Raw genomic sequence first — 144,179 nt, 5'->3', positions numbered from 1 at the left:
TGCAATATCGTATTGTTTTAATGTGCCAGAAAAGTGTAATTTCTTTAAATGAGCATCGTTTGCGGGCTATTCTAGGCACATGCCGATAAATGCAATTATCTGAGATTAATAATATGAATTTCCTTTCATTTTATTTTCAATAGACAGCCTTAGATCCAGCTTATAAAATGTTATCTTGTATTCCATGCAATTTCCAACAATTTCTAAAAAAACAGCACTGTGTCAGTTTCGAGCTGTATTATTACCCATGATGCAACTCCATTCACAGATCCGGCATCATCCGTACCTCATTATCCAGAGCGCGGTCTCTCCATCAACCCATCACAATGAGAGGTGTCGGATACAAGTGACCCAAACCCAGAATGTGACCCTAAACCCACTCAATCATAATCACAGCTGTTTTGAGCCTGTGTGCAAAACCTAAAATTAGACTTTGAAAATGACTGATGGATGAAGAAATACACTCCATCCACGCGTCGCTTCATCACGATAAAATGGTGCACCCAAGCATCATCTAGAGATAAATGTCCTGAATCCCAGTATCTGACCAGTACGTGAGCTTTGCTCTTCCAGTGCCCTACTTCTAGGAACCAGACAGACTGTGCCACATTTCTGCCCGTTGCATCTTCACACAGCTTTTATCTCAGAGGACCGAAATACCTTCAGCTTTTACTGTCATGGATCCAAAATTATGACCTGTTTCATTTCCCTCACGTTAGTCTATTTCCATTCAAGCCCTTGTTCTGTAACAGGAATAAGACCACAGTGGGGATTTAGAAAGCACTGAAATAGCGCATATTAAAGTGCGACTATTGACCCCGGCGTTAGATGAGAGAGTGAATACGAGACAGACCTCTGATGGCTTTGATAAATGTCCTCCCGTGGATGAGTCACATTATTTAAAATCAATGTAGCCTTTTTCTCTCTGGCCCTGAAGTGGCCTGGCGCCTCTGAAAGCTCGGCGGCCTGCTGTAACTGGACTGTGATGTTCTTTTGAATTTGCCTGTTTACACGGGGGGTTAATGCAGCTCAATTACATGCACATTTTTTTGTTATCACTATAGCCCTCTGCCCTCTACTTTAATAATCAATTGGATTACTGTAATGCATCAAAGGAAAGTTAATCCATAAGTCACGTATACAATTACCATTTATAGACAGAGTACAGAGGACTCAGTTCATTGAATACTCATCATAACAGGGTCTTTATTATATGAGCCGATTGAACAGTTGGGTGCACATTATTATTTAATAAAACTGTGTAGTTTTTGTTAGGGGTAAATTGATGATTGATCTGTTCAAATGTTGTAATCCTAATTGAAATCCTTCTTGTTTTTTGTCAGCACACAATACTGGTCTAGCCCTGTTTATAACATACATGAATCAGTATCACAGATAAAACACCATTATAATCTGTCCCATACATTCAGATTTATTAACGTGAAAAAAGAATAAGTGATTTGTTGGTAACAAATGACACCAAAATTAGTTTTTTCCAAATGGACACACTGTTGTTTTCACAGTAATCCTGTGGGATAAAATGTCATTGGCCCTTTGCTAATGTAATAAGAGCACAGATTTAATTTAGCTTTTTCATTTTAATATATATTTCAATGTGATTCTGAAGCCGTATTGCGTTTTGACCCATATCATTTGTTTGAAAAGCAATTACACGAAGTGACACAAAGGTTGACGTTTGACATCAGATATGCACAAAGTGCTTTATGTCCAGTTTGTGTGAGGAATCTGGATACAGCAGCAAGCTGTTGGGCAGCTTCATCACAATGGCTTTCTGGCCCATTCCTTCTTCCCCTTTGGCCCTGATAAGTGGTTCGTCCCTCATGGGACTTACTGTCCCAACTCTCTCCAATCGCCTATGGCACTTAGTCTCCGCGCTCACACCAAATGGCTATCAGATTTTAGATGATCCATTTAAAAAAGTCAACAGCTGGCTACACAACCTGGATAACACAGGCGCACACTCTTTGTATCTCTCACTCCATCCTGCTTTTCCCCTCTCAACACGTTCAGTAACACAATTAGATGATGGCAAATGGCAGAGATCACCCTGATGTTCCATTATATATAGCATCTGTAATCTTCCATTTCAAGGCTGTGTATTTTTATACCGCAAATGGAGAAATAAAAGATTATATGGCTTATAGGTAGCGATTCAACATCTGACCTTGAAACAGCCCGTGTGCTGAATAAAATTACCTAAGACCCCACAAGAGGTCTGAGAATGATTATTCAACAGTGTTTGTTATACATTGTTGAATTATAGGAACAGCTAGGGGTTAATGATATCTACAAACAGTCTACATGGGTCTAACTCAGTTTTGCATATATTTAGAATAAGTGGGCGGGTGGTTATAGAGTGCCTATGGTGGTAGTGACAGAAATTTACATTTACAAAAACATAACAGTTTTATTGTATTTCTGTAGTAGAGCATTTCACTAGGAATGCAAAGGTCTGGTGTTTGATTCCAGGGAACACACATACTGATAAAAAATGTATAGATTGAATGCAATGAAATGCGTATGTGTAAATAACTAGACAGGTTGCATGTTTATCGTATGGAATCTCTTTTAAGTTTACTTGTGGCATAAAAAAATGAAAGTGTCTTTTGAAACTAAAAATCGGACATCAAGAAGAATTCTCTATGCCTGGAAAACAACTTAAAAAAATTGAATTATTTGCATTCACCCTGCTTAAAGGTGGAGACAGATTTGGAAAATGCAACTTAAGCCTGATAGTTTAAAGGCATATGATTCCACCCTCCCTTCAAATTGCCATCCAAAGCCACTCCTCCTCTCACGCGCATGAACGCACAGCAGACCAGAAGTGAGACGGCCAGAGACAATGTTATTGGATTACATCTACAGGCTTGTGTAGCCAGATTGAAGGTCTGGAAATGATAGCCTCTTTGAATGGCCAAGGACCACCCAAGAGGCCAAATGACTGACATGCAAAGCAACCAATCATGTTTTTGTTTTGTGCCATATCATTATTAGGGTCATGGAAATGTCTCCACAACAACAGACTTTAAAGTTAAAGTTTTGATCCTGACTGGCCAAGTCACGACATTTGGAGGTTTGTTATTTTCAGATAACAACCGTGCAAAACGAATAACACACGGTAACTGGTATGCTGCAAATCATTTTGACCAATATAGTTTAATATGACACAAAAATTGAATATAAATATGTCTTTTTACATATATGACATTATATTTACAAATGAAAACCAAATGGTGTGTTCGTGACATTTGAACGTCTTGTCTCTTAAACTGAAAGTAAATGGGTTTTTCTCACAGAAGGTCTGCACTGTAACAAATTTCTGTAGTTTTCACAGCATTATTACTGTAAAATGAGCAAATGCTTACTGTAGAACTTGTATACAGCAAGTTGCTGTAGATCTGCAAAGCATCATGGTCTTTTTTCAACGGCGGGTAAATTCTACAGTAAAAATATTTTTTCTGTGAATCACAATACAGCAATTTCTAGAGGATTTTTTTCTTCAGCCAAGGAAAGCTACGAGATTCCACACTTTCATCTGAATTTTTACTTCAGAAAGGTAAATTTGCTAATTTAATTCCAAAGTTTACTCTTGTAAAGTCACCTGTTTGTTCAACTTTAAGAGTGCACTGAGAGAGAGGAGTAATGAGCGGCACACTTCCTAGTAAACCCGTCTCGTGTGTGCATTTTGCAATTTATTACCACACATATATATTTCTGCATGATTTCGATATATTTTCTAGTCTGGCAACATTTTATAACGTCATAGTTAAGAGAAGGATAATAATTTAATAATAAAAGTAATTGGCCGTGTCTCAATGCGAAGGCTGCAGCCTCCGGAGGTCGCATTTCTCGGCTGCATACGTCATCAAAACTGTCTTGTTTCAGAATATTAACAATTATAAAGTTGACTGTTATTCTAAGTTAATAGTAAATTGTTTAATATGCTTATGACTTGCGAATCTAATGGTCAGTTAACTTAAATAACCCAGGGTTGATGACGTATGGATGGACCCTGCATATGCGAGTGCGACGACCTCCGCAGGCTGAAACCAGTCTCTCGAGCTGAAAGAAAACGCAGCTGAGGAGATATGAGGACTTATCCGGCAACATTACATTTATAACGTCTTTAATTTAATTATAGCGTTAGCATTGTGAACCAAAATTAATTTTAAAGTGTGTATTTTTTTATTTATTGGCGCGATATTCGTTTAAATCTCTCGTTTTTTTCTCTTGCTCGCTTACGTTGCTGCCTGAGGAAACGGACATAAAGTTAAGCGGGCCGATTCGAAAGAAAACATAGTAACACACATTTTTCATAATTTCAAGATTTTTCTGAACTTCATTGGAGGTCAAACTGCAGAAACTATAACGTTAGATTGTTAATAGCCTAATTTGAAGTGTTATACCCGACTTTTGGGAGCATATTGTATAAATATTTGTCTTATCTGGCGACATTTATAACGTCTTTTATTTGATTAAAGAGTACCTAACGTTAGCATTGCTGAATTCAAAATAGTTTGAAATTGTGTATATATATTATAGTATTATAATATTCTCGCACTGTATTAAGATATTTCGAGATCTTACTCGTTCTTTTATTCACCCCCCTTTTTTTCCCTTTCAGACTGCAGACAAGAGCCATCGACCATCGTTCCAGGTACATAAGTTACATGAACTGGCATGCATGATGATTTTCAAATGCAAGCAATGTTGTTTATTCTATGATTTATATATATATATATATTAATATATCAAACATGTTAAAGTGCACAGAAACCATGCAACAGGAAGAAGCTGTTTTTCTCTTGGTTGATGCAAGTTATTTTTGTACAGTATTGACACACTTTTTCTCTTATGAATATTGTACTTGTGATTTCTAATAGTTTTTATTTGTTTGTTTATTTTGTGTTACAGGAAACTTCCACCTAAACAGATGCTGAGGCCCAGATTTCCCTGCCAAGCACTCCAAGGCTCATCATGCTCGGTAAGATCCCAGCACTCGACATACACAATAGATGCCAATTTTAAGGGTTACTTCATCTATAAAGCATATTTGTATCGAGTCACTGTGTGGTGTGAACAAAGTTTTATGTCATCTTGCACATACATTCCAAAAATCTCTAGTGGTTATTGATCTAATAGGAAAAAAAGAGGTAGTTATGTAGGGCTAGTGTTTTCAATAAATTTTGCTTATGTAAAATAGTAAACCATATCAGATTGAATACTGTGCAATGTCAACTTTTATTTAATATTTTTTAGGAGAGTCCATTCTGGGGGCACAAAATGGATGCTTTCCATCGAGGGCAGAATTGAGTGACCGCTGTGATTTCACTTCTGCTCTAGCCATGTATGATGCAGCCACTACAGTGGAATTTATCCAGAGGTAAGCACTTATTTGTTTTTTATATAGTTTTGACTAGGAATGGGAACAAATATTTGAGTACTCATTCTTTAACCAACTACCCGATTAGTAAAATACTTCTTAAAGTGTTTATTTTTGTTTATATCAACTGTTGTGCTATTGTTAAACATCAAACGTTTAATTTAACTCACCATGCAAACGGTAGAAAAGCAGCACAGCTAGTCTAATGCAGTGGCGGCGGGTGACTTCTTTTTTCGAGGGCGCATGATGCGAAGTTTGTCACAACATGTATGTAGCCCGTCATGTGTGTGGTTCGTCATTTCAAAATATGTGTTTGGTGCGTCGAGTGAAACAATACTTTTCCATTCACAAATCAACAAATATTTACCATAAATTTCACTGTTGTATTACTAACTGTAAACATGGTATTGTGGCAGAAATTTGGGATATTCATGTATAATTCTATAATAGTATTAAAGGCGGAGTGCACAATGTTTGAAAGCCAATGTTTATATTTGAAATCACCTAAACAAACACGCCCCTACCCCAATAGAATCTGGACCTTCTTTTAAAAGACCCGCCTCACACATATGCAACCCAGCAAGGATGTCGGTTAGTAGACATGCTCCTTACTGCTGATTGGCTTTAAGTGTGTTTTGGTAGTCGGCCCGTCTCCTTTTCCAAAGTTTTTCAAGCATTGTGCACTCCGCCTTTAATGTAGACAGTTATTAAATAATAAATATTAGATTTTACTCCACAAACCACCAACAGAGCATATAAAAAATAAAAATTGTTTATTTAAAGGTGCAGTGTGTAAATTTTAGCGGCATCTTGTGGTGAAGTTGTGAATTGCAACCAACTGCTCAGTCCACTGCTCACCTCTTGCTTTTGAAACACATAAAGAAGCTACTGTAGCTGCCACCGGACAAACATGTCATAGTTGGAGACAACTTAGTAAAAAAGTTTGTCCTTTAAGGGCTTCTGTAGAAACATGGCTGCACAAAATGGCGGCTTCCATGTAAGGGGACCCTCTGTGTATGTAGTTAAACGTCTCATTCTAAGGCAATAAACACATAACGGTTCATTATGAAAGGTCTTTATACACCCCTGATAATTAAGTTTTGTATATTATTTTGCATTTCTGTCAAGAGATCCTTCTTGAAATTACACACCGCACCTTTAAAACACTGTGAAGTAAACTTTTATGTATATGTCATCAACCCATCAGTCTTGCTTATAAATTTTTACATTAATAGTCAATTTCTTTCACTACAGGGTAGAGTCCAGCCCAGGAAGTCAACTAGTTCGGGTCCAGTTTTAAAAGAATAATAGTTCTGAAAAAAAAACGTCTTGGAGAAAAACAATATTCAGGTTTGAAATCCTGCTGTAAATGTAAATCATTTAATTTTTATGCATTTGTAATTTACCAGAAACATTTTAATAAATATTGATTGTTTTGTGTGTTCAGAAAAGTGTTTTTGTATGAAGTGTTGAAATTAAATGAAATATTCACAGAAAAATTTTAACATATTAAAAAAAATGTATGTGTTCAGAAAAGTTTTGAGATGTTCACAGAAAAAATGTAACATGTTGAAAAAAATGTATGCTATGCTATTTTTAATTTATGAATTTTTGTAATTTAAAGTGAGAAAATAAATGGCATTTTTGTGACAAACAGTGTCTTCATTTAACAGTACACAAAATAAATGCATTAATCCCTATTACAGTAGTAGTTATGAAATACAGTACTGTGATTATTACTGTAAAAGAGTTCACAGTAATTTTAATTTTACTGCAGTTACATTTACAGTAAGAATACTGTGAAATGAAATACAGCAACTTACTAGCTAATTGCTGCCAGCAAGTTACTGTATTTTTCACAGTATTCTTTTTACAGTGTGCGTTTGTTAAAAATGAGCTATAAAATATTTAAACTTAATATTTAATGTTCCTGAAGATAAAAAATTACTTGAGAGGTAAATAGCCATGTAATAAGCAGGATAATGTTAAGGCCCATACGGCAAAAAAATACATTTCTGTGGGCAAAAATATATTTTAAATATATGCTAAATACATTTCGTAGAATGTTATGCTTAATTGAATATATTTTTTTAAATTTGGAAATATATTTATTTTTAACCTTCATAAATCAACATATATTTCAAAATCTATTTCAAAGGCAAGCAAATAGTAACAACCCATATGCCATAATTGTTTTTTTTTTTTTGTAGTGCTGGGCAAAGATTAATCGTGAATAATCGCATACAAAATAAAAGTGTGTGCTGTGTGTAATACTTGTATGTATTTAAGAAGCATTTACATGTGTATATATATTTATTTTTATTTTTATATATTCTATATTATATAGACGGTTTCAGCAGTAACAACATAAACAAGCCCCTATCGCGGTCCGCACGTAACTTCCGGTAAACTCCGCTAATAATAAATCAGAGGTACGTATTTCCCATGAGACCAGGTTGCAACCACAACAACAACAACAACAAAGTACTTTAAACGTAATTTATTTATATAACAAGCAAAAAACAACAGGCATTCGACGAGGCATTTGTTCAAGAGATCAGTTTAGCAACTTCACAGACCATTAAAAAAAACGAAACCGGAAGTAAAGTTCGGATCCAGACGTGTGTCATGTGCGTCCGATGAAACCGTCTACATAAATAAATAAAAATCTGAAATGAATATATTAACACATACAAAATCATGTTTATTTTGTATGTGATTAATCACGATTAATCTTTGCCCAGCACAAATTTTTTGCCTAAATTTATTTTAAATATATGTTAAATACAAGTTAATTTTATAAAGTATACTTTTGAAGTTAAAAATATATTTAATTTGAACCTTTTTAAAACTTATTTTTACAGGTTCGTAACATATTTTTTTATGCAACGTGAATATATTTCCTTGGATTAAATTATATGGAGGGCTCAATATATTTTTAGTGCTTTAAAATGTATTTACTTTTAAAAAATATTTCAAAATGTACTAAAAATGGCCAAAAATATATATTGGTGAAACATATTTTTTCTAAACATATTCCAAAATATATTTCAGCAAAAATATTTTTGGCCATTTTTGTATATTTTAAAATATATATTACGGTTTTGTTTTGTTTTGAGGCGGCTCTTTTGAAGATCGCAACACACGTCTCTCGGAAATCCTGTATAATTTAACCAATCAAAAGACAACTTTAAATTTGTTAAAGTGTTTCCAGTTGATGTGCCGTACGCATCAGACGTTCAGCCAACGGTCCGTGGGTGTAACGTCTGAGGCTGATACTAGATTACATCATGTCTCATTCACCGGTGAGAAAACATTATAAGTGGTTTAGAAGGGAAGTACTAACTGCTGTGCTGTGTTATGCAAACAAACCAGGATATGATGAAACTTTTAACCAGCAAAACACAAAAATGATTTGTAGAAAATAACCTATTACACCTTTAACATCACATATCTACTCATAATGTAGAGAAGTGTATAGATGTTTATTAGACTATTTGTATACTATTATATTATTAGTTTGAAATTATGATGTGTTGTCAGACATTCAGCATCTTATCTTTTTCTCCACACAAAATCCAATTCAAAAGCATTTTGAAACTTGATTTGCCAGATGTTTCTTGTGATGTCAAACAGACGAGTTCAATTCATAGGCAGTTCATTTCTCCTGTTCAATACAAATTTGCAATTAGCCCCTGGAGAATATGGTTCACGCTCATACTGATGATGCTGTTGTGTGTGCAAGATTGAAAAAGTGCACATACAGTATATACTGTGAACTTCAACAAATAAACTTTGAGAAATAATTAATATTACATTGCAAAGATGTGTTATTCCCAGGGGTTTAAGGTCAGCGTTAGTAGTTTATTTGCCTGCATTTGAAGTTAAAACAACATTAAAAGGCTATTTATTATAGTAAAAGATGTCCTTGTTTTCATCTAAACTTTCTTTACTTATCTCAGTCATGCAATACAGTACACATGGTTTAACCTTGTGCAAATCCAATTTCCAGCACCGATTTGATGATTATTGAATACAACCCAGTCATTTACAAGTTGGTCATTAGCAATGTGTTGCATTCATGCCGTAATATTGACTACTTTGACCAAATGTCTATCCCCACAAAAACCAGGGCGCTTGAATAAATATATATACGTTTTCATTTTACTTAATGCAACCGAAAACATTTCATTTTCTTCTTCCCACAGGGAACAAAGCATGAAGGTCAAGTTCTAGTTAAGAAAATTAAGCAAGAACTTAATTTGTAAGCTGGAAATATTGATTTTTATTACATCCGTGTGTAACAGCAATGATTTTAATGGATTCCGAGCATATGGTCTCCGGCCCATAGGGAGGGCAAGATTCACTGACTCCTCGCACCATTCAGAGCTGTTGGAGGTTGGAAACAAAACACACGAGAACATGCCAGAGGACGTGATCGATTTGCCCTAAAGCAATTTTTGATGTAAATGTTGCCACAGCTCGCCTTAACAACGAATGTTTATATATCGGTATGGAAAAGAAAATCCAAATTGTGGCATTACATGTTAAGCGTTACTTTGATTTTATACCATTTCTTTTGCATCTTAATGCAAGTAGGTTGACTGGAAACACATACACACACGCACACACTGCATGGTCCAATTTAATCCATTTAAAGTGTTGGACTTAATGGATAGTACCTCTCCATATAGGTCACCTCTACATCGATTGCCTGAGGAAAACACGATTTCATACTGATCCTGTCATAACAGTTTTGAAACCATTTATTTGCCTCTTTCACGGAGGGCACTTGGGATCCACATCACGTGCTAATATGAAAACATTTGTTTCTTTCCTATTCGCTCATGTCTATATGCAAAATGTAAGCGCTCTGCATTTGTTACACCTCTATGCACAGATAGATCTGTTAATGCAACAGCTAAACCCTTACTGTTTGATGCCACATTTCCCTGTGTCTCTTTGGGGATATTAAAGCATTGTGCCAGTGTTAATGTTTCTCTAGCACTAAAGCACTGATGTAACAATGAGAAATAGCATGAATTGCTGGCAACTTTGTCCTTTTCATTATAGTCGTACAAATGAAATTAATTCTTTAAGGAGCTAACAGTCACAGCGTTTGCCGTGTTAATGCTAAAGTGACTTAACGGCTAAAGCTTTATATTTATTTGTACGAGTGACAGAGAGGAGAATCGATTGTCATTGTGGAGGTAGAGAGCGCAGCCCTATTTAAAGTGTGCCTGGGATATGCTTGACAGGAACTAGGCTGGATTTGGGTGACTGCTTGAGGTTGCGGAGCGCCGCTTCAGTCACACTCGCTGACTTTGGGTCATCGTAAATCCCACAGCTTGTCAGATTGATTCTGTGCTGCCTTTGTTTAGGTGTAAATCCTATTCTCACACCGTGTGGATGAAGACAGCGTTCAGCAGCATTACATATAATGAGAAATGCATTCTGGGTATTAGTGTGCCATGAAGGGTCGTCCTCCGGTGAGATTTTCGCGGTTTTCTTTGCAGATCCAGCTAGAATTGTACTCACCCATTTTTGGAAAATTTGTTTGTGGACTGAAATGGGACCGGAATGGTACAATAAGTAATAGGCCTTACTTTAGAAAAAGACCCTAATGAGCTAATGTTGTTATGTCTGGGGTAACCGGTCACAGTTGTTGGTATTTGATTCGTATTCTGTACTCATTACAGCAGGGACATTTCTAGATGGGTGAGAAAGAGAGGGGATTAAGTTTTCTCATCTCTCTATGTTTTGTGCACTTAGCTCTCTCTCTCTCTCTCTCTCTCTCTCTCTCTCTCTCTCTCTCTCTCTCTCTCTCTCTCTCTCTCTCTCTCTCTCTCTCTCTCTCTCTCTCTCTCTCTCTCTCTCTCTCTCTCTCTCTCTCTCTCTCTCTCTCTCTCTCTCTCTCTCTCTCTCTCTCTCTCCTAGTTGTGCTTACATGAGCGTGGAGCGAGTCTAATTCTCCACAGCAATGTGATAATTAACCCTGACGGGAAATGTCACATCAAACAGGAATCACGTGAATGCACCTTGCATGTTTTGCTGTGCGCTATTAGCAAGTGTTCTTTGTTGAGCAAGAGGAATTTAGACACCATTTGACATGTTATACATGAGTACCACTCAAGCAAGCACAGATCTGGTGTTTAGGAAACACTTGCCGTGTCAGTTATTTAGTACTGTACATGCACAAGGCTGTATTCTTGGCATTAGTTCTGCTAATCAAAATTTTGGAGCACATCTTTCAGAAATAAATATCTAAAATCTCATTGAAAAAAAAAAACAGTTTTTGTTATTGTTAATAGCAGTGCCATCTAAAGGCGGGGTGCACAAACTCTTAAAGCCAATGTTGACATTTGAAATCACCTAAACAAACACGCCCCTACCCCAATAGAATCTGGACCTACTTTTATAGACCCGCCCCACATATACGTGACCCATGCAACGATTTTGGTTAGCAGACACGCCCCTTACTGCTGATCGGCTACAAGTTTGTTTTGGTACTCGGCCCAACTCATGCAAAAATCATGCACCCCACCTTTAAGCTAAATGTATTCATCTTTATACATCTTGGTATAAAATTCAAGCCTGCAGAAATGTTACAGGATTGACAGTATAACAGTTTTAATTTTACAAAGATTGACAACTATGCAAAATGTATACAAATTTAATACAAATGTATTTAATGCTTCAAATAGAAAATCATGGTAATAGAGTTGTAATTGCAAAATCATCTTTTAATAAACAAACTATTCATTTTGAGAACAATATACATATTTTCATAATTCATGGACACTGTTTTATGCCTGTGTCCAATATCGCTTACTTCAATAACACATAGGCTAAAATTAGTATGCACAGTAATTAATAAGTCTGAAAGCCTATATGCAAATAACCAATACAGTCTCCTGAAGATGCGTATAAATAGCACGAAGTGTAAATTTCGTGCAATACATACGCCAAATTCCACTTTGGCGTGCATATGACACGCCAGTCCTTCCCATTCACTTAAACGGTGCATCTTTTTTTGTCGTTTTATTTATTGGTTTCTCAATTTTTTCTGTTTTTTAACCCATTTTCGCTTGGTTTTAGGGTTAGATTTTAGATTTGCTTAATGAGGTTATTTAATATACAGGTTTCTCCATGTTTTTGTCCATATTTAAGCCATGGTCGCTTGGAGTTGGGGTTAGAGTTGGGGTTTGGGTTAGGATGTCATTTTTATATAACAAAAAGTTGTTCTAACCCTAAACCTAAGCGAAAATGGTAAAAAAAAAAAATTGAGAAACCAATAAATAAAACGACAAAAAAAGATGCACCGTTTAAGTGAATGGGAAGGACTGGCGTATCATATGCACGCCAAAGTGGAATTTGGCGTATATATTGCACGAGTTTGACACTTCGTGCTATTTATACGCATCTTCAGGAGACTGGGAAATAACAGAAGATGTATGTCAGAAATACAGTTTTTAATGACATTTCTCAGTATGCTTTGTATTGACATTATTCCAGCCTACAAGGCCATGGGAGCTGAGGAGCCACCAATATTAAAAAGCAAATAAATTAAAAGTGTTGGAAAACTATTGGCAGAGTGACTCATTTCTGGGGTAGATAATAAAGCTACCAAAAAATGTATTCCCTGTGGTTAAACTGTACTTACAGAACACAAAATATGTCACGGTTGTTGTTATTATGTTATAAGTCAATGAACATACAGGTATGAGTCACATGACAATAAAAACATGGTAGATGTAGTATGTCCAGAATGTGTCTCATACAAACTATATAGACCACTACATCGAGTTTATTATGTACTGTTATATTGTGCAATTTCAGACACAGGACATTGCCTATTAAGAGAAACTAAATTTTCAAAAGATTAAAAGAGATCCAAAATGTTATGTATTTTCCAGAATTTGCATTTTTGATAATATTGCATGAAAATACCATATGTGTGGAGACAAGCCAAACAAAATGTATGTCTTTGGTAAAATATCTACATATATTAATACAAGCTGACATCAGTTCATTCAATGTTCAAGGCTTTGGCAATATTCAAGGTTTTGTACATTGACCACCCTCAAATCTGTTAAAGTGCTTCTAAGTTATAATGATATTAAAGTCTTTGGCAGATGCAGAACTGATGCTAGATGAATTTTCTACTTCGTATTCTGTCCATGACCAATTATATTCAAAAGTACAGCACCTGTGCTCTAGCTGTTTTAATTGTATCCATTAAATTAGCTAAAATTGGACTAATAGCATGACGGAGAGCACCAAATTAAAATAAGACATAAATATCCCAAGCTATTTCACCATTTTTATCATTCTGTTCACTCCTTAATATCACACTGTAAAACAAATCCTGTTGCAATAAAAATTTACATTTATTTTTAACTTTCTTGAGTAGTGAGGTTCTGCTATAATTTGTAAAAATAAAGTTAAAATAACTTAAGCTAATTTAAACTAGTTTAGTTTTATAATTTACATATATAGCAACTTCTCACTAGTAAGTTTGAAAAATTCAACTTGATTAAACTTAAAAATGTAAGTACAAAAAGGATTTTTACAGTACATGAAAATCTGACTTTTTCCATGTTTAAGTGCTATAACTGGGTCGCCAGTGCTTGTATCAACCTAGAAAATGTGAAAAGAACAACACGTTTACTTATATTTGGTAAACCATTCTCTTCAAGCATGAAAAAAACAAGTAAGTGGATTTTGGCTCCCCCTGTGATGTCAAAAGGGGATAAAACTGCCCCTTAATATACACTATCCAACCACAGCACTGCACATTTTGCTCACACCTACAAAGTGGCACTTTTGACATGCTATAAAAATGATCTATATGATATTTTGAGCTAGAACTTTACTCTGGGGACACCAAAGATTTATTTGAAATCTTAAAAAAGTCTTGTGAAATGTCCCCTTAAAAAACAGTAAGCTTGTAGCTTGTTTCACCAGCTCTTATTACAAGCATGTCTAGTTACAGTAATAATGAGTAACTTAAAAATTCCTCACTAATGTGTTGTAATGCTTTCCAGCAATCTGGACTATGAAAGGAAATGAGGTATTCATACATTTTAAAGTAGTTACCGGATCCAAGTCAATGCAATTCACGCTCAATCAGGTAGAGGTGCGGGCAATAGCGGTCCATTAATCATTTTCACCAATGCCATTTTTACACCGTAATCCATAGCTTGTGAACCTGTAGTAATTCATAATTAAACAGATACTATTATCTCCAATGTTAAAAAGCAGGCAGAGGCTGCCAAGGTCTCAGGTAATGCATTACAGAGTGGTATGGAGGGTGCTTAGTGAAACTTCAGAAGTCATCGAGGCAGTTTAATGGCCTTTTCTAAATGACTCAGCATGTTACTTGTACTGCCGTGGTGCTCTCTGACAGTCCACGGTAACGCGTCTTTCTCTTTTATGGTCTCAAAGACTTCCAGAGTTCTCTTTGAGTGCTTTGAGCCTACTGTGCTGTGTTGACCGGCAGTATAGCTATACAGTATATTGCTATATGTAAACCAGGGCATATTAACATACTATTGATACATCTGTGTCATTGATTTGTTGACTGGAGCTCAAGGTCAGTGTTTTCAAGTAGTGGGTGCCTGACATGTTCCAGGCATGACATGTTGAAAAGTAATAGTGTGCACTAAAGGTGATGAGCTCTATTGAGTTCAGCTACTCACTTACTATCAGAAAAAAAGGTACAAATCTGTACCTTTTCTGTCACTGGGGTGGTACCCTCAAAGGTTCATTTTTGAAACCTTTATGGGTATCCAACACATTCTCACTCCCCAAGGCATCAAAATCTGAAGCATGTTCAAACGCCTTCAGTGTCAGTATGAAGATGCAAATGGTGCTCCTATCCGTCACAAGATGGATGAAATGGGAACTCTTTTGCTTTCATGGTAATCCCTCAGCGTCTGATATAGACGAAAGGGCATCCCCGAGGGTGATGCCGTCACATTATGCAAGGTCAACGTATGGGACAATCGGCATTGTCGCTTGGGGTAGGGGTTACAATTCGGGTTTGGATGTCAGTTTAAGTATTGGTTTATAGTTTTTGTGTTCTGACTTTTAAACCATTGTTGCTTGGGGTTAGGGTTAGATGAAGGCAACAGGTTAGTTTTATGAAAGAAAGATTAAATAATAATTTTTTGACACTGGCACATGCTCTAGTTTTTTTCAAAATATATCACCAAGGCTATAGAGAGAGACACAAAGGCACCAACACACATCAGTCACAAGCAGGCCTACCCACCTCACGTGACGCCCAAGGTGGTACTTCAGTCTTAATCGGCCTTCACCACTGATGATATAGCCCCACCTGTGACCAGTTCAGCACCCAATGTCCCTCCCAGCCTCCTCGATACTTCTACCCAAAAATGTTTTTGTCCCTATGGGTTTGGGTTAGGATGTCTGTATTGGTTTATACTTTTTGTCTTCTGATTTTTAAACCATTGTCGCTTGGGGTTGGGGTTAGAGTTGGGTTTGGGTTAGGATGTAATTTTATGTAACAGAAAGTCCTTCTAACCCCAACCCAAGTGACAATGGTAAAAAATTTGGAACAAAAATTGAGTAGTTAACGTCCAAAAGCGGCATGATCCTGTTGATCGTCTCATACATTGAGGTCGCATAACGTGCCGGCATCACCTTCCAGGATGCCCTTTCGTATATATCCGCTGAGGGATTAGCATGAAAGCAACGGATGAAATGTTGTACCTTTTGGGGGTACAATATTATACCCTAAGGACAGATTGTGTACCTTAGGGAACAAATTTGTACCAGTTAAATTGTAGATGGTACAAAACAATTAACTATACCTTTAAAGGTAGATCCTTAACCCTTAAACAGTCAATAGTGGAAAACGATGAGCAAAAAATCATTTCATGGCATTTTTTGTATCATCTGGACTTATGTAAAAGATATTCATTTGAATTTTTAAAATATTTGATATATTCAGGATTTTATGAGTTGTATCTCCCAGGATACATTGCCGTATTACGGTATAAAATGACTAAGTCATCAATATTTATTTTTTATTTGCAGCAAAGATTATGTGATTCTGACTTCCTCTCTTGCTCTAAAACATGCCATACATATTTTTTCATCCATTTTAAACAGTGTAAATAATAGGTTTACTAGTAACAATGCATGTAAATAACACAACTAAATGTAAGTAGGCCTAACTAAGAATGAACAGTTTTTTAATGTCTTCATTGGCTTCATTTGTGCTTTTTCCCCTCCACTTGCAAAAAACATATTTTTTAGATAATAATAGTTTGGTGAATTATTTAACAATTTATTAATTTTGCATACTACCTGAACTACCCCTCAATGTAAACTATATGTGTTTCATGCAGAAGCCTCTTATTGGCTGCAATTCAGAGGAATGCATGCCTGGCATAAGGAAAAGTTACCTAAATGTCTGCACTGTTACAAAAACTTCATCTTCATTACTTCTCTTAAAATCTGAAGAATTCATTGGTATTGGCTCTATAACTCATATTCGCTCTTATTCCTTATAATTATAATATATAATATTCCTTTTAATAAAATAAGCTGTTGTGAAGCCGCAAAAGAAAATATCCAGTTAAAATGCTAAGGTGCAGTCACCTAAATATACGAATATCAGTTTATCCTGCAAATTTGATAATTTATTACATTTTTCAACTCAAAATACAAAGATAGTCAATATTGTGTCAATATAAACAACATATAACCGCATTTTCTTCTTCAGCATGCACCTTAAGACAATGTTCACAATTAATATTAGCAGTATTTTTTTTTTAAGAAGAAAAGTAAGATTAATATTCATTTACTTACCACAAAATCTGTGTGTCCTGCACCAGCAGTGGCCATGTCGGATTTAGGTCAGGCTGATCAATCGATAAAAAAACTTGAAGCAAATAATGTTACCCACATATTCAAGACAGACCAAGGTTTGATAAGTCATATAAGGATTTGATGGAAAAATCTTTTTATGCCCCAAACAAGACACTGAAGAGCGCATATCCTGTGGCGCACGTTGCCTGTTTAAGGTACAGTAATGTACCCAAAAATGTGTAACATTGTATTAAGTTTAGTGTACAAAACAGAAGATTAGGGTACCCAGCAAGAAAATTTTAAATTATTTCTGACAGTGTGAAGAGCTAAAGGTGAAGTGAATGTTTGGTTTTGTTGGATTTGTGTTATAACCCTGTTGGAATTTGTGGGTGTCTATTGTTATCAACTGAACTTCATTAGGCATTCGTCAATCTGAAATGTTTCCAGCAGTGCAAAAGGTTGTGGGTTCAATTCCAAGGATCACACATATTTATATTATGTATAGGTTGTAATGCACTGAAGACGGTTTGGATAAGTGTAGCATAATTTTCTAACAGGCTCAAAATCTTCATTATGAATTGTTGCCATGATGATGTAGTAAGCAGTCCTTTCAGTTTTAAGGAAACAAATGTGCGTGGGCACAGATTGGTTGGTGGTCCAGGAGACACACTGTAGGACTGTCAGTCATACTTAGAGTTATTTATAGCTAACAAATGTACTTAATGAATCACATGACAGCTATGTTTCTCAAAATTCAAAATACAGCTTGAGAATGTTTGAAGTGTTGCCAATTGTCGAGGCATTGTGAACAAGCATTTGCAGGGAAAGCCTGAATTTATGATACCACTTCTGTCAGATTTTAGTGCCGATTAAATGTGTATTTTATTTCTGCATCAGTATTTCAGAGTTAATGGATATATTTATGGCGATAACAGTTTTTATCTATACACAAGATTTTACATATATAAATATCCACTTTGTGGGAAGACCAATTTGGCATCTCCAGGTTTTTGGAGTGTGTAAGGAAACCAAAGTACCCGGAGTAAACCCACACTGAGACACGGTGAACACGCAAACTTGACCCAGCCTGTGATGCAGCAGTACTACCCATTGATCCACTCATTGCAATTTAAATCATATTATTTTTCAATTTTTATTTAAATAGAAAGAGCTTTATTTGTATGCCTACTGAATGCATGGAAAATATCTGCCTGGGGGAAGCATTACCAAGATGGCTGCTGACTGAACAGTCTTGCATTCAGAGTGCTTTGCCTGTCTGCTGGACAGTTGTCAAGAGGGTGAAAATAGAAACAGAGCAGTGCCGCAGATTAATCCCCATCTTCAGCCTCGTGCCACCTTCTCTCCCTTCTTTCCCCCTGAGGATTGAATGGGCAGAGGTCTAACTTTGACCTAGCAGAGAGCAAAGGTGCCCTGAGCTCTTGAGCTTCTCAGGGACACAAAGATCTCTCAAAGCAGTAATGTACTGTATATTAACCCCATCTGCCCGCATGCCACTAACAGCCTGCTAAAGTAGAAAGTGTGTTGGTCAATAGAAAATAGCTCAGTATCACACAGCTAATGGTGAATTTATACACAGCATATTCATACACATCATCACTTCTGAAACCACAGTTCTCTAATAACATTTTGCTATGAAAGGGTCTCACTGCAGCACTAACATAAAATGATGGGCTCTCCACTGAGTCTCTGCAGAAACAGGCGGCTATTATTCATCTAGATGATTTAGATGACACGGTGTGGCACAGTTTGCGAGTCTTTTCAAATCAGCCAATTTATAAATGAATGGCTTATGAAGAGTAAGAGTTTTAATCTCACGGCGGAATGACATGCTTTCTCAACTACATATCACTATAATTACCTTAATCAGAGGTGGCTTTGTGCAACTCAGCAGCAAAACTTGCTATTAGAAAACCTTGGGGTTAGATCAGTGTGAAATTTTGGTTGGAACGCCGTAACAGGATTCAAGGCAATTACTCTACGTCAGGTACATGGGTATTAGTTGACTTTTACAAAAAAGCTATTAGGGTACCTTCATATGACAACAATTGTACTACAGCTGGAAAAGTGATTTTTTTGTGTTTTTGAAAAAAAAATATGTACACGTCACATTTTCCACAGAAATAACTAAAAAAGTTGTATTATGCATGCCAGGCCAGTAGATGGCGATGTTACTTTGTAAAGAAACACTACGCATCTGCGCATATACAATTTTTTTTTCTATAGAACGATAAATGCAAACAATCAAGCAGCGAAAGCATCAAGCAATTTAGTTTGGATGGAATGTGACTATGGACTGTAAAGTTTTAACATTTTGTAAACTGTTTTGGAGAGGCTTTAATAAACTCAGGCATGAATAGGTATTTTTATAAACAGAGTTTTAAAAAATCTCTGCATCCACACGGACACACAAAAACCTGGTATGAAGCGCTGTCAAGAGCATGCCAAACCAACAGATGCCGATATATCCCTAACCGTAAAGCCACGTTGGCCAATCAGAACCCATTGCAGTCTCTCACCTCGGCACAAACAACAATGCCACAAGCCAAATACTCCTGTTTCACCGGCTACACAACAATGCTGCAACCGGAGTTTCTGAAAATCTTCACCCTGGCAGTAGTTTTGATAAAAGTTTGGTTTCAGTCACATGATACTGCATTTGCATGTGGACAAACGGCCAAACCGCATAGAAAAATGTACAATTTTGAAAATACCCGTGTATGTGAGGACAGGGCCTAAGAATCTTGAGTAGCACACACTGCAAAAAATGACTTTCTTACTTAGTATTTTTGTCTAGTTTTCAGGAAAAATATCAAAGAAATCTTAAATTAAGATGTATTTCTTGAGGAGCAAATGACCTAAGAAAATAACTCTAGTTTTTAGACAAAACATATTAAATTTAAGTAAATTTGTGCTTAAAACAAGCAAAACAATCTGCCAATGGAATAAGAATTTTTTTCTTGAATTTAAAAAAAAACTGCAAAAAAATGTCTTATTCCATTGGCAGATTTTTTGGTTGTTTCAAGCACAAATTCACTTAAATTTGATTATTTTGTCTAAAAACTATACTTGAAGAGTTTCGTTGCAAAACGAGATAACTCTGTTTTTAACATTTTTGTCAAAACATGTTTATTATCATGTTATCATGTTATTATTTTGTTTTATGGTCCTACTTAGCTGTATTTTTTAAGTTATGAAGGTTTAAATCAAAACAAACCAACTGCAGTTGAATTTATATTAATTGGAATGCACAACCAAAAAACGAGAGATTTCTGAAAAATAAAAAAACTGAGTTATCTCGTTTGCAACGAAACTCTTCACTTATTTTCTTAAGTCATTTGCTTATCAAGAAAATACAGCTTGATTTAAGAATTTTTAGATAATTCTACTGAAAAAAAGACAAAAATACCAAGTCATTTTGTGCAGCGCTATTTTAGTCCCGTATGACTGTTGGATTGGACTGTGGATTGTTGTTTATGGTTGTCAAGTATGCTAAAGTAGACTAAACGTGTCATATATGCACACACCAACCCGGTATCACGGCAAATCAAACATTCACCCTTTTATTGTTACAGTATAGTCTAAATGGATACTAAAAATGGTATTTGGTCAGTTTCCCGGACAGGGCTTATCTTAGTCCCGACTAAAATGCATGTTTGATCTGCTGTAATTTTAAAACATCTTGCACTGACATATCTTAAAGCTCACGTAACACACGCTATTTCTGCATTTCTGATATTAATCTGGAGTACCTATGGAGTAGTATGACATCCTTTATATCTCTGAAGAGTCTTTAGTTTAATCAGATTTATAAAAGAAAGATTAGCTTTACCGAATCTTTCCGATAACGTACGAAAAAATGAAGGAGGAGTTATAACACGGGAGGAGCGAGTACGAGTCATGCAACACTATACAACACTGTTTTAACTTATGATTCACTACATGTTCGTGTCATTTATATAATATACACGCGCCTATTTCCAACATAAGACAGAAGTCTTACTTACCACGTGTAACTTGTCATGACCCGGTTCTGAAAATCCACCGCATCAAACACACATGCAAAACTCCGCTGCTAATCCGGATAATAAACTATATCCATTGTTTCCATAAGGCTGGATGTCTTCTCCTTACATCCAAAAACACACTTCTTGTTGTGCCATTGTTGACTTTTGAAATTAAACAAAGCTGAGTGGCGTGATAAGCTGTTAGCAGGCTCTAGCGTCTCCCGCTGACTGACGGCTGGGCGGGGTTTTCCGGGGGAAGTTTTCCGGCGGAAGCCCATATAAAGAAGTGATACGTATCGAAAACCCCTGAAACGTCAGTTAGAACCGTAATCGAAAAAAAATAGCCGAAACTTGTACGAACCCTGGCGAAGTGCATTCGGCACAGAAATACTCTGAAACACGCCCAACTGCATTTTTGACACTTTGCCTACGTTTAGCATGAGGAAACAACTCTATAACTGTGTTAATAAGTCAGAATGCTTAAAATACCATTAAACCCCCCCTTTAACATATATTATCGTTTAGTGTCAAGATGCATACCAGAATAGTTTTTTGTAAGGTATGTTTGTAAAAACGGTAATGTCCTAATATAACTAAGGCCTAGTCCTGAATGAATCTAAACCCTGTCCGGGAAACTAATGTTTAGTCCATGTTGACCTAAAGAAGTGCAGGTACTGTACAACACATGCATGAACCTGTGTGTATGTGCTTTTTTTCTTTTTTAACAGCGGAACTGATGTGACCATCCGTTTCTGTTTTTCTCTCCTCCCTGCTCCCAGACAGGAAGGCCACAGAGAATGTTGACAACCTTTATTATTTGTCATGTTCTGTGTGTCTGAGTGTGTTATTTCATCTATAGAGAGGAAGTGAGAGTTTTGCCCTGAGCATTGCCTTTGTCTTCCTGGGGTTATGAGCACTTTGAAGGCCTTGTCTGGAACAGACCAGCTCTCCGGACCAGTGCTAACCCTGTACATGGCCAATGACAGATGGGCTTCATAAAGGCCTTTGAAGAGCCCCCCATAGTGCTGATCAGGCACTTAGCGCTGCTTCCTCTGTCGACCGCCTGTACCTTTGAGACCATGTCACTTTTCTGCAATGACACTTGAGTTTAAATAAGTTTTTCTTTTTAGTTGCATAAGATGAAAAGTTGCCCTGTTAAAATGACAGATTTATTACATATTCGTTTATGCATTTGGCAGATGCTTTTATCCGAAGTGACTTACAGTGCATTTCAGCTATAGAATTTTTATCAGTGTGTATGTTTCTTGGGATCACCCGCATGGCTTTTGTGCTGCTAATGCAATGCCCGAGCTAGGAACATAATTACATATAGCATATAATTGCTATGTTTCATTTTGAAGACTGCTTCCTCCGGAGATTGCATTTGTCAGAGGTTGCATACGTTTGCCTCACAAGGAATAAATGTTATTTGTATAATTTGTTTACTTATTTTGTTTTTTAAATGGGAAAACCTTGATGACATATGTGACCAATGAACAAGGGTTTCAAGGGGGTATGCAAGAGTTTGGGCCCTTTCCTTTAGATATATATTTTTTACTTTAGGGTTGTATTCATAGAATAATGTGTAGCTACATAAAAATTACTCAGTTGAGTGTGTTTATTTAATTTTACAGGGCTCGACAGAGCATTCACTCACATTTGGGACTTAAAAAAGGCATGCGAATTGAAAAGCAAAAAACGAATACGATTTTAATCTGGAAAGGCAGAAAATATTCCTGTGACTCATTTTGAGGAGATCACCAAAAGAAAAATAATGCAGGGAGACAGATTTCAGAACATAGTGGACAGTAGGGGAGAGTGGGGCACAACCTACACTTTTTGGTTTTGGCTCAATCGTTAAAAAATATTTGAGTTTGATTAATTATATTTTTACACAAGCAAATTAACTTTTGAAATTTATTTCTATAGACCATTTCAAAAGATGTAAACAACACTGGTCCAGAAGCACTTCCTTTTTCAGTTTTTTAACACTAGATAAACGTTGGGATAAAATACAACCAACCGAACACATAGAACTGAGTCAAAAAGTTAAACAAACATCTTAAAGATAATGATATATGTGTGAAATAAAAAAACTGAAACAGGAAGTGCTTCTGGACCAGTGTTGTTTACATCTTTTGAAATGGTCTATTACTTACCATTCTTGGACAATTACACCAAATGTGACAGAAGTGCAAACGTTACAACTTACCCAATAGGTAAATTAAGTTTGCAGGCAAATATTTCAATACTATTTTGTCTATATACTTGAAGTGGATATATAGCTTACCAAAAAAGTTGCTAAGAGCTGCAGACATATTTCAAAATAATGCAATGTTTTAGTCAACAAGACCTAACATTTTGATATCTTACACACCCAACTCAGAAACCGAAAAAAACCCAAAAAAACATATGATGCAAAAATGTACTTACAGGCCACCAAAACACTAGTTCATCAATAACTCTATGGAAAAACACAATACCTCTCCATAAGTTAGCGGGAGACCGTCTTTTGGCAGGGTGAAAGTTTTATGGCAAAAACAAATCGCTCAACCCTGTGCTACAGGGTAAATGGTCCTTGTTACAATTAACCCGTGTTATTTTGTGCCCCGCACAACCCTACGATTCATGGTTGCGCGGTAGACACTACCGGATTGCAAGCGCTCAGAGTGCTCAACATTAGAAGTACATGCACAATTTGGTTTTGTTTACCCACTAACTTATATAATGTAACTGTATAAAACCCACCAAAATGATCCCAAAACAAAATTTTACCTACCCACCCATATCCAGTTTTACAGTACCCGCACAATCAAATTAAAAACCACCAGAACCCGCCAAATATGTAAAACAATGCATCTAGGTCATGCTTGCACACTGTTTTTTTTACTTAACACACAAGAATTAAATTTAATTTTAACTTACTTCAAATTTTACTACAGTGTTAGTAATTGAAACGTGTACAATTAAAAGAAAACGGAAAGTGATGGCGGTGAGGCCTGCTAGCATTCTCATTGGCCCATATGCCTGGCATACTCTGCACCCCCTTTAACGACACCCCTGCTAATAAATGGAGCCTGCATGGAGGTCGTCTCCAAAATGAAACGCAGCTATTGTATTTTGAAAGATAACAGATACTTTTTGCTTTTTTGGGGTGGTGATTAGCATTTTCTCTGCCGGCTTACGAAACTACATCAACAAATCAGCACAAAAAAAAAATGAAACAATTCACACAACTCTCTAGTCTTTTTAGCAGGTTGTAATGCCATGAATGCACATTCCTTTTTTGGGGCGTGACAACCCTTTAGGACTGTCCGGAGAAGTGAACTTTAGTCACCCACACACTAAGAAATTAAAAACCAAACAGACACAGCTCTAGCATGCCATTTTGTAAAATGTCAAGAGACAAAAAGGGCAAAAGTTCACAAATCTGGCAGGCCCAAAGAAGCCCAAGAAAATAAATTGGTTGCGATCATCCATGTAAAACAACTTAAAGGTTTGTCGTTTTTTCATTAAGTTTGGTGCTAACTCCTTTATCCCTGAACTGTTTTTGTCGCTCATCAATCAAGCACTGTTTCACTCCCATCTATGCCAGACTGTGAATGTGTTACCAGGCAACCACAGGGTCCGAAGGGTTAACAGAGGCAGAATCTGTACAGGCCACATGAGTGGGCAGCCTCGCCATGTGGAACAGGGAAAGGGTTGTGACTGCCGGTTACTGAACCAAGCCGCCCCCCGAGATCAAAGCCACAGCGTCACGCGGAAAGACAGGGCTTGGTTTTGAGAGTATGGGAGTGAGGAAAGGAGATTGGGGGTTGAAGGATGGGTGGGTGGGCGGGCAGGCGGAAAAGGGGAGGGGTCAGATTTGAAGTCACAGAGACAGGGCGCTCTGGAGGGAGGTATGTCTGGCTTTTTCGGGGGGGCGGAATGGGATGTCAAAAGTTTGAGGGTAGCTAACCCCAGAGGGCAGACATCTCTACTGTCTCAGGAGGAAAGCACGCACTGTTGTCTGGATGGCACCCTGCTGTTCCTTTGTGGAAAACTCAAAGAATGCCCCCTCCTGACACTGGTACTATATTCTAATGCTAATGCGCAAGTCAGCCTTCAGGTATGACTTGAAAAATTAGGCCTTCAAAGAAGAGTTTGCCCAGCTATCAAGAACAAACTGAAATGTATTGTAAACTGTGATTGTTTGCATAGTGGACAGATGTTTATAATTCTGTACGCTTTGGTCATAGTACTGTTGTTGATTATAAAGAGGGATGTATACACAAAGTCACGCTCACGGTTTACAGTAAAGCTTTATGCTTTATAAATGGCGAACATGTTAAACAGAACATATTTCATGGGTTACAACTGTATACATTACAGACTGAATTTATTTCATTACTAATTACCCCTCTGACCTTATGATGTATTGAAATATTCTGATAACTGGTCTTTATACGGAAAGGAAAACAAATAAAACATTCAAGTTGTTTATTCTGACTTATTGCTGCAGTTTTGAATTTAGCCTGATATTTTCATTTCCACTCAAATTTGTACCATATGTGACCTGGCATTAAATGTACAGGAAGTGTACAGCTACCTTCACATGTCCTGTAACTTATGTGTGTAGGGTCAAAAATGTTATAAGTAAGAAATTTGATTTTGTTTTTACAATGGCATTTGTCATTTGTGGCCATTTTTAGAAGTCTCCTGAATTTTCTTCTTACTTACTTTCTTCTTACATAAATATGATTAAATCTTTTGCTGATAGGTTGCTAATTATTTCACTCAGTCATTCTCTCTTGGTTTTCAAATTACCAGCTTTCAATTTGTAAAGCATGAAAGAGCCCTTTATTAGATTGCTTTTATTTGTATTTTTAGTCTTTTGGATGAGTACCACGCAATAGGCTATTAGTAGTAATTATACAGCACTATTTTAGAGTATTTGAGAAATCAAAGTTTGGATTTTATCTGGATTTGTGCAAATCCTGCAAAAAACTGAACGCGAGACGAAATTAACAAACCGATTTTCTTAGAGCCCTGACTAAATTTGCATTTCAAACTATAACAGCATGTTCAGCAAACAATCCTTGACCGAGTGGCTGCCAAATATGCGTTATTTAGTTAACGTTTCTCACAGGTAGGTGCAGAAAGATTTTGTACAAGTTGGGTTTTATGTGTACTGATCAATCTACAGATTATTTAGTGCTGTTACACATTGGGCTCTATCATACACCCGGCGCAATGCAGCGCAATGCGCGAAGCAAGTGTCTTTTGCTAGTTTCAACCCGGCGCAATGATCATTTTCACTTTTAGCGCCACGTTGTTTAAATAGCAAAGCATTTGCGCCCAATGTTGTGCCCATGGGCGTTCTGGTCTGAAAACGAGGTGTGTTCAGGCGCATTGTTGGCGCGTTGCTATTTTGAGGCAACTAAAATAGACTACGCCATTGACCAACAAAAACTAAAGTCTTAAGTCTATGGCGCAATATGTTTTTTTGTTATTTAAAGAGCGTGTTAGTAATATGCGCCTATAAACGGGACGACAACGCATGTTTGCTTATCACACACAATAATTGTGCAGCAGCACAAAAACGCTTTTAAATATTAAAAATTAAAGGATTAAAATGTAAAGATTATTATTGAGTCTCTTGGACATAAATGAGGACCGATTATGAGACGTTAGAAGACGTAAAGAGCTGCTTCACCTGCAGTCTGGTATGTAAATAAGTGATTTGCTTTAAACAAATGCATCTGTTTTTAAATGTTTTTTAAATGCTACCCTACGAATTTATTGTATATGATGACTCTGTACCTGTGGATATGGTGAGATGAGAAACATTTTAAGTAATGTTTTTTAAAAAATTGGCTCCGCTTAGTTTTTCAGTTTACAAAGTCCGTCATCTAAACAAGGATTAGACATAGCGCCAGCACAACAGGCTTTTAAAGGGGATGAGAGCTGAGACCTACATTGGTTTACTGCATGTTATGCCCAAAACACACCCATTACTCATTAGGAGAATATGAACAACCCTTTTCTTCCGTGCGCTCGGCACACATACCATTTTTCCCATAATTAAATTAGCAAAAGCGGCATCAGACACGCCCATGACTGTGCGCAGTTCTCTTTAGACAATACGCTTAGATCATTAAAATAGGGCCCCTACTGGCGTTTGCCTTTTCTTTAGAGTTTTTCATTAGTAAATTAAATGCTGTTTAAATGTCAGAACACTTGTTACTTTTTTACCACTGCTTATACTGTTGCAATATTAAAAAAAAATTATATTATGCTCTGTTAATTTAATTTTCATATTATTGAACATGTTTAACAGAATGTTTTATTCTGAACAATTCAAGTTTGTACTGTCGGGTTGCTTTTCAAACATTTGATGAAACCTAAAATAAAAAAGTAATTTAATTATTTTTTGCAAAGAGAAAAGAAAAAATTGTTTGCAGTTTAATATATCTAACAAGGTCATAGTCATGTTTTTTTTAATTAAAACAAGAGTAACACAAAAAATCTATCTTGTTCTGTTTTGTTGCTTTTGTCGGATGCAAAGTAACAACGTGCAACTTATGTTCAAAGTAAAACTATAAGTCTTTCTACATTTGTAAAAAAAATCCACCTGGCATTGATATACCACACTTGTGAGTTATGGACCACAGCACAAATGTCTTTATCTAAACATTAGATTTTTTTTTAATTGCATTTATGTGCTTTCCAGCCCGATCTTACAGGAATTCGTACATTTTTGCAAGTTGGCTAATTCATATCAAGAGATCGTCACTTTTCAGGGCTTGTGCGGCATGCTTGCCGCCTCTACCATGTTATTCAATGGGACTTGAGACCAACTAAACAATTTAATTACACTTTAAATATCTTTTTTCCGAAGCTGGTTTCTGGCATTTACTGTAGTTTTTATTACGCTGATGTAAATTCAAGTGTTTGTTTATAAAATAAGTTTGGGTTTTAATTAGTAATGTAATACTATAAAAACGGTGGTGTGACGTCATGATTGACAGCTGTGATTGACAGCTATTTGAGCCGAGTGAGTAGTTGTATTTATTTACCTTATATCTTACCTTATTTTAATGTGGTACTGCAATCAACAGAAATCTAAATTTGAGCAGAATGGAGAAACGGAGCAGACAGAGTTCACATAGAGCAGAACTCCACTTAAAACCATAGAAACAGTACAGGGTGTGCTTGGGATTGATCATGCGCATTCTGCGGGGGCGCGGCCTTGATTTTGCGGCTTTACTTCCTGCTCACTACTGCGCAGGACTGGTCCCGAAATCGCAGACTCAAGACCCAAGATGTTCACGCCATATTGGGACACTGGCGGCTTCACTTTTAACCAATGGAAAAGAGCGAAGAGGCTTCGTCCATCTTTTTTTACACTATGATTCGTACAAAGTGAATCATACAAAAACGTACAATCATCATAAAAAAATAATAGTGAAACCCTACCCCTACCAACGCCAGGAAATGAACCAGTTTTAATTGTACAAATTAATATAAATTAGCCATCTCATAAAATATGTACAAATTGTCATGAGAATGCGTTGTACTTTCTAAAGTGATCAGACTTGCACGTTTAACTCTTTAGTAATGACTTAGCAACACTCTAGGATTGATAAACCTTGCTTTACATCAGCTAGCATCACTCACAATTTAGTTATGCATTTAGATTAGGAATTCAAACGCCTTCATCATTACCATGTGGGCACATCTGGCCTTCTGTTCTGTTCATCCACTAGAAGTGGAAAACTGCTCTCCTTTCCCATTGGACACAGGTACATCTATAGGGAGAATGCAGATGCGTATTTACACATCTATCTGTGCGTTCACGCAGTGCACCGCTACTTCAAAGTCAAGCAACACACCCCGAGCTCTACCCTGTTGTTGTTCACTAATGATGGGAACATGAATGTTTCTGTTCAGACACAGCCAACCTCAACAGAGAATAAGTTCCCGCTGACGAAAATTACACAGCATTGCAAGCTGTTGCACTATAAGCCCTGTTTCAAACGTGCATACTGTAGACGGGAAATAACACAGCACAGTAATAGCAGGACAGACATGGCAGCCTGTTGTCATTATTTTTCATCTCTCTCTTCAGCCCCTGCTGCTCTGCTGTGGATTGGCACATGCTCCACACAAAGAGTGATCGACTCCCAATAAAAGCAAATGTATGTAGTTTCTTTCTTTTCCATAAACATCACTCCCAGCCTAATTTTCAGCAGCCTATTTTATGTCCCCACGCGTGCTCTGTAGCCTTCACCCTTCTCGTTTTCCAGCTGCTACAATGGCCATTCTGGCTCAAAGGACTTGTCAACAACTGGGAAAGCTGAAAGCCCTTTTGTTGTGAGTTTGTCTGCATTATCTAAAGTGTCCTCAAACCACTCATTGGAGAACAGGGGTGGCCTGTGCTGTACAGACTATGACTTTTAGCATTTAGTTTGAATTGGTTGATCCAATTTGCAAAAGATGTGCTGTCAACATCATCTGTTTCAATAGATGACCGCTGCCGTGATCTCTCTGTCTCTCTCTCTCTCTCCCTCTCACACTGCAAAAACACAATTTTATAAAAATCCAATGAAGACATATGATGGTGTACATGGATTTTGCAAACAATTGAGAGGATTTGCTGTTCTCAGACGTGTGCTATGTGAGGCTGTCATGTTGTGTATGCAGTAATGTGTCATGTTATTTTTACATTACAAAAATCATTTGCTTATTTGGTATAATTTAACGGTGTTGCTTATTGGTAAAATTATCAATCCAATAAGATTTCATACTTGTAAATCAAATTGGTGAAGGTAAGTAGGAATTGTTTGAGAATATATCTTGATATAAGTTTATTATTAGGAAAACATCAAAGTTTTTCAATATTTTACTATGTTCTTACCTCAACTGAGATGAATGAATACATACCTATCTTTTTTCAATGAGTGCACTTTTAATCTTTGAACAGCGCCTTATTTATTTGTAAGCATTAAGCCTAGCCCCATCCATTCCTAAGGTTTTATTTTGTGCCACCATACTTACTTGTGTAACTACTCATGTAACATTCTTTAAATAGGGAAAATATGGAAGTGTTTGGTGGCTTCTAAATCAGGAGTGGGGAACCCTGGGTCCTGGAGGGCCACTGTCCTGCAGAGTTTAGTTCCAACCCTAATCGAACACACATGAATTTCATTTCCAAGTAATCTTGAAGACTTTAATTTGATTTTTCAGGTGTGTTTAATTAGGGTTGGAACTAAACTCTGCAGGACAGTGGCCCTCCAGGACCAGGGTTCCCCACCCCTGTTCTAAATTAATCCCTGTTTGGATCCTAAGGAATGAATGGGACTAGGCTAAATGCTAACACATTCACAAGGCGCTGTACAAAGATTAAAAGTGCACGCTTTGATAAAAGATAGGTAGGTATTCATTAATCCTAGTTGAGGTAAGAACATAGTAAAATATTGAAAAACTGTGTTGTTTTCCTTTAAAGTTCTTACTGTATAAACAAATATTTTTTTCTTGTTTTAAGCATTCACCTTACAAATGTTTAAGCTCACATAACACACACTGTTTGTGCTTCTCTCATTTTAATCTTGAGTATTTATAAAGTAAGGGGCTAATCACGCCAATTGCGCTTTAAACGCTTGGAAACGCAAGGCGCGACGCACTGCCCTTTTTAAAAAAGTTACACATGCCTCGTGCTCTCCTGTCTTTAGTCTTGACCCCACCCTCTTGTTTCCTTATTAATTATTCATGATTAGTTTATTCCCCACACCTGTTTGTCCTTGTTCCCTAGTTTAGTTCTTCCCTTTTTAATGCCATTTTGTCTGATGTCTTGTGCAGGTTCATTGTGTATCGTGTGTGTTCTGTTTGTCCTGTCGTGTTCATCATTTAAGTTATTGTCATTGTTTGCCCCCTCGAGGGTGTAACAATAAACATCTTTTAGTTATGAGCTGTCTGCGGTTCTATCCACCACCACACCCTGACACTTTGCCAATGTTTAGCATGAGGAATCCAACTCTTTAACCGGGTTAATAAGTCTGAATGCATGAAATACCATTAGACCTGCCCTTTAATGCTTATGTAATAATAACTCTCTAAGTGCATTTGAAATGTTTACTTGTAATTGCATATTTTTTTTATCAGACTCTTGATGGATTCTGCCAAACAAATCTGCATTTCTGAATAGCCTGACGCATGGGTTAAGTTGAAACACAACTATTTGATGAAAATATAAGGAGAGCATTTAGTCTAATTATCTCATTTTTGACGGGGGTGGCGTTTAGCTGCTTTTGCATCTGAGCTCCTCCTCTTATAAAAAAAATTGAAAATACATGTTCATCTTTTTACAGATGTTTGAATATTTCTACTTGAAAACAAGACTTTGTATTACCGCGTAATTAAACCAAATTTACAGCGTACCTATTTGTAACAACAGGGTACCTCTACAGTATGTACTTGTAGGTATAAGGGAATAATATTTTAAGTTTGGCGTAATAAGGGGGTAAGAATATGAAGAATTATAAATTATTTATACTCTAAGTATTTTATAACAACAGGGTACCTATTGTAATATTACGTGGTATGTATGACTTAGTCAAGTCTATGGGGAAATTATGTTTTTTTTTTATTGTGAATTTTTCATATTGACTACTGAATGTTGTATACAGTCAATGTCTATACGAGCCACATCGGCAAATAAATATAACAGCACATCACTTTTATTTTAGTAGCCTATATTACTTGCTTTTAATAACAAAAGTCCAGCTGATTTAATGTGGTTATCTTTTTTTTAAGGTAAGTACAATAAAAATAGCAACTTATTCCCTATTTACCAGGAAACTCCTACATTTGCGGACATATTTGAAGTGGTGCTTTGCAATTTATTTACTGTAAACACAAGTATTTTAGCCAAATATAATTTATGCAATGGCAAACCAGAATGAAACAACAGCAGATATCAGCTCCCGCTAAAGCAAAAGACGACTACATGCGTAGGCTACTGCGCAGGTGTAGAACGCGCGGCCGTCTGCAGGAGGTTTGCTGGAACGCAATCCTGAGGTGAAATTTCTTTAAGAGGTTTTAAAAACGTTCTACACTGTGGAGTACGGCTGCGAGTGATGTTAGCAGGATCCGCATGCTGGATAAGGTGACTGGTTTTGTTAATACATGACATTTTCAAGAAAGTTGCTAGCTAACGGTAGCCGGTTAGCTAGCACATAAGTTATTAACGTAACTGGCTCAGAAAACTCTGTTTCTGTCAAGGCACAGTGAAGAAACATTTACTGAAGGCTTTCATTTATGTTTTTTATATGTAATGCAGAACAGCATTTGTGAGACGACATCAACTCATCATCCGAGTGGACAAGAACACCAACAGAGGAAGCCAAGCCGCAAAAACAATGAAAAATTGTCATGACTTTTTATTTTAAATAAAAGTTATGTTATAATAAACATTAAGTGTTGGCTTAATTATAGTGTTTTAAAGATGTTTTGAAATAAGTTGTTTTAAAATAAAAATAACAATATTCTGTATGTTTATGGTATTTACCCTATAACATTTATAAGAAGAGGTGAACAAAGCACCACTTTAGTTTACAGCCCGCAAGTATGTGAGTTACCTTGTACATGTCAGGAAACGGACTCAGAGTCAAGTGCAAGTTAAATAGTTTATTTAGAAAAATGTAGAAAACAGGAGAGCAAGTCACTGGTAGATCCACACACGGCGTACACCCGTTGACTCACTCCGATGGAATCACTACTGTGGGAATGAATCACTCCCACAGTAGGGGAGAGTGAGTCGGCGCTACACAATAGTTCAGTACAGATCCAAAGGAAGAGAGAGCCACCCACGCGCTCCGTCGAGAACGCCAGCACTGCCACCACACGCAACAGAGGGATGAAACACGCCGCCCTGAAGGTGGATGACAGGCGGAGATGGAAGTCCAAGTTCTCAGACGGATAATCCACTGTGTAATCCAGATGATGAAGGACCACCCGGAAACCACTGGTCACCGCCTAAAAACGAAGCGAACCAGTGGTTCCGAGAAACAACAGTAAATAGAGTCAATATAATCCACAAGGTAAAATGGGTGAACTCCACTCACGGGTGATGATGCAAACCGGAGAGAGGGAGACAGCTGGTATACCGCCTAGAAACGAAGCGAACCAGCTGTGTCGAGAGACAAACAAAGTCAGTATAATCCAATGCTCCAACAAGCGAGCGGTCCGGGTGAAGACGTGTCCCCGAATGCCGAAACCAAACCTGAGGTAACAAAGGGAAAGACAGAGAGCGACTGACAAGACAAGGCAGGGCAACAGGACTGTGATAAAACAATGAGCGCGCAACAAAGGACAGGACTACGTGCAATATAAAGGGAAAGGTAAACGAGACACCACCGGTGAACAATCAACTGAAACAAGGGGGCGGAGTTAGTGAACACACGAGGAACCGGCACCACAGGTAAACAACACACACACACAGATCACACAGCCATCGATCACCCAGCAGTCATGACAGTAGCCCCCCCTCCACGACCGGCACCAGACGGACCGGGGAACTCACCCTGTCGCCGGCGGAGGTCCTCGATCAGCCCAGGATCCAGCAAATCCCGACCCGGAACCCAGCTCCTCTCATCAGGACCGTATCCTTCCCAATCCACTAAATACTGAAATCCTCTGCCCCTGCGGCGGGAGTCTAGTAACCTCTTAACAGTGTAGACAGGGGCACCATCCACTAGACGAGGGGCGGGGGGATTAGGGGCAGAGACAGGGGGGTTATAGCGAGCAAACATCACAGGTTTAACCTTGGATACATGAAAAACAGGGTGAACCCGACCAAGAGAAAGGGGTAACTTAAGCTTAATCGTCACCGGATTAATGACCTTAGAAATACTGTATGGCCCAATGAATCTCGGAGCCAGCTTACGAGAAGGCTCACGGAGAGACAGATCCTTGGTAGAAAGCCATACCTTTTGACCACAAACGTAACGGGGTGGAGGTCGCCGATGACGATCAGCTGCAGCTTTGGTTCGTCTGGAATTAGATAATAACAGTGTCTTAGCTCTCCTCCAGGTGCGTCTGCACCTGCGTACGAAAGCTAACGCAGACGGAACCGCTGCCTCGGGCTCCTGTGATGGAAACAGGGGAGGTTGATAACCGATGGACAGTTCAAACGGGGACAAATTGGTAGACGTAACGGGAAGAGAATTATGAGAATATTCAACCCACGGGAGCTGATCGCACCAGGAATTCGGATATTGTGACGACAGACAGCGGAGCGTTCTACCGAGATCCTGATTAGCCCGTTCGCATTGCCCATTGGTCTGCGGGTGATAACCAGAAGACAAGCTGGCCGTGGCGCCAATTTGTCTACAAAACTCCTGCCAAAAACGAGAGATGAACTGAGGACCCCTATCTGACACTACGTCAGTCGGAATACCATGTAACCGAAAAACGTGATTAATCAAAACCTGAGCCATCTCTTTTGCAGAAGGTAGCTTGGGCAGGGGAATGAAATGAACCGCCTTCGAAAAACGATCCACCACAGTTAGAACAACAGTGTTACCATTAGATGCCGGTAAGCCGGTGACAAAATCAAGAGCTATATGAGACCAGGGGCGGGAGGGCACGGGCAAAGATTTAAGCAGACCAGCGGGTGGTAAATTAGATACTTTATTACGAGCACAAACCGAACAGGCTAATACAAACTGTCTGACGTCAGTGGACATAGAAGGCCACCAAAAACGCTGACGGACGGCAGCCAGCGTTCTCCGAATACCTGGATGGCCGACAAATTTGGACTCGTGACCCCACCGGATGACATCGGAACGTAACCGCTCAGGAACCCATAGGCGACCCGCTGGACACCCCTCCGGAACTTCCCCCTCCCGGCCGGCCTCTCTCACCCGCTGTTCGACTCCCCATACGAGGGCGCCGACCACCCTCCCCTCCGGGAGAATGGTCTCCGTCCTCTCCGAATCGGACTTTTCGAACAGACGGGAGAGAGCATCAGGCTTGGTATTTTTCGAGCCAGGCCGGTACGAGAGGGTGAAGTTGAAACGATCAAAGAAGAGTGCCCAACGAGCCTGCCTAGATGTTAGTCTTCTGGCCGAACGGATATATTCAAGATTCTTATGATCCGTCCAGACCAGAAAGGGCTCCGAGGTTCCCTCCAACCAGTGACGCCACTCACCCAAAGCGAGTCTAACCGCCAACAGCTCCCGATTCCCTATGTCGTAATTACGTTCTTCTGGGTTTAACCGGTGAGAGAAAAAAGCACACGGATGTACTTTCCCATCAATAGACGATCGCTGTGATAAGACGGCGCCTACCCCGACATCAGATGCATCCACTTCCACTATAAATTGTTTAGCCGGATCGGGAATAGAGAGGACAGGTGCAGAGATGAACCGGGATTTTAACACATCAAAGGCCTCCTGAGCCTCTCTACTCCAACGGAAACATACATTAGGTGAAGTGAGAGCGGTGAGAGGCTTAGCGATCTGACCAAAATTTCTGATGAAACGCCGATAAAAATTGGCGAACCCCAGAAATCGCTGAAGCTCCTTCCGAGTGTCGGGTACTGGCCAATCGGCAACCGTCTTAACCTTAGCGGGATCGGGACGAATTTCTCCCTCGGCAATGACAAAACCCAGAAACGAAACCGACTCTTTGTGGAACTCGCACTTCTCCGCCTTAACAAATAGCTGATTCTCTAATAGCCGTTGTAAAACCATGCGAACGTGCTGAGTGTGTATCTGCATGGAGGGAGAAAAGATGAGAATGTCATCGAGATACACAAAGACAAATCTGTTAATCATGTCACCCAGCACTTCATTGACCATGGTCTGGAAGACAGCTGGAGCGTTACAAAGACCGAACGGCAGAACGGAATATTCCCAGTGTCCAGAAGGTGTATTAAAGGCTGTCTTCCACTCATCGCCCTCTCTAATACGTACCAAATGATAAGCGTTGCGCAGATCCAATTTGGTAAATACGCGCGCTCCCTGTAATAACTCGAATGCTGATGACATTAAAGGCAAGGGGTACTTATTCTTAACAGTAATGTCATTCAGCCCTCGATAATCAATGCACGGACGAAGAGACCCGTCTTTCTTTTTTACAAAGAAAAATCCAGCCCCGGCTGGAGACGAGGAGCGGCGAATGAGACCGGCTTTAAGAGCGTCATTAATGTACTTATCCATAGCCTCTCTTTCTGGTTTAGCTAGGGAAAATATGCGACCCTTAGGCGGAGAAGTGTTGGGAAGTAGTTTAATCTCGCAATCATACGACCGATGAGGAGGCAGAGAAGTGGCCCGGGACTTACTGAAAACCTGATACAGATCCGAGTACTCCGCCGGGACCCCTGAGAGATCGATAGCCGGGACCTGCGAGACAGAACAAGAGACAAGAGAGGGAGCAGGACCAAGACAAGAAACATAACACGAAGACTTCCATGATAACACAACATTGTTCTGCCAATCAACGTGAGGATTATGTTTGGATAGCCAGTCATGACCTAAAATGACTGGCGATTGTGAATCTTCTAAGATGTAGAATTCAATCTCCTCACGATGATTGCCAGAAACAAACAAACTCACAGGGGGTGTGCGGTGCGTGATCACAGCCATATGCTGGCCCTTCAATGTCCAGGCAGACAAAGGGGAGGAGAGAGGGATGAATGGGATACCCCAGGACTTGGCCAACCCAGCATCCAAAAGACACGCCTCCGCACCGGAATCCAGCAACGCCTGTGACGAAAAAGAGTTAATCATGACAGGTAGTGTGGTGCTGCTTACGGGAGATTTAAATGACGATGCGCCCACCGAGACTCCCAGGTTCATCGGCGGGCGTGAGCTTTTACCGGACAGGTGGCCGCCAGATGCCCTGGCTTGCCACAATACAAACAGAGGCCATTAGATAGCCGACGACTTCTCTCTCCAGCAGAAATTCGGAACTTGCCCAGCTGCATAGGCTCCTCGGAGGGCGTCTCTGAAGCGATCTCCCCTGGTTCTGACATCAGGTGGCGAAATGAGCGACGCAGATCTCTCTGCCGATGGCGAGACTCGACCCTCAGAGCCAGATCGATGACAGCTTCCAGGGACGTGGGTGGCTCCCTCAGTGCAATCTCGTCTTGAATACCTGGCGTGAGACCCTCGAGGAACTGTGCTCTTAATGCCGCGTCATTCCAGTTGCAGCAAATAGCGAGCGTTTTGAATCGTATGGCGAAATCAGTCACAGAGTCATTACGTTGCCGTAATCTCACCAACTCAGCCGCTGCCATGTCTCCCCTGAGTGAGCGGTCAAATAGTTTTAACATCTCCTCCTCGAGAGCCTCAAATGAAAAAGTAAAAGGAGCTTTAGCCCCCCAGGCGGCCATACCCCAGTCTCTCGCCCTTCCAGTGAGTAATGTCAGGACATAGGCCACCTTGGAAGTGGATGAAGAAAATCGACGGGGCTGGAGTGCGAAGACGAGAGAGCACTGCTGTAAAAAGGATCTGCAGGTGTTGGGATCGCCATTGTAGGTGGGGGGTGTAGCCGTGTGTGGCTCCCGTTCAAATGAAGCGGCTCCTCCGGATGAGGTTGGGGCTTCATGGTGAGGAGTCACTTGGTCCAAGCGATTGCTGAGCTCTTTCAGTTGCTCAGACAGGATGCTGAAATCTCTGGCAGCAGCAGACAATAACGACGAATGTTGGTCGATGGCCGCCCCCTGCTGGTGAAGGGCGGTCTGTACCTCCCGACTCTCTAAACTTGCTGACTCCATATGTGGCGCGCTCATCTGTCAGGAAACGGACTCAGAGTCAAGTGCAAGTTAAATAGTTTATTTAGAAAAATGTAGAAAACAGGAGAGCAAGTCACTGGTAGATCCACACACGGCGTACACCCGTTGACTCACTCCGATGGAATCACTACTGTGGGAATGAATCACTCCCACAGTAGGGGAGAGTGAGTCGGCGCTACACAATAGTTCAGTACAGATCCAAAGGAAGAGAGAGCCACCCACGCGCTCCGTCGAGAACGCCAGCACTGCCACCACACGCAACAGAGGGATGAAACACGCCGCCCTGAAGGTGGATGACAGGCGGAGATGGAAGTCCAAGTTCTCAGACGGATAATCCACTGTGTAATCCAGATGATGAAGGACCACCCGGAAACCACTGGTCACCGCCTAAAAACGAAGCGAACCAGTGGTTCCGAGAAACAACAGTAAATAGAGTCAATATAATCCACAAGGTAAAATGGGTGAACTCCACTCACGGGTGATGATGCAAACCGGAGAGAGGGAGACAGCTGGTATACCGCCTAGAAACGAAGCGAACCAGCTGTGTCGAGAGACAAACAAAGTCAGTATAATCCAATGCTCCAACAAGCGAGCGGTCCGGGTGAAGACGTGTCCCCGAATGCCGAAACCAAACCTGAGGTAACAAAGGGAAAGACAGAGAGCGACTGACAAGACAAGGCAGGGCAACAGGACTGTGATAAAACAATGAGCGCGCAACAAAGGACAGGACTACGTGCAATATAAAGGGAAAGGTAAACGAGACACCACCGGTGAACAATCAACTGAAACAAGGGGGCGGAGTTAGTGAACACACGAGGAACCGGCACCACAGGTAAACAACACACACACACAGATCACACAGCCATCGATCACCCAGCAGTCATGACAGTACATACACAGAACAATCGGGGAATAAGCCCCACTTTAGTTCACAGCCCGCAAATATAAGAGTTACCTGGTAACTCCTGTATACATATACAGATCAAAGAGGTACAAGTTGCTATTATTTTTATTGTGTGTTATATTTTATTTGCCGACGTGACTTGTAGACATCAACTGTAGGCTATACAAAACACTTCATCAGGTAAGTAGCAAATATGAAAAAAAAAAACATATTACACATAGACCATATTACCCATAGACGCAAGTCATACATACCACGTAATATTACAATAGGTACCCTGTAGTTATGAAATACTTAGAGAATAATTTTCCATATATTCTTACCCCCTTATTACCCCAAACTTAAAATATTGTTCCCTTATAACTACAAGTACGTACTGTAGAGGTACTCTGTTGTTACAAATAGGTACGCTGTAAATTCGGTTTAATTACGCGGTACTTTGCGGGTCGTAAAATAAAGTGTTACCATTTTTTTATATCATACAACCTATCATTGGTGCAAATAATTTGTCAAGTTTGATCTTAAAACTTTACTCCTGTATTCCCTCAGTAAAGTACATGAGCAGTAGCTAAAGTGTGCCTGCAACAAACAAAGTTTATGGTCACGTAAAATGTTCTGGTGCTAATGTTGCGCTCTATGCTTCATATCTTAATGTTTGAAGTCATAAGCTGTCTTTTTGGCAACACAACTGAGTACAGCAGTCTTTAGGGCAACTCTGAGCTGACATTAATAGCAATGTTCATCTCAGCAAAATGTGTGTCACCAAAGGCCTCTGGGAAGACCGATGTCCCGGTTGAATCTCCGGGGGTCATTATAACCCTCTGGAGTATGAATGAGGGGCAGCAGGAAAGATAAAGAAAATAAGCACTAGATTAGGACCGTATAGAGCTGCACAGAATATATCTGTAGTAGTTGTAGCGGTCTTGAATCACCTTGTTTTGCACCAGTAGGTGTTCCGACATTCCATCTATTATACATCAAACTGGCTTGGACCTAAATCAAACCTTCCTGAAGCACAGAAGCACAAAGAAATAAAACACACACAGCGGATCAAGCATTGTAAGCACCTTTAAGCTTCGAAATAACAGTAATAGTAGAGATTTCATTAAATGTAACCCCCTCCCCTTCTCAGTCACCAGTACAAATAATGCAAATTTGTAATATGCACACCTTCACGACTGTATCGTCGCTCACAAAGGTATAATTGCTCTGTTGAGATTTAATGAAATGCAAATGCTCTTGGCATTTCAGAATCAATTTAATACTGGAAGGTTTAACTCTCATCCACAAATCCCTGGATAACATTGTTTTAAACCTTGTTAATAGTCTTAGTATCTGGAGTGCACAGAGTGATAGCACAATGAATAAAAATGAGAGACTTTGAGAGCAGTGTAATTTTCGAAATTAATGGAAGCTACTACCATTTGGCAAATTACTTTTTTAACAGCTGAAGCAGTATTTACATCTTTACCGAGGCTGTATACGATTATTTGCACGTAGGGAAATGATTAGAAAGAAAAGTGATGCATTGAAGAGTGCATTGTCTGCGTGCTGTCTTTTGTGTTTTGATAAATGTGCTTCAGTGTCTGTGGGAGTCAGTTGAAGCGCTGTATTGTGTGAGCATATGGAGATATTGTGCTCGCTCTGCGCCCCTTGGGTTTGCTGGCTTAGAGCTGTAGGCAGGCCAGCGGTGTCAAATACCCATAATGAGCAACTGAAGCTGTAACCTTTATCTGCAGGTTTCATCATTGTTTCATTATCAGAATGATGACTCATCTGAGTTTTAGCCACTAGCATATCGCCATACTTTTGATGTCATCTCACGTTTTTGAGTGAGATGACATTTCAGTGCTTGTCTATCCTCCACACGGGCCACAATAATGAATGATGTTATTTTTGTTTATGATGGTGAAACCGTGATACGTGGCACAAGAACCAAATATTGCTGCCGGGAATACCTTGGGCCTGCTTGCCTATTCAGACAATAACTTTAAGGCAAGAACGCAATTGTAGTGAATATCAGCACAGTTGTGATTTTGCTGATATTCAGCATTATTGTTAGTGTGTTGCTGTTGTGCAACAATTCTATAATACGTTATGATTGAGTAATAGTGCAGACTAAATTCATTTAATTTTTTGTTCAAAAGATGCCAAAGCATCTGCAAGTCGCCAATATCCCAACAGGGTTCCCACGGGTCCTTGAAATCCTTGAAAGTTTGTGAATCTGGGGGAAAAATTCAAGGCCCTGGGAAGTTTTTGAAAATATACATCCATAGAGACAGGTCATTGAAAGTGCCTAAATCTATTTTACGCAAGAAGTTTCCTGGAAAAAAATCCATATTATTCCCTTTGTAGTGTAGGATAATATCATAAAAATTCTAGACTTTAAGCACACGTGCTAAACTGTTCGCTTTAAATGCTTATATATTCTGTATCTGAATATTGATTCATACCAAAATGTTTTTTTTGCATAGTAGTGTTTGACACATAAAAATGTCTCGGGTTACGTATGAAACTGTTGTTCCCTGAGAAGGGAACGAGGTGCTGCATCTCCCTTGCCATACTTCCTGCATCCCTGTAATGCCATCTTTGGCAATATTTCAGATAGCGATATACTTCCTGGCTCCCACGTCACCCTGTCTTTGTTGTTAAGCCTCACCATTGGTTAAATTTGATATACACATTCAGAACTTGGTGGCGTCCTCAAAGTATCACCGCAGTGACGCAGGGCGAGTTCCCTCGGAAGGGAACTGTAACAATGTATCTTTAAAGGGAACACAATGTAACATTGCTCTCACTTGAAATGTGTCCCCACATTTAGTCCTTAAATTTGAGGGTATAGAACTGGAAAGTCCTTGAAAGGTCCTTGAATTTGAAGTTAACTTAGGTGTGGGAACCCTATGCCAAACATTACGTGTGCAAACCAGAAAACAATTGAGTTTATACTTAATACAAGTGAAGTATTATTTTTTCCTTCCATGGAAGTCAATGATGCCCCAAATCTTCTTACAAGCATTTTTTTTTTATTATTATTTGTGTTGAGCAGAACAAAGAAATTTACTTGAGGGTGAGACTTTAAAGGGACGCTCCACTTTTTGAGCTAATTTTCCAGCTCCACTAGAGTTAAACATTAGATTGTTACCATTTTGGAATCCATTTAGCCGATCTCTGGGTCTGGCAGTAGTCTACCACTTTTAGCATTGCTTAGCAAAATCTATTGAATCTGATTAGACCATAAGCATTATGCTCAAAAATAACCAAAGAGTTTCAATATTTTTCCTGTTTAAAATTTGACTCTTCTGTAGTTACATTGTGTACTCAGACGGACGAAAAATAGCCCCCTTGGTAACTTTCAATAGCAGGGCACTGCGTAATATCATTGCACCTCCTGCAGCCATGTTACGGCAGCAAAGTCCTTGATTATTACACCAGAATGAGAGTGTAGTGCCTAGCCATATCTGCCTAGAAAATCACAACTTTTAATTTTTCATCAGTCACGATGTAACTACAGAAGAGTCAAGTTTTAAATAGGAAAAATATTGAAACTCTTTGGTTATTTTTGAGCGTGATGCTAATGGTCTAATCAGATTCAATGGATTGTGCTAAGCTATGCTAAAAGTGGAACCACCAGACATGCAGATCAACTGAATAGATTCCAAAATGTTAAAAATCAAATGTTTAACTCTTGGGAAGCTGGAAAATAAGTGTCCCTTAAGGTAAAGCATCTCTATTTTTAATGAAACATATAAAAGAACCGAACCCGAATCAATGCAACTTGTATAACAGAATACGAGTGTTTGTTGCACATAATTGTTGCACTATTGATGGACCAGAGCATAATATGTGAGTGGAATGGAGTGACAGCAATTTCCCATCGCTTAAAGTGTTTTGTAATCACTCTGCTCCAGATCCACTCCATTTCTTCACTGGTGAGACAAACCCTATTTTGAGTGTTTCTGGAATGAGAGAAAACACTTTGACTTTCTTAAATCCCGTTCCTGGCTCCAGGCAAAAGAGCATAACTCTGCTCCCCACTCCGCACTGGAACTAACTTTTGTATAAATTAAGAAAATGAAATGGCTTGCCAGCGTGGGTTGATTTAAATGGGTCCATCTCGTATGCTTTGTGTTGCATGTGCACAAAAGGATTTGCTTAATATTCTCAAGGTTCTTTCCTTCATACCTTAGTCTGTCTCAAAACGGCAACAACACAAATTTCATTCGTTTTAAAATGACCAAAGCGCAGACTCGCTCGTGGCCATATTAATGAAATTTTAATGGGTAATTTTTTCAGAATTAAGGTCTATATTTAAAACTAATTAGATATGCCTTTCCCTTCCCTCCCAGAGGAACAGCTTTATGCTTGTGGAAATTACAACCTCTGCAAGGCTCACTGTTGGACGTCATTGTCAAACTCTCTCAGCAGAGACTGGGATCCAATAGGGGGCCTTTCTGCTTCCAGACGCCGGCTTTCCGGTGGCTGATTGACGAGAAAGGAAGAGATGACTTGACTCAATGCAGCGTAACCGTGGTAATTTTCCAGGTGATGATCCTATTGGGGGAACTGGGGACATAGCGAAACCGTATTCTGTTTTTGCATTGATGCCTGCCGGCCTTCTTTCAAACCGAATGTATTTTTTGCCTTCTTACCACTCTTTACTGATTGTTAAGCTCAGCGCAGGCTGAAGGATGGCTCTGTAAGATCTAGAAAATCTGACGAGTAAAATCCGCTGGGGCTTATGTGATGTTATCTGAACCCCTCACCCTGTTCCTTTTGAACCGATGCTTCTGAGCGTTTGCAAGAACGGTCCAGCCGTAGCCAAAGCGAACCTGTGGTTTTGATCATGTGATGGGTGTATGGACTTGTTTAGTTGTTGTGATGTATGTTGCAGTGGCGCTTTAGTGATAGCATTGTCTGTCTGAATGTCCGATTCAAGTTTGTTAGGTTTCTTTTGCTGATGATTGACCAAAAATTGTTTTGCGCTGCATCAGGTATCACATGATTAAAGAGACTCCAAACTTTAATGCTCTTTGAAGAGTAGCTTTTAATACCGAGGGTCCTGAGGCCTCTGTGGAGTATTATTATTCACTGGTTGCTGCAATAATTGGCTTTCACAGAGCATTATTTTGCATTAAATGTATAATTCAGTTGTGGGAAAAAACCTTCGTAATACCAAATACGAGTCTTTTATCTGTTTAACCACTATAATGTAATTTTAGTTTAGACAATGAACGTCTCTGTTACCCATTTATGGTAGATCTGACATGGCATCAAATGTGTCAAAACAGCCTATGATGCTCTGCACACAAAAGGGACGTCTGTGTGCTGTCAGCGCATACTTCCTTCCTGTGTTACATGCTCGAATTCCCATATGTTTTATGGTCTTTGACACCATTTTACTCCTGCTTCATATCCTTTCTCTTTGTCTGTGTCTTCTTTCGCCTGATCAGTCTAAGGAGTACAACAATATTATAAAAGTTTAAGAGTTTACCCTGCATCAAAGTTACCACAGCAGACGCCAACACTAACATTATAATTAGTGTTCATGGTGTATCTGTTGGAGCTACAATCAGTGTGATTTCAACTTCATTTGTTAAAAAAATATATTTAATTGCTTCATTCCAAGCGAAGTATCACCATTTCAAAAAATCCTCACACTCTTAAAAATGAAAGTGCTTAAATGTTTCTTAACAACAATGCTATAGAACAAATTCTTTCATAATAAAAATAACCTTTTTTCACTATAAAGGACCTGTTTTGAAACAGAAAGGTTCTTGAGATATTAAAGGTTCTTTATGGAACCAGCAAGTGGCGGCTGGTGCTAAAATAATTTGGGGGGGCAAACAAACTTAAAATCAAACTGCTACCATAGTAATGCAGGACTGTAGCCATATATCAGGTCATGGTGCTCTGTATCATTACTGCTCAGCTAAAATGTTGAAAATGTTGCTGTTAAAGTCATCTTTTGAGTTCAGTGTTGGTCTATTAGAACTACGCACACAGGCACACATGCACACATGCACACATGCACAGTGAAGTTGCTCAATCACAGGCCAGTATGTTGATTTTTTCCATCAATGTTGTGGAGCAGTACAAGCTAAATTTGGCACTGTGTGGCAACATCGGTGGTAGTGTCAGCCTGGATTGAGAGAAACCCGCTGCTCTGTGCGTCTTGGATTATGTGTTCCCTCACAACAGACAACATATAGTCCAACAGCTCGTTCTGCACAGTTCTCGAAGTTCCATTAACACAGTGTCATTCCCTTAAACACAGTAAGCTTCCCAAAAAACTGGAGTCTTAAGAAGGTCACACACACCGGGCGAGAAGCCACGCGCCACGTAACATTGCGGCATGTATTTAAAAATCGTACACATTTTCTATAAATGTAAACACATTGGTGGCGTCTGATGGCGGATGTCCGCTGTGTCTCTGGCCGCTGCTCTTAGCATTTAATATAGGCTGCTAACGCATATTTTACATCTGAAAGTAGACTCTGTCTGACATGCAACTTTCATGACCTTTTAGAGATGTTTTACATGTCGAGAAGCCCTATTGTTGACCATAATGTTTTGGTACTAGGACTTTGAAACAGCAAACAGGGAAAACTCCATTTGCCTTAAGAAGTGCTGGAAAAGCACCGCAGTTTAGCACCAAGCACCAATGTAAGCTCGACCGTGATCACTTGAATCCAGCTGAAAATCCTTTATTTATTTTCTCTTCAACTGAAAGCCTTGTAAAAGGGTGGTTTTCTAAGAATAAAAATATTTTCTTTCATCTCGAGACATCTCACTTGATTCCACTGATCAGTACTGTAAATATCAGTTAAACGACAATCTGCTGAGCGTTTAAGACCCACTGAGAATGGTCCAATCACATGAGGTCAGAAACATAAAAAACGATTGATTTGCTAACAACAAAAGTGGGAGGGTTTGGGGCAGTGGACGATCTGAAACCAGAACTCAGCCTCAAGTCACATGCTTTAAAGTTTGCTGACCTACATACACACTCGTTTGGGCAGCACCCCAGACAAAATTTCATTTTGTATTAATTTGCACTATATATTTTAGTTTTGTGAACAAAAGCTAACTTTAAGGGGACGCCCCCACCACCCCCACCCCCATTGACTGCCACCACTGCGTTCAGCAAAAACTGGTTAATCTATGGCATGGTGTTGCACTTTTATTTTTAAAAGTGTTGATGAGATCAAGCAGTCTTAAAAGTTGAGAAGTTGCTGTTTCCATGGAAATGTGAAAAGTGGGTGAAAACTCAACAGGGACTATTCATTTACATAAAGCAATGCAAATGATGTAAATGACATTTATGAACAAATTTGAAATTAAAGTCATCATCAATTACCTTTAATAATCTTTCACTTTGTGATAGTTTTTATAATCCATCAAGAATATTCAGTGGTTTATATTGTAATGGTGTTACTTTAATTGAATTATTTGCAATTCTTCACATATTTCATTCCATTATAAAATATGTTTAGTCTTGTACCTTTTCAAATTTCATCACTTTCAGATGTTTGACTAATATTTTGTTCAAATCAAATGAAATGTTTTTTCCATCCTGGAGCTGGTTGGTTTGGTTCAAGGCTATTCAATTTTTCTATAAAAATATTTCCACACCCAAGGTCACATCAACAGCGGACAGTCACAGTTGCAGTTTAGTTTAGAAATCTAAATAGAAAATGCTCATGAATACTGTTGTTATATAGACAATAATACAGAAAAATTAGGGTTGTTATGATAACAAATGATTTTAATTTAATAATTATTTAATATAACATAAAAAGTAAAATAAAAACCACTCCACAGTCCTTTAAATTTTTCTTACCTTAAGGCTATAAGCTTACACAGATACTTTGCTAAAGGCAAATTTCCCTCATTTAAAAATCACAGTTGGTTGTTTTGTGCTAAACCCTTACTCATTTTTGTTTGACATTTTTTCCAATTATACTATTTCTTAAAAAGAAGAAAAATATAAAATGGTTAAAAAACGTAAGAAACTCATTTCTCATTTCACACTGGGTTATGACATTCTGTTAGATAACCACTCACACACTATGAAGGCAAGTGTGTATTGCTAACAAAGCATATTTTTCTCGAATATCCGTGAAACTTTCTTTTCTCAGCATGAATAGGACCAAGAACACTGCTGTGTGTTGTGGATTAGAGAAACGTATTGATGTTGTGATGCCCTTGTTGAAGAGGAGGTGAAGTTTGCAGTTATCGGTGGTTTCTGTGGAAACCTCACCCATGCTTTCATTGTTCCCCCTGTAGCCTTCACCTCTTATCTTGAAGATGTGGAAGTAACGTTACAGAGGAAAAGCATGAACTGTTGCTCTTCATTATCGCTCTTTGTGAAAAAAATGAAAGGGAATGAAGAATTTAACTCATCATTTGAAGATGACTCTTGATTCAATTAAAATGGAAAGTGGACTGTCCGTTGTCGTTGATCAGACCGTTTACTCAGTAGGTTACTTCTGAAGTATCATTGCACCACAATACCATCCAATACCATTGTTCTCTTGTTCTTTAATAAACTAATCATCATTCAAACCACAATGGGACGGCGTCAGCACATGAGCACTGCCAACGGGTATTTCAACTGGTCCACGAGCAGTTGCTAGACAGTCACACCTTAGTTTCACACAAGTGTCTGAAATAGCAAGTTTATTGGGGAGTGTGTCGACATGCCCGGTGTACATTAATACCACCTTCAAGGTCAGATCTGGAGGTTGGGCAGAGTTAAGAGGTGGTGGGGGGTTTTGATGGGTTTAACATCCCCCAATTCCCCAGTAATTGTAGAGCAGGAGTTCTCGTCTCAGCAGCTTCAAGGTCAGACTCATTTAGCTGTTGGCTTTGAATGTCCACCCAGCAGTGGCCTGTTTGGTTTCATTATTATTCGGCTGTCTTAGTGTCGGTTGTTAGTAGGGGAGATGGTAATAAACATTCCTGTGCTATTACTAAGAGAAAAAGACATATCAGTCATTATGTGGTGTTGATAATAATACAGTGGGCTGCTGATGGGAGTTTGCCATGAGCATTTGACCATTGCCCATCTGTTGAGTCTGCTTAATGAATCTCTAATGTCCGTTTAGACACAAAAAATAGAAGAAACTGTGTTTCGGTTCAAAGGAAGAATTTAAATGGGCTGGAAAACAAAAGAAGGTGACTGAAAACAACACATTATTTTCCAAGCGAATTAACTTTTAAAACTTGCATGGTTTTTGAGGTTACTTTAATGTCAGTAGACATAGACAGAGAGGTGTGCTGAAAATGTATCTTAAATGGCCCCTAACTTAGGTGTTTTTAGCATGGGCGTAGATTTAGGGTGGGACGCTAGGGACATGTCCCTACCAATATTCAGGGAAGACTGAATTGTCCCTAGCAATAATTTCGACCAAACAATTAATCTGTATTTATATATAACCACTGATGTCCATCTTATTCTTGTGTTTTCTATTTTTTACTTATTATATTTTTTTCAGGAATCATTTAAATGAGATTAGAAATCTTTTGCAATCCTGTTCTGTAAAAATAACGCTCTATGTGGTACACAAACAGTTAACAGCTTTCGTTCTCTGCAATGCCCGCCTCCGTAACTCACATCGCTAATATGATTGGCTTTGCATTTCTTGAGTCCCGCCTCTCTAACTCACATCACTTTATGATTGGCTTGTCTTTACTCGCTATGTGTGATGGGATGGTTTCACTTTGTACAACTCGCCAAAGTTCACTCAACAAGACACGCGTGATTATTCGGGCCCCAGGTAAGTGAGGAAGAAAGTATTATTATACCCACTGTAACTGTTTCATGCACAAAAAAAGTGGTGTCACATAATGATTCGAGGACAGTGTTTTCACCAATACACGACAATCCCATGTTAACCTGAGGAGTTGCAAAGTTGTGTCAACCTTTTATAAATGGGGTAGCAAGGTTATTTAGGGGGTCCCTAATCCATGAAAGAAAATAACCCCAACATGGTAAAAACATGAATTAATCTCATGATTGCTGAATACTTTACATTACTGCACTGTGGTCATTACTTGCACAGATGTAGACATAATGTAAGGTTGCATTTTAAACTTAAACTAGTTTTTCACACTGATTAACTGTCTGTTAATGAAAAGAAGAGTTAATGTGAACTACAGAAATGTTAATAAACGTTGTTCAGGAAACAGCATGATACATACCTACTTCAACACTGGGATTTGTTTGGCAAAATTAAATTAAGAATTAAATATTAATTTCATATTCTTCAATGTTATAAAGTAAATATGGATTCATATATGTAACAATGTGATTTTCTTTTTTTTTTGACAAAGACTTAAACAGTTACTGTTTATTAGGCTCTAGGACATAACGAATTGTTTATTATGGCACCGGGGGTGGCGAGTCAGATGTTACTGAGTAAAGTGCATACTGAGTTGTCTGTTGATTATGTCAAGTAAACGGTGATAAACAGTTTTTTGCAATGCGACCATTTTATTTATGTCCCCACCAATGCCAGAATCAAACCTACGCCCTTGGTTTTTAGCATTATTAAAATAGTCTCTGGTATCCCCAGAATGTGTCTGTAAAGTTTTGGCTTAAAACACACCACAGATCTTTCATTATATGATGTTGGCCATTTGGGCTGCAATTGTTTGTGTTTCTTTAAATGCAAAAAAAAGCTTCTGTTCCCCTCCCCGTATGCAAATTAGGGGCTAGAGCGCTTACACATGTGCTTTGGACTACTTTAAGAGGCTGTTTACACTTGGCATTAACATGCGTTTTCGTCGATCGGATCACAAGTGGACGACGTTAATGCCAGGTGTAAACGGTGTTCAAAACGTTTTGAACGCGTCCACTTTCGACCACTTTCAACCACATCCAGAGGTAGTCAAAACCACTTTTGATCGGATCGCTTTGGAGCTGCGGAACGCAATGTGGTTGAATGTGTTCGAACAGCCACACGCGACCGCCTTCTCTCTGCCCATTTATCTAATCTGAGGTATTAAAGACAAATTTTTCGTCTTTTTTTGACTTCTGGCGTGAACATACGGTGAACAGCGCTATTTTTAGCCTTTCATTGATAAAACTACTGCGGGTGTTCTCCGTAGTTTCGTTTTGAAAGCGTGAAAGTTGCGCGATCCTATTTCATCAATTGCACTGAAAATTCAGAGAAAGCTCTAACATACACACGTACAAAACTCTGTGCAGCATGTTTACTTGCTAAACAAGCAGTGGACTCCGACATAATATTAGTTTGCGTCCATATAAACTCATAATTACTCCCGCTCACGTTTGAATGACAGCAGAGAGACTCGCCCACCGTCTCACGGACCGTCCCCTCACAGTATTCAGGACAGAAGTGGTCGAAAGTGGACAAAAGAGACAGATTTAAATACCAGGTGTAAACGTAATGTGTCTCTCTCGTCCACTTGTGATCCGATCGATGAAAACACATCTTAATACCAAGTGTAAACAGCCCCTAAAACATGTTTCTCTGTCAGAAGGTTGAACTACGTGAGGCGGAGTCTGTGAGCGATCATGGGTGGGGTGTAATCAATGTGACATCACATTGATAGGGGATCCCCAACAGCCTGTTTTGTGTGACTGTTGCGGTTTAAAGGAGATTATACAAAGAAGAATAGATGGATTTTTACAATAACAGGATGTTTCTGCACACACACTGGCAACTCATTTTCTGATAGAAACACATTTAAAAGTGCATTTTTTTAGGTTAGGGGGGCTTTAAAAAAGATAAGGAAGAAGAAAGAATAATCAAAATGTTTTACATTTGCATTGCTTCACATTCTTTCTGGCAAACACAACAGTTCTTCAAAGAGAACCCCCATTAGAAACTTGCCATAGAGGAACAATTTTTGGTCAAAGGTTTTTATACAAACTCTTCCTTTCTTACCTTTATCTAGTGAACAGAATGAAGTGATTGCAACAGGTTGCAACTCAGCCCTTGAGCAAGGCATGTTCCCCCAATTGCTCTCTGGGCACTGAAGTGATAGCTGCTCACTTCTCCCAGATATGTGTGTGTGCTCACGACTCATTGGGATGGGTTAAAAGCAGAATATAGGTTACCAGACTTGACAATCTCGTCACATACACTTTCAGTTGTTTAATTTCCGAAATATATCACTCTTTTCACTTTAACATTTCCTTATAAAAAACACAGCAATAAACTTTCAGAATATATTATTACAACAGAACAATCCTGCCAAATGACTGTGGACGTTCTAAAAACAAAGCAACGCAGAGTTCTCAGCTTTCTCCATTGTGTGGAGAAATACTGTTTTAGTTTTCCCATGTCGGACCGAGTTCCCTGGAAGACCTGGTGTTAATGGGGGTGTGATTAATGGTAGAAGCTGTGGCTCCTTAAACGCACCACAGTGTGCTAGGAAATTCCTATCCGGTTTGTTCAGTTACCGCCTGATCCATCAATTTCATCACACATCTTTCTAAAGAAAATAGCTGATAACATTTAATTTTATAGTATCATATTGCAACCCTTGTGTACAAGGTAAGGCTAAAACACAATGTACCATGCAGTTATGTTGAGAGAGTAGAGAAAGAGTATCTCATATTACTGACATAATATAAACCTGCTTCTCACCAGCTTAAACCAGATGGTGGTGCACCGATGGCTGAACAGATCAACAGAACATCAAAGACTGTGCGATCCTTCAGCAGATGCTCTGAACAGAGGCCGAAGCCCTGACCTGCTGTGCCAGAGATAGCTCACGCGACGTGTTCAACCTCTGAGATACAAGCGCTTTGGCTCGAGGTTAATCAGCGTAACCTTAGCAACAGTTTGTACCACTCCAAATACAAATGAGTCTGATGTTCATTATGGAAACCACAGAAATGATGGTCGTCTGTATGAGGAAATGAATCAAGGAGGTAAGCGCTCCCAAAGTAGAGTTACTGCTCTGTGACAAGGCATTTATTTAACAAATCTCCTGTTTAGACTGGAAGTGATATGCATGTCAACGGAAGAAGGAAGTGAAGAGGACCATGGAGAGCTCAGTTGTTGGAGTTCATCTGAGTTTTAAAGCGGCTGCGCCCCAAGCGCTAACCGCACAAACAGCTCCCCTGGCTCTTATCAATGAGGAATAAGGAGTGATTTACGGGCTCAGGGGGAGCAAGTCTGGTGAAGTTCATCTCCCGGTACTGGAGTCCTGATGTGGGGGTGGAGAGAGAACGTTGCTTCAGTTCGTTAAACATTTGTGGAGCAAGATTTTTCTCTCTCTCTCTCTCTTTCTCTCTCTCTGCCAACCCTCCTAAATCTGTCCACCTGCACGACAAAGCCAAAGTTATTCACTCAACACACTCAGTCAAACTTAATTCCCTACAGTGGCTGAGTGCATGTGTGTGATTGTGTATTCATTTTACAAAGGAAGTGTGCGCAGTTTATGTCTCTGCCTTTTTTGCATTCCTATTTTTCCTTGATGAAAGAAAAATGTGAAGGGGTTTTTGTTGACGGAATTCTGTGTGGTCCTTGGGTAATTTCAAGGGACCTATAATGTAATAATGTCCATATTGTGTTTTCAGGGTCACTTACGTGTTTTTTTCTGTTTATGGATAAGCAAATTGTTAGGTGACAATACATATTATTCGGGGTATGCTGTGTATTTTAATGGTCATGTTTAATATATACTCTCAAAAAATTCCGGGTTGTTTCAAAATATGCACAAACCTAATTGTTATTTTATATTATCCTCATTGAAAATGTCCATATCTGAACCAAACCATGGGTTATAACAACTCAACATAAGTGATTTTAAACCCTAGGGTTTGGGTTTGTGGATATTTTACACAAACATGGGTTAAATTAAAGGACATATCATGAAAATCAGATTTTTTCCATGTTTAAGTGCTATAATTGGGTCCCCAGTGCTTGTATCAACCTAGAAAATGTGAAAACGATCAACCCAGTAACTCAGTTTTGGTAAACCAATCTCTGCAAGCATGTGAAAAAATAGCTCATTGAAATTTAGCTCCCCTTGTGATGTCAGAAGGGGATAATACAGCCCCTTAATCTGCACTATGCAACCACGCCTCAGCCATTTAGTGCAGAGATCAACTCAATTGCATTTAAAAGGACACTAAAGATTTATTTGACATCTTAAAAAAGTCTTGTGAAATGTCTCCTTTAAAACAACCCAGGCTAAGGCTGTACCTTGGTAATAAATTAGTGTAAACAAAATTTAAATATACATTTTCCCAAAACCTTTTGTGTACTAAAACAGCAAGAATACATTGGCCATACAAAGTAGATATACTGTAAGCTAGTTTTTATTTGGGTCAAATTAAATATGACCTCTTTCTTGATCTATTCCTTGTTAACATCAACTGGGATTTTATTGCTCCAGGTCAACGAAATGCTGTGTTGCTCACTAGTAGTCGTTCCTGGTGCTACGCTGCAGAAAGCTTTTACAAAAAGATCAGATACGATGTAGAAATATGATGAATTACTTGCAAAAATAAGATGTCAGTCTTCTTGCAGCTCTAAATTCTGCAGGAATGTAAATAAATTGCAGCAGTGCATAATGCATCATAGCATGAAGTAGATAAATGATCATCAATGCATAATCAGATTCACTTTTATAATTTTTTGAGCTTCATTAGGTCTATTGGGTTCCTTAAAAAATGATGAGTGTTGTAAAAATAAGTGTTGTATTGTGATTGATTGTTAATTTTTAGTTCTGCTTTTGTTTATAATTTTTGTCTTTAATTTTTATTTTTCTCTTTAAATCTTTTAGTTCTGAGAACATGACAGAAGTGTTCTTTCGACTCAGAGCAGATAACACGGGAGGGTTCCTTGCTTCCTATCTCCTGTGAGTCAGACATCTCTTAAGCTGTAAAACTGGATGGAAATTCACAGAGGTATGTGCTGGTCATTTGTTTAGCTCTTATGATATATTAACTGTCTGCACAATAACAGCAACACAACCCTATTAAGGTTAAAGATTGATTTGGAGCCTATTAGTATTTGTAACAAAGAAACTTTAAAAGTTAAGAGCTTACAGGCTATGATCAATAAACAATCTCTGTAACTCAACTTAAAAGCACTTCTGGCTTATTAGGATTGTTATCCTTTATAACATTCATCAAGCAATATTACTTATCGTAAGAGATGGAAGACCGCGCACCTGCCTATGGAGTTGGTGCACAGGGTACAGATTTAAATACTGTAGTTCTGTCATTGTTGCATTTTTTTTCTCTGCATTTTACACTGATGTTCATTATATCACATTTTATTTGCCTTGCAGACACTTAACTTTCTTCTAATGCAGTTAGTTTTCCTGCTCTTCCTTCCTAATCCCAGCATGCCGGATTGTTCTTTTTGATTTAAATAATCTGGAAACATATTCTTATGTGGATTATGTTTCAATTCACTTGAAATCCAGCACTCAAGGTTACTATCGGTCTGGCTGTGCCATCTGGGTGAACGTGTTCAAAATGCTGAGCTGGGCTCAGGCTGCCAAAACAGGCAACAGATGGAGGGCGCAAACAACCAAGAGCCGGCGTGCTTTAGAGGAGGATTAAGACAAAACCTCAGCTCCTGCACTTTGTATATTCTTACCATTTCGAGCAAAATCATGTACGCATTGCAGATATGGCTGCGCATACGTGCACTCACACGTGCGTCTGTGAGCTAATCTGCTGTGGACCCCCCCCATTCCTGACCTCCACCACCCACCAGCACTTTCCACATTCTCCGCCTCTGAATTAGACAGCCATTGACCAATAAGACAAAAGTCTCTTAATCCCTGAATCAGGTCCGGTTCCTTGTGAATGATTCAATTTCCCTCTCATTGTATCCAAACAAGGACTCGACGTCTTCCAAGCCCCTGTGTCCTTGTTTCATTGCCGTCATCATTCCCGGATTCAGCCCCTGTTTGACAGTGAAGAGATCCCCCAGGGGAGCCAGTACTATTTGAAATCCTGTCATTCCCTGCTCAACATTGTGGCCAGGGAAAATAAAAAATAGACAAAAACATATACAATATATATAGGTACCTACTTCCATGCTAAAACAAGGCAAAATTTGGAATATCAGTGAAAATTTGATAGACAACCACATCTAACCATAGAATAACCCGTTGCTTACATAATGGAATAAAATAATCTCGTTTTATTTTATTTTTTATTTTTTGCTAGAAAAGCCAGACTATATTGGGTCTATAGTTAATCTACATGGTGAAATGATGGCTATTGCTTGCTGGGGAAAGATATGATTTATTAAGAAAAGGACAGGATTTACTTATATACTGAAGCCCATAGACATAATCACATGGTATGCAGTTAATTGAATCTTGTAGCTTTCTCATACAGAGAATCCTCATATTATGACCTTTCATCTTTTTTGTGGACCAGTCTTTACCAGAAGCAATTTTGCAGAGCAGAACCACATGGATGCAGGTTCAAAAATAATTGGCCTCAGGCTGAGCGTATTGCTGAATTACCTCCTATTACAAGGACTCAGCCTTGATGTATATTAACAGCATATGTCCTGCAGATGCTCAATCACAAATCATAAAGCACTAGAGGTCAATGTAAAAATAATCCAGGTCACATTTTATACTGTACTTTCAATCAAGATGTACCAATGAAATGAAAGGGATATGGTATAAGAGATCAATTATACAAGTTTCCAAGATCTTTCTATTGTCAATGTATGTGTGAGTGTGCACACTCGTGTGTTTTCTTTCCATCTTTCCAAAATGCAAACACAACCAAGGACATATAAAATAGATATAATTACTGATAAATATTCCATATGTGAAAGTCACTGAAGTAAAGTAATCAATTGTGAGTAATTGGCCATCTGTTTTAGTTTAACTGCTGTAATTTTAGACCTAATTGTTGCCAACACCTATATAACCTGGTGACCCTTAAAACTCTAGTAATTGACCAATTGATGAGAAGAATCAATAGAAGACATGTGCTACCACTCAGGCTAATAGTGCTATCATTTGCTTTCTAAGCATAAGGCCATCTGGGACCATGCAATCCTTGACCGTGGAGGTTTTGGTTGAACATTTCAGACCTTTGACTTCTCGTAACATGATTCATTGGGTTCAAACAAGTGAACCTTCCTATTAACTCTACAAAGGTTTTTTTTTTCTTTATTTAATGAGCGGTGCTGCAGAGCTTCAAGTCAAACCACAAGCACTGACTCAAGACTGGTTAAAACCGTACTCACATCGGCATGACATGTAATTTATGACTTCCTTTTGCCTTCTATGAAAAGTAATAAGGCTTTGTATAGATCGCGGGATCACTCTAATGGATCTGTTTTTAGGAATCATACCCGAAGAAATCCCTTCTGAACTAAGAAACAGGTGTCAATGCACACTTGCATGGCCAGTAATAATACATTTCAGAGTCATGCCGTTGCATACCTTATGAATTCAAAGAAAACTCATTTGTGGATTGTCTTTTATTCTGAAGGGTTTGTTTAATAATGCAAAAGAAGATTCTCTTGATTTATCTTTATTTCGGTGAAATTGATGTTCAACATCTGAGTGATTTGGTAGGGCGAGTTTCCCCACATTCCATTTCCATCCCAATAAACTGATAACACAAAGTTGGTCCCTCTTTGCACATTTATTCTTGAGGGGGGTTCTCAGACCACAAATTCACAGATAATATTATTACAGCAATAAATCCAACTTTCTAAGCAAGGTATTATATGCGTCTCATAATTCATTACGGAGAATAATGAAACCATTCAGTTTGGTCATTTAAGGAAAATATATTTTAATCTATAACATCTGTTGAGGTCTATCAGCTTTATACGCTATCATTGTTGGTGTAAGTCAAAAAGGATGTGTTACTGCAAGGTTTGTCGCAAAATCCGTTGAGAAGTGAGGAGAAATGAACAATATGTTGATATGTAGGAAATTGTCCATATAATACAGTTTCCATTTATATGATGAGAAGCAGCTGTTGATCCAGCTGACATTTGGCATTAAGACGATTCAAAATGTTGACCTAAATTCCACTTAGACCCAATTCGCTGATTGATTTTGGTTGTATCCCTCTTAAATCCGTGTATAAGTTATGAATGTTGTTGTTGGAGATAATGCGTATTAAGTTTGCTGCACATTTAAAGAAACTGACCCTCGTTTTGTTCCAAATTCATGTATGAATCCAGTACACACCCAGCATTGAGTTAAAAGGGACAAACCCAGCCTATTTAACCTATGCTGGGTTGTTTTAACCTATTGTTGGGTCAAATATAAACATGTTTTTGGTTAATTTAATTATGGCTGGGTTCGTCCCTTTTTGACCCAGTGCCCCAGCATTTTTAAAGAGCATCCATTTCATTGATAAAAACAATGTTATTTTGTGTATTTGGTATAACACAATGTGTTTGCGCATTTTTTGTAGCTCCAGATTTCACTCTCAGATTTGAAAAGCTCTATGTTCCTGATTGGCCAGCTAATCTGTACATTGTGATTGGCCTGAATACCCTTTGACTTTAGCTGGAAACGTGATGCTCCTTACCATGTTTGAAAGATTCGATTGCTAACAGAAGTTAACTTACAGACTGTAAGTCCGAAGCATTAATTACAATAATGTCGGTCTTGTCTACATCACCAACCCAGGAAGTAAACTGTTACCTACAATCTGTATGCTTGTTGTAGTCTAAGAAAAGAGATTACTCGCGTCATTGTTTACTTTGGAGTTTGTAACTTTGGCAAATCGTTAACATGTAGCTACTAATACACACTTACACACCAAAGGAAATGTTAAAATGTGAATCGGACAATAGAAGATCTTTAAAGTCTCTGAATTGTGCCCTATGAGTACTTACAGTATTTCTGTAGTGAGAGGAACAGACTAAAAGTTCATTATTAACTATTCTTGCCCTTAATTTTACCCTCCATTGAGCTGCTGACTTGAGAATTGGTACGAGCGGCTCATTAAGTCAGTAAGTTACGAACCTGATGAGTTTTTGAATGAATTACTGTTGAAGCTTGTTCTTTTCAATGACATGGCTGATCTGCTTTACAAATCACAACAAACAAGACAATCATGAATTGGTCACTGTGAACTGTACTGGTTTGGACACGTTTTTTGAGAACTATTCCTTTAATAGTTACATCATTTTTTAAGACACCACTGAAATTTCATGCTGTGTTAAATGGCCTCCTACAGTCAGAGTACCCAATGGCCTATAGTATTTCTGCCCCAGGTGCAAAACACCACGCTGGGCTGCTGTTGTCAGGGGTGAGCTGACGGAGAGATGGTAATGATGTCCTTTACTCAAAGGGCCTTGGGTTCTGCTGCTCCCGGTTCTTTCAGAGTTCTGTTAAGTTCTTAACCCCTGGTGAGCTTTATGCAACCTTTCTACAACACAGATGCCCTCCTTTCTGGGTAATGGCAGTTTAAAGTTAGCCTTTCTTTTTCCGTGTGCTCTAAAATGGCACCCCATATCTCAACCTCATCATGGATTGTACACCAATAAATCATGAATGCATTATTCATGGAGATATCACAACTGAATTATTGCAGCATTAGCATGTTATCAGATGAGATCGGAATGTTCTTTTTAGATTTTTAGCTGTATATTCTCTCCCAGGAATGCAAAGCCTCGGTGTCTGGCTTGCAGATGAGATAGGGAAATTAGTATTTATGATGAGATAGAATGAAATCCGCAGCATGGGGTAAAAGGTTTATTTTAACTCCAATTTGAAGCTCTGACAGACTGAAAATACTGCAGTATAAAAGCATCCTTCTTCAGTGATGTCTTTGAATAAGGATCCAAATCCATATTGAAATTTAATTCTTTTATAACATAGTAAAAACGAGTAGTTAAATGTTCTTTAGTTGTGTTTGAAGGGTTAATAAATGAGAATATTAAGCAAATATTATCATTTTTGCCAAAATAGCTTACATGATGTATGATATTTCATCATGTAAGCAAAGTCAAAAAAGATTATGGATTTAATTAAGGTGGATTTGTTTATTTATTTTAGTTCATTTCATTTGGTTGTTAGACTTCTATAACATTTTCACTGACAGCCCAAATTTTGTCTTGTTTTAGCCTATACATCTGTGCTGTTTGGGCGACTGTTAAATGTCTTTTACACCCAAAATTGCTTGTTGGGCAGTCTACAGATATGCCAGTACTTGACAACCATAAAAACAATGGGCTGTGTTTTTAACGTCGTGGTTGTGGTCACTTGTTATAAAAAAAAAAACTCATCTTACTGATTGATGCTTTTGCCATCTTGACAGATTGAATTTATCTATCAAAGCAACATTGCCAACGACTGGCTTGGCATGGATAATACAGTGTTTGTAGTAGTTGTCGTCGATCCCTGTGAACTGGGAATGTTTTCACAATGTTGTGGTTTGAATGCAATTTTTTCATGCAAAATTGCAAAAGAAGTATTTTACATGATTTTAAAAACATGATCTCATGGAAAGTCGTGTTATAGTCACGAAAAAATTTGATTCATTTATTTGTGTTCATGGCAGGAACTGTTCAGGCTTTTTTCGTGCCTTGAGCACAAATGTCTTTGTCATGTCACTTGCACAAATTTCTAAATAGTTTTTGCGCCCATGGCATGACTTGATTTTTTTGTATTGTTTTACCATTTTTTTTCCCTATTTTTAAATCATTGTCGCTTCAGGTTGGGGTTAGATTTGGGGTTTGGCTTAGGATGTACTTTTATGTATTGGTAGGATATCTAAAAATGTAACAGAAAGTGATTCTTACCCCAACCTCAATCGACAATGGTAAGAAAATACAGTAAGAAAAAAACAATAAAAAACAATCATAAAATGAAACAAAAAAGAAAGTCGTGCAACGGACACAAAAAACTATGAAAAAGCCATTTGTGCTCAAGGCACCGAAAAAAGCAGCATTTCGTCCCATGGACACAATTAAATTAATCAAATTTTTCAAGACTATAACACGATTTGTCTGGTTTTTAATGATGAATAAAAATGTGATGTTCACAACACCTTTGCTCAACTGTATAGTACACAGACAGCCTTCTTCACGTTGAACATACAGAACCCATGAGAGAAACAAGGCCAGAATCAAAGTGCTGATAAGTTAGCCTGTGGGCAATGGGGTGCTGATAGCAGGGAGTGTGAGAGGAAAGAAAGAGTGCCAGTGTGTCAGCGGTCCATACCGCTGCTCTCCTGAATAAGAGCCTATTCCATAGTGAATGAGCTGTTCGATATGGAATTGAATTAGAGTAAATTGGAGTCTCAGAGACAGAGGCACTCACAGAGAAGGGTAAATGACAGTGAAAGGGGGTATAAACGGAAAGAAAGAAACATGAAAAGGTATTCAAAGTGAATTTGAGCCATAGAGGAAAGTAAGAAATGAACGAGATGGAGTGAGGATCGTGATTAGGCTTTTAGGGTTCGGGGAGGTGCCACGTTGGTCACCAGCAGTAGTTTTATCATGCAGTGACTGTAATGAGATTTGACTAGCAGTTGCTGAGAGAGTCTGTAATTACAGACACTCTTAGCCCACCAGTTTCCAGTAACATCCTAATCTCTCTCTTTATCTCGCTCGCTCGCTCTCTGTCTTTTTTTAGTAGGTTTATCGGTTCGCATGATTATTTGTTTTCATTTCATATGTTTAGCCGTGCTGTATGCTTTCTGCTTAATTACCGTAGACGCTAATTTGCAATTTCTGTCCGCTGGCTGAAGACCAAACTGTTTTGCTTGGTTTTCGGTTTCCACTATTTTCAGTAAGGAGGAAAATTAAGTAACTATCAGCATTGATTTAGTAAGATAACCAGCCTTTAGTCAAGCTAATTAGCAACAATGCTTTAAGCCCCACCACTTGCTATTTGAAAATGGGTAAAACTACAATTCAGCAAAGACAAATCTGACTGCCATTCAGAGATCATTTTAATTCCTTTATGTCCACAAACAAACCAAAAAGAACCCTTAGGTTCTCTTTGGAGTCTCTCCGGTCAGTGATTTCTAAAATTGCAAACTGTGAATGACACATGCCTCGCATTCATATGCTCGGCAATCCTCTTTGTTGCTTTAAAACTTAGTGATTTCATTTCGCCAATGGTTCTGAAAGCATCGCTGGTGCCAAAAGTATGAGCTCCTGAGGATATGATATATAACCTATAAATCAAGCTTAGAAAGTGAAGGCTACTCTCTGTGGGCATAGTTATTCACAAGGCATTTCATTTGGCCTGCATTCCATGGTCATTTGAACAGACTCTCCCGTTTTTTCTCTCTCTCTTTCTTTCTGGCAACAGCTTTTGTTGTACGCACCCCTCTATTGGAAGCAAACCTTGACATCGTTTGGAGCCAAAGTGTTACCAAGCTAATAAAAAGAATCAAGGTCTTTCAAACAATTGCTTTTGAGAGAATGTGTGTTTGTGTATGTGTGTTTGGCTGGATTTACACTGCAGATCTTGATGCCTAATTCCGATTTGATGACAATATAAGATTTAGCTTTGACGAAACGCTTGCATCAGCTTTTAAAAATGACTTGTATCCGATATCAGCATTTACACTAAACGTTTGGTGAAACAATTCAACATACTGATCGGAAATAGCTTAAACAACAGAGGAAGTAAATTGTTGCCATTGTTGACACATACAAAATAATTATATAATGTAGGGGTGACCCCAAATAGTCGAAGATTCGATGCATCGATAGGAGAAGCCTGATTCGACTACCAATCTCACAGTCGAATCGTCGCAGATGTGTTATGAAATGAGGATCATTCAATTTTGGCGCATTATCTGATTTCACATATAACAGCTTTCTCCCAATCTATTAATATACAGAATATTATGATTATTCTATGCAAATAATATGTGAAGTAGCAGCTTTCAATAAATATTTTTAAAATTCGTTAATATATCCAACAACCCAGGGCTACACGTCCATAAGAGGTTTCTAGGTTAATAAACCATTGCCTCTTTGTTTCTACATTTAAAAGAGAAATCTGGCAATTATGGCTATACTTTTGTTCTTTTAATAATTTCTTTATTTTATTTTATTTATAAATCAATCATGGGTTATCTGATTGAACTATTTGGCATTCACTTCAGGCATTTTGCACATATTTGTTCTGCACCTTGCTACTTCTGACCTTAATTCATAATTTTTATTAATTTATTATAAACATAAATTCTGATCTAATTTAAGTCTGTAAATTTTGTATTGCTTTTCGTTGTATCGATGTTGAGCTTTTGCGTGCTGGCCAAGATGCTGGCGCATGCAATTTAGCCGAACGCGCTAGGTGCTCTACGTCTCATATTTAGGAGTTCATCAAACTAAATATAAAAAACGGATGTTTTTTGACGGGTATAAGTTTTAAAATGTATTTAAAACAATGTGGTTATCTTGTCAAAAGTTAAACTACAAAACAGGTAAGCTCTTTCTTTACATTTCGTTGATGACACGGAAAATATCTGCACCGAAACTATTTACGACTTTATTGTGATTATTATGTTCGGTGTACACTTTCAAATGATAAAAAAGAGATTCCTGAAATAAATAATATAAGAATCATCAGGTGTTTCTGTACCTAAAGCGAATAGAGATGATCAAAGTTAAAATAAGCAAGCAGGTTTTCTGTGCTAAATAATAACGCACAGTGTCTATAAAATCATTAATTTAAATGTTTTTTCTTGTTATAAATTAAAGTTTAATGAATTGTATATAAAGTTTAGTTTTTATCATTTACAGTAACAATAACAAAGTATATAAATTGTATTTTTTGGTCATGACTGCTTTGATGGCTAAATCTCCAAATTAAATAAAATAGCTGAATTGTAGCCAGGGGTTTCCAAGGCAGGATCACATTTGTTATTTTTTTAGGTATAGTTATCAAAATGTTTTTGTTATATGTCTTTGTGTGATGTTCTGTAGATCGTGGCTTAAAAATGTTATGATTAAACAAATGTTTATTGCCTTACATTTTACCTTAAAAAAATATATAAACGCATCGTCAGTTTTGTCTTCGTTCATCACTTGAAGGCAGGGCCGTGCACAGACCTTTTGAGGGGCATGTGCTGAAACTGAAAAAGGGCACCCCCTCCAAATAAATATAACTTAATAATCATCTTAATAGCTTTATATTTATTCGCTATTAATGATTGAAAAAAAAACTATTAATGAATGAAAAATTACATTTTATGATAGCTTGGCATTATACAATGCAAACGATATCTGCCCTTTTAAGTTGGCTTTAACAATTTACATCCTGGGTGTTTGTCTGTATTAGGCCTATTTGTAGTCATGTGTTTGTGAAGTGCTCTTGTGAACTCGCTCTTATTTAATTGTAGAATATATACATTTTAATTTTTTCCTCTGCTTACATAAAGTTACATTAAAATATGTTTGAAGAAAAAAAAGGTATTCTGTTTGTTTTATAAGCTCATTTTTATTATTTGGTTAACATGTTTGTGTGATTGATATGTGATTGAGAAGAGGGGAAATAGGAGATTAAAGATCAAAATAGGAATTAATACTATACTATAGCCATACCATTAGCATATTCAACATGTATCTCTGCCTACCTGGCAAAAACTGTGCTGAGGACCAGGAACCTTGGTCTTTTGAAGGTGCAAATAACTGCATTACTAAAAAATATACTAAATACTAAGTAGACTTAACTCTATGCAGTTGATTTTAGAATAAAAAGTTATGAACCAAATAATCATACAACAATCATACAACTCCCTTGACTAATTCAATGCATAAGATACATGCATATACAATAAATTATATCCAGATTGCATACTATAATGAGTGACAGGGCAATATAATGTACATGTACATACTTGTATCCTTTACACGTTTTTCGTCTCTATCCAGTTTTCCCAACTGGGCATCTGATGTCTAAGACCTTTCTAATCTAATATGTTTTTGGTGTTAATGTAGGCTAGACATTTTAACGATTTTAACGATTGAGACGCGTCATGCAAAAAAGCGGTAAAAACCCGACCGTGCATTCCGTATTGTTGTCACGGGTGCCCTTCACATGGGTGAACACTTGTTTAAAAACTGCTCGCGCTTTGTCAAAAACTCAATTTGGTCACAGTTTGGACCTCTTAGTGCCCCCTGATTGCCCACTCGACCAATTCCGTCTATGGATAATTCGGCTCTGCTCAAATTTATAAAACATGCGCCGTTATATACATACTAGTGTTTCTTTCGTAATGAGACAGCATTGTACTCAAACAACAAGATACTTATTTACCGTTGCAAGACGTTCAGCTGCCTCTGACTGCTGTGGAACTTCAGCTCGCTGCACTCAGGGGGCGGAGTTAAGATGTTTGACAGACAGTTTGAGCGGATCCAAAAATATTTAGTTTTTTAATAATTTTACTTGATAAATATATTTGTAAAACACACAGACAGAGGTAAATGTTTAACAATAGCATTAATTTATATATATAAAATAATAATAATAAAACACCTCCAAAAAAGGGCACTTCGGAGTGCAAGGACAAAAAGGGCATGTGTTCTGCACAGGTTGAGCCCTATCTGTGCACGTGCCTGCTTGAAGGAAAGTTATAAGAAAGTTGTGTTAAAAGTCCCAACCCATGCTTACACACATAGATGATTCGACTATCGGTCGACTATAAAGATTTGACAATTCTGATTCGAATATGTAAATCCTTAGTCGAGGACAGCCATGTGTAAATGCAGCCTATAGCTGGCATTCACATTAGCAGCGACTAGCAGTAGCAGAGCGACACAATCTCATTGATTTCAAAGGAAGCTTAGCGACTTCCAGCAACAAAAGTTAAGAAATGTTTACAGTTATGCAAATTATGAGCGACTTTCGGGAGCGACTACCAGTGAGAACAAAGCAATGAGAGTTCACGTCATCCATCTCTCGTCAGTTACTGGAGTGGATGTTACTCATTTGTTTATGACAACCAGATATAGAAACGCCTTTTTTGAAAGAGACGAACTACACAAGTCGCTTATAATGTGAATGTACCTTTTGAGAGGGAAAAAATAGTGAAGGACAGATCAGATACACGTTTATAACCAATCTGGAACGTTTTGAAGAATGTATTTTGAACATTTATTTATTTCACTCATTTATTTTTTTTATCAGGCCTATCACTTTCTTTCACGACTCATCTCTGATTTTTCTTCAATTACAGAGTACTTGTGATGTTTTTGTTTATTTATGTTTATCCTTGTGCTTTTTGCTTTTATTCCGATTCTAACAACAGTGAAAATACAATGCTAGGTAACATACTGATTTAGTTTTTAGTGTTTCTCATATCTCACTCCACTGATGAGGTCATCTGTGATGCATTTAATTATTGTTCCCACGATAAATCTAGCATCACGCGCCAGATGTTTCCTGCAGAGGGATGGCATCAAAACCAGGGCAGAGGCAAAAAAATCCTGACGCACATTTCCCCAACATTTCCCAAACCGGCTTTAAATTTTACATTGTGCACAAACAATGTTGTGCTCATGCTCAGAAACTCTCAGCCATGCGGAGATGCACCTTAACACATGCATATAGATGCACAGAGCAGCTCACATGCCTCTCAACCTTATGGACTGATGGCTGTCATTCTCCTCAAATGTCCAGTGAACCTCTCAGACAGCTTTTATAAGCCTCGCTCATATTCCACCTGATCAAAGCTACAGCTTCTCATTAAGCAAAAACCTTTCCATTTTCTTTCCATGTGTTCAGTGCTTGCATTCAGGCTCTGGACCTCAAGAGCTTAATTATGAAGGTTTGAATGCGGCATGGGAGGTGAAAACAGTTTTGTAATTGACATGGTCTGAAAGTATGGATAGCAACCTTGAGGAAATAAATTGACAGATGTGAGAGAGGATCATGTGCTGAGCATAAGCAGTTTAGGGTAACCAGCTGTCTCAGTAAACGTGATGAGAAAGTAGGGGTGCTGTACCTTCACTTCCTGATAGCTGGAGATGGTATCATGTATCCCTAAACATACTTTGGATGAAATATAATGAATGTGTTAACAAACTCAGCTGAAGTCATTATTTGTTTTTTTACTGTTTTATACTCAGATTCATCCTACATAATGTAAGAAACCTTATAACCTTGATATCTTTCATATTGGCTAAGTAAGATCAAGAGTGAATTTAAACCTAAAAAAATAAGTATATAATAATTATTAGACCTGCCTGTCTGTCTGTCTCCCTATGAATAATAATGAGCCTGTTACACAGTCAGCGATCTAAAACGATCTAAAACCTGTTTGAATCATAGTACAGAGTGCTAAAATTATAGGTGAAGCTGACGTGAAAACAACAGCGTGTCAATAAAGCAGCCAGACCTCAGATACCCTGGAAAAGGGGTGCAAATGAGTACCATTCCATAGGGAACTCTCCACCTGGGATCTCGCACTGCTTATTAATGCAAATGTCTTGTCTCATGCAGCGTTTTAAATGTCATAGTCAATTTAGAGCTGGAGTGAGCGGCAGAATTCATTTCATCCTCATACCTTTCTGAGACCCCTGAGCCAAACACCCATGTTTGTGTGCATATCTGTCTCCACTAAACGCCAAGAGACAGCTGACATGCTCGACAGAATGTATCTTCGTACACCACTTGTGTAAAGACAGTAATGGTTTGGGTTGAGACAGGTTGTCTACAACTCTGGCTTGTTCGCTCCAATATCCCTCGCTCTCTACTTCCTTCCTCCGAAAAGCCATGATCAATTCTACTTATTTTCTCCTTCAAAATTGATACCAGGCCTAACCGGGTTGTGTGAGGAAATTGACTTTGTGAACCACAATCCCCACGCTGGACTGTGTACTTGGGTAGAAGAGGACGGACCACACCTATGTGCTGGACCACTGGTGCATATACTGTGGATAATGCCATAATGTGCATGACTGGAACAATGAGATCAGGCAGGTGAAAGCGCGGTAAAGAAAGTCTTTCACTCTCTTCCACCTTTCTTGCATGTAGGTCAGTTTCTCTTTATTGTGATTCGATATGTTCGTGATAAATATATATATATATATAACTCATAAACCTAGAATGATACGTAATTTGTAGCAGCTAAAAACAATCTGTCAGCTAAAATGGGTACCCATTTTTCTTTCACCCACAACAAAATTATTTCAAGGTTCAACTCTTTAAAGTCCCGTTCTTTCTGTGTTTTTGAAGCTTTGATTGTGTTTACAGTGTGCAATATAACATGTGTTGTTTTGTAACGCCAGGCGACGCCTTTTTTTCGACGTCTTCTGCACGTCTAAATGTTGACATCCGTAGGACCTCCATGTAAGGAAAAGAGACATGAAAAAAGCAAAAAGACATGATTGTCTCTGCACTTCACCCATCCACTGCAACACCAAAACACTTCAGTCATTTCCTGCCGGCTGTGGGATTCGAACTATCGATCTTTGGGTTACGAACAAGTCTCTCTAACCACTCGGCCACACCTACCGTGAACTCAACATTATGAGAATAAGTGAGAATATTTTCATGTTAAATTGTTAGTATGGTCATATACTTTTAATATAATGAACTACACATTTAATTACAGATTTTTAATTATACATTTAGATGAATTTGTATGTAATTCAAGAAAGCCGAAAAAACTACTGTATAAATAATATAGACTATTCGTATGTATTAATCATGTTGGTACAATAATGCTGATATTTGTAAATAAACAAATTTTTATAGGCCTAATCATGTAATATAGACATAGGCCTGTCATAGACGTCCAAATGACGTCCAAAAAATTACCCAGTTCAAACGTCAAATGTTGCCCGTAAATACGACGTCTAAGTAGGGTCATGGTTGGACATCCAAATAGTGGACCTAGTTTGGACGTCGAATAGATGTCCAGAATTGGTCATGGACCGACGGACCCAATATAGACATGATCTGCACGTCTATCTGATGTCATCTGTTGAGTGGGATGTTTCACGTGTAAAAAACACATATTTTTCACACAATTTACTTACCTCTATGCTCAAATTGATTTTGCCAAGTGAGAGATGTCCTCAGGGCAACATATTGTGTTGACCCAAGAACAACATTTTTGTAGATAAAATCTAAACCTACCCCAACCCTAACCATATCCAAACCCTAAAATCAGAGGGACATGATACGTGAAAAGCAATGGTCTGAAGCAGCTCTTTTATTTGCATGGATTATCTACTGTAGCAACATGGCTCTCAATTCCACAGCAATGCATAAGTTGTACATCTCATTTATCACACATGACTGAAATCATCAGCTTGTTAACATATAAATCAATTAGCTAAGCAAGTCCAGAACCACCAATCTACAGTAACAGATGTCCAAGCTGTTTTTGTCTATACGGTAAGAGAAGATGGTAAACATTGCATTCATCAGCCCAGGCACCTCTTACCCATGCAACATCCAGTGGCAACAACTTGTTTAAGCTATTATGCCACTGTGGTGACTGTAAGCTAAGAAGAGGGAATAAGAGAAAAAAATCAATTCAACACACCATTTAGCATGTACTGTAGCTCCTCAGTGGTTTCACATATCATTGTATCATCGCCCTTTTACTACATCTGATATGACAGCAGATCTGTGTCGGTTGTTGCAACTGTAACTCCAAAAATGACAAGAAGATAAGTAGAGGTTAGGAGGACATGTTCTCCGCGACCATGTGTCAGAACCTGCATTGTGTGGAACTTTATCAGCTCCAATGTGATCCCTCTGGCAAGAGAAGACACACAATCACAGAGTACTGACAGTTCAATTTCACACTTCATTATTGGGCTGCAGAGTGTTCGGAGTCACTCAAAGAACTAGCATTGTTTTGCTTCACTTCTGTGATGCTGTTCATTTTTCTCACTAAATTGATCTGGAACACAATATTATCCAGGAGGCTTTGAAGAATCTATTCCAAAAATAGAGCGTGGGTCATGCTTTAATTTAGGATATATGCTCTCTCAATGTACACGCTCGCCGTTTACCATATGGGGGTAAACCATAAGGGGGCTTGTTCTGTATAGAGTATCTTGATAGGAAGGTACACACTTTTATTTAATATGTATATGAAATGTTTGGCAAGGTTCATAAAATGAACTAAGATGTATTCCAACAAGATTGCTGCTAATTCAGTCAGAATGATATCTTTGCTTAAGTGACTAAATGATTTAAGGTCATACTTTATACTTTACTGTTAAAGCCCCTTTAAATGGGGTAGTTTGGCCAAAATGAAAATTATTCCATGATTTAATCACCCGAGTTACGTATGTCCATCCTTTTTCATACTAACACATATTCAGACATTTTTGAAAATGTCCTAGCTCTTCCCATCTTTATAATGGATGGATATAGGGTCCAGCTCATTCAAGCCCAAAGAATGTGCATCCATCCTTCGGAAAATTAATTCACGTGATTTTGTAAGAGAAATATACATATTTAAATTTTACAAATGAAAATAACTAGTTTTCAGTAATGCAGCCATCTTAGACTTATTTGCGTTCAGAACTGAGTATCAGTGTATGCAATTTTTATAGTGACGTATGACAAATGTGGATGGCAGAGGCACAGAGCAGAAAGTAAAACAACCCTCCGCATTTGTCATAAGTCACTACAAAAAGTGTGTACACTACGCTGATACTCTCTCCTGAATGCATGGGGTTATTTTTTTATTTTTGGGCGAACTATCACTCATATGTCTATTTGCATCCCCTCTATTTTGCTAACAAGACCCAAGTTCCATCTACATGAATAAGTGGTGTCCAATTTAAAGTTCGTCATGCTGTGGTGACATCATTGGCCTTCAAATGCAGTAAATTTTTTATTAAAACAACCCATTTCAATTCAATCCTCTTTGCGCCGTCGGCTGTTTGAGGCGACAGCAAGGGAACTCCATTCGAACATTCCATCAGTTGCTGTTGCGGGAGCAGTCTGCAGGGTGAGGCCTCTGGAATTGAGCTCTCGCTCCATGGTTCGACCCCAGGTCTCTGTGGGTCTGCCCCGTTTCCTTTTTCCCTGTGGAGTCTATCTCAGTGCCACCCTTGGTAGTGAGTCAGGGGGCATTCTGCAGATGTAGCCAAGCCATCTCCATCGACGTGTTGCTGTGGTCTCAGCAATGGTGTTTGTGCCAGATCTGTGCCGGAGTTCCTCATTTGAAATCATGCTAGTAGGGCCCTATAAAATCCGTTTTATTTTTTCCCAAATTCCGTTGTATTTTTTCCCAAATTCCGTTTTATCCGTTTTAATTTTTGGCAATTATATTTTTTACCCTTTACTGTTTTTTTGTCATAAAAAGAGTGTGCATTTAATGTTAATGATTAAAATGTAAATGATTTGGGGAAAAACTGGATAACAGGATTACTTAATGGCTATAAAAGATGCATTTACACACGCACATACACACACGCGCGCGCGCACACGCAACTCAATTCAATGCATTGCTAAGTGTTGTTGCAGGAGGCTACAACAAGGTGTCAAAGCAGTGGTGCCTTCAGAAGTGCCTTAAACACATCAATCCAGCGGAACGCGATCCATATTTTATACACAATCGCGTGAAATGCATATAACTTTACAAATATACACAGGATAGTGATCTGACTTAGGACAGCATGAGCACGCAGCTCTTTGAACGTGCGAGCGAAAGAGAGACAGAGAGCGGCGCCATGATGCAGATGATTATATTTTAAATGCGAGGGATAGTTAGTTTGTCTTAGCTCGCTTGAAATGCATAAAACTGAACAAATACATGAGGATTTGTGTTCGCACTTCGGACAGATTCTTGAGCGCGTGCACGTTAGAGAGGTAAAGTGAGACAGACGTGGATGAGAGAGTGCATGTATCTTTGCGCTCACCGTGAACTCCAGTCACATAAAAGTCATGTGAGACCTGCTCGGAACAAAGTGCTTAGCGTCCAATTTCTTAATTTTTTTCGCTGACGAAAGCAGAGTCGTGGAGAGCCATTTCGCCGTGGTTTCAGTTTTGGAGGGGGTCTGAAGCGACGGGAGGGGGCGTGTCGCCCAGATTTACTTCCCCCAGTCTGCATTTCCCCCAGACATACATTCGTCTCCCACACAAAAACATAATTTTATTCAAAATATGTAAAATTCCGCGTTAATACTAGATTCCGTGTTAATTAGCCAATTACGCGATTCCGTCCGCGATTCCGTGATCGCGGAAATTATAGGGCCCTATGCTAGGCCAGAAGATACTCATGATCCGTCGCAGGCACTGGGTTTGGCTTGCGTTTGACGGTCTTCTAGCACTCTGCCTCATACAAAAGGATGCTCAACACGTTGCTCTTAAAGATATGGATCTTGAAACAACCCAGCATAGGTTAAATTACAACCCAAGGGACTGGGCTCATGCATTTTTTTAGAGTGTATGGTCTTCATGTTGCAATTATTGGAAACAATAGAAAGGTGGTTCCTTTAGCTACTAATATATGGCACTAGCAGTATTCGATTTACAAGCACTTGCAAACTAGTTAAATGTGCAGTAAATGTACAATGGGAAAATACAGCACATACATGTAAAATTAAAATCTCCTCATTTCCTAGAATAGCGTTATATAAGCATGGTATTAATAATATCAACAACAACAACAACAATAGTCTTGTTTTAAAATGATCCGTCTTCCACGAAACAAGACATGAATCTTGTTATTTTCACCGGCTGACTGATGTAAAATATTGACCATAAAATTAACATCAATAAAGCTTCTCTGCTGACAAACAGTTTCCTAAGAGATCTGGCAGATTAAAGCTCACTCTCATTGAACCTTCTTTTTGAAGCTCCTTGAAAGTGCAGGCTTCATTTTTGATGCTGTTGGTGATTGGCCAGCAAACCCGGCTTAGATCTACTAGTGCCAGCTAAATCATACTTGCTCCATCGAATACTTTCACCGAACCAATCAGAGACATCATGTCAAAGATCTGCTGCTTGATATTTCTATTTGTTAGCTAAAGTTAGAGGTTTATTTGAGTTAAATGTTTATTTGGTACAAGGGTGAATGTGCATACCAAGTCAAAGCTACATCTAACTAAAGAACATCATAAAGGTTTAAACAACATGGAATTGATTCTGAATGTAATATTTGTTTAACTCTTTTCCAGTATTTTCAGCTAGCAGTTAATACTAATGATTCTGCCCACACCCTGATTTTGTTGTTGTTGTTGCCAAAAATGACTGCTAAAAGTTGAACATTTCATGGTCATGTTTTTGGTCGTTCAGAAAAGTTACTTTTTAACCACATTTCAAACAGCAGACAGATGTAGCTAGGATACATTTAGATAGGAAATGTAGCCCCCCGTGGCTCTAACCATGTATCATCTATCTTATCGCATTTTAGTGCCCCATTGTTCAGTCATCAACTGAAGATAAGTGAAACAATGCTAATCACCTGTCAGAGAACAAAAGTGTACAGGCATCAGTACTCCACAACTGATAATAGTGGACATCAGACACAGCCTGTCTCCCTCCATCCATATCTACACATGCAGGTGGAGGGAGACAAGAGAATCTTTCTGTCTTTCCTAAACCACATTACAGCAGATTAATCAGCCTGTCTCGTCCTGGTAAACAGAAACTTTCTATTTTAAGGTGAAAAGGAGAGCATCAACACTTGTCACCAGAGTAAAGTCCAATGATAAAATGTGTGCCCTTGTGTATGTGCAGCATGATTAGTGTAAGGGTCTAAGAAAACTTGTAATCCCATTAAATCCCAGTCCTAAATCCTAACGAACGTGCATAGGGGTTCAAATATGAACTGAGTAGAAAGAAAGCATTGTTTTGTTACATAAAAGCCTCTTAAAGATATTTGCATTTTTAAGTATAAAACTCTTATGCGACTTGACTTTATATCGCCAACCTCATATGACAACCCAAAGGAGAAACTTCTGATTGTTTAATTTTTTAACCCCATCACCTCTCAAACTTTGTTTAAAGTGGAGGGGGTTTGGCACATGAGAGGGATTGGCAACCCTGTTGATTCTCAGCAACAGGTGCTAATAGTGCTCACTCTTTCAAGTACAATTCAACCTCTGTAATAAAACACCATCCTAAAGTGAATACTCATAAGTAGGCAACAAATATAATCCAATATGATCTCTCATAGAACACGTTCCACATAAGTAACATTGACAGATATAGTACATTTCGGTGTACCCAACTGTGTTGGGTGGTTGACAGTGGCGGCAAGTAAGTGTTCGGTGTGTGTTGCTCGGGTTTTTAAAACGTGTTTGTTGCATCATGTGAACCATGTGCATCACGTGTTTTGTCAAAATAAGTGCCTGCTGCACACGCGTCAAAACCGTTTATGATAAAAGAGACGTTCACGTTCACAAAATACGCATGAGATTATGTGAGTATCTGGCACACGCGAGCGTCTCTTTTGTCATAAACCCTTTAGACGCGTCTGCAGCAGGCACTTATTTTGACAAGACACGTGATGCACATAGGATTACTGGATGCGCAGAACACATATTTTGAAATTACCAACCACACACATGACGGGCTACATACATGTTGTGACGAACTTTGCATCGAGCGCCCTCGAAAAAAGTCACCGGCCACCAGGGTTGACTAAAGATATCTGCTATGATCTTTTGATTTGGTTTTAAGTGATCTCTTGAGGATTAAATGGATAGTTTTGCCAAAAATGAAAACTCTGTTTACTCTTTTCTTTATAATGAAAGTAAATGACATCTCATATATGTTTCTTGTAGGTCATCTGGGTTGAGCAGCACATTGGTAAGTAATGGTATGGAATAAACAGCAAGAGTTGTTTTTATATGGAACTTAAAGTCCATATGTCCAGGTTTATGATAAACGTGGACCTTGAAGTACGTTGAGGGAACAAAGTGTGACTCTAAATACTAAAACACTCCGGCATCTCTCTGCCTGTCCTTCAGTGATGCAGTGTGTGCCAAATACAACTGCTTTACATTCCGGGAAAGGAAGTAAATTAATTAAAATTAGTGTGGAGCATTTTCATTATGTTAATGCTACTGTTCCTTTTAAGAGCTTTCATACAGCTAACATTCAGCTGATGCCCATCTTTGTGGGTCTGAAATGTGTTTTAAATATGAGAAATGTTCAACAAATTGCACAGGGCAGTATGGTTGGTTTCTATAGCTTCACGGCTGCAGGTCTAGTGGGAGGCAGTTTGTTGAAGTGCTGTGGCGAAAGAATTGCGGGGTCGAGTGCTCTCTCCAACCAAAGGTTGCACCAAAGTTAATTACCGTAGACTGAAGTTATTTTGTGCTCCCTGTGGGACTTTCTCAGTTGGAAAATAAAGCAGTAACTCACCAATTCATGCCATTTCCTGTAGCCTTCTACCTTTTTTTAAAGGAACAACCTGAAATGAAAGACTATTGATTTTCTTCATTTCCTATTTTTTATTGTAACCCTGTCATTTTATTTTACCTGAAAAGTATTTTTTGTCTAATCCTCTCATTATTTTCCTCTCTATCAAGACAAAGGCTCTGTTGGTTATCATCCCTTGGTTCTTTTATATTCTAGGCTTGGTCCCTGCCACTTAGACAAGGCAGATTGTGGGACACTTCAAAAAAAGAGGATTACACTCCACGGCTTTGTAAACCGTCAACACCTGAAAGGATCTTTTAACGGGCCGTACTCTTGCTAAAGATTTTCTCATTTTTGCCTTGTTAATTTGAAGATGGATTTAAGCATACCTCTTGGATTAATCGACTGAACAGCCTTTAAAGCTTTAAAAATGGCAAGTGCTTAAGGGTAGTCTTCAGACAGCCGGAACCGCACAAGTGTGAAAAGTGATTTTCCTGAGGGACGGGACAGAAATATCCTGATTTGCATTTAGAAAATGCATCAACTTTATGAAATGTTTAGCAACTGTGAAGCAGCGCTTGTGTTGATGTCACACCACAATTTGGCTTTTAATTGGACCGGGGGCTTAAGCAGGGCATTACATCTTTCCTTCCTCTTGAAACTGTCACTCTGTAATCCCTTGGCAAAGAGAAACGCAGCTAGATTAGTGGCCCAACCTCAGATTTTGGAGTGGATCATCAGAGGACCCACAAAGAGACCTTCTTTAATGCAGCAAATGTGCTGAGCGTGCATTGCTTTCTATTTGTTTATGTGAAATATTCTGAATGTATTTCATAGCGATGTGTTAGTTGTTAAGGACGGGGCTGTGAAATGTGTTGATGATGAGAACACAACACACTTAGGGATTTAATAACAGTGAACAGGCTCTGTCCATCTGGGCCAACGAGGGGGGCGGATTAATCCCTAGCTCTGTGCACTGCGAGGGATATTAAGAATGGACATTTTGGAAATGGACTGGTTTAAACACAATGAAATCTGCAACAATTTATGATTATATATATATAATTCACATAAAAAACAGCTAATTTCTACCAATTAACGGTTGATTTGAATGCCTTCTGCCCTTGAAATAGAAATTTCTTCAACCCACACAAGGTTTCTATTCAGAATATAAACATGATTAGATTAGTTCAAAAATCTAATTCAAAACGCTAAAATAATTGTTGGTTAATTTTCTTTTCAAAAGCTTTTAACACTTGTCAGCATGGTGCCAGCCTTTAAACACCTGCATCACTGCAAGACAGTAAAGAGTAATTGCTACTACTCGCAAATTTACTACATTTTAAATTATCATAAAATTAGTGCACCTGACATCACTAATAGTAACATAATTTTGCAATTGTTATTTTAACTAAAAGCTAAGCATACAGTTCTGTGATGGTTTATGTCACACAATTTTATTTTGTATGCATATTTGTGTTTGTGTGAGTTATTTTTTTTCCGATCTTAAAAACCGCACATGCACACATTTTAAAAGTCCTTCTTGGAGGCTAGTGTTTGTCTCTTTTGCTCTTGTTTCCCCGTGACAGTAGTCCTATAAATGCAACATGACAAACTCTATTGAGTAGCACGTCTAATAAATTTCTCCCCCTGCTGTAGTGATGTTGCCCTGGGTCTTGGGATCTGCTCTCTTGCTGAGGGTGGAAATCACATTCCAGCGGTGGAGACGGGTCGACCCCTGCGATTTTCCATGCTCAGCATGAGCACCCGGGACTGCTCTCTTAGGCCGCGATGACTAACATTCGGATCCTTAGGGAATAGATACTTTACTACTCATCTCTAAACGCACCAGCCTTACGAGACATGCAAATAAGATGCTCTTGAAGTTTTCACATTCATTAAAGAAATTCTGACATTTGCATTTGGAAATATGGAGCTGCGAATACTCATACGTGACAGGAAGTCATAACCCTAATTATCTGTGTTATACAAACTGCTGTTTTTTTCCATGCGCACATTTTACTTTAAAATGGCATTGCATGACATATCTGGGCTGCTTATTATTTTACATTGCGCCCATTGCTCCTTGACTCTGTCTTGGGTGGTATAAGGTATAAGCCTGAGCCAATATGCTGTTACTGATTTAAAGCGGATTATCGTTTGCTGTCCTATAAGCCCTTAGTGAAATCCTTTAAAATATTCATATTGGCAGACATGGATTAGAATAGAAAACAACAGACTTTTTTCTTATACCACTTAGGGTTTTTTTATCTTCTAAACACACCGGTTTGGATGAAACTCACCTTCTGGTTTTATACTGTAGTATTAAAGCAATTTTCATACTTTGTATATGACGGAGAGTATGTGTCTACACTAAGGCATGCTAGATTAGATAGAGCTTAATACAAGATAAACATAAACATCTGCTGAGTGATTGGCTGTTAACATAAAGCATATGTTCTGCTGTCTGCCACTCCTTCATCACCACATTTATACTCATCTTCGAATTACCGCAGAACTCTGCAATAGCCTGAGACCAAAAAGAGGAGAAATGAGAATTTTTAGTATCATTATTATATCATCTATAAAACATTGACTGTCTTGCAATTACGTTCATGCCTCACACCAAATTTCTTTCACTTGAATGCATGTTCAGATGTCTCACTATGTGATTGTGATTCTTTATGCATGGTTACATTAACATGGTTATATTTCTTATCTTCTTCCATTTCAAGGTTTTTATGCTCATTTTTGAACAGTTTTGGCACATACTGTACAGGCGTAGATTTATTCACGCTGACTTGAGCAAGTCTTTCTGCTTTGTCAGCGGTCTAGTGCAATGCGCATCAGCCATGTCAAAGAATACATTTAGGTCATGACAGGATTTCATCATTTACAATTCAGCTGGAGTGTGTAAACGCCTGCCGTTTTAAGTGTTAAGTGTTATGCCTGTGAGGGCACATGTCACTTTCTTGGTGAAAATGATCTTCTCCTGTGAAGTCATCTCAGTTTGATTTGAATCACTCTTTTGAAAAACATTTATAAAGTGAAATTTTTGTGAGTCTTCTAAGTAAAGCAATAGGCATTCACCCTTAAAACGATCTCACATCATTCACGACTGCTCGTAAATGCTGAGTTCTAAATCAACCCAAATTCTGAACCCCCACTAAACACCTCACTAATGAGGCATCATCAGGCCTATAGGTATTTTCATTGTTTTGCTGGCTTATTGGGGTGAACAGGAAGGGGGGTTTCTTTGTTAAAGTGTGACTAGGTTTCACAGGGTGCCTGAGTGATGAGTGAGCATGGTATGCAGGTTGTGATATTAGCCTTCAACCTTTATCCATCAGCTAACTATTTTATTATCACTACAAACCTATGGGTTCAAGCAAGGGTTAATACATTTGGTTAGCTGTATATAATGAAAAGGTTAAATGCAAGATATATACTTCAACCTGTTAACTTATTTATTGAATATATAACGAAAATAAACACCGGGGTTGGTGGAAGATTTAACACGGGAGTAAGCAAAGCAGTTGCTTTTATCACTGTTATGATTGACAGGGCTAGATGAATCTTTGAGAGGAGCTCTACTCAATGCAAAAAAGCAGAGCGTAGTCATAATAAAATATGAAAATGAAATCAAAAAATGCTGCTGGTGTAGGCGACCTGACACCTTCCCCTGGTCAATTTTTCTTTATGATGGAAACAGTTGCACAGGTGTTTCTTTTACCAGAAATAACGCATCAATAATTCTCCCATCCCTTGTCAGGAAAAGCTCACATTTGTGAGAGCAGAATACGAAAGACAGCAATAGTAAAACTTAATGAGTCACAGTCAGACACTATCACTGTGCCTCAATTTGCATATAATTAATAACCTTTTATGAACTCTGTACACTACATTCCCCAGGCCCACGACAATGGGATGGAGGTAAAGGTTAGGATCATGTTTTCATCTGTTTTATTAGAATTGTTTGTTGTGTGCTTTTGGCATCTGAGAGCATTTGGACCCAGACCAGGAAGAACAAGTGACTGATTTCAGATAGAGCTTCCTAATATTAAAAGGGGGAGGGGCTTAAGATTCTAGAGAATATTTTATTGGACAGAAAATCTAATGAGAGGTTGAAGTGTTGAATTACATCATAAAGAATCTAGATTTTATGATTCTGTAAGTTTTGAATGATAATATTCCCCAAAGGCATATTTTGTCAGTGTTTTAAAGCACACTACATGTAGCTAGAAAACCTTAACATGCCATACTAAACGCAAAAAAAAAAAATTTGTTTGACGTGAATATTTAGTTTTTATGGGGACTTTCACAAGCAGATTACCCACATCTCATTACAAACGGGAGGAATAAGTGATTTTTTTACCGAATATATTAATTAAATCATATAGTAAACATGGAGTTTGATTCTTATGTGTGTGATTATCACAGTCGTCTGTCTGGTCCATTGGTTCTCAAACCTTTTTGGCGTGCGTCCCCCCTCCCTATAATAACATATAACGTTACAAAACGTTTTTGAAAATGTGAATGAAATAAAACATACATTAATTGTACAATGTATTGCTTTTGGTTAGTAGCCAGAATAATGTTAAATGTTAAATTGATGTATTTTATAAAATGTAATTAACTGGGGCTCCCCTGGCACCATCTCAGGGCATCCAGTTTGAGAACTACTGGTCTAGTAAACAACGGTCACTTTCAATATCCAATAGTACAGTATTATGTACAGCTATATGTCCAAGTGCATACTTTCCCTAAACAAAACAGTTAAAAGACAAAGTATACGTGGGGCGCAACATATATGCCAAATCAGGGACTTTGCCTAAAAAGTTAAAATATTTTTCTGAGGAATTAAAGATCTACGCTTTTTCTTTATCTGCAGCTAAAGAGCGAAAGTCGAGAGTTAATAGGAGTGACCCAAATCTCCGAACAGGCACGACGATGTCATAAATATGTTTAATTTTTAAACTACTTTGGTAATGTTGATGATCCCACTTTGTCACTGAGCTCGTGCTGCGAGTGACAGCCAATCAGCGCCACTGTCCCCTTCAGTGAGCGAGAGCGCGCTCTGATGCTGCGCGCAGGGGAGGAGAGAGAGAGAGAGAGAAAGAAAGAGAGACGGAGCTGAGGAGAGTGAGAGACAGGCAGACTATAGTACAGTGTCTTCACAGCGCTCAGAGGATACGCATCCAAAGCAGGACTAACCTCTACTCACCAGCACTGAGGTAAGTTAGGTGAACTTGACTAGCTTTGCGTTTAAATGTGCAGATGAGCTTTGAATACGTGCGCGTGATTTGACCCGTGCAGTTGCAGGGTGACTTTCGAGGATGCGCGCGGATTGATGTTGATGTCAGAATTGGCCCGGGCACTTTCTCAAACTACCAGGCAACATATAAACGGTGATTATAATAGCAAAGCGATATGAACAAGGGATGTTTTGTTGTTTTAAAGGAGTGTTGGCACTGTTTTTAAAGAGCGCTTTAGTTTAATAAAGCTCGTTATGATAAACCAAACAGACAGGCCTGTAGTACTCGTATTGATGTTTTGGTACTTTTTTTATTATATATTTATTTTTTATGTGGCGAGATAGTGTAAAATATTTGTTTGTACAAAGTTTTCACTGACGTTAGTGTAGTTGTCTATAAACTGCCATGTGTTTAGGTACGTATAACGTTATACCAACAAAAAATATATATTTCATTGACGTTAGGCCCATTGTAAACTGTACGTTAGCATATTATCGTAATTAGTACATTTGTTTAATATGTATTATTCTGTAGTGTAAACTATAGTGAATTAATAAATTGCGGTAAGTAGCCTACTAGTATTTTTTAATAATAACTATGGTGAGGATTAATAACACTTTAATATGCTATCTAAGAAATTTGCCATAGTTTACTACAGAAATGCTTAAGAATGCTACTTTTTTTTCGCGTGGGTAGTTTTTCCATTTTAAGATGTGGAATCTTGAAAGTCCTTGAGAGGTATAACATTGAATAGTTGTGTTTTTCAGCATGTACAAAAGCATCTGTTTTTCTTTACCAGAAATTACTTGAACTATATTTCTTTAGAGGTTACATGCTTTGTTAAACCCTGTTGCTGTATTTACTATTGACACAATTTTTGGTAAACAAAGAAATCATAAGAGATGCATGTACACAGTTGTGAACAGGTTGTGGCTCTGTGTGGGAGATGTTGTTTCTGGCACCTGCAGAATTATGGATGCATTCATTAAAGTGCTGTGTGTCTGATTAAGAGAAAATACTACATTGCACTGTTGTTGTGGTTATAGTAAGATTTAATTATGATATTAAATAAGCATATTGGTACCATAATGTTTGATTTTCAAGTCTCTGCAGTAATGCAGTTTCAAATCCTGATAATTGCTGGATTTGGCAGACTCTAATATATCTCAATCTGGCAAATATTGGTTGTAAGGTTCAAATGGTTTTCTTCTTGTGCATTGGTTAGATTGTAGGCCAAATGTTACATAAACCTGTTGGATTTTGATGTGTTAATGATAACATTTAGGGATGAGGATTTTTTGTTGCTTTTATTATGTTAGAGTATATAATTTACACTTGGCCAGTAGTTTCTGGATCCGAAATTCTGGAAAATTCTTTGATTGTGCTTATATGTGTGTATATACTGTATACAGTCAATAGTCATTTCTTCAAGATGTTTATAGAAACATATAAAACATAGAAGTATTTTATCTACCTATGAGAATGTTGAGAATACATGTATACATGTAACCTATTAAACAAAGTGATGTGCTACCAGCCCAGTCTCACGAAATTTCGTTATATAGTCACATTTTTTTTTATTCTTTTTTTTGTGATATTATCATGAATTCCTGTTTTCGTGTGATTATCACGTATTGGTTACTCAACTGTTTTGTCCTATTTTCTTACCATTGTTGCTTCGGTTTAGGGTTAGATTTAAGCGAAATTTAATAAAATTAATCAGAAAAAATAGTTTAAACCAATGTATAAAGTGACATTCTAATGCAAGCACCAAATCGGAAATTCGTGATAATATCACGAAAAAAGAAGCAAAAAAATACGTGACTATATCACGAAACTTTGTGAGACTGGGTAGCCAGCTACACACTAAAGTCCACATAGTTAGGCAATATGACCTTTGACTTACTGAAATTCTCTCAAACAAGCCACCCCACATTTGGATTGAGAATAAAGTGCCTAATTGATTGTGAAATGCATTTTGTTGCTTTATAATAACTGAACGTTTATCTGACTTTATTATCCGTAAATGTATTCAGAAACATTATCAGTAAAACAAACAGATTTAAATGTGTTCTTTTAAGGAAAACAATACCCTCTTTCCAATCATAAGTTTCACACTTTGGCAGTGTTTAATAGTTTAAGGGTCTTGCTTGTATGCAAATGTTTTAGTTGGCTTTGTATGATAATTAGATCAGAGCTATCTGTCACCTGACAGATGACAATGGCCCACAGTTTGCTGTGTTTGCTCACAGGAGATGAAGCAGGATAACATTGATTAGCACACGCATGTGATTAATTTCACCCAAGAGTGATTTATGAACCTCAGTTGTGCTTTTACACCAATTATGGAAAACCTCATAAATAAATCACAAAAATGAAGCCCTTTTCAGATGGCGACAACTGAATTTCAAAAAAGCACACAAAAGCGAAGTCAGGGTTTAATTTTTTACTACGAGCCTCTGAAGCTAAATTGTTAGGGGCATATCTTACTACAAATTAGCCTGCAATGCAATTATTCAAAATTTTCCTCCAAATAACTCTATATACATATATCATTATGCACAATTAATCAAGCTTTCACAATAGGAAGTTATAAACCAAAGATTCAACCCCCTTGACTAAATCGAAGCATAAGATAGCCCAAAAGACTCAATTTACAACAAAAGGTACAACATATCAGCAAGATAGATAAAGATTCCCTATGCTGACCTTAAAGGTCAGAAGCTAGTAAATGCAATCATTAGATAGATTATAATTGATTTATTGCTGGTTAAATAATGACATTATTGTATTAAACAAAATAAATTGGCTCGCGATCTACTCATCTTCTTAACATAAAATAACAACTAGATTTTTTTATTTATTTCCAGGTTGCATATGCGCAAGCATTTGTAAAAAAAAATGCTCATGCTGTCTCAAAAACTGGTCGCAGTCTGGAGGCCTGAATTTGTTGTTCTAATGTTAAGAACACTTTAAGAAATCAATAGCACTGTGTTTATCTCCACCTGCTGTAGTTGAATACAATGTGATGGATTTTCTTTACCATTTCTTTGCCTGCTATCACTTTTCAATTTCCTAGTTAGTTAGTGCTTTGTCCTTGTTTACTAATTTGCAAGGTTGGGGGTTGTATATTAAGTAAATCTTTAAATGGACTCACAAAGGAAATATGTTCTCCTCAGCTTCTGCCTGTGATAATAAGTTGATACCGAACACAGGGCTGTTGTTATTTTCTTTCATCCGCATCGTCCCTATCGGAAATAGCCTTGATGTATGAAAGCTCGGGGAGTCCTCCATAGCATACTCCTCACATCAGTCAGTGCAGAAGATGACAGGGCTGATCACAGAGAGTGTGGGAGAGAATTTGGAGGAAAAAATAGCCTTGATGATGAAAAACAAACTTGAAACGGAATTGAAAATTCACAATGAATATTTCCGCCATTCAGTCTGGTGCTTTGGAATAAATAAGGATTGCTCTTTTTGTGCGGCGCACAGTGTGAAATGAGACTGTTGATGACATCATGTTAAAGATGCCGTGGCTGCATTTGTGTTCAGCAAGATCACATGACTGCTTCACATGTGACCCGTGACTTCAGCTTTCAATCACAGTAACCCCAGCAATTTAGGGAAACTTCAGTTAAAGTCTGAACTATTCAGCAGCGTACAGTTAATCAAAAGGTGGGGCAGCGTTTAAATCAATCAATCAAACAGGTTAATGTTGAGAGCTATGCTTTCACAAAGCACCATTATTATTAACCTGTTGGCCTCTGACTGAAGACCTTTAATCAAAATTCCCCTTCAAAGTTCTTTATGCACGTTTGAAGTCATGTCTAAAGTGAATTGCGAATGAGTAACTTACTGTAGCTCAGGTCTTACTGGTACATGCCGAACCTGCATTCTCCACCCATGTATGCATGGAATCAATTTTTATAGTCATATGTAAGCCATCTTAAACCGTCTCCAGATGTCCACTATGTTACGCAAAGGAGAAACAAGTATGATTTCGATTAAAATTTGCATGTGGCTAGTTTTGTGGTGGTTGGTATTTGGTGGCTGAACACCACTGTCCACTGTTGAGTTATGTATCTCCTTTATTTTGTAAAAGAGTCCAACTTTGCATAACTAAGGTAGGTTTACTTGATTGGTCCACAAATTGACCCAAAATTTTTTCGATTATCAAAATGACCCTAAAAATTGGTGCTAAATATGCTTGTAATCATAGGAGAACTATTTTTAGTGCTATAGAGCACCCGTGAATAACCATATGGGGTGATATAGCACCACTTATGGTTCTACAGAGCCCAATATGGTTCTACACAGGTGCTTTGTACTGTATGTGCTGTATGGCACTTATGGTGCTTTTCCATTGCATAGTACCCCACGGTTTGGTTTAGTTTGGGTCGGGTCAGCTTACTTTTGGGAGCTTTTCCATTGGGTGCAGTACGTGGTACCCGATACTTTTTCGTACCACCTCGGTTGGGGTTCCAAGTGACCCGAGCTGATACCAAATGTGACGCGAAAACACTGTAGATCACTGATTGGTCAATTGTCACTAAGCGTCATCGCTATAATGTAAATATTAGCTTTACCTTTAGTGCTAGCTTGCGCTGTCTCAAGGAAAAATGTTGTCATCTGTGCTGTGCTGTAAGTTCCCAAACTCCCTTTTAGCGATCCATAGGTTGAGAATCAGGGACACCATAACAGGTTTTTCCAAACTTGCAGTTTGTGGTGGAACATTCACCACGAGCACGTCAGTATTATATGCTTAAATGCAACTTCAATGAGGCTCAGCGGAGCGCCGCCGACTGACGCCACGGGTGTTTAAACCAAAACTGTCAAGAGAGATAGAGGTAACCTTAGTGATAAACGCAATGTGCAAACATCTATTTGTGGTGGCCAATTTTAATTTTGTGGCGGACTGATAAATAAATAAATGTATGGGAATGTACAAGGACGCTCTCACTTGTATGATGTCACAGCAGTATGCAGCGCAAATGTAACGATACGCCTATAATCACGCTCACTGGGAAGTGATACCAAACTCGATGGAAAAGCTAACCACGCCAAAGTGAGGTGAGCTGACCTGACCCAAACTAAACTAAACCGTGGGGTACTATGCAATGAAAAAGCGCCATTATAATGGTTCCCCTATGATTAGGAGCCAGTGAACCACTTGTAGTGCTATTTAGCACCGTTTGTTTTTGTGTGATATTTTTCTTAAGCACCTAAAATAAAAATGCACTTTTATTTTCACATTGCATTCCTGATAAATTTACCCTTGAAAACACAAACTATCATACCAGAAAAACGTCTCAAAAGCAAATAGTTATTACCTGGTATACTGCAGAGTCAGAATGTGGTCACAGTGAGGGCACAAGCCTCGAGCACAAAAGGCCAAGAAATACAAGCCAGCTGTTCCTATTTACTGTACGGTTCGTGTATTATTTGGTAATTGAGGTACAGCCTATTGCGGGAAGAATACATTTTTTGTTAAAGAAGAGCATTGACTAATAACCTGACATATCCAGGGCCATTTTCAATAGGTAGTTCCAGGCAAAGTAGAATAGAAGGAGAAGAAATGAGTTTTAATCAACAGCCTTTAACCTTTGCTTCCCGCTTGCCTTCAACGTGTACGGTGGCTTTTAATTCCATGATTTTCCAGCCACTGCTGCTCACGAGGTTTATTTATTTGTGGACACAGAGAGCGTTTTCAATTTTATTGCCACTGTTGTTAATGTCAATAAATGTCATTATTGATTATTTCAGTTGATATATGTTTTTCCTTCTTCAGGTCTAAACACTAATACCAACTTAGATGCAGAATCAAATGTCAGACTTTGTGATTGCAATCAAGATGACTAGTTATGACCTTTTGAAATGGGAGCATTGTTACCTGGGATTGTAAAACTCCTGTCCCAGAGGCTTCTACAAAGCAAGGGTTACAGGCATAAGAAACACAATGAGTTACGACTCGGTCAGGAACTATTCCATTCAGATACTTTCACGTAGTGTATATCCCGGCCATAAATCGAAAAACACAGTCTGGGGGTTAAACAACCACGCAGCTGCCTGTCTGGAACAAAAGTCTCTTGTATTTACCAAGGTAAGATGCCACACTTACAAGATCCTCTGAAAGTGGGGATGAGTTAATGGTATTGTCAAGTTGTAAAAGAGCCTTCGGGGTAGAAGAACACACGATAAATATCAACTATGATCCGAGAAGCTGTCTGTTTGACTTTGACAGCACCGGCAAACTCTATTAACGCTGCGTTTGTGATTTGGGTATTTGTCAGCAGTGGAAGTGACAAGTAAACAAACGTGCACGTAAACACGCGCTCGCGAAAAGACGAGACGCAGAAAATTTGCATTGCAATGGGGGCTGCATTCCAGAGTTGAATCACAATGTCGGAGGGAGACCGCTGTCTCGCTGGCTCCCGCCGAGCTCTTTACACTGAGGCCGTAAAACCGCAGTTCCCACGGCTTCTCACGGCGTTCACGAGGGGAGCACTAAACAAACACCCCATAATGATGTTATGGGATTGCAGGGGAACCTTTCCAGCAGCACTGTAAACGCCAATGCCACAGCGACACAAAGGTTAACAGGTGTTTGGCGCTATCTGTTTGAACAGTCTGCATGCATTGACAAAGGAAATGCAGGGTGCAGTCGCGATGCGCTCGGGTCCCCATCCTGAATGGCATGTGGCTAAATGGGGATTTGAGGGACATTTGATTTTAGCAGGTTTGGCTAAATTGCTTTAATTCACCACACAGTATGGTCCGCTCCAGGCAATTTGTGAGGCAAAAACACGCTTTCACCATTATCGTGGCCGACCAGGAAAAGCAGATTCTGAGTCAGTGGCACAACATTGCTTCCAGATCACATTATGGCCTCTCTCGTTACGAAATTAAGCGGACCCATCTGGTATGGGCAGCACTCCCTGACACTAATTGTGTTGGTGTGCACATGGCCATCCCATTGAGTAAAAAAAGACCTCCAACGTTTGAATCCATTATCGCCTACTGTTGAGATTATGGCGCACATGTTGCTGAGCAGATTATGGTGGAAAGTCGGGGGCACTTGTGTTTTGTATGGCCGAGGTTTGGGGATTAAGTCTTGTGGTGTGGTAACTCTATAGGTTAAGCACCTCTAGGAGTCTAGTCATACGTACTGTGCAAAAGTCTTAGGCCACCTTGCTACCATTTGTTGTTTTTGCAATGTTATAATGATCATATATATTTATTTCTCAGTGTCTTTATTAAAATACACCTTTCACTTGAGCCAAAAGCAGGCTTCTGCAGGATCTAAATTTAGGAACCTAAATAAAATTAAATCCTAATTCTAATCAAATGACTTCAGGACTTCAGTCTCCTCAAAACGCTCAAGATACCAAGAGAGGTCACACTAAATACTGACTGATGCCTGAAGAAGACATTTAGTTCGGAAAACTGTTTTTTTTTTGTGTGTGTGTACATATTTCCTGTATTTTCTGTTTTTATCTTAAAAAAGAGTGAAAAATAAATATGTATTTTAGTATTTTATATATAATTACTATTTATACACTAAAACAGAAAAGTCAACTTGGATCAACTTAAAAAATTACTTAAATTGGTAACACCCCAAAAAAGTTATTCAACGTAAAAGTTTCAATTTAGGTGAAACTTACATTTTGTAGGTGTTACCAATTGAAGTTATGTTTTAAGTTGATCCAACTTTTTATATTTTTATATATTTAAGATATTTAATATTTATATATTTTATAGTAATATATAGCTTTTGGCCACAAAAATAATAGTTACCACACTTGTTAAGCATATAATGTCAGCAATTTATTTGTCAAAATCCTTTATTGTTATAAGCTAAATAATTCTGTATAAGTACAGCAAAAAAAATGTTTTGAATGCTTCTTTACAGACCATAGACACAACAATAGACATTTTCTGCTTTAGTATACAAAAGCACATACTGTATTTACAGAAATTACAAAATGTACAAAATATACTAATTGATAGACAACAAGGCAATAGGTGGGAAGGCAAGTGACTATAAAATAACAATGAAGTGACCAGTTGCAAGATTAACATTATTGTTGTCATTATATTATTATGATTATTTGTATTATTTCTGTAATGACACAATAATGAGTACAGTCATATGGTATTAGGATAGAAACTATTCCTGAATCTTGAACTGCGAGTTTAAATAGTCCTAATTAAGAAAATACCCATATTTAATGCAAAATGCCAATGCATATTTATAGAAGTTTATTAATGTTGGGTTCGTACAGCAGCTGGACCCATTTGACTTGGCTGACTTTGTTTTTCACAGCATTGTGTTTTAACAAATGAATACAACAGTATTGTCTGCTTTTATGTGATACTTATATGAACAAAAAATCAAAATATCTGATCTCCACTTATATTGAATCACAGCTTGGTCACTGCCTGATGAATGTGTTTTTATATGCAACCTTGAGTGATTCATAGTAATAGCCCTGGCAAATGTAGGGTAGGTCAGATACGGAGAAAACTTATGCCTAAAATGAATAAATCAATTTTCAGTTATATCCAACCAAGAGTGTTGCAGGATAAGTGATACCTAAGCATTCGAAAACCTAGCTGTCTAGACAGCCCTTTTCCCCAAAACAGACAAATCAATATATATTGATCACCCGCTATGCCCTGGGGAATGACACGGATATGCTGCTCGGCTGGCAAGTGCACTGAATGGACCGAAGAGGAGCTTGGATGTGTTTAAGTGTATCACACTGACTGAATTTGTGTTCACCTGATCTCGACTTTGCCTCTCATGCACTGTTGCTCGGCGGTAGATAGGAGTCGCAATCAAACATGGCATATGTCTCCTACCATTTGCTCGAGCGAGATGAGAACTAGCTAGAGATGTTTCTCTTGGTGTTTTCCCTAAGATGTGATGTAGCCCAAAGCGATAAGATGAGAGTTTGTTAGGAGCACAAAAATATACTATGCAGCTCAAGGAAATCAAACATTCATGCTATCACTATCATGAGTCGCTACATCATGTATGTCGGCTATGCAAGCAAGAGTGACCTATTTAAAAGCTTTAGAGGCGACTCTTTCTAGTTAATGGCTGGTGGTCCGGTGCCTTATTCATTATAATAGTGAGCCTGGAGACAGTGTGTGGCATTAGCTAGCTCGGTGTCTCTCTGCTCTGTTGGTCTGTGTTCCCGTAGCAAGACGTGTTACCTGTCGCCTCCCTCCCCGCTGCCTGTGGCTGACATTCTGCTTCTCTCAGTCCTAATTGCCCCTATGGGACTTATCAGGGCTGCTGTGGCTGTCTACAGCGTAACAGAGCTTACAGTGAAGGCAACGCTTAAGGCCCCGCCCCTCTTGCTTTCTCTCTCCTCGCAACCTAACCGACTCCCTGCGACCGCCACAGGTGTCGACGGTCCTCCTTTTCCTCGCTCACCTGTCAGTCCCCCACCCTCCCGCTCATGGTCTTCGGGGGTCTCAGAGGAGACTGTGTCTTTGAGGCAAATGAAAAACAAAAAATAGGGCAACTCATGTCTCAAGGTCAGACTTCACTGTAAATTGCCTGATCTGAAACTAACAGCAGATAACATACAGCCTGATGCAAGTCAGATGCCTTTGAGGTTAATTTGTTTTGTCTGTGGTTTGGTTATCAGACAACTACGATATTGTTTATGACAGGGACCAGACGATTGAGTTACTGTACCGCTGCATCGAAATGTGAAAAAATGTGTATATATAAATTTGGGTCTGTTTTGAGTGTTGTTATTAGGGATGCACCGAATATTCGGCCACCGAAAATTTTCGGCCGAAAATAGCCCAAAAGAGCATTTTCGGCTTTCGGCCGAAAGACTTTTATCACCGAAACAATACGGCCGAAATGTTGTGATGACGCAAACAGAAACCGCGACCTGCACGTGCTTGTCTGAAGCAACATGTACATGTATGCGGCGTGGATGTATTTAACCACAAAAAGGCGCTAAAGTACGCACAGAGGCACATGCGGTTGTGTCCGGTCCAGACGTGATCATCACAGTAAGTACGCTCTTCAAAGATCAGAACTCTTGATGTGTAAACTTTAGAGAGAGTCGCGCAAATGTGTCTCATACTGTAGTCCATTAACATACATGTGCCGAATAAAGCAATGAAAAACAACGTAACGTTTTTATGCTGCGCTGTTTGGGATTCGCCTTCGTTCTCTGTGTGCGCGCGCGTTTAACCCCGGATTTCCACCGACTGCGGAACGGCTGCGGATCCGCTGCGGAACGGCGGCGGAGTCAATCGGTTTCCATTCAAGTCAATGTGTGTATTTCCACTGACTGCGCTCCGAATCCGTCACAGCTCCGGCCATCCGCAGCCCTCCGGCACAAATACGCAGAGCTTCTATTTTTGACGGATGCCGGACAGCTCCGCAGGGCGGAGCCATGACTTTATCGCGTGATCATACCTGAATACGCGAGAACTCGTTTTTTTTTTTTATTAAATATTTGCAATACAAACATTACAAACACACACAAATAAAGTCATTAATACAGAAACAACAAATAATAGACAAGAACAGAGCCAGGGGGAGTTTCAAATAAATACATTAAAGATAGAGCATAAATAAATGTTCTAGCAGCCTTCTTATTTTTTGAATTTTGGATGGATTTGATGTACTGCTCGGTCTACGCGAGATCTCATGTTGTGATCTAGGCTGGTTTGTAAAAACGTCATAATTCAATGGCATAATGGGCAGAGACAGAAGTAGGTATCGCGCGATCATCACGTGAATTTGCGAGACCTCATGGGTCCTCGTCACTTCAGAACGCAGCCGCTCTGCAACAAATACGGATCTGGTGGGTATTGGCGGACGGCGGAGTGCAGCCGCTCCGCAGTCGGTGGAAATCCGGGGTAAGTGCCCTCAATAGTGCACACACGAGTGAGACGCAAACAAGCGAACGTAAAATCTTTCTGTTATTGACAGGGCACATATAAACAAAATTATCTCCAAAGTATTATTTTTCTAATAAAAACATTTGTTTATGTCTTAAGTGTATGCATAGATTACAGTCATAAACCAGTATCTGCTTATTAGAAGAGACAGTAACCTCAATTAACCTACTTAAGTCTAACAAAGAGACAAATAGCTCTAAAAATAATAATATATTTAATTTATACAATAAAGACAGTGTTATGACTCATTTAATTCGATTTCTGTACCTAATGCTAATGTTAGCCCTTATTAATGTGCAGCTTTGTTCTTTTTTATAAATGTTTGTAATTTCTTTATTTGTTATTAGATTTTCCCCACCCCCTTTTTTCTGATCTGAAAAATAATCCGATCCGTGCCTCAAAAACTGTAATGTGATCTGAACCGTGAGTTTTGTGATCTATCATACACCCCTAGTAAAGTTAGTACACAGTGATAGCCATAAATGGATTTGTACTAATAATTGGCATAATAATTTATTTCGGTGTTTCGGTTTCGGTTTTTCGGCCTTGGTTTCCTCATTTTCGGTTTTCGGTTTCGGCCAAGAATTTTCATTTCGGTGCATCCCTAGTTGTTATATATTTAATGATGAATATTTTTTGTATTGTAATATTTGTAGTTGTGGGAATTGTTGGACCCTCATGAATCGTTTCAGAATCGACTCTTAGGGTCCCCCTGATTCAGAATTGATTCTTGATGTGCTAATTAGCATATTTATTCCATCATTACATCACATTCATGCTAGACTACTAGTGTTGCCATTTTCTTTAAACTGTCATATACTGTATGTATTTATTTAATGCAATTACGTGCTATATAAAGCCATTCTAATTGACATGTAAGTTCTGGTTCTGTTGTCAGACATTAAAATAAGCAAAAAATAGTAATTAAACATGACTGGTTAATTCTACATGTTAACCGGCAGTCATTTCCATGAACTGTCACATCGTCTGATCATCATCGTTATACACCGTTATTTAAGGAGCAGTAGAATTACTGTATTTATCTAATGCAGTGCACCCAGCGCAACTATTTGCATATTTTTAAACAGTCAATAACAGGTTTTGTGAAGCTATTTGCACTCATTTATTGACAAGTCAGATGCGGTACGGTGAATTAAAGGCGCATTTTCTCCCTGAGGAAGACCATCCCAAAATGCATTTTGTTTTTCTTGCAGTTTAGAATTAGTCAAACGGGACTAGATGTATTTTTTTTCTACTGCTCATGTAAGGCCCCTGTAGTAGGTGTATAGGTGCATGTGCGCTCTCTAAACTGTCCGTGTGCTGCACCTCTCCTGCAGTTGGCTTCAACCTTTTGGTTCCGATAACGTCACGTTATTATTTTGTATACTAACTTTTAAAAACTAATTTTTTATATTTGTGAATCAATCCGAAGCACTAGAAGACTAAATTCATATCTAAATTCTTATTTGTTTTTTGTTCACGTCTTCCGTTGCTATGCAACCATGAGCCGCGCTCTTTGTGACGCCAAGGATAACGAAATGCGTGATCGGACTAAATAAATCAAAACAGAAACACTACCGGGTACACTAACGGGTTGCAAAAAAATTATAATAGTTAATAAATTTATTCAGGATTTAAATTTGTATTTTTAATATACATTTATTTAAGATAAGGTTAAGAAAAGGTTTATACTGATAAAATATTGTATAAAAATGCAGAGAGCACTGTTTGTATTTTTTAAGTATTATTATATGTTAAATAATAGAAAAACTGTATATTTACAGAGATATTGTGTTTTTATGTAAAAATAGCTCTGCGGCCCTCAGACGAGATGTCAATCTCAAAAATGGCCCCAAGCCAGTTTGAGACCCCTGATTTAAAGGGGACATACCATTAAAATTTGACTTTTTCCTAGAAAATGTGATAAAGATCAACCCAGTAACCTAGTTTTGGTAAACCATTCTCCGCAAGCATGTAAAAAATAGGTCATTGAAATTTGGCTCCCTTGGTGATGTCAGAAGGGGATAATACCGGCCCTTAATCTGCACGATTTAACCACGCCCAGGGCTCCAGACTGCCACCAAAAGGTGGCATTTTGCCACCAAAATTTGAAAGTGTGCCACTGAATTTTACATCCAGTCGCACATGTGCGACCAGTAAATCACTCAATTTGAAACAGCACACTACTTTCTGCATCTATCATTAAAGTATTTATTAGTAATACAGTGGAAATTAGTAGAAATGTGAATATTTGGTTAGCATGTTGATTTACAGTGAGTGCCCCTAAATTTTCTGGTTGCGCCCCTAAAATTTTCAGTTGGGGGCCACTGTGCTCCTAGTGAAAAAAGTTAGTCTGGAGCCCTGACTCCACTGGCATTTAGTGCAGAGATCAGCTCATTTGCATGTTAAAGGACACACCCCAAACGGCACATTTTTGCTCACACCTACAAAGTGACAATTTTAACATGCTATAATAAATTATCTATATGGTATTTTGAGCTAAAACTTCACATGTGTACTTTGAGGACAGCAAAGATTTATTTCACATCTTAAAAAAGTCTTGTGAAATGTCCCCTTTAAAGGTATGAAAGAAATAATTCTTCCAATAACCTTTGACTAAAGTAAGTGTTTTTTTTTGTGGAACCAAAGATGGTTCTTCTTTGGCATCACTGTGAGGTACCTTTTAAGTATACCTTTATTTTTCAGACTGTAGTCTTCTGGAAGTTACTATATATCACTAAACGGGTCTTAAAGTGACCGCAGTGTGGCATAGCATGTATCAATACGCCACAACAGTGAGCCTGTTAAATAAAGTGCTGTGTGAAACCGTAGCATCCCATTGAGCTCTGTAAGGCTTGTGCTTGTATTTAAGGACAGCAGGGGAATTTACATCCTTCACTATCCATCTCTCTCGCAGCAGGATGGACTTGTAAATGAGCGAGCAGACATTTTGTGGTGAAAACTGTGTCTGTTCACTCTGACACACCGTGTAACAAAACCGCTTTAGATCCAGCTGAGTTCCCCCGGCAGGACTGTGTCAGGGGATTTGCCAGGTCACAGAGCTGAGCAAAATGGCTGCCTGAGTTTGACTAATGCGTTTCAAGAGCCTGCTCTTTGCCCAGGAGTTTGGGACGGCTGAAATTTATTAAAGACCAGCATCTATAAACTAGGTTTGTTGGACATGAGAGAGTCCATGTCATCCTCTTTGCGTCCCCCGTTTGTACCGAAATACACAGATAGATCCAAACCTGCACTCATATACATGCATAGAGCTCCCGTGGTCATTTCTAGCTCATTGAGTTTGACAGCAAATCAATTCCCCTCCGGTATCTATTGTTACCTAATTCAATTAGGTCAATTCATAAAGCAGAACATAATGGAGCTAATGGAAAAGGCTATTAGGGGAATAGCAGTACCATTTCGGTCATACACGGAAGTATGAAAGTCAATTCGGCATCACAATTGCGCATTTCCATCTGAATCGGTGGCTATTCCCGGATGAAGGGGCGATGTTGACCCAATGCATTTTGCATGGATGCTGAGGAGTGCGCCAATATTGCAAGCAATATTGTAAATCGAAAACCAGAGGTACTTCAATGCAATTCGCGAAAAGGCCTGCATCTCCCCTTCTCCACTTTGTGCAATCACATTTGCAATCTGCTTGATAAAGTGTAAGAGGGAGCAAGGGCGGGCGTTCGGCAGCAGACAAAGCTGCCGAGTGGAAACAGGAAACGTGTTGATTGCTGATTATTATGTGGTTGCAGGATGCTTTTGTCTTTTAGACTGGCGTTCCAGCAGGTCAGCCGAGAGCCATCAGGCTATTGTGACCATGCATTCTGATAAAAGCCAGCACACGTCGCCGTAATACTCAAGGCTGCGTTGTATTTTCAGGGCGGCTGAACTCAATAGCGCTGCAAGTGTTTAGATCTTTAAAGCAGAGCATTTAGAGCATGCGTATTGATTAATTGATAACAGATTTGCGAGAGCTCGCAGCCATTGGCCTGCTTTGCTGTATTTTAGGAGGCCGAGGTTAATGGCTTGATGCACAAAAAAAGCTTTTCTGCCTTTCATCAGGTTAGTGCTGCTCTGCAGCGCTTTAAATGGCTGCTCATTTTATTCTTGACAAATGTGGAGCGCCAATTATATAGATATCAGAGTCTCAACCACAGGACTTGCCGTAGTTTTGCAGAATTGCTATTTTACAGTGTGTTTCTGTGATATCTTTAATAAGGGGATGGTTGGCGGATAGTACAAAAGCTCAGGTTGCCTTTAATTAGGAAGGAAAAGATATCCAGCAGCAGTACAGTGGGATGACACTTTGAATCTTCACCCAATAAGTGATTGTTTCTCAATTTCTTTTCTTTAACAGGTACTGTGTGGCTTGCCGGCTGTGGGAAGGACTATGAGGGTGCACTGCAAAACTTTGTAACTTCAGCAGATAGGATCATTATCAGTTGTGAGACATCCTAAGAGCAGGAAAGATGAGGACTTGGATTGTGGTTCTTCTGTGGGCGTGCATGCGCCTGAGCGTGGATGCAATTGCCCTTTCGAGAGGACCGGTCCGAAGAAAAACCAAAGAGATTGAAGCGGGGAAACACAGAAACACGGAGACGCTCAGACGTTCGAAAAGAGGCTGGATGTGGAGACAGTTTTTTCTCCAGGAGGAATACACAGGATCGGAGTATCAATACATTGGCAAGGTAGGGGGATCATATTTCTATTCCAACATACGTACTGTAGGCAGATGTAGGTCCAAGCAAAGCTGTTGGTGCAATGTTGTTGGAGTCGATTGCAAAGAGAGATTTGATTTCATCACCTCTGATTCTTTCTCAGAAGTTAATAAACGGAGAATGATCAAAAGTAAAGGTATGGCGGATGTAGGAATCTCCAGCGTAGAGCCTGCTGGATTTAAGATAAGAAGCAGAATGAAATCTGACCTCCCTGGTCCATCAGAGAACAGTTAAAGCTCAGAAGGTTGCAGAGGATCAAAGATCAGAATAAATATACAAATTCAGCACTGCTGATTAAAGCAGAGGTTCAAACTAAGGGCCACAGATGGTGTGATACATTTAATGTAAAAATGTTTGCATGTTTAATTGGTAATTTCTGATCTGTTTACAGTTTTTAATAAGGCTTTGCATGTCTAAGAGTGACTAATGCATAGCCTACATTATAATATCAGCAATAAAGGAGTCAGTGTCAACACTAATATTCAAAGTGTATTCTCTCCAAGACAGCAGTAATGGCAAGATATTGTAGTTAATTATAAATGTTTGTAATTACATGGATATATCAAATTATGACTTTATGTCGCACACAGTTTGTACACTTGCTCTCATTTTCCTGGATTACTAAAAATCTTGTAGGAACAATAGGATAACTACGTGGTACATGAATGTTCTCGTGATCAGAGATGGTACTTAGCTTAAAAATTTTGTGAACCATTGACTTTTTAAAATAAGATGCCGTGCAATAGTAATTTTACAATGGGTGTGGGGTTAAAAAGACCAACTTTAAGCATGGTACAATCATTTCAATGCATTTTGATTTCAAATAAAATATAATATAGTAACGTATTGGTAACTGCAAAGTGTTTATGGTTTCCCAACAATGAAACGGCTTTAATCGTATTAACAAAGCCACAGTCAAAGGTGTGCTTTTATCTTTCATTTAAAATGCGTTTAATGCGCCTCATTTAGAGTTTTAACTGTCTATTTCATAATAAGGCTTTGCAGAGGGTCACCATCCTGTGTTTTATTCATGAGGGATGTTGTACGCGCAGAATTGATAAAGCTCTCGTTGTTATGAATGGTTTATGTCTGGATCATGCACCGGCGAATGAGGAATCAGCCTTTTCTAAAATTTCCATCAAGGCAAAGTCATGAAGAGCAAAAGAGGCATTGTGTTTGAATGGTCTTTGTGTTTTACCATCCTATTTTACTGTAACAAAGCTACTCATTCAAGCAGAAAGCTGGATCAAATAACTCAATTCAATCCTCAATCAGATGTCATTGTAAAAGTTAATCAAGCCAGACTTTCAAAAGGTGGAGTTGCTATCAATCAATCCCATCCTTTTTTTTTATAAAGGTGAATATAATAAATTCCTAACTGTTTGGTGTATTTCAAAGGCCCAAAGAAGTTTGATTTCATCATGAATATGTGACTAAAGTAGTTGCACGGAGAGAAACAGTGCGCCAGTGATAATGTTGGAAATAAGCTTGCATTCACCTTGATTGCACATTCAAATTGTTGTACTTTCATCTGAAATGCTATCAAAATTCAATTTTCACAGATTTACCATGGAGTACCTGTCTATTGAAAGTTTCCCCAAGCAGCATTTCCTTATTGTTTCGTTCCCTCAAAATCAACAGATATTGAATTCAGCCAGAATATCAAATGTAATACATATTCATAAGCCTTATCAACGGTTGAATGAGCGGAGGTGCTGATGAAATGCTTGACTTGCTTCCTCTTAACAGCTTCACTCAGATATGGATAAAGGAGACGGTACGGTGGCGTACATTTTAAGGGGTGAAGGTGCGGGGTCGATCTTTGTGATAGATGCCAGCTCAGGAGATCTGCATGCGACCAGGCGCCTGGATAGAGAGGAGAAACCTTACTACACTCTCCAAGCTCAGGCTGTCAACAAGAAGAACGGCATCCCTCTGGAGCCAGAGACAGAGTTTATTGTAAAACTACACGACATCAATGACAATGAGCCAAAGTTTGACAAGGAGGTTTATACCGCATCCGTACCTGAGAGGTCACACATTGGTAAGTTTTGACAGAGTAATGTTTTAACTTAATAAATATTTGCTATTGTTGACCTTTGAGGATCATTTAACGTGAAAAATTGCCACTATTTTTCATACGATAATAGTGATTGGGGGCCCATAAACGTATTATAAAAGTTGTACAAATCCAACATGATCTCACAAAGTTCCTTACGGAATATTTAGCTCATTTATCAATGTCATTGTCACGGATCTTCGCATTTTTCCGTGTCCGTACCACAGATTTTCTTTTCCATGTCAGTTTCACGTAATGGTTACTCTATTGTTTTTCCTATTTTTAAACCATTTTTGCATGGTGTTAGATTTGGGGTTTGGGTTAGGATGTCAGTTTAACTATTGGTTTATACTACTTTTTTCCGAATTTTTAAACAATTGTCGCCCGACGTAAGGATGTCATTTTATGTAACAGAAAGTCGTTCTAACCACAAACCCACGTGAAAATTGTAAGAAAATAGGAAAAACAATTGAGTAACCAATACGTGAGGAAAAGAAAGTTTGTGGTACGGATACAGAAAAATGCGGAGATCCGTGACAATGCAGCCCAGTCACACGAAATTACGTACCTATAGTCACGTCATTTTTTGATTCCTTTCATGATACTGTCAAGAATTTCCGCGTTTTTTCGTGATCGTTTCAACAATTTCTGTTTATGTGTCATTGTCATGTTCGCTTCGGTTTAGGGTTAGATTCACATAAAATTACATCCTTACCTAAACCCAAGTCCAGGTGACAATGTTTTAAAATGTAGAAAATATAAAAAATAAATCAGAAAAAAATGTATAAACCAATACTTAAAATGACATCTTAATGCAAACACCAAATCTAACCCTGAAACAAAGCGAAAATGGTTTGAAAATAGGAAAAAGCAGTTGGGTAACCAATAGGTGACAATGACACAATAAACAGAAATTCGTGATACGATCACGAGAAACTGCGGAAATTTGTGACAGTATCACAAAAAATTATAAAAAAATTCCGTGACTATAGGTACATCATCTTGTGAGACTGGGTAGGACAATGACACAAAATAGCAAAAATATTCTGTGGTATACCCACTTCTTTAGTAGGTGACACTTCAAAATTTGATTTTCATAATGATTCTTACACTGAGAAGTCAAGAAGTATTGACAATACTAGCCCATTTTGGAGTAAACTAATAATGCAAAACTATAGTCTTGCCTTTTTATATCACAGGGCCGCTTTAAAAAAAAAAATGTGTGGGGGTATACACTCTTCTCCAGGCACCACTACACCACTGGTCCAAATGAATTATTGTACAATGCTTTGTTTAAAACACTAATATATATACATATATATATATATATATATATATATATATATATATATATATATATATATATTTATTTCTAATTAACAATTTTTTTCAGGCACGTATGTCACTCAAGTAACCGCCCAGGATGCAGATGATGAAATGTTTGGCTACAGCGCAAAGTTGACCTACAGCATCAGCCAGGGTCACCCATACTTCTCAGTAGAGCCAAATACAGGTCAGTCCGCATTGATCAGCTATATCATAATATAAGTAGTTTTAGAGATATGAATATAGAGAGAGTGTGCATGTGTGTATTTTGATATAATTTCATATTGGGAAAAGGTTGCTCTGCAGCTCCACCGTTCAAGCATTTTAGCCGAGCAAATTCGCCCAGCGAGTTTAATCATCACTAATGTGTGTCCTGGAACATTTCCCACAGAGGTCTTTGTTTAAACAAAAGAGAAATAGAAACACAAAAGCTCCCTTGGCAGATTAGTATCCAGCTTAACACTGATATGCTTTAGCCCAGATGGGATACCAACGATGATGTACATGTCACACCAGTGCATATAAAATCCTAAGACCTAAAAAAGGCCCAGGGTTAATCTGTGAGCATTTGTGCCATTCAAAGAAATAGAAGAGCCAGGATCATTTACAACGTAAATTACAGGATTTATCTATTGGAGTTTTGAGGCAACTGAGGCATCGGGCATATTCATATTGTATTAAGAGCCAACTTTATGCCCGCTAGAATAAAAAGATGGCTGAAAGTGTTTGCAAAAGCATAAAAGGCTGAAGCAAGAACTGAATGTAAAATGGATATTGCTTAGGCCAAGGTGCCATCATCTTAAAATAAAAGTAATTTCTGAAGAAAAGAAAGTTCTGAAGACACCAAAACAAACTATTTGGAACAATTTGTTGCCACAAAAAGAAAATGTTTTGATGTTAACCCTAATGGTTAAAATGAAATGTTTACTTTTTACATTGCAAATTGTGTATGGTAACACTTGATATTGCTTGCTGTGAAAAAGACTGCTTTCTCCTGTGAGGTCCTGCAGTGCCACTCTGTAAGTGCTTGAGATCAAACCGGTTTAGGTTGTAAAACACTGGTCTTATCATCCAAGGTCTTGTTTCTTCATAACCTGCAGCGATCTCTCCATCACCAGCTGCTGACTGTACTAATCTCTGCGGCAAAATATCAGTCTGATTGCATGCACCCAATTATTCAACTATTCAAACACCAAAAGCACCCTGCTACAGTGTCGCCCATCTATCAGCTTATGTACGCAGCAGAACCAGGCTGGATGTTAATGAAAAATACTTGAAAAAAACTGTTTCTCCTCAGGCATAATCCGGACAGCTTTGGGGATGTCTGACATGGACAGAGAGCAGAGGGAACACTACCAGGTGGTGATCGAAGCCAAGGACATGGCCGGCCAGAAAGGGGGCTTAACAGGCACCACCACAGTCAACATTAGCTTAACCGATGTCAATGATAGCCCCCCTCGTTTCACACGAAGTAAGCATGCATTTAATTCTTGTTTAATTACAGTACTTCAACACACTAGGTGGCCATGTTTGCAACGCCTCCATGCAGTTATTTCAGTCATGCAAGAGTAAAGTCCTATCTATAGTACATAAATGGGGAAAGACTATAAGGCAGGACTTCTGTCGCCAAATTGAGCATTGCATCATTCTCTGTTCATACTTATAGCAGTGATCAATTTAGTTATATAAAATATCAAGTCAGATGTTTCTTCAAACCTCAAAAAACTGATGATAAAAATCTTTTAATGTTGATCATTGTGCAATGAAAATACTTAGGGGGTAAAGCTTTTGTTCTCTTACTGTACCAAGTGCATGAGGTCTGTATGTTAATCCTGATTAAATAGACCAAGTGGGCTGAGCTCAGTTACTCTTTGTGTTTTAATTTAATCTTTTCTTTCAGCCTGAATGTAAAAAACAATTTTTTTAAAGTTGCAGTCATGCTAATCAGAGTTTAAAAATGATATTGTATGTTCATATCATAGATAATATATCAGAGATGTGACTTAGTCTTTTCATTTTTTGTTTTTTAATTAAGCAACATTTAAGTGATCTTATGGTGCACTGATGTTAAGATTTAAATGGATTTTAGGGATTAGTGCTTTAAACGTGTGGGATCTCGAGCTTATATAAAGTTATAATTGTGTTTTGTAGGTATATATCAGTTCAGCGTTCCGGAGCTTACTGAATTAGGAAAGCCAGTTGGCAGAATCCAGGCTGAGGATGCCGACATTGGCAGAAATGCGGAGATGGACTACACGGTCATTGGTGGAGATGGCCTGGACGTGTTTGATATCATCACTGACATGAAGACCCAAGAGGGCATACTTACACTAAAGAAGGTAAAAATGGTTTTCATGTAAATAAAATGTTTAGTTAATTCATCTCAAAGTTGATTGTTGATTGTTATTCTGTTTGTATTTCAGCCTATTGACTATGAGAAAAAGAAATCGTACATGCTTCAGATCCAGGTGGAAAACACACATCCAGACCCCCGTTTTCTGAGTCAAGATGCAAAAGACATGGCTACAGTCAGGGTCAGTGTTGAAGATGTGGATGAGCCTCCTCAATTCGAAAAATCTAGTTACACTTTGAAGGTCAAGGAGGACACACCTGTGGGCACCGTCATAGGGTCTGTCAGTGCCGTGGATCCAGACATACAGCGCAGCCCGGTCAAGTAAGGACCTTGCTTTACATATTTATAGATCATTTATTTTTCCTTCAGTCGGGGGCCTGTATTTACAAGTTCACACCAAATCGGATTATTCAAGCTCGACAGTAACTTCTGAGTTTCATGACCTTTTGATGCCCGCAAAACCTTGATGAATCTGTTTGTAGCTGTGGCGGTACGAGCTGAGACGGTCCCATTCCTCGGAGCATGCTTATTTAATTCACATTTAATTCAAAAGGTCCTTCAGTCGCAGACTTTATATCAGATAATTCTAATAAACTACAGTTATGGGAATAAATGAGGATATTATCACTGTCCAAAGCACCCTAATGATAAAGCTGATGTTGTGAGGCTCAGGAGGGCAATAAATAGATGTTTTTCCCTCCGGAGACCGCAGTAAATAAGAACATAGAAGGGGAGCGCAATTAAAAAGCCCTCCGCAGCAGAGAACAGGACTTCAGGGCTGGTAATTATCAGGGACATCAGCAGCGCGGCCTGCACTGTCGCTCTCAACATCAGGAGGCTAATTAGGAAATTGAACAATCCCACTGATTTATTGCATTTGAAAGAGCAATATTGTGAGCTTCTGGTGAAATGAGAACAAATGGGAACTGGGCATGTGTAAGCTCTGGGCAATGGGATCTCATGCAGTTATTGCTTTGGTGTTCATCACGACCGATTCAAGCATCTGTTTTGTTTTAAGGATCACTTGTGTTAAGGGGTGAGATTGTGTCTTTTTAATTTATTCTGGGGTAATGAACTAAATCTGGCCGTAGATGTTTATGGAGTGGTTCGGATATAGTTCATGACTTGATTTACCAAATATGAACGTTTTCGCATAATTTACTTATCCTCACGACATTCCAAATTTATATGACTTAATATCTTCAGCAGAATGTAAGCAATAATTTTCTATATAAATAATGCCATTGTGGTACATGACGCCAGTCAGAAACGGAGATGGAAATATGCAATTTCTGAATGCAGAACTTTTCAGTCATAAAAAAACAAGATCAAGCCTCAGCCAAGTAAGAAAAAGTAACGCAAAAGTAACTTAAAAGTAATGTATGTATTACTTTTCATGAAAAGTAACTAAGTAATGCAATTAGTTACTTTTTGGAGAGTAACTTAATATTGTAATGCATTACTTTTAAAAGTAACTTTCCCCAACACTCTATATAAGTGATCATATATCATTATTTTATTAGTCTCTTTTAATAGAATACAACCAGAAAATACTGGAAATGTGTATTTAGTATTAAAAACAGTATAAAAGTATAAGCCGAAGTGTAAAGTATTTAGGATAAACTCCCCTTCCTTTGAGCAATAGCAGGCAGCTGCAGGATCTCTTAAACCTAAATGAAATGAAATCCTAATTTCTAATTCTAATCGAATGACTTCAGTCTCCTAAAAAAAGCTCAAGATGTGTTTCGTACCAAGAGAGGTCATACTAAATACTACAGAGCCCCTAAAGGGACATGGAGCAAAAAATAAATAAAGTTTAGTTTCATGTGCTCACGTGAAACTTTCAGGTACTTACGTGAAACTTTCATGTGCTCACGCAAAACCTTTATGTGCAGAATTTTTTTTAACGTTTAGTTTCGCGTGCTCACGTGAAAAATCAGTCAGGTAAAAAACTGACTGATGCCTGAAGAAGACATTTAGTTCTGAAATTTATTTTGTTTTAAATTTTGTGTACATATTTTCTGTATTTTTAAAAAAAGAGTGAAAAGTAAATAGGGATGCACCGATACTGGTATCGGGGAATCGGCCTCGATACCACATTTTCTAAAGTACTCATACTCGTTAAAAGTCCCCCGATACCTGAGATACCTGATCTGAGAAATGTCTATGTTTGAGCGGCATGTAAGGGGTTAATGCCTCTTGTGTTGTCCAAAGAGGCAGAGTTTACAAAAAACTGGAAAACTAGTCCTTTGTTTTTTTGTTAAATTATATGACTAAAGCTGTTACCTGTAAATTTAAATCATGTTTTTTTATTAAAGGTGCTCTAAGCGAATTGAAGCGTTTTAGACCATAAAACATTTTTTGTTACATACCGGAAACATCTCCTCACTATCTGCTTGCTGCCTGTCCGCTGATCAAACTGTAAAAAAACGCGATCTCTGTAGACAGCCCAGGCTTCACAAACGGCAATATCAACAAATGGCCAAACCTAGCATCACAAAACAAAACAAAGTATTCCAGCCAATAAACGACAAGAAGGATTTGGGGGTGGGGGTTGGGGGTTGGGCGCGTTCATGAAAGCACGGAAGGGAGGGGGAGGGGGAGGAGTTAGCTACGCTCTGTCTGTTTGAAAACAGTTCAAACATCAACAGGAAGTGACGTCGCACATTATTCGCTTAGAGCGCCTTTAAGTACTCGGTATCGGCAAGTACTGAAATGCAAGTACTCGTACTCGTATTCCAAAAAAGTGGTATCGGTGCATCCCTAAAAGTAAATATATGGATGGACATTGAAACTTCTAAAACAACAAAGCTGGTGATGGTGGCACAGTAATAATCGAGCAATCTTTTTCATTCGTTTATTTCCGTAGAACGATTACATAAAGAATTTGTTACTGATAAGGAGAGCGATTAAAATATGACTTTTGCAGGATGTATTATTGATACCAAGACCTATGTCCATAATTCAAGGGAAAATTGATGTCACGATCCCTTAAATTGTATGAACAGTAACAAATTAAAAAAGTGATTTGTAAAGAAAGTAACAATGATTTGTAACGCTTCGAAATATGTGCATGGCCTTGGGCGTGTTTAGAAGTTTAAGACAGAAAATCAATTTCAGATTACTGATTAAAAGTTGGATTAAAAAAACAAAACAATTACTTGATGCCATTAATTAGACACTATTCCTTCTAAATTTAATCAAATAAAGCCGTTCTGTTCCCTCCAGTCTCTCTTCAAACACAGCCTGTGTTAATGCATTTGTAAACACAGCAAAGCTCTCGGAATTACACACGAATTATTGACTGAAACCTGTGAATTGCAGGTATACCATTGATCGACACACCGATGTGGACTGGATTTTTGGCATCTTTGCTGGGAATGGATCTATATTCCTGAAAAAGCCACTAGACAGAGAGGAATTTTCTTGGCACAACATTTCTGTGATTGCATCTGAGTTCAGTAAGTATCACAAAACACATCTCCAGTTATTGCACATATACAGTACAGGTCAACTCCAAATGGGGCTAAGCTCAAGTCATTCAGCATTAAATTTCTTCAGTGCGATTTAACCATTCTCATTTACCATGACAGTGTATTTTAAGTAAATATAGTTAATAATTAGAAATTCACATTGCCCTAAATAACATAATCACATAATCTTTCACACGATTTTGTTTTCTGACGTACTGTAGATAACCCTCAGCACAGCAGCCGGGTACCAGTGTACATTCGCATACTGGACGTCAACGATAACCCCCCCAAGCTTGCGTCCTTCTACGAGACCTTCGTCTGTGAAAACGCCAAAGTCGGTCAGGTAAAGAGTGGTTTTAGTATACGTTACCAATTTTATCTGCCACACTGTCAATTTCGATGTGAGATAAGGGGAGGGAATAAGTCCACCCTCCTGTTTGGCCGCTGGATGGATGTGTCGATTTAAAGCAGGGGCGTCTGTTAAACAGCGTGTGACCTCTACAGACTTGCACATCCAGAGCGAGATAGAGATCAGTGATGAGTATTTCTCCTTCATGGATTAAACCGCAGAGCCTTTTTCTGTCAGGCTTGATGAGATTATGTGTCATGGTGGATGACAGGCGCTGTCACATATCACAGGCACTTCATAATAACTGTCCACCTCTCCTCCATTCAGTGACTCTGCGTGTATGTCTGCTTGTCCGTCATCACCCACCTAACTGACCCGCCCACCTTAGCGACTGGCAGATGTGTTAAAACCGGTGGGTGTCGTTGGTTAGAGATAGAAAACCGTGGGTTTTATCAATCAATTACATTTTTGCATTTGGCAGACGCTTGCATCTAATGTGATTTACAGAGCATTGAAGGTATACATTTTTTACTATGCGCATTGGGAATCGAACCCACAACCTTAGTTTGCGGTTTGCGCTGCTAGCGGAAAGCTCTATTAGGCAAGCTATGGGAAAGCCGTTCAATTAAATGTATTTTATAATATTTAATATGCTAGAATTAAATTAAAATAAACACAGAGTTATATAACAAAAGACTGATAGAGCATATATATGTTTTAATTTGGGTGTTGATATTAAACAATTATTTATTACAAGGTCAAACAATTGAATTTATTACATGATAAGGAAATGTATTTATCAAATTAGTCACATTAGTCCACATTAGTTATTCAAAATAATGTATGTTAAAGGGGACATTTTACAAGACTTTTTTAAGATGTCAATTCAATCTTTGGTGTCCCCAGAGTACATATGTGAAAATATCATATAGATAATTTATTATAACATGTTCAAATTGCCACTTTGTAGATGTGAGCAAAAATGTGCCCGTTTTGGGTGTCCTTTAACATGCAAATGAGCTGATTTCTGTACTAAATGGCAATGCCGTTGTTGGATAGTGCAGATTAAGGGGTGGTATTATCCCCTTCTGACATCACCAGGGGAGCCAAATTTCAATGACCAATTTTTTCACATGCTTGCAGAGAATGGTTTACCAAAAATAAGTTACTGGGTTGATATTTTTCACATTTTCTAAGTTGATAAAAGCACTGGGGACCCAATTACAGCGCTTAAACATCGAAAAGGCCCCATTTTAATGGTATGTCCTCTTTAAAGGGATAGTTTACCCAAAAATGAAAATTCTGTTATCATTTTCGCTTATGTTGTTACAAACCTGTATAAATGTGTTTTGATAAACACGACCGAAGATATATTGAGTACTGCTAACCAAACCATTCATGAGCCCCATTCACTTTCTATAGTATTATTTGTTCCTACTATGGAAGTGAATGTGGTTCATGATCGGTTTGGTTACAAACATTACTCAAAATATCTTCCTCCATGTTAACTAAATTAAATTAAATTGACAGCGCTATGTATTTAATTTAGGAGACATCAATCCGAGATAAGACTGTGATAAATGATGGTTCTGTTTACCATATTCTCACAGACTGCTGTAAAGCTCATATGAAATTGAAGCCAGCCAGCAACAGAAGAAATCTGGCCCAAACATGATGCACACAATGGATGATTACGTTTTTATCATAGCATATTGCCAGTGTGCCCTTGAGAGATGTGTTTAACCAAAAATTTCCCCTGTGGACAGATAGAGATAACCGTGCGCCTTGATCACTAAGCTAACATTATTCATCAGAGTAAACATGCTTAGTGTTTGTACACTTGTAAGGTCTGAAAGGTGACTTTGTGAATGACATTGCTCTTGTTCTGCAGTACCGCTTGAGCTCGGTTTAAAAAACGAATATACATGCATTGTATTTTAAAGGGGGCATATCATGAAAATCTGCCTATAATTGGGTCCCCAGTGATTTTATCAACCTAGAAAACGTGGAAACGGACAACCCAGTAACTAAGTTTTGGTAAACCATTCTTCGCAAGCATGTGAAAAAATAGATCATTGAAATTAAGCTCCCCTTGTGATGTCAGAAGGGAATAATACTGCCCTGTAAACTGCACTATCCAACCACACCACTGTCATTTAATCAGCTCATTTGCATTTTAAAGGACACACCCAAATGGCACATTTTTGCTCACACCTACAAATTGGCAATTTTAGCATGCTACAATAAATTATCTATATGGTATTTTGAGCTTAAGCTTCACATACATACTCTGGGGACACTAAAGATTTATTGCAAAATGTCCCCTTTAAAGACATGTGCATATAAAAGATTGTACCAAACTTCATTTATACACAATGACATGAAAGTGAGCCTAACAGTATAGAAATATAGAGTTAAAGGTGTCATGTCATTTTAAGCAGCTGTCATAAGAAATGGCCTAAATGTTGAAAGTAACGTGCTCTGTTAATAAAATTGATTGTCCTTTCTGTCACAGAAAATCCAAACAATAAGCGCGGTGGATCCAGACGACCCGGCGGGTGGACATCGGTTCTTTTTCAACTTAGCGCCGGAGAGCTCTGTGCGAGCAAACTTCTCAGTGCGAGATAATGGAGGTGAGTGCCCTTTCACATTGCATGGCCTTGCAACTAGCTAACTGCCTCTCCTCTTGACAACACAGACCAATCAGATCTTTAGGACACATGGACTCTTCTCTAACTGTTTAAATTCCAGATCAGATTGCTCAGCGGTTGTTGTAACTTCAGGTCAGACCGAGTCGGTCTGCCTAAAAGCAAGTTCGCTCACCTTTGCTTGCCCCTTATAGATCCTGCGAAAACACAGTCTGAGTGTTATGTCTAGCTTTAAGTAATCTATATGCAACTGCAGTCCAAATCCTTACTTCAAGTAAATACAGTAAGCACATTTTAACCACTGTATACATTTACATCTATGCAGACACAGGCGCTTTTATCCAAGGTGGCTTGCATTCACATTCAAGCTATATGTTTTTTTAAGTGAATGTGTCTTTCATGGGAATCACCCTACAAGATTTACATTTACATTCATGCATTTGCCAGATGCTTTTATCCAACTTGCAGTGTATTTGCAGGTATACATTGTATTAGTATGTGTGCGTCCTGGTATCGAACCCATGACAATTTGTGCTGCCAACGCAATGCTCTACCTTAGATATACAATTTAGTTTTCTGGAAAATGGAGCGGATATATTATTGAGTCTTATTACACGGCTCTCTGGAATGCTTGATTCTGATTGGTCAGTTGAGACATTTGCAGGTTCGTTCTTTTCAAATAATAACCGCTCCAAAGTAATAACGCATAGCCGGTACTACTTGTACGAGTAAAATCGCTCCGCGCCAATAAAGATCAATAAAGATTACTGTTTGGTGCCATCTTGTGACAAACACTCGACAACCACGACAAGACACAGAGAGCTTACTGATCAGGACCCGACCTATAATTGGGTCCCCGTTTCTATTACCCTAGAAAATGTGAAAAAGATCAACCCAGTAACTTATTTTTGTAAACCATTCTCTGCAAGCATGTGAAAAAATAGGTAGTTGAAATTTGGCTCCCCCTGTGATGTCAGAAGGGGATACTACAGCCCCTTAATCTGCACTATCCATCCACGACACTGCCATATAGTGCAGAGTTCAGCTCATTTGCATTTAATAGGACACCCAAAACGGCACATTTTTGCTCACACCTACAAGGTGGCATTTTTTACATGCTATAATAAATTATCTATGGGGTATTTTGAGCTTAAACTTCACATACGTACCCTGGAGACACCAAATATTAATTTTACATCTTAAACAAGTCTTGTTTAATGTCCCCTTCTTCTAAAAAATAGCGAATGTTTATGGCTGTAATGTCAACTTCCATGATGTCTTTCCAATTTACACAGCAAAAGAAATTACACGCAGTTTCATTGAATGATGAATTGTAAACTGAGAACTCACTTGTTCACAGATAACACAGCTGGGATCTTCACACGACGGACCGGATTTGGCAGAATGCACAAAAGCGCCCATCTAGTGAGCGTCGTGATTTCAGACGGGGAGCTCCCCATACAGAGCAGCACCGGCACGCTCACGATTCGGGTGTGCTCGTGCGATCGAGACGGCAATATGGAAATGTGTAACGCAGAGGCTTTGACCAGCTCGGCGGGACTCAGCACAGGGGCGTTGGTGGCCATCCTGCTCTGCGTCCTCATACTGCTGTGTAAGTTACCAACTCCCATCTCTTCTGAGTTTAGCAATCAGATCAGTCCTCTCCACATCCATCTATCTGATCACCGCTGCCTCCATCTGTCTGTCTGACTGTGAGTCTGACCGTTCATCTTTCAAAGCCTTTGTTAGCGAGAGCTTTCATTTCCCCACCTGTCTTCCTGTCAGTTAGCGCCTTTGTCTGCGCTACCATTTGATTAATTGCAATTCCAGCGGTCTGAAGTGTGCGCACATGATCTGCATGCCAAATGATTTTCAATTAAGAAAAAAAAGGGAAAAAAACTCTATCTGACATGCTCAGTTTGCTGAACTGATAAAGTTAAGTTGTTAGTTATTTAATCTGGAAATTGAATAACAAGGGTAGGAATTAATAAAGCCTTGATGATTTAATTCAACAAAACTATCATTAAACTTGATATCTATCTATCTATCTATCTATCTATCTATCTATCTATCTATCTATCTATCTATCTATCTATCTATCTATCTATCTATCTATCTATCTATCTCTGGCTGATCTCACCTGTGAGTTGCATGTAGCTGCAGTGTTAAAGCATGCATCATGTATGGCACTCCACTGCAGTCAAAGATCAATGATAAAAGCAACCCCCAATACTTATTTCTTTAGCATTCGCACACACACTACCTATCACAAGTTTGGACACACTGTTTGACTGAAAGCATTCCTAGGATCATTGAAATGGGTACGTTATCTTTTTTAATGAGGGAGATGGACTGGACAGTGAAAGAAGATATTGTAAACAAGTGTTGAAATGTAGATAGAAACCACTTCAATACAATACAAATACAACATATTAAGTACAGCATTCAGTATTTATAAGACGTAGGGGTGGTTTCTCGGACAGGGCTTATCCTAGTACCAGACTAAAATGCATGATTAAGTTGCTTTCATTTAAAAACATCTTGTACTGACATATCTTAACATATTTCAGGGCTATTGTTTTGTCTCAAGATGCCCACTTGTATTGTTTTTTTGTCAATTTGTTTATAAAAACTACTTAAATGTATTGTGTGGATTAATCTAAACCCTGTCTGGGAAACCACCTTTTAGAGTTAAAGTATTGTATGCCAACAGTGTCAACTTTGAAGAAGACAAAATGTAAGGGGCCGCTTACAAAACAACATTTTCAACCGTAAACAGGAAAGTTATTATGCATGGCCTGCCAGCATTTTTTCACAGTTTCACAAAATGCCTTACAGAAAATTTTCTGTAACACTTTTCTTGAAGGGGTGTTTATAAGACTGACATGACACCTTCGTAATCATGACATGACACGTGTCATGAACATGAAGGAGATTTTATGACAACAGTCATTAAGTGTCATTTGTTTAATTATGTCATTTTTAATGCAAAGATGACATTGTTTGAATTGTCTTTGTTATGACAACTTGACAACATGATCAATACATCATAACCTGTCATAAACATGACATAGCAGAATAATTATCAAACTAAATAAACTACCTAGCTTTATAAACATCACATTAAACTGTCATTTAAATGTCAATAAATGTTGATACTCTGTCAAATAGTTTTAAATACCTTTACAAAACATTTAATCAATTTAATTTAATGTAATAACTTTTTTCAAGTGAAGTGGACCCAACACTGCAGGGCTTAACCCATTATGATACTGTTTTCATTTAATTTGAATAGGTCTCCAAATGCAATAAAATATAATTTTATCAAATGTATTTATTATTATTATTATCAGATGATTGATTTTATTTCTTAAACACATAGAGGAAACTTCATGATGTTATTATAAAACTATTTGACAGAGTATTAACGCTTAATGACATTTTAATGACAAATGATATTTGTACCACTGTAGTTGAGGTCAAGAAAATAATTCATGATGCTGTTATAAAACTATATGACTATATTCAATTTGTATCACTGGTAAAAAGTGGTCAGTTATGTTGTCTTGGTAATGTCAAACTGTCACGACAAGTTATGATGTATTGGTTAATGTCAAGTTGTCATAACAAAGACATAACAAACAATGTCATCTTTGCATTAAACTTACATAGTTGAATGAATAACACTTAATGACATAAACGTGCATAAAATCTTCATGTTCATGGCATGATTATGGTGTCATGTCTAATGAATGTATAAACATGCCATATATCAAATGATCAAACTGATTATCTGCTTTCAAACAAACAAATAAACAAAAAAGGGAAAAAAAAGTTTTGTTCTCTTTTTATCAACTCTCAAATATGGTAGATTTCTTCAAAAATATTGATAACTTGTCAATGGCGAGGAAAGAAGTAATAACAACCCCTTGTCATTTCTGTGTAAACTACATAAACACAAATCTGTGATAACAGTGACATAAGGCGCATGTGTAAATTTATTCAATAGGTAAGCGGAAATATAACCAACACTACAGTGGTGGCCCACAGGACAGTGTTTGTCCTGCTCAAGATACCACTTTATTAACGCTTCTCCAACAAAGTTTCCACAATTTTTCTGCATTATACTCCAGGGTCACTTGTAGTAATAAACCAATCTCATCGTCTGTCCAAACAAAACTGCTTAATGCTTTATAATCGCTCTGTAAAAGAATGTGTATTTGCACATGCGTGTAGAGTTTCTTTACCAAGTAACATCACCATGTCCATGTAAACGCAGATCTTTTTGACAGCAGTGTTGTGTGTTCATTACATTTTTCATAAGCACTCTACACTACTTTGCCGTTGAGTAAACATAGCCTAAGATTGGTTACTTCATAATTAATTAAGTTGATGTTTTTCTCATTCTGTAGTGATTGTGGTGCTGTTTGCTGCCCTGAAGCGTCAGAAGAAGAAGGAGCCGCTGATCATCTCCAAGGAGGACGTGAGAGACAACGTTGTCAGCTACAACGACGAAGGCGGCGGAGAGGAAGACACGCAGGCTTTCGACATCGGAGCGCTTCGTCATCCGGAGGTGATGGAGGACAACAAACTGAGACGGGACATCCTCCCAACCGAGTCGCTCTACCCACCACCTCCGCTCCGCAGGAACGCCGCCCCCTCCCGAGACAACGCAGACGTACGGGAATTTATCAACCAGCGTGTTCAGGAAAACGACGGCAACCCCACCGCTCCGCCTTACGACTCCCTGGCCACCTACGCGTACGAGGGTAACGGTTCGGTGGCAGAGTCGCTGAGCTCACTGGGGTCCGTGTCTTCGGAAGGGGTGCAGGACTACAATTACCTCAGCGAGTGGGGACCACGCTTCAGGAAGCTAGCAGATATGTACGGCGGGGAGGACAGCGACTGGGACTCCTAACGGACATCTGGCAGACTGTGGAGCGAGACTTATTTGGCGAGCTGTTTCTAAATGGAGTTGCAGAATAAGGCAACCTAATTTCTTTTACAAAGTGCCCTTTTATCCTTCTCTTCATTTTACAATCAGGCAGTCAACTTCTTTGTCGTAATTGGCTGTGCATTTTCTCTGCAAAGCAGAAGCATACTTCACACGTAGTGCAGGGGACGTATACATACTGTACACAGACTTGAGCTTTCCCGCAAGAACGTGCGATCTTCTGCAGTGACATCTTTCGGCATAATCCTAGATGTCTGCACTCAGTGCTTTTCACATCTGTAACCATCACTGATCGTACTTTTGAAAAGCCTACAATCTGTGGCAGGATTGCTTATCAGATACGGAGAAAAAGGAAAAAGTTCATCAGAATGTGGGCCAGCAAAGCACTCGAAATGTGAACTTTTCCGCAGCCATGATAGAAACTTAAGCCTTTAAGAAAATATTAAAACCAAGGCCAAACTTCAGCCTGTGAATTCATCGTCAGACCTCAATGTGAAGCTCAGAATCAAAAAAGATCACAGGATAACTGGAACGAAACCCTTATTATTATACATTTGCATATTTTTACTAATCTACTTACGCACTCAAGGAAGAATGCGTTGTCCTGTAGTCAGAACGAAGACAGATTGTTTGAAACCCATGCAGACCATCTAGAAAATGGGTCAGAATGCGTTTCATGGTTGGCACCGATTTTCATCATCCGCATGAAAAAATGCCAGAAGCTTACAATTATCTGCTATGTCATTGGACCTAAATGTGTTTTGCTTGATTTCTGGCACACGTTCGGTTGGTCTCAGTACGATTTAGTATTACCTTCTCATGAGAGACGGATATTCACACAGCCCCTTAATGGTATGCATGAAATGAACATTCCATACAATTAAATGTTGCATAAGCATTTTGGAAACTGTGAATTGTTTTGGCATTGCATCCAGCAGAACAGAGAGATCAAATGCAATACAGTCAAACGTACCAAAAGCGAAATTAAACGTGTACGTCTATACATAGTATAACTAATTTACTCCATGAACCTTCAGTAGAAAAAAACCTGTAAATTAATCAACAGTTTCCAAGTCTAATTCTCACCTTTCCTTCTGACAACGTTCTTTTAATAGAGACCATCAGAAACGTTGTAAATGTCAAATAAAAGTCATAAAAGCTCAGTTGATTTATTCCTCGGCTGAATGATAACCACAGCAGTGTTGTATTGAGGTATGAGTCGAATCTTATAGTAAATCATTTTCCATGATTGCACCCTCTCTTCAAACCACAAAATGAGTGTCTGAGATTGCATTCACCTCTATGGAAAGGAGGGGGTGACGGGGAGTCTGTTTCTTATGCGTGCACAGTGGTTGACCTGGTAAATATTTGTGTTTAGAAGCAGAATTCTGATTTCCATTGTCTGTCATTAATATGCTGTTTAAAAACACACACACTCAATGGTTATTCATGCTGTAAAAACATGGTTTTATGAAAAGTGCTTTGTACCAGTGGCTTGGGAGAGTAGATTATGTCCATGTACTACTTTGCTTTATATCTTGTGATATTTTGTACCAAATATTTATATACAACAACGATGACTAAATATTCTTGAAATCTGTACATTCGGTGTTAATGTTTTTGTGTGTTTCCAGCGTGTACAACTGTAAATGTGAGCAGGTTGCGGTTCATTTGATGACGTACAAATTGGTTTCAAACTTTCATCAAAATAAATGTTCTCATTTTTAGAAAACAGCTGAACCTCGATTTCTTTTAGTCACCTCCAAAATCACTTTAAAATGGATTGCCTTGCGCTTTTAATGTCACAACCAATTTGTATTTATTTTTTGACTTACTGTTCTGCTGCTTACTACTATGTAACCCCCCAGTCACATTAGCTACAAGCGACAGAGACAGAGCGACAGGATACCATTCATTTTCAATGGAAGTGGCCGTTTGCCAGCGACAAGCGATGAGCTCGCCACTGCGCGAGCAAGGCGGGGCCAAAATAGAAAAGCAGGCTATTTTATGCAAATGATGAGCGATGCGACAAAGCGACTAGGTCTGTGGTCGAGTCTGAGAAAATAATTCAAGATGGCGGAAAATGCGTATTTATGTATATATCTGATAAGTTTGGCATTTTATCTCATATATTTTGTTACTTTTATCGAGAAATAAATACTTTTAAATCCAAAAACACCGTTCTTGTAACTTAACAATACCTCTAAAGTGACTTTTGATACCGCTTTTAGAAACTAGCCAAGAAACGCCCATCAAGCGAGTGCGTGTCGCTCGGTGTCGTTCACTTTTGTAGCTAATGTGACTGTAGGGTAAGCTATTATAAGCTCACTGTCAGAAAACAAGGTTTAAAATTCTACCTTTTTTGTCACTGGGGTGGTACCCTTAAAGGTTCATTTTTGTACACATTGAAATGTTGTACCTTTTGGGGTACTATATTATACCCTAAGGGACCTATTGTGTGCTTTTAATAATTAAATAGTAGGGGTACAAAACATTTAACTGTACCTTTAAAGGGACACAATAGGTCCTTAAAGGAATAGTCTACCCTTTTGTCATATTAAACTATGTTATTACCTCAACTTAGACGAATTAATACATATCTATCTTTTTTCAATGCGTGCACTGTAAAGCGCGTTGTGAAAGTGTTAGCATTTAGCCTAGCCCCATTCCTATGGTACCAAACAGAGAAGCCACCAAACACTTCCGTGTTTTCCCTATTTAAAGACTGTTACATGAGGAGTTATAAGTATGGTGCCACAAAATAAAACTTTTTTTTGGTACCATAGGAATGAATGGGGCTAGGCTAAATGCTAACACATTCACAACGCGCTGTACAATGCACACATTGAAAAAAGAAAGGTATGTATTAATTCGTCTAGGTTGAGGTAATAACATAGTTTAATATGGCAAAAGAGTAGACTATTCCTTTAATGTACGGTAATGTACCAATTACCAAACATTGTATTATAGCGACAGAAAGGAATATTTTAAAGGAAAACACCACCGTTTTTCAATGTGTTCTTACCTCCACAAATTAATACATACGTATCTTTTTTCAATGCATGCACTTAATCTTTATAGAGCGCATTGTGAATGTGTTAGCATTTAGCCTAGCCCCATTAATTACTTAGGATCAGGGGATGAATTTAGAAGTCACTAAACACTTCCATGTTTTCCTTATCTCCCTATTTATCATCACTCCTTCCTACTTCCCCTCCGGCTCAATCCTCCGTCAATATTACTGCACGCTGAGGTCAAAGTGCTGCAAACTAAGTGCTCTTACGCCATACAATATAATTCTAATTTTTTTATCCGCTTTAACCAAAAACGCCACGTTTTATTTTGTGCCACCATACTTACTTGTGTAACTGCTCATGTAACATTCTTTAAATACGGAAAACATGGCATGTTTGGTGGCTTTTAAATTCATCCCTGTTTGGATCCTAAGGAATAATTGGGGCTAGGCTAAATGCTAACACATTCACGACGCGCTGTACAAAGATTAGGTGTACGCATTGAAAAACGATAGGTCTGTATTAATTCATCTAAGTTGAGGTAAAAACATCCTAAAATATTGGAAAACAGTGTTTTCCTTCAAACCTTAATTTCTGAGAATGCTCAAACTTAAAATACTTTATTTTCCGATGTGTTGCCATGTATTGCCAATGGATACTGTAACTGTACTATTTGCTTTTTTGAGGCTTACCGCATGCACAGTTGTACGAGCTATTGGCGTGACCTTAACATTACAGGCCAAATGTCACAATCGATATCGGAAAATTTTCAGCTCCTGCCCCAGATCATCAAGTCATTAGGCCAATCTATAATGAAAATCGGAGCACTATTGCTACTGGATTTGGTGAAGAGTGGAACTGGGATTCATTTTAAATTGATTGGGGATCAGCAGTTGTGAGGCAGATGGTGACATTTCAAACAATGCCCATGTTAGCTCAATCATACTGACATCCAGCGCTCTCGGCAAATATGTACATAGACAGTAGTCTCATCTGTTGTCTCCGTGTGTCTGTACAAGACCATTAAGGGCTTAAATATAAAACAACATTCCAGGTTTCAGGTGAGCTAACCTCATTTACAAGGTCAGTATGTATAATTTGGAAAGACAAAACTGATTTAACTTACATCTTCAGGCCAAAAGATTCTGTGATCCAAAAATATGTTTCATAAAATGGTGATGAATCAAAATGATGTAATAAAAGTTGGTAAAATTATGCAAACACACATGCGCTAGTTGCATGATCAGCATTAAATTCATCCGTTACTTGTTTATTCGGTCACCTTTAGCATTGTGTATTATTGTTGTTATTGTGCTTTATTCTGTAATTTATCAGCATGCATCTTGGAGCTGCTGTGCTTGGAACAGGCAATGCGGGCCTACTTTATTCTTTCCCAATTATGGAAAGCGATTTGTTGCAAGCAGTGCATGCATTACATTTACATTTATGCTTTTTGGCAGATGGTTTTATCCAAAGTGATCTACAGTACAGTGCATTTTAAGGTAATGTATGCATTTTATCAGCATGTGTGTTCCAAGGGATCAAACCCATTACCTTTTGCGTGGTAACAGGAACACATTTATTATTCTGCAACTGGTACACCTTGTAGTGTCAACATGGGTGCTTATTAGCCCATATACTAAAATTACTGACACTGACGATCCACATTTACATTTCAGCCTTGTTCAAAGTAAATGTGATAGCTTTCGTGATTTTCATTACCTACATAAATTTGCAATAAAAAGTGTTAAATGTACACAATGATCCTATATATCAACAACATTTTGCAGTGCGCAGCAAACAAACCAGTGTTATGGAAAGCAATGGTGTTAATGTACTGGTAGAGCCCTGTTGCATTAAACAATAATGTACCCTTAACAAAAGTTCAAAGCTTTTACCTGATACGCATAATGTAGTTATGTTGCTCTCTGATATTGCAAACTCCCCCCAGACTTTTATTACAAGTGTATCTCCAATCAAACACAGCTTGTAATCGTAGCATAAGCCCTAAGACAAGATTACGCGAACTACCAAGTGATGAAAGCAAGAAAGGCACAAAGCATAAGAAAAATGTATACTTAAGTGTGTTTTAATCCTTGTAATGTTAAGCCGACTGAGGGAGTGTGCTTCGGGAGAGCATGTGCTGTGAATCTGTGTATCCAGACCAGTCAAGTTGTCACCGGCTACTGAGAGCTGTAACTCATCACGGCCGCGGCTTAAAACGTTGCGTCGCTTCCCATTAGCCTCGCCTGTCTCTTTTCCCTTAATCTTTAATAGGCACGTCATGTTAGGAGAAATGCTAAACAGCAATCTACCTCATCTTAGCCTTTGATTCGCTTCATTTTCTATCCCGGCTCTCGTAGGGTCCGTGTCCTTCACAGCTGCTGTCATTAATGACAGGTTGGAGTTTTTAATGTTATTCACAAAAATTGTTTGGATTAAACTTTACTCTTCTGGGTGAACCAAGCCGTAAAACTGCATTCTTTTGTGGCAAAAAAGTATGTTTATATTCAATCTGTCAAGCTGCAAATATGATAAGAAGCAATGAAAAATGTTGCTTTGAATGCATTGTGTCATGGCCTATTTTCCAGTCATTCAAAGAATGAGTCCCATTGACTTGTACACCCATTTTGATTACTTGTTGTGGTTCTGAGTCATTTAACAAGCAATAGACTATTTATTTGCCATACAAAAGACATTTAGCGATGGCTCAAAATAATCTCCCGAACAGCATGTTTAGTGATACATACTCTATCATTCTACATTTTAAGTAACAGTGATGCAGTCTTTGTGGCCTCATTACAATTTTACATAGCCATCATTAGACTCTGATACAGTGAATGCTTTTGATGGATTATTCTAATTAATCTGGACTCATATGCTTTTTTGAGAGTGCTTCCGAATCTGATGGTGTCTCCTACACATCCTGTGTTTCAAAAGCTTTCGGAACAACTTTTTAAAGTTTTCATACTTTTGTTATTAAACTGAGTTACTCCAAAGCAATTTGCATGTATTTTACGATGTGGCCAATTCGTATTCATTTGTCTAACCACATTCATACATTTTTGTATGATTTGCTTTCTCCCATGTGACATTGGGGTTAGGGGGTGGAGTTAGGGTTGGGGTGCACCGATAAATCAGCCAATGATGCTTGCTATGCTTCTTAATGAATTATGGTGAAATACCATTTTATCCAAAAGCCAGAGGGCGCTCTTGTGCAAGAAACTCAATATGCGCTTCAGACGAAGGTCCATACACACACTCATCTCGAGTGGTGCGTTCCACTCATAGACAGTGAAAGAAATGGACACAGCGACCCCATTGGATTCAACGGAGACAAGTGAGTCAATTAGAAACACCCACTTCCTGGGGGTCGAGCGTACTGCACAGACTCAAACTGAGCTTGATGACGTAGATGTCACGTGAGCAACCAGTCTGACAATTGTAAGTCTTCTAATAGCCGTGCCACGAGAAATCTGAATCACCCACCGAATCTTTCAGAGACGGTGAGCGTGAACAGGAACACATTTTGGTAAGTATTCTGATTAATAATCTCCCTTGACTTTATGCGTCCACGTCCACCCGATTGCATCATAAACAGTTAAAGATTGCCTACGAGCTTCTCCTCCTGTCCATACGGTAATTTCTCTACTGTGCGACAGAGAGTCGCAGGTTATGACGCAAACGTTAGCCTATTTTTACAAAAACTGCTTCTACTGGCCCATAACGCAAGATACATGGTAATGGAGCCTTTTATACATTTTCGTGTTTCTTTAGAAATAATTAATGGACAAATGAAGTCTTTAAACGCCTTAGATGTAAAGTTATTCGCTGTCAAAGTGACCCCATAATGAATGGGAGTCAATGGAATGCTAACAGCAGGTGGGGGTCGGCTAATCAATGGCGGAACCCAGGAAGGCTTCAATAAAATATGAAACCCTGCCCCCCTGGTTCCACTCCAGTTTTAGACAAGCACTCGCAAACTTCCCTAAACACTTCCCCTCGGGGGAATCCCTGTCGCCATTTTGAAGTGCGTTCCACTTCATCAAGTGGACGAGGGAAGTTTGTATGGACAGACCCTGTTTCATATGTGCACTTCATACAGCTTCATATCCCACAATGCAACACGATTGTGACGTCACTTTAGCAACTCGCGCTTTGCACAGTTCAAATGATGGAGTGGGCAATCTCCACTTTCCATGTGATCAAGGGCTTAGGGTGATCCATTTAAACAGTAGTGGGCACTCGTACAACGTATGACGTACATCCGAGTGAACGAGACTGAGGGAAGTTAGCAAGGGAAGATCATAAAAAAACAAACTGGAACGCAGGGAAAGAGTCTCCAACGTCATCACCTGGTGGCCATCTTAACACCGGAAGCTCGCTTACTCGTAGCAGTGAGTTTTAATGGTGCAGGTACTTTTAAATGACCATATCTTGCTAAATATACCAATTTTCAAACGGTTTGGTTTCTTACAAACGTTATTAACGTGGCTATAATTCTGGATGCTGTAGCCTCTTATGGAACGGCTGAAATTCCACAAGGGGGCGCATTTGTTCCTCAGACGTTGCACAATAAACATGACATCCGAATATATTCATTATAAATCATGAATGAAAAGTGAGATTCGAACGAATGTCTGTTAGTGAACTTATTGTATACACTATTTATATCGTAATTCGGTCAGAAACTTCAAGATTGTGAGATGAACAAATCGTTTTGGATTAAAAGGCTTGGATATTCCATTTCCTTGGACTTTTGGGGATTTATGAACAATTTGTTTTGGACAATTTCACCGAAGCGGATAAAGGAAAGATTTTGAAGGTAAGTAAATATCCTAAATCGGCGCCGCCCGGTTCAGGTAACTAACAACTAGATTACAGTTTTATGACTGCTAAAAATCATATTATGCTTTCTGTGTGCGCTTATTGGAATCCCGAAAGTCTAAGCTTTACAACGATGTGCCGCATGACCGTATATTTTGAAGATTTAATGCTTCAAAGTTACAATGACGTAATGCAGCCTCACGTGCAAGGGGGGGGGGGGGTGTGCCGTGTACGGCACAGTGTTCCTTATCAGGTTAACATGTTTCAAGATTTTTTTTTTTTAGGTATAAGTATGCAGTGTCATAGGTACATCTTTGACGTTCATAACAAACCAAACCGTTTGAAAATCAGTAGAAAATTATGCAATTTAAAAGTACCTGCAGCATTAAAACTCAATGCTACGAGTGAGTGAGCTGCCTGTGTTAAAGATGGCCGCCAAATGCGGACGTTTAAAGGGATACTTCACCGATTTAGCATTCAGCTTTGTATCTGTAGAAACCCGGCAGTATTACTGAATGACCATGTTTCCCTCCCTCATTTCCCCCTGAGAGGAGAGATATCTGCATTTTGGTTCTGCAAAAAAGTCCTCCGATGATGTAATATGACGATTTTTGCATCATCGGAGGACTTTTTTGCAGAACCAAAATGCAGATATCTCTCCTCTCAGGGGGAAATGATGGAGAGAAACATGGTCATTCAGTAATACTGCCGGGTTTCTACAGATACAAAGCTGAATGCTAAATCGATGAAGTATCCCTTTAACTTTATTGACCAGCAGCACGGGCGAGACATCAAGCCTTATACATATCTATGGTAGTACATGAAATAGCTGTGAATAATATCGGCTGTGTGATTCAGATTAGTTATCGGCCAGATATTGTTAGTGTATATCGGCATCTATTGTTGCATCCCTAGTTAGGGTTGGGGTTTCATTATTGTGTTTTATGATAATTGTACTGTTTTATATGATTTACTTCTTACAAATTGATACGAAGTAGCCAACTTGTAAAATACATATGAATTTTGTGCCTTGGGCACAGATTTCTATAAATAGTTTTTTGTGTCTGTTGCACGGCTTTCTTTTTTTCATTTTATGTATTGTTTTCTCATTGTTTTTTTTCCTATTGTCTTACCATTGTCGCTTGGGATTGGGTTAGAATCACTTTCTGTTACATTTTTAGACATTCTAACCCAAACCCCAACTCTAAACTAGCCTGGCTCCACCCTCCTACGACTCCTACAACTGCTCTGTAGAGTTTCGTTTTCTCTTGGAAAAATCTGCAAGACGAACAGATGGGGGTGGCTAAGAACGATGACGTTGAGGTCGTGCGTCAGTTTGAGTTGTAGTTCAGTGATGGCAGCGGAGAAAGACGTGAGAAAAGCTATTCGGTCCGTTGTTGTAAAACTGCCGAATATACAGAAGTTAAAGCCGAAGCAAGAACCAGGTTTGCTAAGTTTTGTTTGTCTGATTATTCTGACTTGTTGTTTCTGCCCAGTTTAAGTGTATGATATAGGTCATGACCACACGTTAGCGATCGCCTGAGTGACTCTGGGCAGATCCAATAGTTTTAAACTTCATTAGAGGACCCCCCTTAACGGAAGTAACGCTTTGCAATGGAGTGTGGTTGGACCAGGCTAACTCTAACCCCAACTTCAGGCGAGAATAGTTTTAAAAGCTAAAGAAAAACATGTAGAAACCAATACATGAAAGTACATCCTAACTCAAAACCTCAAATCTAACCCCAATCCTAAGCGACAATGATTTTAAAATAGTAAAAAAAAAAAAATTAAAACGCCCTACATAAAATGACTCGAAAAACTATTTATAGAAATTTGTGCGGGCGACACGAAAAATAAATTTGTGCTTAAGGCACTAAAAAAGCTGAATTTCATGCCATGGACACGAATAAATTAATAAAAATTGTTGTGATTATTACACAACTTTTCATGAGATAATGTTGGATTGGCCAGTCACGACATTTGGTTGTTATTCCCAGATAACAACAACCGCTCAAAACTAACACAGGGTAACCCGGATGCTGCAAATCATGTTGACAGATACAGTTTAATATTACACAAAATTTAATATAAATATGTCTTTTAATAACATATATATGACAATATATTTACAAAGGAAGGGTTGAATCAAATAGTGTGTTGATGACATTTGACACGTCTTATCTTAAAACAAAAAGTAAATGGGTTTTCCTTGCGGAAGCTAATAAAATATTCCAAATCCATATTTAATGATCCTTACCTTACTTATGAGTTAAATGGTCGTGTAATAAGCAGGATAATGTAGCTGGCTGTTATCGCAAAATAAGCCCCTGCAGTGTGATACAAGACACTGATAACACTGTCAGGGCTTATTTCTGTGATAACAAGCTACTCCCTATACATTATCCCTTACTTAAAGGCTAGTGGAATGAATTACAATAAACCAACATGATTGTAATCAATTGGGGGAAAAATTAACCATCTAGTAAATTAATGTTTCAACCGCCCGGGGTGTTGTACAGCTTTTAGCAGTAGAGGTCATCACTGTCTCAGCATGTATCGCGATATCACCAGGACAAAAAAATATTATTAATGTAAGTTTTAAGACAAAACATATAACTTATCCTTTGGTCCATTATTGAAGTTTGTCTGACCATACCTAATATTCTCTAAAACACAAACACACAGTATAACCTAAAGTAAGTATTGGACTAAAAGTGTTTTGCTGTTTTGTGACTATAGTATATACTTATATGAATTTACTCCTCTCTTTGCCACAATATTTCCTAAAACATATTTTTTGTCACAGACTAATACCACACATACAGTTCGAATGCCACACTTTTATTTTGTTGTCCTTTTGCTCAGCTTATCTCGATACATGTCAGCTATTTTGGTAATCACTGTGTGCCCATCAGAACAACACAGAGCAGTGAAGAGTGATGTGGTTTCCGAAACAACCAATGTCAAAAAGGCCAGCAAAAATTCATTAGAGCTTGAAATATTGAACCTGTAAGGCACAGAGTAACAATCTCCCACTGGATTTCATGTCTAGTTTTTCATGTCTGTAGCGAGGGTGAAGCCATGCACAGAAGACCCAAATGTGTACGGACACCCCAGCGCAAATGTACGAAAGGGGCGAGTGGCGGTAATACTGGTTATCTTCTGAACTTCTGAACCTTTGCAAGCACATTAGGCGAGAGCTGTTTCCTGTTAGAGAGGACATGAAGGCTTTCTTCAAAACAAGGCAGACTCGAAGTGCAAACATTTCTCTCCAATGGTCCGGAAAATTCAGCCTCATACCACACAATAGAAGCGGGCAGTAACATTATTGGCCACACAATGTCCATCACTACAGTATGGCCGCCATACATTCATGCGAGCAGAGGTGCTATTGAATTATCACCCCAACTTGCAATTTATCATAACTGTTTGCTTGTTTTGTTCTGGTGTGACCCTAAAAAAAGTCCAACTATTGCATTGTCATCAGATGGCAGATTATCTTATATGCCTCTAGTTGTTAAGTGTACTTGGGGGGGGGTGATGGAGAAGCAATGAAAGATCATGGGGTCCACCGCCTCTCATTTCATTTCACTCTCGGTATTCATTTTCCTACCCCTAAAATGATCAGAATAATTCATGTGGTCCACCGTTGCCTGTAGAATGTGATTTCCACTTCTCGGGCTTCTCAGCCGAACAACCCCACAGAGGATCTGGACTTTGAGGTCATTCGGTTCCAGCATAGATGATGCACATATCTATAATTTAATGGACAGGAAAAAACGGATGAGTACAGATCACAGACTACTTAGAAGACATACGGTGGTGTGGAATCTCCCTTGCGTCCACAAGATTGGACCCGCATTCCGATGGGGGCGTCTAAAAGCGAAGTCCATTAGCAAGAAGCTGGAGATATGGCCTTTTCTTTCAAATATTTCGTGCCCTGCGAAATGTTTGTTTTGCCCATTATAACTGAAGAGTTCGTTTTAGTCTATTTTAAGTTTTTGTACACTTGTAGGTTGATGTTTTTTCAAATGTAAGTGCAACTCGGTTTTCAATTCAATCGGCCGAATGCGGTCGACACATGACAATATGAAAATGGATCCATTTTCGTCTAAGCTGCACTTAACTTTGCCAAGTTTCAAACTCTGCCCTAAACAGGCTTTTTTTCTCACAAATGGGTGACATAAAAATACTGGTTCAAACAGGATCACAGACCTTTTCATGTGAAGTACTGGTCCTTTCAAGTTCGATCACAAGTGGCCATTAGGTCTTCTTGCATAGCTTCTCCCTCAAGCACTTCACTGATTTAGCTCAAGGGCCTCTCTTAACCAGTCCAGTTACCTATTAATAATCTTCACTGCAAATGAAAAGAGATTTGAGCGCTTCTGCTAAGAGTTGAGCTTAGGTGACACGATTGCGAGAAAATATATAAACGCCTTGAAAATCAATAACGTGGATTTTATCAAACATTTTGATCAAACATCGAAGGTTCTCTGCCCTTTAAATGAAAAATCTGATTTGATGTAACTGCTTTTCCTATGGATTAGCTGTTTATCACTGCAAAAAATCACGAGAAGGCATCTGGTGCTGTTTTGTAGCTCTAAACGTAATGCTTTTCAAAACCTATTAAGCCAAGGCTAAAATGTTAACAGTCATTCTCTACTGAGATAACACAATGACCTTCTCATTTCACCATTAGGCCCTTTCACACCCCACACACAAGCAAAGCAGCAGCTGTGACAAGCTTTCACACTTAGATTGTTATTTCTTTGTAACTGTACATTAGTTATTGTCGTTAATAGTGTACTATCACCTTTAAATGGCACCTATGGTCCGATTCACGATTTTACATTTCCTTTGGTGTGTAAGTGTGTATTAGTACATGGTAACAATGTGGAAAAGGTACATACCCCAAAGTAAACTACTTAAATCTCTTTTCTTGGACTATAACAAACACACGGATTGTAGGCAGCGGTTTACGTCTTGGGCCTATTGACGTGGAGAGGACGGTTCCTCACGCTACTGAAATACAGCCTGTAAGTTATCTCCTGTTAGCATTGCATTGTGAGCAAATCTTTCAAACATGGTAAGGAGCGTCACATTTCTGGCTGACGTCAGAGGTATTCAGGCTAATCACAACGTACAGATTAACTGCCCAATCAGGAACACAGTGTTTTTTAGAATGGTTGTGCATTGTACAAAATAAGAGTGTTTGAGGAAGGCAGGGATATTTGGAGTTACAAAAATATCCCATATAAATTAATTAGTTTTTTTAAACATAAACCACACAAATACAGAAACATATGTTTTTTTAGCAATGAAATAGGTGCACTTTAAAAGAAAAGTTCACCCAAAAAAGAAAATTGCGAATATTTTACCCACCATCTAGTCATCCCTGATGTATATTACTTTTTTCCTATAGCCAAACCACAGCCAAAGATTGATTGCATTATTTTATTATTCAGCTTTACAATTGCATTAGATAGTGCCCCATTTTTAAAGCTCCAAATAGCGCATCCATCAGTCAAAAACTAATCCGTACAGTTATTAAACATCTTCCGAAGTGATGGGATATTGTAAGAAAACATTTCAAACTTTATAAAATGCAGCCGTACGTTTGTTCATGAGAGAGTTAAAGAGACACTCCACTGTTTTTGAACATATGCTAATTTACAGCTCCCCTAGAGTTAGACATTTGATTTTTACTGTTTTGGAATCCATTCAGACGATCTCCATGTCTGGCGCTACCACTTTAAGCATAGCTTAGCATAATCCATTAAATCTGATTAGACCATTAGCTTCACGCTAAAAAATAACCAAAGAGTTTCGATATTTTCCTAGTTTAAAACTTGACTTTTCTGTAGTAACATCGTGTACTAAGAAAGACGGAAAATTAAAAGTTGTGATTATTTTTAGGCAGATATGGCTAGGAACTATACTCTCATTCTGGCGTAATAATCAAGGATTTTGGCTGCATAGGCGAATGATATTACACTGCAGCTGAAAATAGGCCCCTTGGTTACTTTCAATAGCAGGAGACTATGATTGGGCACTGCATAATATCTTAGTACACGATGTAACTACAGAAGAGTCAAGCTTTAAATAGGAAAAATATGATACTCTTTGGTTATTTTTTTTGTGCAATGCTAATCGTCTAATCAGATTCAATGGATTATGCTAAGCTACGCTAAAAGTGGTACCGCCAGACCCGGAGATCAGCTGAATGGATTCCAAAACGGTAAAAATCAAATGTTTAACTCTAGGGAACTGGGCATATTTTCAAAAAAGTGGAATGTGCCTTTAAGATGAGGTGGAAGGCTGACGTATGACCCAACATTACAAAAAAAAACATTGCTTCATTTTAGGAATAGGCTATAACTGAATGGATTAATAGATTAGATTATTTCATATAACTCTGACTGTGTTGCTGAAACAAGAAAGTTATATCCACCTATACAGTATGATGGCTTGGGGGTGAGTAAAACTGTTACTTTAAGTTTCTTATTGATAATTGTCACAAACTCGATCATTATCACATCATGCACATTATTAAAAAATGTACTTTGCCTCCAAAGTGTGACCACTTTAATATCCAAATCCAAGACCTGCACCAACCAAAACCCCAAAATGTAGCTATAAACGTCTTAAGGATTCAGTTACTGTTGATTTACTGAATAAAAAGTGCTGATTATGTGCCTGTCACTGTATGTGGAACTTACATCAATCCTGACATCTTTTTTCGAACAATGGATATAGCACTTCGCCCCAATATTTTATGTTGCTTCATAAAAGCCTATATTGCAAAAGTCCGTGTTGACAAATAGGTTTAACTTGCTTTCTGCTAAGCTCAGCAAGCTACACACAGCAAAACGGGCCCAGTGCAGAAGATCTACTCGAACCCGTGCATCTACTACTCTCCTGCTACACCGCAGCACCCTGATTACCCATAATGTGAACGCATGGCCACTGAAATAATTATGCACTGCCTTGTACTGTATGAGGTGCAAAACAGCCCTGAGGCATTCATGTTCCCTGCCCAAATTTCGAACTACTGCAGCCTTGCATTTAGTCTAGAAGTGTTTGAAACATAAGTGATCTAATCACCAATCTGCTCTTCACATCCATATGCGGTTATTCATGATTATTTCAGATATTGAGGGCCCTCATCGGGTACTTCAACCACTACTTCTTTAGTCTGGTAGAGAGGTGTTCCCTTCTCATCTTTTCCACACTTTTTATTCTCCGAGCTCTCAGATATATAGGGCCGTGGGCCCCGCAGGCATCACTCTATTGAGGCCACCATTCTTTGTCTTAAGGGCTTTTAGGAACGAAAGAGATTTCCTTTTTGCTCTGTGTTCGAAAAGCGCAGGCTAAATCGTATTGTGCCATACATCAAAACCAGATATCTTACGACTCAAGATGATCACATGGTTCTGCAGTATGAATGATCATCCACTTTTTCCAGAACTGTGTCAGCACCGATGCTCGTCTCGGTTAATGTGTTCCTTCAGCAATTAGTATAAATGAATAATATATCACCTTTGCGAAAGAGCCGCAGCGGTTTGACAATAATGACACGGCGGGCCGTCTAAAAACAGGATTGCGCTTCAAACGCATATCGCATCCTATCAAAAGAGGCCATCATTGTAAAATACACCGAAATTGGCTCCCATGAAGCATCACTGTCCCACTTTCTTGGGCACATTGTGTTAGTTTCCACATTTGAATTTTCAACTCTCGAAAGGCTCACACCTCATTAGGCATGCTGTGATGCCAAGAAAAGGAATGAATGGAATAACTCTGCTAATACATGAAAACTCCCATGATAAAACAGCGTCATTAGATATCTTACAGAAATACTTTATATTAGAAGGAGACTTGTATGATTATTTAAGCGAGACTCCAAAAGCGAAGGCATTCGTGGATTCTTGATATTCTGCAGATCTCTATGTACTGAACAAAGAACTCAACACTTTCCACATACGGTTCATTGCACCCTGTGTTCCTGTAATTTAAATGATGGAACATTGTGCCAGCGCCCCACATGTCATGGGTTCGAATCACAGGGATTGCATACTAATAAACTGTATTGTATATCTTTAATGCACTTTAAGTTGCTTTGTACAAAGCGCCTGCCGAATGCGTAAATGTAAATACATATATGCTATAAAGCATGCTTGGCGAGCCCAGTCTCATGAAGTGAGGTAAGAACGTAGTAAAATATTGAAAAACGGTGGTGTTTTCCTTTAATACACCACGTTTTATGTATTGGTTTCTCAATTGTGTTGCTTGTGGTTTGGGGTTAGATTAACTTTTTGTTACATAAAATGACATCCAAACCCCAATTCTAATCCCAACGACCATGGTTTAACCCCTTAGGTGGTGTAAATACCTTTAGAGTGGGGGGTGAAATTGTGATATACATCTTCAAATTAATATAACTCTGGAATTTTTTGGTCTAGAAGCCTAATCTTGTTTTGAAGAACACACTTTGGGGGTTTTCACAGAGGTGAAAGGAGGTGAACATATTAAATAATTAAATTGTTATAGCAGTTTACATTTGTTTTGATAAATAAAAACATATTATTTTTATAAATAAAATTATAAAAATGTAAATGTTTCACAAAAGTAATAATGCAAACATGAAGCCATAAGTCTCAAGTAGTTCTGATCCAAATTTTAAGGTTACAACCACAAAAAATGAGGTGTGTGTCACACTTTTAGTGGTTTTGCCAACAACGGCCACTAGGTGTCAACGGTTTGCAGCATACACTTGTCACAAATTATTCAATTACTATCACTGCATTATTATTACTGCAAAAATGTTTTGAAAAACGAAAACTACATTCTTAGAGCTTTCCAACAATATATAGTTTGTCAACATTTTTGAAGATTTATAATATGATATTAGAATTATGAATATATAAAATTAATATGCATTCCTATGGGGGGTGGGGTCATGTAACTAAAAACTGTCACTACATTATTTCTATCATCAAATGACCTTGAAATATGAAGACTACATTCTGATAGCTTTCCAGTGATATATAGTTTGTCATGATTTTTTAGGTTTAGAGTAGGGTTTTAGTCTTATAAATACGTAAAAACAAATTAGGCCTACCTGTGGCCCCGTGACATTTTAGAAACTGACTCTCATTACAACATTATTTTCCCAAAATGGTGATGCAAAATGAAAACGACACTCTTAGAGCTTTCCAATGATATATAGTTTGTCAAGATTTTTTAGGTTTAGATTAGGGTATTAGTGTTACAAATATATAACAACAACGTGTACCCGTGGCATTTTAGAAAATAGCTCTCACTATGTCATTCCTTTACCAAAATAGTGATAATAAACTAAATCTACACTCTTAGAGCTTTCAAATGATATATAGTTTGTCGTGATTGGATAAGAATTCACATGCAAAACACTGAAGTAAATGTTGGCGTCCCGCTGGCGGGACAGTGACATTTTTAACCCCATACCCAAGCGACAATGGTTTTAAAAATGAAAACCAAACCACGTAAAGATGCTCCATATTAAGTGAACAGGAACGACTGGCGTATAAAATTGGAATTTGGCGATGTATTGAACGACTTTTCACACTGTGTGCTATTTATACACATTTCCATGAGACTTGGTTGGATTGGCAGCTGTGTTTGCTTGCAGTTAGCCACACCATCTAACAAAAAATTGTTTTTGTATTCCACAGTGACCCTATACCATAAATCCAGAACAAATGAAGAAATGTTTCTGAAGGGTTGATGCACGGTTAAACGACAGCCAGAGCCCTGCGGGAATTCAAGATAAATCAAGTTTATCTAATTCTAGTTACAGTGCATCAAGGGCAATCTGTGAAGCTGAAAACATCAGGTCAGAACATCATAAATTTCTATGTTCGTCCTATCTGGTCAGTGATGCTTGTAGCTGTTTGCACATTTTGTGAATAAAGGGACACCATTTTTTTCACTATTGTGGTTAATTCAATCCATACACTGCAAAATGAGTTGTTTTAACCCATGGTTGGGTAATTATTGGACGAAACTATCCATTTGGTAATAAATAAAAGTTTGTTGGGTTGTTTCAACTCAAATGCTAAGGTGTTTTAATCCATGGTTGGATAACAACATCCCAGAATTGATTTATTTATGAAGCAGCATTTGGTTTTGTCAGCTCTCTAAAAATGTTTATTCTCAACCCAGTATTGGGTCAAACCCAATCCTTTTGCATTTTAAGGACTTAACATATACTAGGTTGTTTTAACCCATTGTTGGGTCAAATATAAACATTTTCTGGGTTAAATTAAGTAAAAAAAATCCACATAATTTACTCACCACCATGTCATCCAAAATGTTGATGTCTTTCTTTGTTCAGTCGAGAATAAATTATGTTTTTTGAGGAAAACATTCCAAGATTTTTCTCATTTTAATGGACTTTAATGGACCCCAACACTTAACAGTTTTATGCAGTTTAAAATTGCAGTTTCAAAGGACTCTAAACAAGCTCAAACCAGGCATAAGGGACTTATCTAGCGAAACGATTGTCATTTTTGGCAAGAAAAATAAAAAATATGCACTTTAAACCACAACTTCTCGTCTTCCTCCGGTCCTGTGACGCGCCAGTTCGACCTCACGTAATACGTCATCACGTCAAGAGGTCACAGATGGTTTATGCAAAACTACACCCCAGTGTTTACAAGTGTGGAGAATGAGGACCGTTCCGACCTTGTTGTATGTTGAATGATACTAATTAATGTCTTTGTGTCAGTTTATTGTTTAAAATGGTCCGCAAATGTGCGTTTCATATATGTAACACATGACCTTTTGACGTCATTACGCAATTACGTGAGGTCGCGCTGGTGCGCACAGGATCCGCGATAGACTAGAAGTTGTGGTTTAAAAGTGCATATTTTTACATTTTTAACTGCTTTAAAACTGTTAAGTGTTGGGGTCCATACAAGTCCATTTAAATGAGAAAAATCCTGGAATGTTTTCCTCAAAAATCATAAATTCTTCTTGACTGAACAAAAAAAACATCATCATTTTGGATGACATGGTGGTGAATAAATTATCTAGATTTTTTTTAAGCAAATGGACTAATCCTTTAACCCAACAGGTACCCCTTTTTGACCCAACGCTGGGTTGAAAATAACCTACTGTAGCATTTTATCAGAGTGCAATATTTACCCATACTTTGTTAAAATTAAACAACCCAATATATTTTATTCAACTGCTAGTTTAAATGAACAGAACCCAGCACTTTGGGTTAAAAAGCCCAGCATAGGTTAATTTAAATCGGTGGTTGCATTTGTCCTTATTTATCTTAGACATGGGTTGGAACAACATAGCATTTTTAGAGTGTTTTTTGTTGTTTTACCGGTGTCTTCTTTCCAATTATGTAATTGATTTCATTCATGTTATTATTGTCATGTACCACTGTAAATCTCTGATAACCCTGCCCCTAAACAACACATTAAATGAAACAAACTGCAACTGTTTGCTTTTTATGTCATTCACACTGCTTTTAAGCAGACCCTTCTTAGTCAGCTCACTACGCTTTTGCTGCAGTTAAAGGTCTGGCTTTGTGACACTACACCTTTTCCGGCTGCGTAAAAAGCACATAGCCAGAGTGTTATTTACATCCTCCCTCATATCATCGAATTCAATTTGAGGCTGGATATTGGTAACGGATAGCTTAATAAACACACTCCCGTCCCAGTACGTAGATGCAATGGCCCCGTACAGGCAGAAAAGGGGAATGAGATAAAATCCACTCTCTCTATTACCCCGGAGGACCACTTAAAACATCTCCTATAGAAAAGGAAATAAATGAGGGCACCGATCGCTCATCTCCACAAAAGCTCAATGCACAGGCAAGGCCGCAAAGAGGGTTGGGAGTGCATGACGAAGGCTCAAAAGACAGCAGAGGAGCACCTATCAATCTACTTTTGACAACCTGTCCTGTTTTCTTCCTTTATGCCAAGCCAGAGAGCATCCCTCATCCGCGTCCACTCCACGCCGCTTTCTATACTTTCTCTGCTCTTCGGTGTCGTTCAATCTCTCTCTCTCACCCAGAAGGGATTCTGTCATCTACCATCGGCTCTGTCGTTAACAAGAAGGGAACACATCAAAGCAATGCTGAAACCTCAGGAGGCGAGAGATCAAAGTTTGCCTCTAATCTCATCAGGAATGAAGCAGATTGATGAAGATTTGAGGAAGGGTGGTGGTCTTCTGAAAGACAGGAGCTATCTCTACCGTTACCAGGTAGCAGAGGGGAAATAAGGGTGGGGAACCCGAGCTCAGTCTTTCAATCAGAAAAACGAATCAGGCAGATGCCTTATATAGACACCTATTAAAAAGTGTTCAAGAAATGTTTCAGGTTTGAACCGTGAGATCACTTCCCTCAAGCACCTTTCCTGAAGTTGTCTTTGATTATTTTATTACCATTTCAAAAGAATATATGAATAACTGCAGGTGAATGGAAAAGCGAAAAGTCAAATTAACCCACATCACCTTTCATATCACTATCTGTATACTCCTCAATCTGGTTTTCGGAAAATGCTTTCCTGACATTTGTATGGGTTGGCACAATACGCTCTGCGAAAGCATCCGTGTGGCTCTTTTAAGGCAATCGACTCAATGATATCTCTATATGATTGCAGCACACTCTGCTGGTTACTGTAGTAATGTGTTGACAAATTCAAACATGACATATTACCCACCTTTGTTCTATTAAAAAAAGAAACACCTTAAATCTGGATGAAGATATACGCAACCGATATACTGGAGCGGTTTTCAAACTACTTTATATAAATGTGGATTTATTTGGGATTGGGGTGTATTTGATCATGACGACATGTGAGATTTAATCATATCTAAGCGTGTGAGTTATGTAAAGCTGTCTAAAAGTTAAAATAAAGGGTGCTGAAGTGTAAAGTAGAGGTTAATGTAATGTCAGGGATAAAAGGCCAAAAGCTTCCTGTTGTTGTCCTAGCAACAGATGCAACACACTGAAGTAACAGGAGATCATCATGACTGACATATTTTTGTCCGTGGACATAAAAATACAGTAAAGACACAGTAAATATAACAGCAATTTATACCACGGGTCTGTTGAATGCTTGATTCTGATTGGCTAAGAAATGTTCCATGGGTGTTGATTATTTTGCTGTAAACTGCACACCTAACTTGTCAAATGTCTTAAAAATTGGCACCAGAGCAATGTTTGTGGCAACAGTGGAATATTTCCGATCCTTTGAATTATTTTAAAATAATGTACATCCGCGGTGTAACGGCTCTTTGCTTCACGTCATGTCACATTACCACCTTGGATGTGCATTATTTTCTTATAATTCAACAGCCCGTCATCAATTATTCCTTACATCAAGCATGCCTGTAAAAGAGATTCTGTCTACACGTAAATCAAATGCAAAGAAATCTGGAAATCGTATCATATTATGTTTTCAAATTCAACATGATTGAATTTTAACATGAATTAATAGTTTCAATAGCATACCATTTTTTCGGGGGAAGACACAAGCTTGGTCTTAATTGTGAACCTGTATGTGAAATCCAGGAGGAAGTTTAACAATCTAACAGTAAGTTTAGGAGCATCAAAGTTAGATTCCAATCATTGATTTTACATTGATTTCATTCTTTGTCATGACCTTAATCAGTCAATATTGTGTTTTTTCATAAAATCATCCTATAAGCTGTAAAAAACATTCTGTGAAATAGGAAGATTTCTTTAAAGGGGCCATGTCACAAGACTTTTTTAAGATCTAAAATAAATCTTTGGTGTTCCCAGAGTACACATGTGAAGATTTAGCTCAAAATACCTTATAGATAATTTATTATAACATATAATAACATATAACATATTATACCATAGAAAAAATGTGGCGTTTTGTGTGTGTCCTTTAAAATGCAAATGAGCTGATGAAATCACACACTGATCGCAATGATGGGGTTTGTTGCAATTGAAACTCAATTGTGCTGTGAATTATTTTCTCTCTCCTTCCACTAAATGGCTGTGCGGTGATTGGATAGTGCAGATTAAGGGGCGGTATTATTATAATAAGAGCTCCTTATGACATCACAAGGAGAGACAAACTTCAATGACCTATTTTTTCACATGCTTTCACATGGAGAATGGTTTACCAAAACTAAGTTACTGGGTTGATCTTTTTCACATTTTCTAGGTTGATAGAAGTAGCCTGACTATGTCAGACTTTGTACTTCCGCTAAATTTCATTACGATTTCATTGTTCACAGTTGTTCACGCGTGGTTAAACATTCTTTGGTGACGTTCCTGATTAACAAGAAAATAAGGTAGAAAGATTTAATTTACATTTTGGGAGGAGAGAAGGGCGTTCCTCCACTTAGACGTGAGTGGAAAGACACCGTAAGCGTTCAACTAGCTCTGGCACGATTTACTTTACATAATCTGCAAAAGTCATTCACAGCCTTGTTAACTCCGGTATTTCACTCGATGGCTTTGTTTTCAGATCATACGTGTGTTTTACAGCAGTAATTCGATGCGGCTGAGCCGGTGCATAACGCACATCATAACCAAACGTTATGTGATTGGCTTACGTCTAGACCAATGATTTTAAACTTCAGACAAGCCCCTCCCAAGAGAAGGAAAACGATTGTCAATTATGCCCAGCCAGACTAGTAAAATAAAGCGTAGTAAAATAGCAGAGGATGGTATTTCCAGGCTATGATAGAAGCACTGGGAACCCAATTATAGCACTTAAACATGAAAAAAGTCAGTTTTTTATGCCATGGCTCCTTTAATCAATAAACAGTAAATCACTAAAAAATACTTAGCTTGGTTTTCACATCACATTCCTTGTCCTTTTAAAGGGATAGTTCACCGAAAAACAAAATATCGGTGAAAAAGCTGCCTCTGTGATTTCCTTAGAGATGTGACAAACACTTTAGCAACACGATGCAACAGCACAGTGTTGTTTGTGAATTTGTGACACCTGGTATTAATGATTGATGAACAGATGTAACACAGACTGATTTAAGATCGCATTTAAACAGATTGTCATTGAGACCAACCCGACGTTCATTTGTCAACTACTGATCCGTGCACAGCCCCCTGTTATTTTAGGAGTGAGATAAAGAGAGGTGAGCATGAGAAGTCACACGTTGATGCACAGATGAGCAGTCTGACAACTCACCAACTCACCTCTGCTTTGCACATATATGTTTTTAAGCTGAAGCTGCCAGTTCACCTCCCTCTCCCTCCTCCATCATTGTTGTGATGTCCAACTATCAGGACTCCCATTCTTCACCTCTCCCCGCTGTCACGTAGTATCTCTGTGGGGCTAAACCTGTACTTGGCATCATGCACTCCTGTTTTTTATTATCCTGCACATCTTTCATTCCTTCATCTGCAGGTCAGTACAGTTCAGATGACCTCGGACGTGTGCACTTAATAGGGAGGATAAAAGAGGGTGAGATTTGTGTGTTCTTGTAACTCAACTTGTAGTGTTGCACCAGAAATACTATGGTAATGGGTTTACAACACATACAGATACGAAAATGTATATCCTGACTGTCACTGTAAGTTGCTTTGGAATTTTTACAATGTAGGATTTAAGGGTTCAGTACCGACCCAAGCATGAGCTTGAGAGGTTGTGAGTTAAAAGGGGACATTTCACAAGACTTTTTTAAGATGTTAAATAAATCTTTGCTGTCCCCAGAGTACGTATGTGAAGTTCAAGCTCAAAATAACCAACAGATAATTTAATATAACATGTTAAAATTGTCACTTTGTAAGTGTGAGCAAAAATGTGCCGTTTTTTGGTGTGACCTTTAAAATGCAAATGAGCTGATATCCGCACCGAATGGCAGTGTCGTGTTTGGATAGTGCAGATTAAGGGGCGGTATTATCCCCTTCTGACATCACAAGGGGAGCCACATTTCAATTATCTATTTATTCATATGCTTGCAGAGAATGGTTTACCAAAACAAAGTTACTGGGTTGTTCTCTTTTACATTTGCTAGATTAATAAAAGCATTGCGCACCCAATTATAGCACTTAAACATGGAAAAAGACCGATTTTCATGATATGTCCCCTTTAAAACGTGTTGGAATGACATGGATTTAATGTGAATTAAAGCTATTTCTGTTTGTTATCAACATTCAGACAAGAGAGAGGAATTGAGAGTGCATCTCTGACAACTTTAAAGCTTTTTTATGATTAGTAAGGGAATGGTTCAGGGTGAGTAACACATTTGGAAAGGAAAAACAGACACTTTTATCAAGGTGTTAAGAGAAAAGCCAGTGGGCCTAAAAAGCCTATGGTGTAATGTGTAAGGAGACCCACATGCACTTGCGTCACCCATAAACAACATTCATGAATCCGCTCTTGCTTGGAAAAGCGAGATCAATTTTGTTTTCACTGGATAGCCTTGAGTGACAAAACAACATCTTTCAATAACAGAACTCCCATCAAATAAACTTGTAGAGCCAGTGAGTGATAAAGCAGTGTATGATATGCCCACTCAGAGCTACCGTTAGCCTTACCATCAGCACAAACACAATAGGAAGAACTACAGCAGAGTTCATTCCCATATTGAGTAAAAAAAGCTTTGCTAGATTGCCAAGGGTGATTCACGCAAAGGCTAAGCAGCTGTTTGAAAGGCCATGGCCCCTTATAATCCTACCCAAGGCATTGCAGAACAATATTGCAAATATCACAATCGCTATATGGGGCATCATTCTTGCACAGTTTGGTTACACACGATCAAAAGTATTTATTCTTTTCAATCACACAATTTTTTTACAATATAACTGCAAAAAAATGTAGGTAATTTCAGCTATTTTTGTTTTACTAGCATTTTATGGGTCACTAGCTGGGGAAGAGTGAGTCATATTTGAATTCCAGAGAAGAAGTAAGTCTTGCCTATTAAAAGGGCAAATGAAGTGAAAGGAATTAATTTACCAAAGGGTAGTATTTGGATGGGAGATGAAAGGGCAGGCTAAGCACACAAAGTCGCTTCGACCAAGAATCTTGTTCCAACAATTTTTTTTCTGCATTAGCATATTGAGGGAATCCAAAATGTAAAATTAAAATGCTTTCAGTCTGGCTCTTGGTAGAACCCTACAGCTTCATTTTCGAGGGCGCTCAATGCGAAGTTCGTAACAACATGTATGTAGTCCGTCATGTCTGTGGTTCCTTTTTTCAAAATATGTGTTCTGCGTGTCAAGCGATCCTATGTGCATCACATGTCTTGTCAAAATAAGTGCCTGCTGCAGACGCGTCTAAAGGGTTTATGATTAAAAAGACGCTTGCATTTGCCAGATACTCGCATAATCTCATGCGTAATCAGAGTTTACTGTTAAGAGAGTGTCTTGCGTGTATTTTGTGAACGTGAGTGTCTCTTTTATCATAAACGGTTTTGACGTGTCTGCAGCCGGCACTTATTTTGACAAAACACGTGATGCACATGGTTTACATGACACTCCGAACACATATTTTGAATTAGCGCCCCTCGAATGAGCAGTCACAAGCCACCACTGTTGCTTACACTGTCAGACAAAATTTGCTTTAAACACAGTGGTTCTCAAAGGTGTTTTATGACATAAAAAATACATTAATTTATCATAAATTCATCAACCCTTAGCATTCCTCTTAAATGGCATTTTGAATCAAAAGAATCTCAGTTTTCCAAAGATATGTGACATGTTTAGCTTTTTGTTTTTGAGTTGTTGTATGTCATGAAGTTTTCGGTCAAATAATGCATTGTTCCTCCCACGGTGCACTGGAACTTTAGGGGTTAAACCTTGTATATGTAATATTGCTAAAATTCTGATTCTTATTTTGAAATTGTTTTATGTCATACATTTTTTTTGGGGGGGGGCATACACAAGGCACTCCAAAAAGTTTGAGAACCACTTATCCTAATTATTATTATTCCTTTATTTAACCAGGAAAAGTCATAATGATCCCTGGCCAAGAAAGGCAGCACTTAAAAATGTATCAGCACCCCATGCATAAACCATAATACAACACCTAACAAAGACCAAGACAGAAACAAAACAAAACAGGAATCTATTTACAATCACAATTATAGCTGAAGGTTTCTGTGTCATATAATTTAAAATCATGTAATAGTGAAGTAATAGTGCCTGTTTCTGCAAAGCATTCCAGGTTGAAGGAGCATTTTAATGGCAGACAATTCAACCAAATTTAGATTTTACAGCAAGTATAATAAAAAGAATATTACTTTTTGACCTAAGTTTGTATATATTATTTTCTACTGAAGAGAAAACTGATAAATAAGACAATCACTGCCTTATAAATAAAAATAAGCCATGCTATATGTATACACTTGGCGACCAACATGGACCTCTGAATACTAATTATGAACTCTTTATGTACAAATGTGTACTTTTTAAAAGGGAACTGGCCCAGTGACAACTAGGCACCATTTCTGATCCTTTTCTTCTGACAGTGATGTAGAGAGATCATATCATCGGTTTCTGTCTTCTCTCTCGAAAGTGCTGTTTTTATAAATACACACATATAAAATTAAGGTTAAATGCTTTAATCTAAATGTTGCAGTATTTTATGCATGCATGTCTGCATGTCATTTGCGAGGTTAGGTCAACTTCTGGAAGTAAAATTAAGCATCAAATATTCAGTGGATTTTATTTCATTATTTATTTTGTTTTCATTTATCACAAGCTGGAATTCAGTCAATATTCAGAATAGCAAAAAAACTTGTACATGTACAGAATACATTTAAAAACAAGATATAAAATCCTACATTTACATTAAATTAAAGAGAATGATTAAAGAGTTACTTTTACATTATACATGTATGCATTTGGCAGATGCTTTCTACTGTAACTCAAGGAGGCTGTACAACCGGATCACAAGTGTATGACGCTAAATACAGATGTAAACGGGGTGTAAAACACTTTGACCTAGTCCACTTTCGACCACATTGAGAAGTATTTAAAAACACATTCGACCGGATTGCTTTTGTGGTGTGGAGACCCATGTCCTCAAATGTGTTTTGCCACAAAAGACCACCTACTCACCGCTTATTGATCTGGTGTCTGATGTAGCAAGCACAAATGTTTTACATCAGATCTGACTTCTAGCGCAAACCTGCAGCAAGCTCTTACATATACATGTACAAAACGTTGTGCAGCATGTTTTCTAACTACACTAGCAGTGGACTGTGACATAATATTATTGTACATCAATTAAAAGGGACACTTCACTTTTTGAAAATGTGTTCATTTTCCAGCTCCCCTAAACATTGAGTTAAACATTTGATTTTTACCCTTTTGCAATCCATTCAGCTGATCTCCAGGTCTTTTAGCATAGCTTAGCATAATCCATTGAATCTGATTAGATCATTAGCATTGCGTCAAAAAAATAACCAAAGGAGGCACAACGATATTACACAGTGCCCGAAAAAATTGTCCCCTGCTATTGAAAGTTACTAGGGACTATTTTGGCTGTTGCGTAATATCATTGTGCCTCCTGCCACCATGTTACGGCAGCAAAGTCCTTAATTATTACTCCAGAATTAGATTATAGTTCCTAGCCATATTTGCCTGGAAAATCGCAACTTTTATTTTCCGTCTTTCTTAGACAATGTAAATACAGAAGAAGTTTTAAATAGGAAAAATATCAAAAAATACCCGGAGATCAGCTGAATGGATTCCAAAACGTTAAAAATTAAATGTTAATCTCTAGGGGAGTTGCAAAATTAGCATATTTAAAAAAAAATATGATCCCTTTAAAACCATTTCTCCCGCTCATGTTAAACCGACCATCTCCTTAAAGTAATCAGGACAAAAGAGACGGATTAAATCACCAGGTGTGAACGGACATGTGTCTCTCTCTCATCCACTTCTGATCCGATCGACCAAAATGCATCCTAATAATATAAACAGAGTCTAAGTGACTAGCAGTTCATTTAATACATTTTTATCATTATTTGTGTTTCCCAGGAATCAAACTCACAACCTTTATGTTGGTAATGTAAAGCCCTACCAACTGAACTACACTAAGAGCTTAATTAGAGGTTGATGCTAAATCAGTTATCAATAATCAAATCTAGGAAATATTAATATAAATTTGCAACCAAACTACAGTTGTGGCCAAAATTATTAGCACCCTTGGTAAATATGATCAAATAAGGCTGTGAAAATTCATCTGCATTGTTAATCCTTTTGATTTTTTATTAACAAAATTCACAAAAATGTATTCTTTTATTGGATAATAAGAATTTAAAATGGGGGGAAATATGATTATGAAATAAATGTTTTTCTCTAATACACATTGTCCAAAATTATTAGCACCCTTTTATTCAATACTTTTTAAAACCTCCATTTGCCAGTTTAACAGGTCTAAATTTTCTCCTATAATGCCTGAATAGGTAAGAAATCACCTAACAAGAGATCAGAGACCATTCCTTCATCCAGAATCACTCCAGACCTTTTAGATTCCCAGCTACATGTTGTTGCTTCTCCTCTTCAGTTCACTCCTCTCATTTTCTGTTGGGTTCAGGTCAGAAGAGTGGAATGGCTTTAGCAGAAGCTTGGTTTTGAGCTCAGTGACCCATTTTTGTGTTGTTTTTGAGGTTTGTGTTTTGGTTATTGTACAGTTAGAGGATCCAAACATGGCCCATTATAAGAATTCTAACAGAGTCAGTCACTTACGGATTTTTTATCTGTTGGTATTTGATACAATCCATGATGCCATGTATTTTAACAAGATGTCCAGAACCTCCAGCAGATATATAGGCCCACAACATCAAAAACACAGCAGTATATTTCATTGTACACATGGGGTACTTTTTTTCTCTGTGTTTACCAAACCCATCTTGAGTGTTTGCTGCTAAAAAGCTCATTTTTTAGTTTCATCTGACCATAGAAGCCATTGCCATTTAAAGTTCCAGTCATGACTGATAACTGAATATGCTTTAGTTTGTTTTTGAATGAGCTAGGAGAATTTTTCTTGTAACCCTCCCAAACAACATGTGTTGATGTAGGTTCTGTTTGACAATTTTTTAAAAGGTTTTCTGAACCAGAGGCTCAACAATTTTCTGCAATTCTTCAGCTGTGACCCTAGGAGAGTCTTTAGCTACTCAAACTCTCCTTCTCACCGCACATTAGGACGATATAGGCATAGGTTCTCTTTCAGGCAGTTTTGTAACATTTTCTGATGGTTGGTAATTCTTAATTATTGCCCTGATGATGGAAATGCTCATTTTCACTGCTCTAGCTCTTTTCTTAAAGCCACTTCACCAATTTGTAAAGATCAATTATCTTTTGCTGCACATCAGAAATATATTCTTTGGTTTTTCTCATTGTGATGGATGATTAAGGGAATTTAGGCTTTGTTTCCCCTCCTCTTTATATTTTTGTGAAACAGAAGCCAGAGCTGAATGATTTTGTGTTTACAATCATGCTGGAGTTCTGAAAATTGTGAAAATGAATGGGAATATACTTCAGAGATATTTTACCAATAAGAATTTCTAGGGGGGCTAATAATTCTGTCCAACGAGTATTTGAGAAAAACATTCATTTCATAATGATATTTCCCCTCCATTTTAAATTCTTATTATCCAGTGAAAGGATACATTTTTGTAAATTTTTTAAAAGAAAAATCAAAAGGATTAACAATGCAGATGAATTTTTTACAGCCTTATTTGATCATATTTACCAAGGGGGCCAATATTTTTGGCCACGACTGTAACACTAACTGAATTGACAAAACTTTAAGATCATCTTCAGTATATAGTTAAGCTGCTCAGATAACATTAGCCACAGCAGTTTTGCTGCTGATATTGTCTTAATTGTAAAAAACTTTATGTATGCAACAAACAAATGAATAGTTATGTTTATGACTAATTGTTATGTACAGTTGGCAACCTCATTATTTGTTTTGATCCACGTGTATTTTCAAACAACACATTTATTTATGCTTTTTCAGTGATTAAAAGTTGAGCAAATGCACCAGAGGAATTTGTTTCACTATGAATAATATTAGCATGTTCACACAATAAAGTGTCAATGTTGCGGCAAATACAGAGAGGAGAGAAAACTGCAGTGCTGATTTTCACATGATTAGGGATTTACGTTCAGATAGATAAACACACTTATTGATTTACTTTGTTCATTTGAGTGGTTAATTTATTCATGTTTTCATAATTTGCTTTAAATGCTCCTTCAGGTTAGATTAAACCATCAAAATATGAGGTGCATTGTACAAAACAGACAAAACACTAAACTTTGATGGTATTTATCGGACAAAATAATATGTCAAAAAGGTAAACCACAGCATATTATGGAAATCTTATACAATATACAAAAAATGCCTATATGAACATATACATTCACAGGAAAAAATAAAATTGTGCAATTAAATGCTAAAATTCAACCCCTTGTTGTTTCTACACTTTTTATGTACATTTTCATTGTATTCATTGAATTCCTAATGGATTTTCTCTTGGACAGCCACCTATTGGCCCATACAGTATGCCTCTGCACACATCATATTTGCAGATGAGCGCAGGCATGAGTAATGCTTTAATATTTCTCTTCACCTGCTCTTCAGAATGTTTCCACCTCATTGGTGCTTATCGCCTCTGAGCTTGTTGACAGCACATTTAAAAGAGCACATTTACAGGAGCTAGCCATTCAAAGCGCTCCCTCAATGTTCACTTCTTGTCTTTTAAAGTAATTTCATCTTATTACTTTCATTTCCACAACCCAAATGGCACACCTTGCCTCTCAGGATTGCAACTTTCCGGCTATCGCATTAAATAGACGGACATCACACATAGGATGAGGTCATGTCATGAAACAAATTCATTAAAAATATCATAACAATATTCAGTATGGACGTTAATCCATTCTCTGGTATTTTTTTGAAAGGAAGAGCTTGCATGCAAAACCGAACCATCTGCTCTGCAATGGCTGGTGCCTCTGTTTAACTATAATCCACAGATCAGCTGCACACAGAAATGATAGGGACATAGAGAACATCGGAGTGGATATCTAACTCTCTTTGTTTGATGGAGATGAAGCTGGGAGCTTATCAGCAAAAGAGACGTGTTAGGTGAAGACTGCGGTGAACACGTCACCAGCAGAAAAAAAGTTCTCAGAGGGCTTCAGTAGGTCGATGAGAGAGAATATTTTAATTGGAGATTGGGAGATGGCGATCCCCTACCATGAGCTCCACTGAGCCTTGGCAGGATGATGAATGCAGTTTCATCCATTCACACTGGGCTTTAAAATTTGGATGAACTGTGAGAAGGTACTGCTGATGTCATGGTTTGAGTCCTCATTCTGGTGGGCTTTAAAGGTGATTACTCCGCAGTATTTGATGGATCTTTGTCTGCTCAGATTTAGTGCTGGAATTATCTGTTCTCCTGAGTCCTACAATGGTACTGATTTTCCAATTTCTGCACAATAATTTGGATTGTATGGGTGTTATAACGGTATAATGATCACGATGGGAAACAGAGCTGGGGGGAAATCAACATAATCACTTTCAAATGTTTCACCAGTGCTTCTGTTTAAGAAAAAAGCTCAAAAACTCTTGAAAATCTGTACTTCAAATGTATGAAAACAAAATCATGGCATCCCATGCTTCTACTGATATTGTAAAGAATGCGACCATCAAATTTTTACATAAGGCAGTGTCTTACAAAAAAGCCGCAAAATTGCATGTGTGAAACCAATGCTATCTCATGGCTATTCGTACGTATTTTACGAGGTGTTTAATTCGTATTAATTCGTATGACCACATTCGCACATTTTTGTAGAATATGCTTTGCCCCCTGTGACATTGGGGTTAGGGGTGGGGTTTTGTTGTTGTTTTATTACGATTAACTTTGTACGAATTTTACGAATGAGCCAATTTTAAAAATACTTATGATGGCTGGTAAAACATTATTGCAGCATTTTCGCATAAATCCTACTGTATGTTAAATCCTATGTGAATCCCAGACATATCTCCATATCCCTTATGAAAAGTGAGATGGTTGTAATGTATGATAG

General features: G+C 38.3%; 1 protein-coding gene and 1 long non-coding RNA gene across 3 annotated transcripts; both read left to right on the top strand.

Moving 5' to 3' along the window:
* Window positions 1-3,328: 3,328 nt before the first annotated feature.
* Window positions 3,329-7,049, top strand: LOC135764484 (uncharacterized). The gene is made up of 5 exons (XR_012336931.1): window positions 3,329-3,577; window positions 4,646-4,678; window positions 4,936-5,005; window positions 5,281-5,404; window positions 6,659-7,049. It is a non-coding gene; the product is annotated as an uncharacterized lncRNA (long non-coding RNA).
* Window positions 7,050-53,736: 46,687 nt separating this feature from the next.
* Window positions 53,737-114,023, top strand: cdh6 (cadherin 6). 2 transcript variants are annotated; one of them, XM_065276409.2, is made up of 12 exons: window positions 53,737-53,847; window positions 94,767-95,097; window positions 96,877-97,171; window positions 98,580-98,699; window positions 99,810-99,983; window positions 100,664-100,851; window positions 100,936-101,186; window positions 104,190-104,326; window positions 104,560-104,681; window positions 107,203-107,320; window positions 108,696-108,947; window positions 111,748-114,023. In XM_065276409.2, the coding sequence occupies exons 2-12, from the start codon at window positions 94,879-94,881 to the stop codon at window positions 112,251-112,253; spliced, it is 2,382 nt and encodes a 793-aa protein (XP_065132481.1). In that variant the 5' UTR covers window positions 53,737-53,847; window positions 94,767-94,878; the 3' UTR covers window positions 112,254-114,023. The 2 variants fall into 2 exon arrangements, with proteins under 2 accessions (XP_065132481.1, XP_065132480.1); XM_065276408.1 differs by lacking the exon at window positions 53,737-53,847 and adding an exon at window positions 79,290-79,438.
* Window positions 114,024-144,179: the final 30,156 nt, after the last annotated feature.

The sequence above is a fragment of the Paramisgurnus dabryanus genome, chromosome 6 (genome assembly GCF_030506205.2).
Source record: "Paramisgurnus dabryanus chromosome 6, PD_genome_1.1, whole genome shotgun sequence".
Taxonomy (NCBI): Eukaryota; Metazoa; Chordata; class Actinopteri; order Cypriniformes; family Cobitidae; genus Paramisgurnus; species Paramisgurnus dabryanus.
The sequence above is the reverse complement of the archived record's forward strand: the minus strand, read 5'-3'. Positions and strand labels throughout refer to the sequence as shown.

Coding starts and splice junctions, on each gene's coding strand:
- cdh6 (XM_065276409.2), top strand. CDS start 94,879: ATGAGGACTTGGATTGTGGTTCTTCTGTGGGCGTGCATGCGCCTGAGC. Junction 100,852..100,935: donor GCATACTTACACTAAAGAAG/GTAAAAATGGTT, acceptor TTTGTATTTCAG/CCTATTGACTATGAGAAAAA. Junction 107,321..108,695: donor CTCAGTGCGAGATAATGGAG/GTGAGTGCCCTT, acceptor ACTTGTTCACAG/ATAACACAGCTGGGATCTTC.